The following is a 144,179-nucleotide window of genomic DNA, read 5'->3' on the forward strand; positions in this document are numbered from 1 at the left end:
TTTTTCATCCGTGGGTCTTCCTTGATTTTTGGAGGATCCACGGACATGAAAAATGAAAAAAAAAATCTAAGTCAAGTTTGCCATTGAAATGATAGGAAAAAACGGATCACGGACGCGGATGACAATCTTGTGTGCATCCGTGTTTTTTCACGGACCCATTGACTTGAATAGGTCCGTGAACCGTTGGCCGTGAAAAAAATAGGACAGGTCCTATTTTTTTCACGGCCAGGAAAAACGAATCACGGATGCGGCTGTCAAACGGTGCATTTTCCGATTTTTCCACGGACCCATTGAAAGTCAATGGGTCCGCGAAAAAAAATGGAAAACGGAAAACGGCACAGCGGCCACGGATGCACACAACGGTCGTGTGCATGAGGCCTAAGTGTGAGTTTAGGTTTTTGCATGAACGCACCATCTGCGTGCGTGCATTTTGCTGAGCACTGTAGTAAATTTTGATACTACAGTTTTTGCACACACGCACGATCGGTGTGCGTGCGTCTGTGTTGCAGAGCACCGATCAGTAGTGTGCTCAGTAGCATCTGCACATTTTTTTGTTGTTTTTTTTTGGTGTGAAAAAATAACTGTAGTTAGAGATATATATAAATTTCAGTTAGTGTCAGTTCAGGATTTTGCACGAATGCACCATACTGTATGCGTACGTACATTTTGCAACCACTGAGCACCAATCAGTAGTGTCAGTTACTGATCATGTTTGCACTGCAAGTTTTTTTTTTATGTTGCAGAAAATAATTTTTTTATGTGCAGAAAATACTTTTTTTGTGCAGAAAATACCATATTTTTTTTTCAGACTATGACCCGGAAAATTTGAGTCAATTTGGAAATTCCTACACTACAATGGCAATGCACAGTGTCCACCCCAAAACGACCCCACATTTGACCGTCTGTTCAAAGTTAGGCCAGTTATTAACCACTTCAGCACAAAGTTTGCTGAGGTGTACAACCATGATAAAAATGTATGTGTAGATGAGTCCCTATTACTGTTCAAAGGGAGGATTAGATTCGGCCAGTACCTGCTTAGCAGATGGCATGGTATGGCATAAAGTAAAAAAACTTTGTTAGAGTAGCTCTGGGTACAACCACAAGTTCCGCGATTATGATGGTAAAGATTCCCAGATAGAACCCCCAGAATGCCCCCCCATCCTAGGAGTTAGTGGGAAGATTGTGTGGGACTTACTGTACCCACTTGTCATGGAACCATGAACCAGACGTACAACAAGAGATAAGTGGAAAATAAGAAGGTTTTATTGAAGAGCCGTAAGCAGAGTCCAAACGGATGGCTAAACCGAAGCAGGGTCTTGCGGAGACAGAGGTCAGGAACCAGAAGGGTAGTCAGACGAAGCCAGGAACAGGAACCAACGGGGTAGTCAGACGAAGCCGGAATCAGGAACCAACGGGGTAGTCAGATGAAGCCGGAATCAGGAACCAACGGGGTAGTCAGACGAGGCCAGGATCAGGAACCAGAAGCAGCAGCAGTCTTGGAAGCATGTGAACACAGGAGGACCAAGCAAGGAACTGAAGCCACAGACCTCCTATATATGTGAGCTAGGCATCCAGCTCCTCCCAGTGGGAAGGAGGAGCCGCAGGGTGGGAGGCTACAAGAAAACCCAGAAACCAAGATGGCCGCCAGCACATGTCAAACGAAGGGAACAGCAAGGAGGTAAGACCATGACAGTACCTCCCCCTCAAGGGCCCCTCCTCCGCGGAGTAAGGAACGGTTTCTGAGGGAAGCGTGCGTGGAAGGCTCGGAGCAAGACAGGAGCATGGACATCTGCGGAGGGAACCCAGGAACGCTCCTCTGGACCATAACCACGCCAATGGACCAAAAACTGCACCCGGCCGTGGACCAGGCGTGAGTCCAGGATATTGCTCACCTCATACTCCTCACGATTGCCCACTTGGACCGGACGAGGCCGAGGAATCGAGGAAGTGAAACGATTACACACCAGTGGCTTCAACAGGGAGACATGAAACACGTTGGAGATCCGCATGCCAGGAGGAAGCGCAAGGGCATAGGCTACCGGGTTTACCCTGCGAAGCACTCGGAAGGGACCAACAAAGCGAGGCGCCAGCTTGGGAGTGGGCACTCGAAGGTTGAGGTTGCGGGTGGACAACCATACGCGGTCTCCGACCTGGTAGGAAGGAGCGGGCGCTCGTCTGCGATCAGCCTGGAGTTTCTGGCGCTGCGCAGAGACCTCAAGGGACCTCTGGATCTGTACCCAAGAAGCACGTAGGACGGAAAGGTGATCCTCCACAGCCGGAATATCCTGGGGAGAGAATACCTCCGGTAACACGGCAGGTTGGAACCCATAATTGGCCATGAAGGGAGACGTCCCAGAGGAAGAGTTCACCGCCGTGTTCCTGGCAAACTCAGCCCAAGGCAGGAGGTCAACCCAATTGTCTTGGTGATCGGAGACATAGCAACGAAGGAATTGCTCCAAGGCCTGATTGGATCGTTCTGCGGCCCCATTGGACTGAGGGTGGTAGGCCGAGGAGAAAGAGAGATGAATCCCCAACTGGGAGCAAAAGGCGCGCCAGAACCTGGACACAAACTGACTCCCCCGATCCGACACAATCTCCTTGGGCAAACCGTGCAACCGGAAGACCTCCCTGGCAAAAATCGAGGCCAACTCTTGTGCAGAGGGTAACTTCTTGAGAGGAACACAGTGGCACATTTTGGAAAACCGATCCACAATCATGAGAATGACCGTATGGCCTCGGGATGCAGGGAGGTCCACAATGAAATCCATCCCCAGGTGTGACCATGGACGCTCCCCGGTGGCTATGGGTTGCAAAAGGCCCAACGGAAGGTGCCGAGGGGACTTACTCTGGGCACAAACGGAGCATGCCGCTACATATGCGGCGATGTCGGAACGTAGAGAAGGCCACCAGAACAGACGTGAAACCGCCCAGGACAGCTGATTCTTTCCAGGGTGCCCCGCGGCCTTGGAGTTATGGTAGGTTCGCAACAACCGAGTGCGCAACTCCTCAGGCACAAAACATCTGCCGTTGGGTCTCCCAGAGGGAGCACCAGATTGAGCCGCCAAAATCTGCTCACCCAGAGGAGAAGTCAGGCTGGTGCGAATAGCGGCCAGGATCTGATTCGGGGGTATGACCGTAGTCGGAATCGACTCCTCCCCGGACAGCTCGGAGTACTGCCGTGATAAGGCATCCGCTCTGATGTTCTTGGAGCCGGGTAGGTAGGAGACCATGTAATTAAAACGTGACAAGAACAGAGCCCATCTGGCCTGACGTGGTGTCAATCTCTTGGCCTCAGAGAGGTAGGTCAGATTCTTGTGGTCCGTCAGGATGAGAACCGGAACCACCGAGCCCTCGAGCAAGTGCCTCCATTCTTTAAGGGCCTGCACGATGGCCAATAACTCCCTGTCACCAATCTGATAGTTGCACTCCGCGGAAGACAGTTTCCGGGAGTAAAACCCACAAGGAAGCAGAGGACCCTCTGGTGTTCTACGCTGAGACAGGAGGGCGCCTACTCCCGTCTCAGACGCGTCCACCTCGAGGACAAAAGGCAACCCAGGGTTGGGATGCGACAGAATCGGAGCCGACACAAAGGCGGACTTTAGAGCCTCAAAAGCTCGGATGGCCTCGAGCGGCCAGACCTGAGGATTACTGCCCTTCCTGGTCAGATCCGTGAGAGGCTTGGCTAGCATGGAAAAGTCCCTGATGAACTTCCGATAATAATTGGCGAAGCCCAAAAAGCGCTGCAGGGCACGAAGCCCACTGGGCTGGGGCCACTGTAAGACAGCCGAAACCTTCTCAGGATCCATGGAGAACCCCTCAGCGGAAATGATGTAACCTAAGAAGGTTACCTGGGATCGGTGAAATTCGCATTTCTCAAGCTTACCGAACAGCTTGTTCTCTCGTAAGCGTTGCAACACTCGTCTGACATCCAGAATGTGGGCCTCCATGGATGCAGAATATACCAAGATGTCATCCAAATAGACCACCACACACTGCTGCAACAGGTCACGGAAAACATCGTTGATGAATTCCTGGAAGACTGCGGGCGCATTGCACAACCCAAAGGGCATAACCAAGGATTCATAATGACCGGTCCTGGTGTTAAACGCGGTCTTCCACTCATCGCCCGCCTTGATCCTTACCAGGTTATATGCCGCCCTCAGGTCGAGTTTGGTAAAGACCGTGGCCCCTTTGAGGCGATCGAACAGCTCGGAAATCAAGGGTATCGGGTAAGCGTTCTTGATCGTGATGCGATTGAGACCCCTGTAATCGATGCAAGGCCTCAACTCGCCGCCCTTCTTTTTCACAAAGAAAAATCCAGCCCCTGCCGGGGACGAGGATTTGCGAATGTGTCCGCGTGAAAGCGCCTCCCTCACGTACCCCTCCATGGCCTCATTCTCCGCTACCGACAGTGGATAGACTTTGCCACGAGGAGGAACGGCACCGGATTGTAACTCTATGGCACAATCGTATGGGCGGTGCGGAGGTAGGGCAACCGCGCGCACCTTATCGAATACATCCCGGTACTCTTCGTATTCAGGAGGCAACAGAGAGTCCGAGGAAGTACACAGCAACTTGACAGGCCCATGGATGCAACTAGCCCCACACTGCGGTGACCACGAGAGGATCTCGACCGATCTCCAATCGAAAGTCGGATTATGCTTCTGGAGCCAGGGGTACCCCAAGACCACCGAGTAGTGTGGAGACGAAATAACCTGGAGACAGACCGACTCTCTGTGAACAGCACCAATGGCTATCCCCACTGGAAGGGTCTCATGAGTCACGTGTGGCGGCAGAAGGGGTCTGCCGTCTATCGCCTCAAGAGCCAGTGGGGAACCTCGAGGCTGCAGAGGAATGGAATTGGCGGCAACGAACACTCTATCAATGAACAAACCACCAGCACCAGAGTCCACCAACGCCTGGGTCGTCACCGAGCCCCCGACCCAGGAGAGGACAACCGTGATCAGTGGTTTGTCAACACGGGAAACCGGGGACGAGGAGACTCCACCCAAGATCTGCCCCCGACAGGACCTCAGGTGCGAGCGTTCTCCCGGACGGTTCGGACATGCCAACCAAAAATGCCCACCGAGACCACAGTACATGCATCGGCCCTCGCGTCTCCGGAGTACCCTCTCCCCCTCAGACAGGCGAGCAAACCCCCGCTGCATGGGTTCACCCCCAGACAAGTCATCCCCAGGAGGCGTGGGAGGAGAGGGAGGCACGGGTGGGACAGCAAACGTAGGCGCCAATCTGTTAGGAGACCTCCGCAGGCTCTCCTTAAAGGAAGGTCTCTCCCTGAGTCTGGTGTCAATCAAAATCAGGAAAGAAATAAGAGACTCGAGCTCCACTGGTAGGTCCTTAGCTGCAACCTCATCCTTCAAGGCATCCGAGAGACCATGAGAGAAAGCAGCGACCAGAGCCTCATTATTCCAGCCCACCTCTGCTGCCAGGGTACGAAACTCAATGGCGTATTCAGCTACGGATCGTGAACCCTGTCTGATGGACATAAGGAGCTTCGCAGCAGAGGCAGCACGAGCCGGCACATCGAATACCTTCCGAAGAGAAGCAACAAAACCGGAAAACTCGGCAACCACCGGATTGTTGTTCTCCCATAAAGGGCTGGCCCAGGCCAAGGCCTTGTCCGAGAGCAGCGAGATCAAGAAGCCCACCCTTGATCTCTCAGTAGGAAAGGCATGTGGCAGCAACTCGAAGTAAATGCCCACCTGGTTAAGGAAACCTCGGCACTGAGTTGGCTCTCCCCCAAAGCGCTGTGGAAGGGGGGCAGAACCGTCATACCCTGAAACACCACAGGCGCAGCAACAGGTGTCAGGGTAGACTCTGGCGCAACAACCGGAGCGGCAGTAGGAGCGGGCCCAGGAGCGACAACCGACCCATCGGCAACGGAAGCTAAATGAGCCGTGCGTTCAAGCAGGGTTTGCAACACCACAGCGAACCGACCCAACAGGTGATCCTGCTGATCAAGTCTGGCAACCAGCGTAGGTAGCGAGGGTGGCCCTGTACCGTCAGAATTCATGGCTTGGTCCTAATGTCATGGAACCATGAACCAGACGTACAACAAGAGATAAGTGGAAAATAAGAAGGTTTTATTGAAGAGCCGTAAGCAGAGTCCAAACGGATGGCTAAACCGAAGCAGGGTCTTGCGGAGACAGAGGTCAGGAACCAGAAGGGTAGTCAGACGAAGCCAGGAACAGGAACCAACAGGGTAGTCAGACGAAGCCGGAATCAGGAACCAACGGGGTAGTCAGATGAAGCCGGAATCAGGAACCAACGGGGTAGTCAGACGAGGCCAGGATCAGGAACCAGAAGCAGCAGCAGTCTTGGAAGCATGTGAACACAGGAGGACCAAGCAAGGAACTGAAGCCACAGACCTCCTATATATGTGAGCTAGGCATCCAGCTCCTCCCAGTGGGAAGGAGGAGCCGCAGGGTGGGAGGCTACAAGAAAACCCAGAAACCAAGATGGCCGCCAGCACATGTCAAACGAAGGGAACAGCAAGGAGGTAAGACCATGACACCACTGCTGGATAAAGGTTACCACCCCTATGTGGATAACTATTATACAAGCATACCCCTATTCAGGTCCCTAACTGCCAGAGGTACTGTGGCTTACTGCACAGTACACAAAAATCAGAGAGGCCTCCCTAAATCCCTGGTAGGGCAACCACTGAGAATGGGTGAAAGTAGGGCTCTCCTCCAGGATAGCATGCTGGTGGTTAAGTACAAGGACAAGAGGGACATCCTTGTACTGACCAACATTCAGACTTACACCAGCTCCCCTGCTCCTGTATGAGGTACCACTACCATTGTCCCCAAACCAGTTTGTATTCTGGACTATAACAGGCACATGGGAGGGGTGGATCTTTCAGATCAATTTCTGAATCCCTACAGTCTCACATGAAAAACTAAAGTGTGGTACAAAAAGCTGGCCGTACACAATTTGCAGATGGCAATGTGCAATGCGTACATGCTATTTCATTCTGCAGGCCACAGAGGAACTTTCCTTCAGTTCCAAGAGGTGATAATCAAGGCCCTAATTTTTCAAACCCAGGCCAGGGAAGGTCCTAGTACTTCAGGAAGTTACAGTGCCTGTGTTGTACCAGGGCAACATTTTCCAGGTCAAGTCCCCCAGACAGCAAGGAAGGGAAGGACCCAAAAAAGATGCAGGGTGTGTTCCAAAAGGGGATAAGGAAAGACACTATTTACCACTGCGAAACCTGCCCTTATAAACCTGGCCTGTGCAGGAGTGTTTCAGAATCTACCACACATCCATGGAGTATCAATTTAATGCTATCCTTTATGCTCCCTGTAATATTTCCACTTTATATCTCTGATTTAGTCCACCTCGCTTGCATATCCACTTTCCAACAACCACTACATATTCTTTTCTTTGAGACAACAGTTAGGTCAAAAGTGCCTTTTCAACCCCTTAAAAATGTTCGTACAGGGCTGCTGTTTCCGAAATGGGGTCACTTCTTGGGGCTTTTAATTCATGTCTGTTTATTCAGGCCTGCAAAAAACATGTTTAGCACTTTGCCTCTAGAGCCCTGTTGTGCTACAGAAAGTAGTTGGACAGATGTCACTAGTCACTGCAGACACCCTTTAGATAAAAAGTATTGAAAATGATGGAACAAATATAGTAATTTTCACTTATATTTCTCCAATCTCTGGCCCTGACACATAGAAGTTATTGGACAGATGTCACTAGTCACTGCAGGCACCCTCTGTAGACAAAGTATTGAAAATTAAGGAAAACAAATAGTAATTTTCACTGGTATTTCTCCAATCTCTGGCCCTGACACACAGAAGGTATTGGACAGATGCCAATAGTCACTGCAGACACCTTTTTATAGATTTTTTTTGAAAATGATGGAAAAAATATAGTAATTTTCACTTATATTTCTCCAATCTCTGGCCCTCACACACATAAGGTATTGGACAGAAGTCACTAGTCACTGCAGATACCCTTTATAGAAAAAGTTTTGAAAATTAAGGAAAAAGTATAGTAATTTTTACTTATATTTCTCCAATCTCTGGCCCTGACACACAGAAGGTATTGGACAGATGTCACTAGTCACTGCAGACACTGTTTATAGAAAAAGTTTGAAAATAATGGAAACAATATATTAATTTTCAGTTATATTTCTCCAATCTCTGGCCCTGTCACACTGAAGGTATAATACAGATGTCACTAGTCACTGCAGACACCCTCTATAGAATAAGTATTGAAAATTCTGGAATTTTTTTTTTTTGTACTGTAGCTATAAAATGGCCAGCCTGCCACCACACACAATAGTCCTTAAAAGGACTTTTGGGTTTTTGAAACATTTTTATACTAAATTGATTGCGATCAGACTCCCTACACTCTCTGTCATTTCCGAAGCTCTGCTCTCCCTGACTACAAATGAGCCGAACATGCGTCATCGGGTGCTATATGGCACCCAAAGACTTGTTCCGGCCAGCCAATCACTGTAATGCCAGTGACTACTGGCATTACAGTGAGTGCAGTACTTACCTGCACGTTTATTGGCTCCATAGGAACCGCAAAACATGCGGGGAGGAGACTCGAGCATGGTGCTCAAGCACATGCGGTACTAGGCCAAGTACCGCCATGTGCCGAGCATAGCGATGCTCGAGCCAACAGCAGTTCGGCCGAGCATGCTCGTGCAACACTAGTGGTTTCTAATATGTAAGCACCAGAAAGTGACTTCATAACTGAACTGGTCCTCCAAAAAATGGGGTTTGGAAATGTTCTTAAAAATTTTAAGATTTGCTTCTAAAAATCTAAGCCTTCTAACATCCCAAAAAAATAAAATATAATTTTCAAAATGATTCAAACAGGAAGTAGACATATGGGGAATGTAAAGTAAAAAATATTTTTGGAAGCGCATTCGCCTCGCTTCCTCTTGGGGGAAGTGAGAGGAAGCGAGGCGAAACGCGTGTCGGGGTTGGCATCTCCTCCAGGTTCCTGGTCAGTATTTGTTACTCGGTTTACCTTGCAGTTTTTTCATTATTTGGTTTTTTGTTTAGTTTAGTATGGTTTACGATTTTAGGTCTAATTGGGAATTATTCTACGGCCAGTATGACCTCCATACCTCGGCAATTAGTCATTGTGCTATGCAAGGTCTTGTACAGGGTTGTGGATGTTTGTCCGTCTTGTGAGGTCAATCAATGTCAGTTTTGTCGGACTCATGCAGACATAGCATTACCGCGTTTACAGTACATGATCCGGTGAACTTTGGGGGGGGGGGTATATTCTGCTACAGTACTTCATGCATTGCTGCTTATTTTTATATTTTTTATGAATAATTGACTAATAAACTATAATGTTATATTTTATGTGTGTCCTTGTATATTTGGGGAGTCTTTGTGGAATATCACACATTAAACTATTCACAATTTGTTTTAATTGGATATCTATTATAAAAGTAGAGAAATTAAAATCTGGAAATTTGCAAATTTTTCCAAATTTTTAGTAATTTTGGTATTTTTTTATAAACAAAAATGACATATTTTGACTCAATTTTACCACTGTAATGTAGTACAATATGTGACGAGAAAACATTCTCAGAAAAGCCTGGATAAGTAAAAGCACTTTAACCGCCTCCGGACCGCCTAACGCAGGATCGCGGTCCGGAGTTTGCTGTCTGAGGCAGAGTCACGCATATATGCGTCATCTCACAGCCGGCCCGCACATGCGCATCGCGGGTCGGCAAAAGTTAAAGGAGTATTACATCATCAGCCTGCCAGCCAATGATCGTGGCTGGCAGGCTAATGATTTTTAAAAAAACAAATCACAAGCCATTTAACACCTTATGATTTCGTAGTAAAGAGGTCACAGAGAGGCACGGAGCATTATCAGTCATGTTAATGCTCCGTGCCTCTGCAGTCTGCATCGGGTTTTGGCACTCTTTCATGGAGCGGATGCCACGCACGGCATCCGCTTGTGTGAAACAGACCTTATTTGGCAAGGGGTACCATCTTTATGTGGACAATTTCTACACAAGTGTGCTCCTCTTCAGGCATTTGTTCCTAGAACAGATTGGCTGCTGTGGCACCGCGCGACCTAGTCGCTGGGGCTTTCCCCAACGGCTCGTTACCACCCATCTTGCAAGGGGGGAGAGGGCTGCCTTGTGTAATGAAGAACTGCTTGCGGTGAAATGGAGAAACAAGCGTGACGTTTACATGCTCTCCTCTATTCATGCAGACACGACAATACAAAATGAACAAGCAAGCAGTGTCATTAAAAAGCCCCTCTGTGTCCACGACTATAATTCGCTCATGGGAGGGGTGGACTTCAATGACCAGATGTTGGCTCCTTATTTAGTTTCCCGACGCACCAGACACTGGTATAAGAAGGTGTCTGTATATTTAATTGAATTGGCTGTATATAATGGTTTTGTTCTCTACAGTAAGGCTGGGAGAACAGGATCCTTCCTCAAATTTCAGGAAGAGATCATCGAGAACCTCCTGTATCCAGGAGGTTCCGTGGCCCCATCCACCAGTGTAGTGAGCCGTCTACACGAGCGACATTTCCCCAATGTCGTTGCTGGTACCTCAACCCAACCGTCACCCTGAAAAAGATGTTGTGTCTGTAGCAGGAGTGGAATAAGGTGAGACACCCGCTATTTCTGTCCTGACTGCCCTGACCACCCTGTCCCTATGCTTAGGGGAGTGTTTCTGGAAGTACCACACACAGGTACACTTAGCATAGGGATTGCATCTCACAGGACAGGCACACAGGGCTATTAGGGCCCATTCACACAGAGCTGCTGCAAACCTCTCCTTTCACCTGGGACAAAGTGCATAATGTACTTCGCCACATCTCTGGGTGATTTGCGCTTGTCCCATGGGGAAGGAGAGGTTTGTCCTATAAAGGTAAAAAATAAAATAAAAAAGTTAAATAAAGTTTATATGTTCCGTTCAAATGTTATTATAAAGTTAATAAATGTATTGCGTTGCGGCCTGTTTTTTTCTTTAGTTTTTTTTACCTTCCAGGTGGACCAACCGATCGACTAGCTGCAGCACTGATGTGCATTCTGACAGAAGCATTGCGCTGCTGTCAGATTACACAAAAGTCGGTGTATGCGGCGCTGCAAGACGAGATTTCTCCTCTGCAGTAAAAGATACGTTTGCCGAGGCATATGAGTTGAGGGGGCGGTGGTGTTTAAATGCTTTGGCAAACACTTTGTATATAAAAAAAAAAAAAAAAAAATCCTGGCAATGATTTATTCATCCACATCGATTGATGTGAATGGAGAAATCGGGTTTGCCAGGGCATACGAGATAAGTGGGTATGGATGTTGGGCGGAGCTCCAGTGTCCTGGCAGACTCCTTTCCCCTCCTTTTCTTTTTGGGCAGAGATTTTTTCATCCACATTGATCGATGCAAATGAAAAAATCTGTGCCGTTAATTTTTTCTTTCAGCCCAGAGGCTGAACGGAAAAAAAAATCTCATTACCTGTATGCTCAATATAAGGAGAATAGCAGAAACTCCTAATGCTGGCCATACATGTAATGATTGCGGAGACCCTCAAATGCCAGGGCAGTACAAACACCCCACAAAGGACCCCATTTTGGAAAGAAGACACCCCAAGGTATTCGTTGAGGGGCATATTGAGTCCATGAAAGATTGAAATTTTTGTCCCAAGTTAGCAGAAAGGGAGACTTTGTGAGAAAAAAACAAAAATAAAAAATTTCCGCTAACTTGTGCCAAAAAAAATAATAATATTTTCTATGAACTCGCCATGCCCCTCATTGAATACCTTGGGGTGTCTTCTTTCTAAAATGTGGTCACATGTGGGGTATTTATACTGCCCTGGCATTTTAGGGGCCCTAAAGCGTGAGAAGAAGTATGGGATCCAAATGTGGGCCCCTTTGCGCATCTAGGCTGCAAAAAAGTGTCACACATCTGGTATCGCCGTACTCAGGAGAAGTTGGGCAATGTGTTTTGGGGTGTCATTTTACATATACCCATGCTGGGTAAGATAAATATCTTGGTCAAATGCCAACTTTGTATGAAAAAAATGGGAAAAGTTGTCTTTTGCCGAGATATTTCTCTCACCCAGCATGGGTATATGTAAAAAGACACCCCAAAACACATTTCCCTACTTCTTCTGAGTACAGCGATACCACATGTGTGACACTTTTTGCAGCCTAGGTGAGCAAAGAGGCCCACATTTCAAAGAGCACCTTTCAGATTTCACAGGGCATTTTTTACACATTTTGATTTCAAACTACTTCTCACGCATTAGGGCCCCTAAAATGCCAGGGCAGTATAACTACCCCACAAGTGACCCCATTTTGGAAAGAAGACACCCCAAGGTATTCCGTGAGGGGCATGGCGAGTTCCTAGAATTTTTTTTTTCTTACAAAGTCTCATATTCCACTAACTTGTGACAAAAAATAAAAATCTTCCATGAACTCACTATGCCCATCACGAAATACCTTGGGGTGTCTTCTTTCCAAAATGGGGTCACTTGTGGGGTAGTTTTACTGCCCTGGCATTTTAGGGGCCCTAATGTGTGAGAAGTAGTTTGAAATCAAAATGTGTAAAAATGCCCTGTGAAATCCTAAAGGTGCTCTTTGGAATGTGGGCCCCTTTGCCCACCTAGGCTGCAAAAAAGTGTCACACATGTGGTATCACCGTACTCAGGAGAAGTTGGGCAATGTTTTTTGGGGTGTAATTTTACATATACCCATGCTGGGTGAGAGAAATATCTCAGCAAAAGACAACTTTTTCCATTTTTTTATACAAAGTTGGCATTTGACCGAGATATTTATCTCACCCAGCATGGGTATATGTAAAAAGACACCCCAAAACACATTGCCCAACTTCTCCTGAGTACGGCGATACCAGATGTGTGACACTTATTTGCAGCCTAGGTGGGCAAAGGGGCCCACATTCCAAAGAGCACCTTTCGGATTTCACAGGGCATTTTTTACACATTGTGATTTCAAACTACTTCTCACACATTAGGGACCCTAAAATGCCAGGGCAGTATAACTACCTCACAAGTGACCCCATTTTGGAAAGAAGACACCCCAAGGTATTTCGTGATCGGCATAGTGAGTTCATGGAAGTTTTTATTTTTTGTCACAAGTTAGTGGAATATGAGACTTTCTAAGGAAAAAAATATATAAAATCATCATTTTCCGCTAACTTGTGACAAAAAATAAAAAGTTCTATGAACGCACTATGCCCATCAGCGAATACCTTAGGCTGTCTACTTTCCGAAATGGGGTTATTTGTGGGGTTTTTCTACTGTCTGGGCATTGTAGAACCTCAGGAAACATGACAAGCGCTCAGAAAGTCAGAGCTGCTTCAAAAAGCGGAAATTCACATTTTTGTACCATAGTTTGTAAACGCTATAACTTTTACCCAAACCATTTTTTTTTTACCCAAACTTTTTTTTATCAAAGACATGTAGAACAATAAATTTAGCGAAAAATTTATATATAGATGTCGTTTTCTTTTGAAAAATTTTACAACTGAAAGTGAATAATGTCTTTTTTTTTGCAAAAATGTCAGTAAATTTCGATTAATAACAAAAAAAGTAAAAATGTCAGCAGCAATGAAATACCACCAAATGAAAGCTCTATTAGTGAGAAGAAAAGGAGGTAAAATTCATTTGGGTGGTAAGTTGCATGACCGAGCAATAAACGGTGAAAGTAGTGCAGAATTGTAAAAAGTAGTCTGGTCATTAAGGGTGTTTAAGTTAGGGGGGCTGAGGTGGTTAAAGTTATTACCACATAAAGTGACACATGTCAGATTTGCTAAAAATAGTACGAAGAGAAAGTTTCTGCCTCGGCGCAAAACACTGGGCAAGACGATCTTAAATGCAAGGAATCTTCTTGGTTTAATAGAAACAACGCGTTTCGGGGATTTCAAACTCCCCCTTCATCAGGTTTCATAATGATACCATTATGGTATTTTCATAATGTATCATTATGAAACCTGATGAAGGGGAGTTTGAAATCCCCGAAACGCGATGTTTCTATTAAACCAAGAAGATTCCTTGCATTTAAGATCGTCTTCTCCAGTGTTTTGCGCCGAGGCAGAAACTTTCTCTTCTTACTAAAAATTTATTTTCTGGGGGATTGGACACCCCACCGAAAAGAACAAACAATCTGCGGCTGCAGTCCTGGACAAAAGACCCTACCTCTACTAAGTCTACAGTAGAGTTGTGCCTATTCTAGCACAACCCTACAAGGTGAGTGTGGATAATTACCACTATACTAATTTTGTTTGGCTAAACAATATTACCCTATTGTGCGCTCTTTTTCTATTTTCCTTTTTTCCCTCATCCGGAGGGGAATCTAGATTTGTCCTTGACATAAAAGATTTGCTAAAAATGGCCCGGTCCTTAAGGTGAAAAATGCTGGGTCAATAAAGGGTTAAAGAAGTGATCTAATGTTCATACTTGGCCTTAATCCCAGCACACTTTTGAAAGTGAAGCAGGGTGAAGCAGAAGTTCCAAAACTTTGTATAAAAAGCCACGTGCGACAGCTTTAACGACATTTTAACGCCAGAAAAGATACATACCAGATTTCATAAATGTCTCTCTTAAAGTGTAGATGGTTACCATTGTTTGGCATTACAATTTCTATAAATCCTTTATGTGCCGAGCATTGCTATGCAAGTTGCAGAATTTTAGCATTTTGCAATACATGTAACTAGCTTAAAATAACTGTAATACTTCCGCTTTTAGTTTTCAGTATGCAACATTTGCCAGCAGCAAAAAGTTATCACTTTCTGCATCTTGCTGTGTAAACAATTTTTACCATTTATTGTGTTTCTTTTTTCACACTTCTATGCATAATTGTTTCCTGTGTTACAGGGTTTTAACACATATATTGGATTTTTTTAGTCTACAAACCAGTCTATGAACGTGTTGCTTTCCTTCTACAAAGTACTTTTTTCATCTTATCTGGATATACCAAAGCCATTTTCTTTCAGTCTACATAATGGGGCAGATGTGTTAATACTGTGGGATGGTGTAAACTTAGACAGACAGGTAGTCTTAAAATGTGGCTGATACTGGATGATAAATCTGGCACACCTTTTGACTGCCTAGTCTAACTTTACACCATCTATTTGTTGGCCTATTTTACTCCACAAATTGCACCAAACTTTTGCCACCTTTCCTGGTGCATAATGTTGCCCTTTAAGCCACATCCTTTTTTGTGTGAAGTCATGACCACTTTCCACTTGGCCTTTGTTGGACGAATCAATGAGACAAAACAGTGTCTAAAGAAATTGATCAATGTAGTGCAATGTTTGTACGTCACTTTTTGGTGCAAATTGTTCTAGAATCCTGCACGAATTGATTAGTAGATCTCCTCCAAAAGAATTGTTAAACAGAATGCAAACATTTTTCAGTAGTACCTCCCAGGTAAGTACTGGAGCATATGGAAAGCATATGGAGCGTGAAGAGTCAATCTTTATAAAAAAATAAAAAAAAAAGCCCTAATTAAATTCTTTGTATCCAGCATTGCCAGAAGCTACATGAATGCAGGCAGCCGTATTTGTCCGGCCGATTCTCTGCGTATTTGCCGGGTTGCAGCCAGATCTCCACCAGTCCCCATTATAGCTAATGGGGCCAGACAGCATTTTTGTAGCTTATGGCAATGACAGATACTAAGATCTGGCAGGCTGTTCTCCCGAACATTAGTGTGAAACTAGCCTTAATATGCAATTATGCAGGGGCGGACTAGGAACTAAAAGTGGCCTTGGGAAAAACGGTAAAAGTGGCCTCATGTAGCAAGTGGGTCAAAATTAACAGAAGGCAAGGCAACATATTTAGATGGGGCCAACATATGTAGACAGGTGCAATATAAGTAGGCAGGGCAAGCATAGTGCAGAGCAATATACCGCCCCAGCTGAACCTAATACCATATAGAAGCACAAAATACTGCCACCTGCGCCATAGCATTCAACTGTATCAATGTCCTGAAGAAGTCCATTCAGGAAGGCACCTTCAGCTGCTGGTCAGGTGCATAAGAGTGAATAAGTTCATTATGAACCTGCCTGGAGGCCATGAGGAGGGCTTGGGTGGCCTTCATAGGCATCGGCCCACCAGGAAATTTCCCTGTAGGGTCTATGGCCAATCCATTCCTGCAACTTTGGGACATCATTTTTTTTCTCATATTATTTAAAACAATACATGAACAATATGATTCTGGAGAAAACGTCTTTAACTTAGAGAACAGGAAAAGTCACTGAGGATATGACCAATTTAGGAATCTTCACATAATGAAAACAGGATCTGGAATATTTTCAGAACAATGCTACAAAGGTAAAATACAGAAAAAACAACAACAATATAAAACAATCCTCTCTAGCGAACTAAAGTCACGTAGGGTAACAAATGGAACTCTTAACCATTTTCTATTTAAGAATCAGTTTGTGGTTTGTCTGTCTTTAGTGCACATTAGCAATCTAATTTCTGCGGTCTGAGAATAATCTTTGGGACACGTAAAAAATTATACATCAACCATGATGTTCTAGAGACCGGTGAAACTGTGAAAACGTGACTCACAGAAGACAAAACGAATGTATCATTTTTTTATACAGCAGCAGCCCCTATGCTTGAAATTTTTCAGGTTGAAAAGAGAGAGCAGAGCCAAATGGCAGAACAATTATGGAAACATATCTAAAATGTATAAATTCTTCAAAGAAATATTTAAAACAAGACTTGTCATACAGTAGTTGGAGTTGACAAAAAAGTCTTGAGCTGTTAAATGTCTGAATAAAAAGCTGGATAAGAATGTGATCATAATCTAGTATTTTTTAAATCACCAATGGCAAGTCATGATAGTATTGAAGAATAAAATAAATAAAGCATTTAAGGATTTTTTGAAAGTTTATAAACTGTTTACAATCAATCTCACAAAACACAAAGGGGTCAGTTGGCCAAACTGGCCATTTTTAAGACATTTGAGGAATTGAGCAGCTTTAGGACAGTACAGGTTGTATGCAATATTTACCCTGCATTATTTAAACATTTTTGAGAGGCTTCCTAAGAAATTAGACAGACATAGTGTAAAGGCAAAATACATTGGCCTTTATGAATGCCTTAAGACAATTGCATTTTAAAAGATTTGATCTAATATGTGATGTTCTTTAAGAACTGTCCAATTTTTCTTTACAGTTAGGGTACGACCACACAGTCAAGTTTCCTGGTGCAGTTTTGGAAGCCAAAATCAGGAGTGGATTATACAAGGATAGAAAGTATAAAGGACAGATACAACTCCTCCTTTAACTCATTCCTGGTTTTGGCTTCCAAAACTGCATGCAGAAACCTAACGACGTGTCTGAACCTTTAGGGTGCCTTTACACATTTTGAATTTTGTTACAGAAATTTCCGCAATTTCTGCATGGATTTCTGCAAGCCCTATTCAGGAACTGATTTTCAGTAGTGGAAATTTATGCAACAAAATCTGTAAAGTGAGAAGGCACCCTTACAAGACTGAAGTCAGTTACTTGGGCAGATAAATGAGTAAATGAATCAGCTGATCAGTTTCCATGCTACTCACGATGAAACCTTGTGGAAAGGAACATCCAGTTAACGATGTAGAGTCAAACACCTAGAGTCAAGGCCTCTTTCACACGGGCGTCACATTTTGGATCAGGATGCGTCCCAGTTGCATTGGTGCAAACCCGCTCAAGTAGGTATGAAATTTCAGTCAGTTTTGACTGTGATTGCGTTCCTTTGTTCAGTTTTTATCGCATGGGTGTAATGCATTTTGCGTGATAAAAAACGGAATGTGGTACACATACCCGAACTTCTTCACTGAAGTTCAGGTTTGGGTTCAAGGTTGTGTAGATGTAATTATTTTCCCTTATGACATGGGTATAAGGGAAAATAATAGCATTATTCATACAGAATGCTTAGTAAAATAGGGATGGAGGGGTTAAAAAAAATAAAAAAAAATTATTTAACTCACCTTAATCCACTTGTTCGCGCAGCCCGGCTTCTCTGCTGTCTTCTTTCTTCAGGACCTGGGTAAACGACCTTTGATGACATCACTGCACTCATCACATGGTCTGTCACATGATCCATCACCATGGTGATGGATCATGTGACAGACCATGTGATGAGCGCAGTGACGTCACCACAGGTCCTTTTCCTCACAGATGCGCGAGAAGCCGGGCTGCACGAACAAGTGGATTAAGGTGAGTTAAAAAAAAAATAATTTAACCACTCCAGCCCTATTTTACTTAGCATTCTGTATTAAGAATGCTATTATTTTCCCTTATAACCATGTATAACCATGTTTTCACGCAGCCCCATTCACTTCTACGGGGCCTGCGTTGCGTGAAAAACGCACAAAATAGAGAATGCTGCGATTTTCACGCAACGCACAAGTGATGCGTGAAAATCACCGCTCATGTGAACAGCCCCATAGAAATGAATGGGGCCGGATTCAGGGCGGGTGCAATGCATTCACCTCACGCATTGCACCCGCGTGGAAATCTCGCCCGTGTGAAAGGGGCCAAAGATGGAGTCTAAAATATTCAAACAATTAGGAAGTTGATATTTAACTTGAAGATTATGTTAAGTAGAGAATGATTGAATTGATTTGTCTCATTAGCCAGGCTTTTTCACCGATGAAGGGCTGTCCTCACAAGTGAAGAAGCTCGCACTTCTGGGTCCGCATTTCCATTCCCGAAAAAAAATTGAACATGCCCTATTCTTGTCCGCAATTGAGGACAAGATTAGGCATATTCTATTAGTGCCGGCAATGTGTGGTCCACAAAATGCGGAACGCACATTGCCGGTGTTCGTGTTTTGCGGATCCATGGATCCGTAGATCCGCAAAACACACACGGATGTGTGAATGGACCCTAAGGATCAGTTCACACAGAGTCTTCTTAGCGCTGATTTTGAAGAATTTCTGCCTCCAAATCAGCTCCAAAAATGCCTCACGACATTCATTTCCATGGGAAGCAGCACTTGCTTCTTTTCTGCACATGTAATAAAGAAGCGTGTAAAAAAGAAGCAGCATGCCCTATCTTGGGGCAAAAACAGTGCTGATTTTCCCATTCGAATTGAGGGGAAGCAGAAAAAAATGCACTATTTGAGATGTAAATGCTCCAAAAAGGTCTATAGAATTTATTAAAGTAAGAAATCTACATGAAAAATGCTTTGCAAAAAATGCATCCAAAAATGTGTGTAATATCGAGGCATAAAAATCTGCTTGGATTCAGAACAGATTTTTTACATGTGTGTTTTGAAAATCAGCCGTGTGAACTTGACCCTAAGGTCCCTTACAGACGAGCGTGAGCGGAATAGGTCTGGATGCGTTGCGGATGCGTTCAGTGAAAAATGCGCGATTTCGAAAGCAAATTCATTCAGTTTTGTCTGTGATCGCTTTCAGTTGTTCAGTTTTGCGTTTTGCACGCTCGTGATAAAATACTGAATGTTTACAAACAACATCTCTTAGCAACCATCAGTGAAAAACGCATCGCATCCGCACTTGCTTGCGGATGCGATTTTCACGCAGCCCCTTTCACTTCTTTGGGGCCAGCGTTGTGTGAAAATTGCTGAATATAGAACATGCTGTGATTTTTTTACGCAACGCACAAGTGATGCGTGAAAACCAACGCTCATGTATACAGACCTATTGAAATGAATGGGTCCTGATTCAGTGCGGGCGTAATGCATTCACATCACGCATGGCACCCGTGCGGAATACTCGCTCGTGCGAATGGGACCTAAGACTGCCAGGAGATCCAGATGTTGGCTGCATACCACTGACACCAAGTAAAGTAAATACAGTGAAATAAGTCTGCTGTTTTATGTTTATTTCCATTATCAGCATTTCCTTTCTATATGGTTCCATAACAGCTGGATTTCCTCTTTTTATTTCAATTTACATTACAGCTATCCTTGCTATGTGATTCGTCATTTTTTTGGTCACCTTATTCACCCAAAAAATTGAATAACATTGATCAAAAAGTTGTATGTACCCCAAAAATGGTACCAAAAAAAACGAGTTTATCCTTCAAAAAAAACAAGCCTTCATACAGCTCTGTAGGTAGAAATATAAAAAAAAGTTATGGCTGTCAGAAAATCGTGATGCAAAGAAAATGTAGATTTTTTTCAAAGGTTTTTTATTTTTTATCAGTAGCAAATAAAAAAAGCATACAAAGTTAGTGTTGCTGTAATCGTATTGAGCCACAGAATATGGACCTTATGTCATTTTTAGTGCCCAGTAAATGCCGTATTATCAAAACCCAAAAAATCTTGTCGAAATTGTGTGTTTTTATAATTTTTTATATTCACCCCCACAAAGAATTTTGTTCCCGTTTTCCAATACAAGACATAGCAAATGAAATGGTACTATTAATATAAATACAACTTATTGCACAAAAAAATAAGCTCTCATATAGCTATGTGAACAGAAAATTAAAAAAGTTATGGCTATTGGAATGTGGGGCCGAAAAAAAAAAAATGCAAAAATAGGCCCAGTACTTAAGGGGTTAATGAGCCCCTGTCAGCATGATCAACCCTATTAAACCAGACACATTGCCTGGCAGGGTGGATCATGCTGATCAAATCGATTCCTTATGTATCTTTGTAAGTTGCAGCATTGTGAAGATGAGGATTTTTATGCAAATCAGGCAGTTGAAGCACCAATGGGTGGGCTGTAGTGCTTCAAGCACTGCTATAGCCACACCCCTAGTGCTCATTACTCTCCTCCTCCCCTTTGATTGACATGGCTAATAGTACTGTCTAATGGTGCCTATGCTGTGACTCACAAATAATCTTTGGTGGTCCAGCATTAATATGTTATATGGAGTCATTGGTGTCAGTGTGTTTTATCAATATCATACATTCCCCTGGGAATACATGATTTGGATAATAAGTTGTGGCTTATATGTATGTGATTATTGGTAGCAGTGGAGCCTCTACTTGGCGAAAGTGCAGGCCATTTGAGGTACCCCAGTCTCCAGCAACTGTTCCCTAATAATACGACCTCGATGAGCTGGCGCTTTGTCGTTAGTGTTGAGCGCGATTATTCGAATCACGAATTTTAATAGCGAATATTTAGAATATAGTGCTATATATTCGTATTCGTGAATAGTGTTGAATATTCTAATTGCGAATTTATCGGGAATATATTAGATTGCCAATTTTTGCAATCAAGTAAACAATGACTGGAGAGCACGAATTCTTGTATTTGCAAATTTATGGCGAATATTCTAATATTGCCTATGCCGCTCATCACTATTTGTTGTCTAGGAAGATGAAATTAGGCCTGTGTTGTTCATGGAGAGGCACAATGACTGGATAAATGATGTTCTTCAAGTAGTATGGGCTTGTCACTGTACCATTCGCAAAGTGTAGGGTAGTTCTGTATTGACTAGACACACCTGCCCACCCTGTAACACCACCACCAAAGACTGATGCAGTGGCTGATACATAGCACACTCCTTGACGTCTCAAACATTGTTGGCAGCCATCATTTCTGCTCAGCATTAATTGACTTTCATCAGTGAACAGCACTGAGGACCACTGGTCCCTCGTTCAGTGTAGATGCTCCCTGGCCAATACAAGATGATGACGCCTGTGCCTGGTAGTGTGGTCAGGTACACTTGCAGGTCGTCTAGCACGCAGTCCTTGCCAATGTAAACAGTTATGAATGATATGTCTTGAAATTTGGGTGCCTCTCACCTCCCTTAAATGTGCCTGGAGCTCTATGGAACTTATTATCCTGTTCTACAGGCCATTGCTCACAATAACAAGGTCATCCGTGTGGGATGTGGCCAATGGATGTCCACTTCTATGCCTTTCTGTGACTCTTCCAGTCACTCTGTATCTCTGTTGCAACCTGCTGGTGACGCTCGGTGACACTCTAAGCTCAGTGGCCACTTCTGTCTGAGAACATCCTACTTAAAGCCTCTCAATGGTGAGGTACTGTTGATCAATTGTTAGGCGTCGTCTTGGTCTTATGATGTCAAAATGTCAACAGCATGATGAGGAGGACTGTTTAAATAGCAATTGTAATTGAACCAGGAAATTTATTGGGTGATTCATAGATCAAAAACCTGTTGTGAATTTTGCCGTTAAGCTCCTTGTTAGAGAACAGCAAGTTGTGCAAAAAGTAGTGAAACATTGAACAGCTGAACATGTGCATTCAAAAGCTTAGAGAAGGCAATTTCCCCTTTAAAGGATAGAGTGCATTTTAGGTTCATCCTGAAATTTCACCCACAAGCCAAATATCTCTAACTTTTTCTGGGGAGTATATTTTTATAACTGCTTCCTTAACAAACCGAAACATGCTTTTTTACAAGATCTTTTTGCAGTTCAGCAGAATCGCAGTTTTCAGCTATGTCACTACACTGCCTCAGAGAAAATATTACAAACTAAAGAAAAAAACATGATTTATCATTACCTTTCTGCAGAAATGGGAAATGCAGTCTTTAATGCTAATAGATACATTTCACATCAAGTTCACTTCCCCTTTAAGGGCACAGGCTTTGAGTTTCCAGATTACGGTGTGTGACTGGGCGTGTTGCTTGGGGAGGTCCATGCAGGCACATTATTTAGTCTCCAGTCTCCGCAGATCATAGTATTTGCCTCTTGCCAAGCACAGATGTGGATTTGTCTGCTTGTGTAACTTTCGCTAGTCTTTCAGCATTCCACTTCTCTTCTGCGGCATGTGCTAATCTCTGACCAAATTAAGACCTGTAGCCTGCAAGAACTGACTGGGTAAGTCAACGAGATGTTCACTTATATGCACTTCTGAAATGCTTAAAACTTACAGACTATATGATAGGTAATTGCTGATCTTTCGTCAGGGCTCATTCACACTTTTGTGTTACAAATCTGAATTATTGTTCATTTGTTTTCTTTTCATTGAAAAGACAGTGCCAATATAGTCAAAATGATTTATTTTTCTCATTGAAGTATGTTTTTATGGCACATTTTATTTTTAAACACACAGCAAGTTCTAACAGATCCTCATACAGTATGTACTGTATTTTATAGAATTCAATGGTATTGCATGAAAAAATGCACGCTGAGTGTTTACTTATTCACTTTTTTCATTTCCATATTTTCCATTTATTTTTGTAACACTAACAAAAAAAAAAAAAAAGACCAAAAATGAACCAAATATGGATCAAAATTTACACCTTGTAGCAAAAGACGGAATAAAAACATATACAATATGCAGGAAAAAATGGGATGAATTTTTAAAAAAATCCATATTGCACATTTGTATTTGCGTCAGTGTCGTAGGTCTCTTTCAGACAGTGATACGAAATGAGGGTCTGATGGTTTTGCATGCAGGTTTAATCGGTTTTGCCTGCTATGGCGTTATGTTTCAGGTTTTTTTCTGTCCGCATTGCATGCGTTTAAAAAAAAAAGAAAATACTCAGCATCTCCTAGCAACCATCAGTGAAAAAGACATTGCAACTGGATGCCTTTCATTTTTCATGCTGCCCCATTCACTTCCATGAAAAATGGACAATATAGAACGTGATGCGATCATTCCTGAACGCAAAGGTTATCAGTGACAAATGATGCTCATGTGCATAGCGCCATTGAGAATAAATGGATCAGGATTCAGTTCAGATGCTGTCTGTTCGCAGAACGCATCCGGAAAACTCTGTCGTGAGAAATTAGCCTAAGTGTAAGGCTGGGTTCACACCTGAGCATATTCGATAAGCGCCGTTTACAGGCGTTTTTATCGGGCATTTTTGAGACGTATTTTGGGGCGTTTTTGTATTTTGGAAACGCTCGTCGTACGCGCGTTCTTGCTATTGACCACAGAGGTGTACAATGAAAAACAGAGGTGTTACGCGCGACAATACGCCCCAAAGAAGCTCCTGTACTTCTTGGGGTGTAGGGCGTTTTATAGCCCATTCGTACGCGCTGTAAAACGCTCAGGTGAGAACCATGCCCATAGGAAAACATTGGTTTTTGCCTGTTGAGAGTTTTACAAATGCTCAGGTGTGAACCCAGCCTAAAGGACTCCTAAGGCTGGTCGTACACATGAGTTGAAAACTCGTTTGGCCAACAACAATCGCTCTTGGTCCTCCTATGCATATGCATGCTTGGCTTGGCTGAGCATGCACATATAGTACTGGCAGACTTCTCTGGTGGCTGCTTATCTCCACACTAAAAAGTGGATTGGGCAATTGAATTCAACCATCCTAGTCCTTATATCTCTGACATCAGCTGTCGAATGAGAGGCTACCATACATATTAGATAGTTGGCCAAACCCCCAAAATCGGCATGCTGAGCCAATACACATCTAATATGTCCAGCCGGCTTAGGAGCTGTGCTGTTCCGTCTATTACAGTCTGCTACTATGAACTGTGTTCACATGCGGTCCTGAAGTCGGTGGCTCATGCGGGCAGCACAGTGGCCCATTTGTAAGCAAAGTTGCTTTGCATCAGGTACATATGTTCTTTCTGTGTTCCCATAACTCCATTAGGGCTCATGCAGTCCGCAAATCACGGATCCGCAAAACACAGATCCCGGCTGAGTTCAAGGCACTATTTTTTTGTTGACTTCTGTTAAAATGTCCTAACCTTGTCCGCAAAACGGACAATAGGACATGTTCTATATTTTTTCTGGGCCGCGGAACCGACAGGTGGATGTGGACAGCACACAGGTGTGCTGTCTACATCTTTTCCGGTCCGGATTCAATCCAAAAGAAACGCGGATCGAATGCGGATCAAAACTATGGCCGTGTGCACGAGCCCGTATTATCATTACCGCCTGTTGCTTGCATAGTTTGCAAAATCTGCTGATTTCTCAGATTTTCTATACATGAAAACGAATGGACTTGTGTGGAACAGGGGATATCTGAACTGAAAGGGGTTTCAGCAAATTCAACTTCATTCTATGTATGATGGAAGTTATGCAATTTTCTAATATACTTTCCGGGTCATTTGCTTTATTCTTTTTTTAATATTGTGGCTTGCTGCCATTTAATGGCGTCCTTCAGTGTTGACTTCCAGAGCTGAAAATCTGACCTGGTCCTATGTCGGAAATACAGGTGCACGGCTCATCGCAGAGACGCAGTTCCAAAACCTGTACCGTCCCTGTAATGACCTGTGTGATCACCACATCTCCGGAACATATTTTCACCTCTGGAAGACAAGAATGAAGGGTCTGATTTTTTTTTATGGCGTTGTGAGGGTGAGACGCGGATGGGCCGGCGGCCAAGGCCCATTTATCACTATTTACACCAGAAAGTGGTGCAAATAATGACTGAAATCGATGGCAGCTCCGAGCTGCCAGAGGAGGCATATTATTTATGATGAGGCTTTCACACCAGCGTATTGAGAACCGTCAGTATTCTGGCTCAGGATTGATGATATACCATCAGTATTGTCATCAGTATTGTTTCAGGATTTCATCAGGATTTCCATGTGCATTTCTTCCTTCCTTCATCATCTCATGCACTGCACAGACTGTAATGTGCGTATTTGGAAACAAATCCGAACAAAACCGGACATGCTGCAGATTTCAAATACTGACGGAAATGATATGCCCATGTGAATAGCTCCATTCATTAACATTAGCAGCAGACTCCGGGACATAAAATCCGGACTATAGACGGATTGCAAATATGCTTGTATGAAAGAGGCCTATCTTGTCATAAATTAGATGCAACCTTAGATGCAGGCCTTGCATCATCGTGCGGGTGGTGCGCGATGACATCATCACACCGCCTGTGTGCGCTCCTGAGACACGCTGCAGGTGGTCACAATGACATAATAGCTTTGCGATCACCTGCGCCATTTAACCGCCTTATAGGTTTCAGTCTGTGAGGGTACCAGCCACAGTCTAAGGGCACATTCACACGACTGCGCCGTGTTTTACACCAGGAAAATTGCGGATGCCGCCCGCATGCGTTCCGCAATTTGCAGAACGGAATGGGCGGCCCATTATAGAAATGCCTATTCTTGTCCACAATTGCTCTATATTTTTTGAGGGGCCGCAGAATGGAACGACGGATGCGGACAGCACACGGTTGTGTGAATGAGCCTCTATACTGTTGTCTATGACTGGCCAGGTGCACTGTACTGCAGTCAATGACCGACAGCAGCATCGGATCATAATAAACACCAAATAAAACACCTTACAATGGAGCTCCACTCTTGACAAACATCCTCTATATCAAAATGACCGTTATAGAAAGGGGACATACAGTAATTTAGAAAAAAAAAAGGTATTTTAGTTGCACTTTGTGCTAGTAAAAAAAATATGGAAAACAGTAATTCTATTTTTCCAATAATTTTTTTTTTTTAAATATACTAAAATAAAAATGACATAAAACTTAAGCACCATATATAACTGAAAAATTTACATAATCAAACGGGAAAAAAAATGGATACTGTGCCTGGTCAGGAAGGGGGGTAAATGGGGGTAAACTGGTTAAAGGGCATCTATCAGCAGATTTGTACCTATGACACTGGCTGACCTGTTACATGTGCACTTGGCAGCTACAGGCATCTGTGTTAGTCCCATGTCCATATGTGTCCGCATTGCTGAGAAAAATTATGTTTTAATATATGCAAATGAGCCTTCAGGAGCAACGGGGGCGTTGATGTTACTCCTAGAGGCTCTGCTCTCTCTCTAGACCTGACTTCTCCTAAAGTGAATCAAAGTGGAAAGGCCGTGGCAGTTGCAGAGAGAGCTGAGCCTCTAGGTGTAACAACAACGCCCCCGTTGCTCCTGAAGGCTCATTTGCATATATTAACACTTTGTTTATCTCAGCAGTAGTGTTGATCGCAAATATTCTAATTGCTTGTGGGCCAATTAGAAGGCTGCAATATCTTTGACTTTAGGAGTAGTGTTGATCGCAAATGTTCGTATCGCAAATGTTTTATTGCAAAAAATTTATCGAGAATTCTCCGATTGCCAATTTTCGCAATCAAGAGAATAATGACTGGAGATCATGAATTTGCAAATATATGACGATATTCGCGAAATATTACGAATTCGAATATTGCCCCTGCTGCTCATCACTGCTCAGCAGTGCAGGCACATATGAACATGGGACCAACACAGATGCCTTCAGCTGCCAAGTGCACATGTAACAGGTCAGCCAGTGTCATAGGTACAAAACTGCTGACAGATGCCTTTTAAATGTCCCTCTTTTTGACTTAGGAAATAAAAGTGCAATAATAAACTTAGTAAATTGCCCTAGAAATTATGCAGTTTTCTTTTTACCCCTACTTTAATCATTTGGTGCAATTTGGACCTTAAAATTCTAAAACTAAAAAACTATCCAAGTGTATAGATAGGCATGAAAAAAACAATCTTTCATACTGTGAATAGAAATTCCTCATCCTTTGCCATCCAAGTTGAGAGGTATACCATTCCCTTGCAGAGCTGGGCTCCTGGGTGTGAAACTGCCAACATGTGCACGGAGTTTGTATGCTCTCCCCCGGGTTGTGCTTCCTTCTCGTCCTTTTCAAAAACATCCTAATGGTTTACTGGATTCCTATTTACAGTAACTGACCTTACTGGGTGTTTGATTCAGATTGGGAAATTAGATTGTGAGCCCTGATACCAATCTATGCACAGCATAAAACGTTGACACTATATACGCAAGAGGAAAAGCATACTGTAGTAAGTACTAACTTGGCGACCTGCCACCAGAAACAGAATCTGACATCTCAACACTCAAATGACTGTGAGAACTTCATCGCACAGTAGGTCAGATTGGAGCATTTGCAGTAGTCAGATTACTGGTGTGAATTGTACCATATAACTGGCGCACCGTATATGTTTTAGACACTGCTCAAAAGTGTCTAGAAAAAAGGGGCACATGTCACTATGTTACTATGTTAGCTAAGGCTCCTTTCACATCACCGTTTCTCCTTTCCGTTCTCCGGCTGCATGCAGGACTTTCATCTCCGCTCAAAAATCATATTCTGAGCGGACCCTGAACGGACCCCATTATAGTCTATGGGGTCTTTAGGCTCCGTTACGCTCAGTTAGGTCTCAGTTATCTGCAGAATCCGTCCTTTCCGTTCTCCTGCTCCTCAACAGAGCTGGAGAACGGAAAGGAGAAAAAGTGATGTGAAAGGAGCCTAAGTGAAGTCCTAAAATGCGCCAAATTTGTTAACAATGAGAAACACAGATGGCTAGAGATGAGCGAAGTATTGAACATTTTGATTTGGCTGGTTCACCTAATTTTACCAAAAAAAATTGCTTTGTGATAAATTACTTTGCCAGGAATCGTATTCCTTTTTAAGTAGAGAGTGTGTAACGACCCAGGGTGGCATTACCACTTCTGCACCCTGCTACTATCTCTAATGGGCTAACAAAGCGTCATCTTATGTATTTTGTTCAGGTCCTATACACTGTGCATTCCTAATCTGTTTGCAACTGTAATGTTTAAATGTAATGTGCCTGGTTCACCAGCAGGTGGCAGCAAACACGTCAGAGCTATAGTTTGATAGAATGAAGCTTTCTATTCCATTCTAGCCCCCCTGGAGAGAAGTGGGCGAGTCCTACTTCCTGCAGGAAGGGTGGGTCCCAGTTTCTAGTTAGTTTAGCTTACCCCCTGCTAGGGGAAGGTGTGCAGGGGCATGTCTCTGCTAGACATGCCCCAGCCAGCCAGAGCACCCTCAGCTTTGCTGGCCATGGAGGCCAAAGCTTGAAGCCTCAGGAGCCTGGAGAAAAGTTCCCTAGCCTAATCTAGAGACAGACCATACAAAGAAAAGTGCAGCATACAAGAAGAAGCAAAGTCATACAATCATCCTATCAGTACAGAAGAGCCAGAGAGAAACAGAGATGTAGCAGAGTCGAGCTTGCCTGCCAATTTTAATGCTAAAGCCTGCTGGGACCATGACAAAGTCTGTAAACCGTTTTTGGGAACGTTTATGCAAAGTAAAGCTGCTGTTCAACTACATACAAGGTCTGGACTCAATCTTTCTTTCAAATCCCTCAATTATTCTCCCTAGTTATTGCTTCGGAGCCAAAGTCTGGGGTCCAGCCGTATCTAGGTAGGAACATCGTGACACACATAAAGGGACATTTTAGGCCGCACTATACCACTCGGCATTCCTACACCTGGATCACATTATAGAGGGCCCTAGGGGGAGGCGCTCGTTGCATGTGCAATGACAGGGACCAGCCCCTGGTCATTGAACCCCTCAGATACCGTGTTCATACCTGATCGTGGCATCTGACAGTAATAATAAAGTGTAACATTTTTTTTTTAATTTTCAAAAATCATACTTACCTCCTCCGTCTGATCGTGAAGAGTTAGCTGCCACCATCTTGATTGGTGTGGTGATGTCATTATATCAGCCAACGTAGTGACATCATATGTCACTGCAGACAGGATTTTGTGCAAGATCTTCAATCAAGATGGCGGCGGTCGACTGTTCACACTCAAACGAAGAAGGTAAGTATGATTTATTTTTTCTAGATTTTTTTTTTATCGCCATTCAGGCAAAATCAATTCGCTACCATGAAGCACGAGGAAATTCAGCTTCATGGCGAATAAAATTTTCCCTGAAATTCAGATCGAAGCCCACTTTGTGAACTTGGATTTGCTGGACACTAGAAGTGGCACGTCTCTCTAATTTCCTTTGCTCTCTTGCAAAGAACGAGAGAGAGGAGAAGGTGATCATAGAGTAAGTATGTACAGGAGGAAGAACCCTGGTGGGTTACAGGTATGTAGTCTGTGCCACCTGTATTTGTTGTATGTGACTGGGCACAACTCCAGTGAAGGCTTTATAGCAATGGCGGGACGGTGCAGCCGATGCTATCTGGAAGTAGGGAGAAGAATTGCACAGGAATGAGCAGCAGTATGGTATCTGCCACATCTATGGATGGATAGTCATTGACGGTCGTGTCTTGTGCCTACTGACTATCCATCCAGAGACTTGGCAGATACCCTACCCAAAGCCATAACTTTTTTTTTTTTACTCACACAGACGTTTGAGGGCTTTTCTTTTACCGTATTTTTCATCCAATAAGACGCACCGGCCCATAAGACGCCGTCATTCTTCCTGCCGTCAGCCACAGCACAGCCAGCAGCAGAGGACCAGGAAGCGGTGAGTACAGAGCCCAGGAAGCGCTCATTAGTATTCGCCCCATAAGATACAGTGACTTTTTCCAGTTTTTCTGCCAGTTTCCTTTTTCTGCCAGTTTTATGGCTTAATTTTACTATAATACCAAATGTATATAGTTTTCTTGTGTTTGAATACATTTAAAAATATATAAAATCTTTGAAAAAAGCTGTTTTATTTTCGTTGCATTGCAGTATTCTGACCCCCATACACATTTTTTTACACAAATTTTTTATTCAAGATTTGTTCACAAACAGATACAGAAAGGGAACAAAACCACATAACACTGAAAGAACAGAAAACGTGGCATTTGGCATAAAACTTGACACTCCTAGAATTGTCTAAAAAATCTCCATAGAGATGTCCATAGTGATAATCATAAGTGTAAATAAGAAATTATAGGATTAGCAGAGCACAAGAATTATAATAAAGAGTCAGGTCATGTGGCTGCATAAGTACCAGAGAGCCACATCATCCAATGGGTATGAGATTTTACCCTGGTCAGTGCAAAGATGAACTCATAATGCATATGTAGATTCAACAACTGAATGATCTCTTAATGGCCTGGTAAAATGGGGGAGTCTCCAATTTCGAGCCATCAGTTTGCGAGTTAGCAGTAAGGATATGGGAAACTAACCATGTGCCACATGCTGGGATAACATCCAAACAAATAGAAACATAGAATGTGTCAGCAGATAAGAACCATTTGGCCCATCTAGTCTGCCCAATATACTGAATACTATGGATAGCCCTTGGCCCTATCTTATATGAAGGATGGCCTTATGCCTATCCCATGCATGATTAAACTCCTTCACTGTATTTGCAGCTACCACTTCTGCAGGAAGGCTATTCCATGCATCCACTACTCTCTCAGTAAAGTAATACTTCCAGATATTACTTTTAAACATTTGCCCCTTTAATTTAAAACTATGTCCTCTTGTAGCAGTGTTTCTTCTTTTAAATATTCTCTCCCCTTTAACCTTGTTGATTCCCTTTGTGTATTTAAAAGTTTCTATCATATCCCCTCTGTCTCGTCTTTCTTCCAAGCTATACATGTTAAGGTCCTTTAATCTTTCCTGGTAAGTTTTATCCTGCAATCCATGTACTAGTTTAGTAGCTCTTCTCTGAACTCTCTCCAAAGTATCAATATCCTTCTGGAGATATGGTCTCCAGTACTGCGCACAATACTCCAAATGAGGTCTCACTAGTGCTCTGTAGAGCGGCATGAGCACCTCCCTCTTTCTACTTGTAATGCCGCTCCCTATACACCCAAGCATTCTGCTGGCATTTCCTGCTGCTCTATGACATTGTCTGCCTACCTTTAAGTCTTCTGAAATAATGACCCCTAAATCCCTTTCCTCAGATACTGAGGTTAGGACTGTATCACTGATTTTATATTCTGCTCTTGGGTTTTTACGTCCCAGGTGCATTATCTTGCACTTATCAACATTAAATTTCAGTTGCCAGATTTTTGACCATTCCTAAATCCTTTTCCATTTGGTGTATCCCTCCAGGAACATCAACCCTGTTACAAATCTTTGTGTCTTCAGCAAAAAGACACACCTTACCATTGAGGCCTTCTGCAATTTCGCTGATAAAGATATTAAACAATATGGGTCCCAGAACAGATCCCTGAGGTACCCCACTGGTAACAAGACTATGGTCTGAATTAGGGATCGACCGATATAGATTTTTTAGGGCCGATACCGATACCGATAATTTGTGAACTTTCAGGCCGATAGCCGATAATTTATACCGATATTCTGGGAATTTTTATTTTTGAAAAAATAATAATAAATTCCCACAAATCTGCTGAAAATTAATGTTTATTGTTAATGTGTAGTTTTTTTTTTGTAAATCTTTCTTTTTCATTTATACTTAATATTTTGGTGTTTTATTTTTGTAACTTTTTTTTTTTTACTAACTTTTAGCCCCCTTAGGGATTAGAACCCTTGTCCTTTTCACCCTGATAGAGATCTATCAGGGTGAATAGGAGCTCACACTGTCCCTGCTGCTCTGTGCTTTGTGCACACAGCAGCATGGAGCTTACTATGACAGCCAGGGCTTCAATAGCGTCCTGGCTGCCATGGTAACCGATCGGAGCCCCAGGATTACACTGCGCCACCAATGCTTAATACTGGAATACTGGGGGGGGGGAGGCGCACTGCGCCGCCAATGCTTAATACTGGGGGGGAGGGGGGGCGCACTGCGCCACCAATGTCTAATACTGGGATTGGGGGGGGGTGCACTGCACCACCAATGAAGATTAAAGGGGTTGTCCAAGTTATATTTCTTGATGACCCGGCACCCCCTCCGATCAGCTGTTTGAAGAGGAGACTCGCACGGTGTCAGCGCTGCCTCCTCTTCACTGTTTACCTTCTAGCCGTTGCATCTGCAGTGGTGAGCAGGTGTAATTACACCCAAGCCTTCCTATTGAAATGAATAGGAAGGCTTGGGTGTAATTACACCTGCTCACCACTGCAGATGCAACGGCTAGAAGGTAAACAGTGAAGAGGAGGCAGCGCTGACACCGTGCGAGTCTCCTCTTCAAACAGCTGATCGGAGGGGGTGCCGGGTGTCGGACCCCCTCTGATCTGATATTGATGACCTATCCTGGGGATAGGTCATCAATAAATATAACTTGGACAACCCCTCTCTCATTTATTCATATACAGGAGGCGGGAGCTGGCTGCAGAATCACATAGCCGGCTCCCGACCTCTATGAGCAGTAGCTGCGATCCGCGGCACCTGAGGAGTTAACTACCGCAGATCGCAGCTACCGCTCATAGAGGCCGGGAGCCGGCTATGTGATCCTGCAGCTCCCGCCTCCTGTATATGAATAAATGTGAGATTAAGCTTCATTGGTGGCGCAGTGGCCATAGCTCCTCCCCTCCTCCTGTCCCCTCTCTCCTCATTGGCGGCAGCAGCAGCAGCACAGGGGGAGGAGACACTGCTTCCTTCTCCCCTGTGCTGCTAAGGGTAACACGGAGAGCGCTGTCAGCAGCGCGATCTGTGTTCCCCATACACTATCGGAATATCGGCAAAATAGATGCCGATACCGATAGTGTTCAAAATCCTGAATATCGGCCGATAATATCGGTAAATCCGATGATCGGTCGATCCCTAGTCTGAATATACTCTATTGACTACAACCCTCTGTTGCCTGTCCCTCAGCCACTGCCTAATCCATTTAACAATATGGGAGTCCAAGCACAAAGACTGTAATTTATTGATAAGCCTTCTATGTGGGACAGTATCAAAAGCCTTACTAAAGTCTAGATAAGCGATGTCTACTGCACCTCCGCCATCTATTATTTTAGTCACCCAATCAAAAAAATCTATAAGATTAGTTTGACATGATCTTCCTGAAGTAAACCCATGCTGTTTTTCATCTTTCAATCCATGGGATTTTAGATGTTCCACAATCCTCTCCTTGAGTATGGTTTCCATTAATTTCCCCACTATTGATGTCAGGCTTACTGGCCTATAGTTGCCCGATTCCTCCCTACTACCTTTCTTGTGAATGGGCACAACATTTGCTAATTTCCAATCTTCTGGGACGACTCCTGTTGCCAGTGATTGGTTAAATAAATCTGTTAATGGTTTTGCTAGTTCACCGCTGAGCTCTTTTAATAGCTTTGGGTGTATCCCATCAGGCCCCTGTGACTTATTTGTATTGATTTTAGACAGCTGACTTAGAACCTCTTCCTCTGTAAAGACACATGCATCAAAAGATTCATTAGTCTTCCTTCCTAACTGAGGTCCTTTTCCTTCATTTTCCTTTGTAAAAACTGAACAGAAGTATTCATTGAGGCAGTCAGCTAGTTCTTTATCTTCTTTCATATACCTTCCTTCTTTTGTGTTTAATTTGGTAATTCCTTGTTTTAGTTTCCTTTTTTCATACCCAAAATAGTCAATTCCAGGGTAAAAGAAAGAGAGAGCCGTGACCTTCGACCATAAGGGACAGACTGAGAGACAATAGCACCACATGTGCAATGGTGTTCCCTTAACATTTTTTTACATGACTAATGTAAAAAGTGAAAATCAGACATCATATAGTACATGACAACCTCTTTTTAGAACCAGTCTGATACCTCACACGGATCCAGACATCTTTTCATTCATTGCTCAGCTAGATTTATATCAAGCTGGTAGCTCAAGGGGAGTGACTTTTCTGCTGCAGCTAAGGGGGCGTGTCTCAGCTCTCCCTATCACAGCTCAGGAGGCAGTTGAAGGATGAAACTGAGCATGTGCGGCCATCTCAGTGTGCTGGACAAAGAAATAAAAAGAAAGAAGAAACAGCAGGTGGCGCTATACAGATACATTTTATTGAATAACAGAGTGGCTATGCAAAATTTTTAATTACATACAATAACAGAAGTATTCAGATACAGGTGCTGGTTTGAAAACTGTAGAATATTTTTCATGGGACAACCCCTTTACAGTGCAAGTCCACTTTGTCGTCATCAGTTAAAGGAATATATGGGCAATTCAGTCAGGGGTCAAATACAAGCACAACTGATTTTTTCTGTTTTCTTCCGCATGATGGATGCAATAAGAGCGCATTACCATCCAATATAGGGCTGATTTTTATTCCGAAAGGGAAAATGATAGTCGTAACTCCTGTTCCCACTTCCCCTTTACACTGCCTGATATTCGCCTCGTTTAAAGGTGCAGCTGATTACCCGATGAACGAGATGAATGCTCATTCATTGAGTAATAGCTCTGTGGTGCGGTCACCTAAATTATCATTTGTTGGCAGCAGATCATGATTTCTAAACAGCACTCTGTTGCTCACAAACAATGATTCTGTATGGAGATGAGCAATTGCATTAGCGATCACCCCTCCTCATACTGTGGAAGAGATCACTGCATGTAAATTGAGAGGTCATCTCCACTTCCTTCCCAACAATTGTCTGCTGCATTGAGCAGTGTAAAGGGGCCATAAAGGTGGATTTCCACAGCCCAAATATCTGACCAATTATCGGGAATGAGCATTCCTATAAACGCTCATTCCAGATATTCTGCCCGTCTAAAGGTGCAGCAGATCACCCAATGAACGAGCGAAGCCCTTGTTCATCTAGTAAAATGATCGGAGGTGCGGACACCCCAATCATTGTTCTCGGGCAGCAGATTGTGCTGTATAAACAGCAGTCTGCTGCCCAGGAACAATGATTTTGAATGAGAACAAGCGATAACAGTAGCGATCCCTCATCCTCATACTGTGGAGGAGATTGCTGCATGTAAATGCAGAGCTTCACCTCCACTTACCGAGCAGCCGACTGTCAGGAAGGAACGTTTTCTACCCGACAATCGGCTTCTCCTCAGAGCGTGTAAATGCGCCTTTACACATAAGGTTGTTTACTGAGGGTGGAAGAAGTTAGTAGAGCTTTATAGACAGTAGATAGGCCTCTGTGGGGGGCAACCCAAATGGAAAAAAGACTATTAAAAGGAGCAGACATGAGCTCGAATGTAGGGTTCTGTTTAGTAGAGAAAAGTGACCATAATTGAATGTATTACTAGAATAAAGACTTAGACAGGGAAAATGTTTTGTGTAAGGTCTCAAAGTCGATACCAGTAGCGTTGTTCACTCCTCTAGCAAGCCAGGTGGTAAGTGCTACATTAGAAATATGATATTCTAGCACGTCTAAAGGAAAATCGAAGATATCAAACAGTAACCTTGTTCTGGTATCGGACATATAGGACCAAACATATGTGCAGCTTGCATACTATACAGAGGAAAGTGATATGCAATAGGGGAGGCTGCTGGAAAGAGTCTATGGCCATGTTAACATCCCTGGTGAATGTTTCTGTTAGAGAATAGCCTTCCGGACTTCACCAGATTGGGCATTGCCGAATTATACCTTTTGAGTATAATGGCATCTGGCAGTGATCCGGCCGCTTCCGCCATAAATGTCAGGAAAAATACCTCTGCATGCCAGAGTTGTGAACATGGCCTAAGTGAGTTTCTTTTAGTAAAAGAGTCCTCTGTTTGTAACCATCTCTGGGGGCTAATTGGCCTCCACCGTTCCCTAACATGATCAACCAAACTAACAACATAATATTCATGCAAATCAGTGACTCCAAGTCCTCCATTTTTAATGGAAGGGTGAAGGGCTCGTTTATCAATTCCCTATATAAACTTCATCATATCAAACTGAAGCTGAGCAATTAGGGACTCGCAATGGGATACATCGAAATCTATACAATATTTTTGGAAGAATGAATATCTTCACAGCAAGGATGCTTGTAATCTAGGACAAACATAATACTGAATACCATTGATAATCTCATTTCAAGTCTTAACTTAGTGCTGATAATTAACAGCAACTAAATGCTTTACGGAAGGAGGTAATAAAATACCCAGATAAGCAAAGTGATCATCAGTCCATTAAAACTGATAAGTACGTTGGATATGACCTCTGGCGTCATCTGAGACACGGACAGGTAAAATATCAGATTGGGTTACAAATTGCAGAGAACCGCTCTAATAACTGATATACTGCCTCAGTCGGCAGTGAGTTGCCTTTATAGTTATAGCCACAAATGCTAGTTGGAGATGTACTTTAAAGGGAATGTAAAAAATGGCCTAATGCTTAAATCAAGTTTTTATGTTAAACTTTTTTTTTTGTGACTTTTTGGTGATTTTTTTATTTTATTTTCCATGTCCCTCTCTATATTTCAGAAATAATCCTAAAATAATGCACTCTTCACACTGGCCACTAGGCCTAAAAGTGTAAAGACTTCCTGTTCTTTGAGATCAGCCATATGGGCCAAAGACACAATGGACAGGAGGGGACCTCAATGACTTCTTAGATTTTTTAGGCATGCTCCGTGATCTGTGCAGAGGTCGGGGGGAGTAGATGAGCTGTGATATCACCTATTGCGAACGGTGGATTCTATGCTATCTACACAAAGGTGATAGCTCTCATGGTAATAATAAGATGACTGCTGATAAGCATGTTAGAAATTATCCCCTATCTACAGGATAACTATTAGATCAGTGGGGGTCCTACTACTGGGACCCCCACCGATCACGAGAACGGGGGTTCCAAACCCCCTGCATCCAACCTGAAATGAACAGAGAGGCCTGTCGGGCATGCGTGCAGCTGCTCCATTCATTTCTATGGGGATTCCATAGAACAACATAAAGTCAAAAGAATAGATGCTCCAGAATTGTTATTACATGGGGAATGCAAGTGGTTATTAAAATGGACATGTTCAACCCTGGGGACCTTTTCTGCAGACCCCCCAGCATAGCTGGACCCAAGGTGGTTGGGAATCATACTGACCCGATCCTCTCTATTGCTCTCCCTCAGGCGCTGAGCGTTCTGAGTCTCCCCGAGGGGCTGATACAGCCAATGTGTGGTAACAGCAGTGACATGTCACCCACTGGGTCACATGACAGAAGAGTGACATGGCACTACTGGGTCCACTTATTGGCTGCAGCGATCAGGTGACCTACGATGTTGGACTGGGGAGACCAAGCGCCGGGGATCAATTAAGTATGATTCCTACTTTGGGTCAAGTCATGCTGGGGGGGCGGAAGGGGGGGGGGGGGTCTACAGAAAAAAAAAAAAAAAACTTTTATTCATAATTATTTATTACTAACTTTAATGTAAACATTCTTCAGCTCCCTCTAGTGGTGACTGCAGTCAGAGTTTTATCATCTAACTCTGCATGGGTATGGGATTTGCAGCTCTGCATCAGAAAAAGAAGCGTGGACTATCTATCAACCCCTAATGACCCAGTCTATTTGGTAGTTAGGATTTGTCAAAAGCCATAACATTTTTATTTTCTTATCAATGTAGCTGTATGGGACTTCGAATGTCCAAGTGCACTCACTTGATTAGCATTCCAATGCGTGTAAGTGTGTGTTTTGTTTCCATTTTCTGTTATTGCCTTAAGGCATTAACATGTCTATCAATCCTGTGATTTCCATAATTCCACAGTTTTTCCTTCTTGGTGTTGCAATTTCAATGTTGAGAATTGTATTAACTTTATTAGCCTGGTTAATTTAGGGGGGTGTTTATGACAGGTTAGTCTTCCTTTAAATCTTCAGAGTTTCTGAACTTCTTTGTGGGGTATAGCAAAAGCTCTGTGAATTTGTTTCTAGATTCTTGTGTCATAGTCTAATCTATGAGTATTGGTTCTGCAGCGAACCGGACCGCAGGGGCAACACGTGAGCTACGGTGGGCCGAGTAGTAGTTTGTACTCACGGTTAGCAGAGCCTCCCTGGGCCGGCGTGCAGTGATGGGGAAGACAGCACTAAATCCTCTGGGCACTCTCTAGTACAGGGATCACCTGCCAGATGGTAGTTGAGGTGCCCTTGATGGTATAGGAGTTTAGGGTGCTTTTGAGGCTGGGACCCCGGTGTTCGTGACGCCAGCTTGTTAGGTGCAAAGAGTGGTGGTGGAAAAGATGCGGAGTCGGTTGTAATAAAACAGTTGAACTTTAATTAGATCACTTGTCTTCAGGTAGTCAGTACAGTTCATTTATATGGCATAAAGTTATGACTCAGATATTGGTTTAGCTGTAGTCCTTGTAACAGGCTTGGTAATTGTAGCTTGAGGAGTTTTCCTTGTCTCTATATCTGTCTATACTTTGTCCACACTTTAGCACTCAGGTGCTGAATATAATATCTCTTACTGGTCAGTAGCAATCCACAGGGTGGCTCCCTAATAGCAGGCATCAGTCTTCTGCTCCATTCTTTGAAAAGGAAGCTCACTGAAGAATTACGGTCCACTATGTCCATAGAGGCATGTGGTAAAGGTACTGTGGTAAAGGCTGTGTCCAGGTACTTTTAGATTCCTCCTGGTCACTGTTGCTTGTGAAGTCCTTTGGCTAATTTAGCTCTAACCTCCACTAGACTTTGTCTATATGCAGACTTAGACTCACTGGTCTGTGCTATGCTGCTGTAATTCTGTTCTCTATGCTCCCTTAGCTTGATCAGGGCCAAGGGGCTAAAATAGCAGCTACATTGTGGACTAGGCCTGTTCTGTTCCTCCATTAACTTCCTCAACTCAACTCTCCACTTGCTCTACAATTCCTAGACACCCCCCCAGATATATATAAGTGGCGCCAGAACCACCTAGGGGCGAATAGATGTAATAACACCCTAACAGCCTGGTAACTGGAATTACAGCTGGATGCCACAATACATTAAATACACATATGTCAAAAGTTTAAACACATAGTGGGACACTGCAGTTCTACTATGCTTCATTGCTGCTCGTATAGTAGTTGTATTTGCTGTGGATTCAGTTTTCTGTTTCGTGTTGATTTGTCTTGGCTATCTTTCTTGGTTATGTTGCAGAGCAGGGTCAGTGCTGCTGTATCATTCACCACTCTCTGAATACAATCACCATCTTCCATCTGCTCCATTGCCATCCTCATGTGCCAACCACTGACTGTCTGCATTCCATTTTTAAAGGGTACCTAAATCTATGTAAGAAGCACAAATCTACAGAAGCCCTGCTTAGGCTACTTGCACATATGCATTTAAACCATCCAGCAGGCTGTTTTTCCGGCAGATGAACATCCTGCCGGAGTCCATTTTTCCCGGCATAGCTGGATAGTGCTGAAGCACCGCCAGAGCCCAATGACTATAATGTGGGCCGGGAGGCATCCCATCTGTTTCTAGCAGTAGTGCCAGGATTCGGCTGGACAAACAACAATACTTGGACTAGCTTTTTGTCTGTTGGAATCCTGGCACTTACAGTATTCCGGAAGCTGTCCGGATCCCTACCGGGTCCCATTATAGTCATTGGGCTTCAGCGGTGAACAGCAGTATCTGGCTATGCCGGATACAGTGAACTCCACCAGGCGGTTTCTGTGACGGATATTAGCCTTAGAGCCCCCTGTCCCTTTTAACTTTCACTGGCTCAGCTTTTTGAGCATGTGGAGTACAGAATAAGATCTATAGAAAGAATATGGGAACAATACCCCATCTATACTGATGAAAGCTGAAAGGGCAAAGCACTTCTGTCACTTAGTTTTTTAACAAAATTTTAGTTACCCTGTAAAAAGAGGTTCTTCAGCAGCAGTAGTGTGTATTAAAATACAAATCAACAGAACGAGTTCTCCAAATGATCTATTGTCACTGTACAGTAAGCAAGGTTGGACTGGCCCACTAAATTACAGGAGGATTCTCCAGTGGGCCCAGTCTCTAAAGCCATAGTAGGCCCCAAAGGACGAGGAGAAAATTAAATCATTTGGAGCTGCCTTTTGAGATAACATGCTATTAGGGTCCCTTTCTTTGATTCACAATATATTAGAAATTATTGATGATATACAGGTTCAGCTCTAAGAATAATTTCCTCTGATGGGCCCAAAGAACCCCATTCCAACATTGACAGTAAGTACGGTTTCTTCCCTAAAGACCTTTGGATAAAAGGCAAGGCAACCAAAAGGTTGTAAAGAATTAGATAAAAGTGTATAGTCTAAACCATGCACCACATTTATTATCCAGCCTTAGTCACCGTGATAAGTTTGGTACATCTTTAGACTGTTTTGTTTATTTTTATACTGTCTAAAGAACGTACAGTAAGTTCACAAAGTGCACAGTTCATAGCTATCAATCCCAATGTTGGGTACTACAGCAGTCCATCACAATAGATGCTGGTACCACTATAAGACACAACAACAAATAAAGGAGGAAGTGTATAAAATACTTAAAGGGATTCTGTCACCACATTTTACCCCCTACAGTAAAACATAGCTACTTGTAGGTCTCCCTGAGCTGTATTAAATGATGCCTTTATTAACTAATAGTCTTGATTTATTTCTTTATAAAATCAATTTTAGTGATATGCTAATGACTTACATAAGGTGCCCAAGGCTATTAGTTAATAAGGGCATCATTTAATACAGCTCAGGGAGACCTACAAGTAGCTATGTTTTACCATAGGGGGTAAGAGGTGGTGACAGAATTCCTTTAAAGGCTATGTATACCTTTAGGGGCAATTTTTTATGATTGCATTTTACTCATTTTGGGCTAAAAATCATTTTTCCAATTGGTCTTTATTAAAAATATTCAGCCGTTCTGTCACAAAGGGTTAACTGTTTGTCTAGCTCTATAGTGTCACGGCTGGCGGTGGGGGAAACCCCCAGCCGTGCGGTACCCGTAGATGTTGGGTCGCTGCAAGGCCAGGACCACAGGATCAGGGAGCAGGTCACCTCCTAAAGTCTCCCTGATCTGACCCTAACTCCTAACCTGCATGGGCCGACCTTTAGGGTAGGAGGACCCATGCGCTGGAACCTCGGGTCCCTACTATCCCTCCGCAGGTCCCTAGGCTAGGAGCTGGATAGACTACCTGTTCCTCCAGAACACGGAGGAACAGGAGCCTAGAAAGGCCAAGCTGGTAAATAAGGGGAAACCAATACACCTTATGGCAGTGGCAGGTATGTGGAACTACTACCTCACCTACCTGCCATAAACACACAGCCCGGAACCCATGCAAAAGTGCTGTCTGTCTAACAACCACAGAAAAGACAACAGCACACAACATACATCACACGGGGAACCAGGGAACCATAAGGTGCAACAAACCAGCAACCACATACACATAAACATAACATCAGACAAGGTAACAAAGGTTTTACTAACAAGGTTTTATGACCAGAAGGTTGGTCCTCACCAGGCAGATGGAGGAGACAGGAGGCTGCTCCAGCCAGCATGGCTGAGAGCAACCTACTGAAGCCTGCAGGAGTCTCAGGCTATATAGGCCGAAAGGCCACACCCACCAGTCAACCACACCCAGTGACAACACACACTGGGAAGGGAGTTAACCCTTCCTACACCACAGAAGGGAAAACACCAACTGAAAGGGGAATAGCACACACACTCACTCACTCACCTGTCACCGCTGGCAACGGCATGCGTGGCCACCGTGTCCTGCAGAACAACCAGCAGGCAGAGACCCTGCCACCACATGCACAACACCAGACGTTGCCGCGGACAAACGCAGGTGAAGGGAGGTGTCCAAGTGCATACAACCTCGTGCACAACAAACAGACAAGGAAGTGCACACAAACACAGACGAAGGACGTGCACACCAAAACACGATGCCAAGGGCAACCGCACGCATGCCTGTTATTCGCGGCAACCGCACCTGAGGCAAACCACTAAGTGCCCCCAGCTGCGGTTGCGACAACACCAGACCGCGGATAACTGCATGCGGCTCCCAAGGAGTCACGACCATGACCAGGGGTCGTGACACTCCCTCCCCTCAAAGCCCCCCCCAACCGAAAAGGGAAGCTGGTGGGACCAAACAACAGGGAGGGGGGGAGGGGCAATGCCTGATAACCACCAGTGTCTCCCTCCAGAGCTGCCGCCAACGGACCTGGACCGTACACAACAGTCCCAGGTCGCCAGCCAACAGAGCAGACTGGAAGAGAGAACACTGGAGGCACTGCCAGATAGATGCCCGTATCTCCCCCCGGAACTGCCGCCAACAGACCTGGACCGTACACAACAGTCCCCAGGTCGCCAGCCAACAAAGCAGTCCGGAGGAGGAACACAGGACACCAGACCGATGCCCGTATCTCCCCCCAGAACTGCCGCCAACAGACCAGACCGTACACAACAGTCCCCAGGTCGCCAGCCAACAAAGCAGTCTGGAGGAGGAAAACAGGACACCGCGTCCAACTCAGGAGGACGTTCCTACTCCAGGTCGCTGCCAGCAGACACTCCCCAACCAGCACACCTGCCGGAACACCGAAGGAATGCTGCCAGCAGCCGACCAGAGATAGGAACCCTGAGAGGGACGAGGGGTCACCAACACGGACACGGTTAGCAAGGTGGCGGGGAAAAGCCACCAACCGCGCCATTAACGGTGAACCCCGTAACGCTCTCCCTCCGGAGAACGCGCATGCACCCCAACGGTCAATGGATGCATGCTTCACCCTCTTTCGAGGGAAGACCAGGTGAGGTGCCAGTTCTGGTCATACTGTCACGGCTGGCGGTGGGGGAAACCCCCAGCCGTGCGGTACCCGTAGATGTTGGGTCGCTGCAAGGCCAGGACCACAGACACACAAACCTGGAACCCATGAACAAGTGCTGATGTCCACAGCAACATAAAGGACACAGCACACACCAGACATACAAGGGAAACCAATACACCTTATGGCAGTGGCAGGTATGTGGAACTACTACCTCACCTACCTGCCATAAACACACAGCCCGGAACCCATGCAAAAGTGCTGTCTGTCTAACAACCACAGAAAAGACAACAGCACACAACATACATCACACGGGGAACCAGGGAACCATAAGGTGCAACAAACCAGCAACCACATACACATAAACATAACATCAGACAAGGTAACAAAGGTTTTACTAACAAGGTTTTATGACCAGAAGGTTGGTCCTCACCAGGCAGATGGAGGAGACAGGAGGCTGCTCCAGCCAGCATGGCTGAGAGCAACCTACTGAAGCCTGCAGGAGTCTCAGGCTATATAGGCCGAAAGGCCACACCCACCAGTCAACCACACCCAGTGACAACACACACTGGGAAGGGAGTTAACCCTTCCTACACCACAGAAGGGAAAACACCAACTGAAAGGGGAATAGCACACACACTCACTCACTCACCTGTCACCGCTGGCAACGGCATGCGTGGCCACCGTGTCCTGCAGAACAACCAGCAGGCAGAGACCCTGCCACCACATGCACAACACCAGACGTTGCCGCGGACAAACGCAGGTGAAGGGAGGTGTCCAAGTGCATACAACCTCGTGCACAACAAACAGACAAGGAAGTGCACACAAACACAGACGAAGGACGTGCACACCAAAACACGATGCCAAGGGCAACCGCACGCATGCCTGTTATTCGCGGCAACCGCACCTGAGGCAAACCACTAAGTGCCCCCAGCTGCGGTTGCGACAACACCAGACCGCGGATAACTGCATGCGGCTCCCAAGGAGTCACGACCATGACCAGGGGTCGTGACATATAGATAGTACATTCATTTTGTCGTAAAAACTTATTTCAGCCACATTCTTAGCCGTAAGATAAAAATTTAGCTATAATGATGATGTAGAGTCTTGTGTACACGCAGTCTTACCCTTAGGGCCTCGATGAGTGTTTGGGAGGTCAGAGATGAAAGATAAGGAGCCGTCACCTTAGCTTCCTGACAGGAGTAAATAATACACAGCCTGCTATTAGAGAATCTCAAGGCTGTACAGAGAAAGAGACTCCACATTTTAAATAAAGACCAATTAAAAAAAAAAAAATTATTTCAAAATTAGTACAATGCAATAATGAAAATAATTTTCCACAAAATTGTTCATAACCTTTAACCATAGATGAGAGCAACCAGATGAAAGGCAAGTAAAGATCCATGGAATTATGTACGTTGCATGAATCAAATGATTCATTCATGCACTCATGGAAAAAAATACAGCAATTTGAAAGTTACAGCTTATGGCACTGCTTCCTTGATACATAATTCTAATATCAATGGTAGTGGTCTCAAACAGCAGCTTTAAAAGCCACGGACACCTTTTGGAGGTATTTTGTAGTATTTCATTCTACTGATTTTGGGCTAAAATCATTTCATCTGTTGGTCTTTATAAAAATGTGAATAGCTTTTCTTCTGCAGCTTTCAGTTTCACTGTATTTTGAGACTAGTAGGCTCTCTGCTTCAAACTTAATTTGTAAGTGAACTGTTCTGTCCAGGCTCGGACTGGCCCATCGGGGAGGCAGGGGATTCCTCGGTGGGCCCCCAGTCTCCTGCACCCAAGATAAGATGGAGGAGTCATTATTTCTCCTTTCTCAGGAGAGATAATTATTGTAACCACTAGGTGGCAGTATCGCACAGTGATGCAGCCCGCTACTGGTGTAAATTGTACAGGAGGCCCCGCAGTATCTTCTAGACTTCTCAGGCTGCTGGCTGTGAAGGAGGAGATAAGGTGTCTGCCTCCTCCTGCCCTCCCTGCTGTCAGGAAACTGTGGCTGCTGGAGAGAAGGACTCCTCTGTGGTGCTGGGGCTCATTTCTCAGGTGTGTGACAGTAGTGAGCTGTAGAAGACTGTAAGAGGTAAATAGGGGATGTGTTTATAGCAGACACCGATCTATGAATGTGTGCTGCTCTCTGCAGAGTTCATAGTGGCATTGGGGGGACTCTGCAATAGGTCCCCCCCAACGCCTCTGCTTTAGGTCCCCATAAGTGTGCCAGCTCCAGATGCCCCCCAATGCCCCCACTCTAAACGCACCCCTAATGTTCAATCTTCTCCAGTTGCCCCATAATACCCCTGTAGCTGCTTCAGGATCCCCACTATTACCCTGCCTCAGGTGACCCTAATGCCTCTGCTTTAGATGCCCCGACTCTAAATGCACCGCTAATATTGCATCTTCTCCAATTACCCCTGCTCCAGGATCCCCACTATTACCCTGCCTCAGGTAACCCTAATGCTTGGATTCTCAATCTGTGGCCCTCCAGCTGTTGTAAAACTACAACTCCCACCATGTACTGCTGCAAGCTGATAGCTGTAGACTGTCTGGGAATGCTGGGAGTTGCAGTTTAGCAACAGCTGGAGGGCCGCAGGTTGAGCATGCCTGCCCTAATGCCTCTGCCTCAGTTATGGACCTCCGTTTGTGTCCTTTGCTCACGTTGTTCCTCTAGCACCTTTGCTTGGGCTTTGTTAAAGGTTGTGACCTGGAAAGGGGGTTGGACTTACGCCCGAAAAATTCTGTACAGTGTGTCACATTCTCCAGTATTGACAAGAAGGGTTTACATGGCGGCAGTGATGATATTCCGTATTTGCAGGAATCACCATGTTGAGAGATACTGGTGGTGGAGGATTTAAAGGGGTTGTGCAGGTTTTCAAGTTATTTTCTCCACACTATAGGGCATAACTATATTAATAGTGGGGTCCGATTTTGCAACCCCCCCACTGATCCTAGGAACGGGTCCTGTTCCCCCTTTTTATGGTGTGACAGGCTACACATATGCCCTGCTGCTCCATTAATTCTCTTTGGGACCACTGGAATTAGCCAGCGCTGTATTCCATCTCCAGTGACCCCATAGAGAATGGATGGAGAGGCAGGGCATATGCTCGACGTGCCACTCAGTCAAAAAGTGGGATCACTTAGTTATCCCCGATTCTGTGGATAGAGGATAACTAGAAAAGTGGACACAGACCCTTTAACAGGCAAGCATTTCTATTTTAGTTTGATACATATTTTGGGCCAGATTTTTTTATTTTTATTTATTTATTTTTACACCCAAAGAAAACCTTTAGGCCTCTTTCACACGGGCATCGGGTACAAGGGCCGGACAAGATGCGGGTGCGTTGCGGGAAAATGCGCATTTTGCACGGGCGTGAAAGAAAATCAGAAAGTTTGGTACCCAGACCCGAACTTCTTCACAGAAGTTCAGGGATCGGTGTTATGTAGATTTTATTATTTTCCCTTATAACATGGTTATAAGGAAAATAATAGCATTCTTATTATTTTCCCTTATAACATGGTTATAAGGGAAAAATAATAGCATTCTTAATACAGAATGCTTAGTAAAATGTCCATTGAGGGGTTAAAAATAGTTAACAAATTTAACTCACCCCATCCACTTGATCGCGTAGCAGATCTCCTCTTCTTTCTACTTTCTTCAGGACCTGGCTAAAGGACCTTAATGACGTCACTGCACTCATCACATGGTCCATCACATGGTCCGTCACCATGGTGATGGGCCATGTAATGAGCGCAGTGACGTAATCAAAGGTCCTTTAGCCAGGTCCTGAAGAAATTAGAAAGAAGAGGAGATCCGCTACGCGATCAAGTGGATGGGGTGAGTTAAATTTGTTTACTATTTTTAACCCCTCAATGGACATTTTACTAAGCATTCTGTATTAAGAATGCTATTATTTTCAGATTGTCATCATCCAGATTGTCTCCTAGAAACCATGCGTGAAAATAGCACCAGATCCGCACTGGCTTGCTGATGCTTGCGATTTTCACGCAGCCCCATTGACTTCTATAGGGCCTCCATTGCATGAAAAACGCACAATATAGAGCTTGCTGTGATTTTCACGCAACGCACAAGTGATGCGTGAAAATCACCGCTCATGTACACAGTTAATTGAATGTCTCAGGACCCCTTTTTTCATGATCAGTGGGTGTTCCAGCAATCAGACCCCCAGCAATCTGATATTCATCACCTATCCTGTAGATAGGCGATAGGTCATTATGGTAGGACAATCCTTTTAAATATACTGTAGATTATGTGCAATCTGAGGAGGTTAAGATTTAATAAATTTCATGCTGGACGTTTATGCTTAAAGGATAACTGTCACACTTAGACCCTCATTTCAATTTTCATATATGTAGTTACTAATGACATGATATTCCAGAATCGGTTACTATTAGACTGACTTACCCCATATTTAATAAGATTCAGCCTTTAGCAACCAGTCTGCATAAAACTGCAATCTCACTATTCAGTTAAGATGGCCGCCACTGCTCTCACCCTGAGGCTAATCCCGCCTGCCCTCACTAGCCAGTAACAATAGCCCCCCAAAAGTGTCAGTAACCAGAGCTCTCCCCCTAAAGGGTTAATCTCCTGCAGCACAAAGGGGTCCTCTTACCACATGTTGCTTTCATTTATACACTGAGCAGACGGCAGATCTTCCCTGCTCTGCGCTGCTCCAACTCTGCATTGTCCCAGTCTGCTGAGTGAGGGAGCGTCTGCCAAGAGCAGGGACAGGGAGAAGTGCACACAGCCCAGGCACTGTTATCAGCTGCTGGGGAGGACCTGGCTTTAATCATTTTCTTACAGTCCCTGGCTGTCAGTAATCTGACCTTGCACGCTGCTTGCTTCTGCGTCCTCCGTCCTTCAACACAGAGGACGGACCTGCATAGCAACCTGATTTTAAGCACAGGTAAAAGTAGGCAGTACAGGGAACAAAACTGTGGAATGAAGGGGTAATTGAATACACAGTGAAAAGTTGAAATAGGGCCACCAAGGAGATATTAATCACCACAATCCAATACTCCAAAAAAAAAAAATATAACGATGACAGTTATACTTTAAAGGGGTTGTCTCACTTCAGTAAATGGCATTCATCATGTAGAGAAAGTTAAGACAAGGCACTCACTACTATATTGTTATTATCCATATTGCCTCCTTGCCTCCTTTCCATCACATTATACACAGCGTTTATCCGTGGTTACATCCACCCTGTAATCCAGCAGCGGTGGCCGTGCTTACACACTATAGCAGGGATGCTCAACCTGCGGCCCTCCAGCTGTTGCAAAACTACAACTCCCGGCATGCCCTAATAGCTGTAGGCTGCACAAGCATTCTGGGAATTGTAGTTTTGCAACAGCTGGGGGCTGCAGATTGAGCATCCCTGCACTATAGGGAAAGGCTGGAAGTGTGCATAGGCCAACACCTTTACCTATAGTGTGCAAGCACGGCCACCACTGCTGGATTGCAGAGTGGTCAAAACCATGGATACGAGCAATGTATTATGTGATGGAAAAGAGACAATATAGAGAATCTGAATACATTAATAAGTGCCTTGTATTAACTTTCTCTACATAGTAAATACCATTTGTTAAAGTGAGGCAGCCCCTTTAAGTGTGCTACACTTAATAGGGTTAGGCAAAAAATGTCTTGGTGCGTGCATTGCATGTTTGCTATGTGTGATAGGAACTGCATGTGTCTTGTTTCTGACTGACTTAAGAGCAGGATATCCATATATGTGTAAGGCTACTTTCACACTTGCGATAGCGGGGTCCGGCAGGCTATTCCAGTGGAGGAACAGGCTGCCAGAATTATGCTTATGCTAGTCCACCGTGCCGCCGGAGGTCTGCTCCGGCCCCATTCACTATAATTAGACAACAACTGCTACTGACTAGTGGTTTCCCCTCCAGGAAGCCCTGGAACCCACTTATGCAGGCAGGTGGTCAACGTGGTTTCCCCTCTGAGGAACCCAGAAGCCCCCTCACTGGAGGAACAACACACAGGGAAACGCCTTGCATACATGCTGGACGAACAACACCAAAAGACCAGACATGAAACTACAACAAGACGTACACCACACCCTGAACATAAACCCACACCAAACATCAACACAGGTAAGGTAGGGAACATGGAGGATACATAAGGGATGACAATCTACATCCAACAAGGGGGCCCTCAAACTGGCCCCTAAACTCAGGCTCCAAGCCCAAGTACTATAAAAGCCCACACCCAGCTCCACCTTGCTCACACTTTAACCCCATACCCACCAGAATGGGAAGGGACAGCAACCTTAAAGGGGAATGTTTATTAGCATGCTAATAACTACACGTTGCAACCATCAACAAGCATGCACGGCTAAAGTGTCAAGGTCCACTACCACCAGACCATGACACAGCCGTCACAATAGTATTCCTAGAGAGGATACAGAAGTATATGATTATACAGTACAGTAGAGATAGTCCATCCCTCCAGCCTGGAGAAACAAGGGAGAATGATTGATAGAAAACTGCCCCTTATGCAACTTCTGGGAACTAATCTGAATTACTGTAAAAGCTGCTTTGTTGTAAATGACTTTTGCATACATTGATGACCTTTGGATCAGCTTCAGTAAAGTACTAGGATTTTGATAAGAAACTTTGTCTCATTACTCCACATCATCTCCTAATTGCACCTCACATTGCTGGCATCGCGAGAACAGGGGCCCAGCCACCAATGCACCCTAAGCATACCCATTACCATCAAGGGCACCTCAACTTCCATCTGGCTGGTGTTCCCTGCAATAGAGAGTGCCCCGGAGGATTTAGTCTTCCTCATCACTGCACGCCGACCCAGGGAGCTGTAAAACCATGAGTACGACTACCACCCCCATCAGCCCCCATCAGCCCAACCAGCTAATTGCGGAAGGGACACAGGGTGGCATTTGTGTTTTGCGGATCCACAAAACACGGCATGGTTGTGTGAATGAGGAAAACCACAGAAATAAGCTAATAATGCACTTAGTAAAGTAGATGCAAGCACTATATTTGGACAAAGTCCTCACTCTGATATGATAATATCTGAGACACTTAGTCAAAATATTTTGATCAAAACACATCTAAGCCCGCCTACTGAATGCCAAGGTGGTCTCAGGTCAGGTGGGTCCTACGCTAAACCTACCTAAGCCGTTGGGCTTCTATGTTCAGGAGCGCAGACGCCGCACATATGGTGTGCTGCTCCTAGTCACCTCCATGTGCATCAAACAACCAATGGGAGGAGGAGCAAGCACAGCCATATGTACCACCTAATCAAGGCGCTCTATTGGATAGGAAGGGCAAAAGTGCAGAGGAATGCTACTCCCAAGATAAAATAGGTGCGCATTCACACTTGAAGGTGCCACTCCCTCAAGCAAATGCTACATAGACAAAAAAATTCCACAGAAAAAACTAAGATAAAAACATCCTGCACAATATTATATACAAATGTGCGGATGTCCCTGGCCATATTATTGAAGAAAACCACAGAAATAAGATAATGATGCACTTAGTAAAGTAGATGCAAGCACTATATATGGACAAAGTCCTCGGCTTAGGTAGGTTTAGCGTAGGACCCGCCTGACCTGAGACCACCTTGGCGTTTGGTAGGCGGGCTTAGATGTGTTTTGATCAAAATATATTGACTAAGTGTCTCAGATATTATCATATCAGAATGAGGACTTTGTCCATATATAATGCTTGTATCTACTTTACTAAGTGCATAATTATCTTATTTCTGTGGTTTTCTTCAATAATATGGCCAGGGACATCCGCATATTTGTATATCATATCGTGCAGGATGTTTTTATCTTAGTTTTTTCTGTGGAATTTTTTTGTCTATGTAGTATTTGCTTGAGGGAGTGGCACCTTCAAGTGTGAATGTGCACCTATTTTATCTTGAGAGTAGCATTCCTCTGCACTTTTGCCCTTCCTATCCAATAGAGCGCCTTGATTAGGTGGTACATATGGGTGCGCTCGCTCCTCCTCCCATTGGTTGCTTGATGCACATGGAGGTGACTAGGAGCAGCACACCATATGTGCGGCGTCTGCGCTCCTGGTCGTGTGAATGAGCCCTTATGAACTGTTAGGATTCAGAAATAAGAGCTACAGATCAAGCCCTGAGAACAGTTCTCTGAAGGATTCTGTGTGAAGCAGAGAGCCTGATGGTCTGCAAATGCACTGAAATCTGAAAGCTGTAAAAGAAAAACTGTTCAGAATTTTTAACAAAGACCAATTTGACCAGAGGATTTTTAGCCCGAAATGAGTCGAAAGCAATTATAAAAATGTATTTCTAGGTTTCCATAGCCTTTAATACACCTGCAGATACTTAAGTGCAAAATAAGGAAGATGGACTAAATATTGTAATATAAATGTAAAATTGGGTATAGAAAGCAGTGGATTTCATGGGTATGATATAGTCTGCCTGAGCCCAAACCCATGTGGTTTCAATTACATCCTTTAAAAATGAAGATTTGCTCTAGTTTACAAATTTAAACTGCTGACCCTTTAATGAATTCAAAGAATTTAAGATTGCTATCAAGAAATACGTAGGAGGTGATCAAACCTCACTGACACAGCATAAATGTTATATAGGTTAATTGTCGAGGAATTAGTAAACCCAAGAAAACACAAGTGCTTGCATATACAGATTAGTAATATAGATTACACAATGCTGTACTATAACATTTTCTAATTTGTTTGTATTATGCTCTAGTTTCACCAGTGCCGTCTGTTCACATGCAATTGTCAATTAGTCAAACAGGCCACCCTCCTATGGGTGGTCAATGGGGCCAGGGCCGTCTTTACCAAGGGGCAAAAGGGGCAGCTGCCCCGGGCCCAGTAGCTCCTGGGGGGCCCAAGGCAGCTGCCTCTTGAGCCCTGCTACCTACTGCCCCGGGTGTCAAGCTTTGAGCTACACAGGCATCGTACTGTGTTACAGCAGCGCGATCTGACAGTGTACATCGCGCTGTTGGAGGGAATCGGGGATGCGCTTGTACTCCTTCACAGCAGCGCGATCTGACAGTGTACATCGTGCTGCTGGAGGGAATCAGGGCTGCGCTTGTATTCCTTCACAGCAGCGCGATCTGACAGTGTACATCGTGCTGCTGGAGGGAATCAGGGCTGCGCTTGTATTCCTTCACAGCAGCGCGATCTGACAGTGTACATCGTGCTGCTGGAGGGAATCAGGGCTGCGCTTGTACTCCTTCACAGCAGCGCGATCTGACAGTGTACATCTGCAGCACGCCTGACCTGCAGGGTATTGCGAAAGGAGGTCACGGTTATGGGCAATCGAGGGTTACTCACTTTTTGGAAGAGAACCTTGGGCAGGCATGCGGCAGTGAAGGAGAGGTTGACACAAATTCCTCTGGGGCACACTCTGTATGTAGGGACCAGGCCTGATGGTGGATGAGGTGCCCTGGATGTTGCAGGTGTTTTGAGTGCCTGGGGCAAGGTCCCTTTAAGGATCGTGACGCCAGTGTCTGTAATGGTGGCACACCGGTTTCCAATAGCAATAAGTGAGGTACACAGATAGTATGGTGAACCAAACGTTGCTTTACTTTCAACAGTCCAATTTTGTACATACAAGATGGTAATGCAGTCCCTTTTGTCATAGATTTCACAAGCAGGTTTATTTCTCAACAATGGCAGGTAATAATCTTGCAAGATACTTGGAGGGTAAACAATAGATGCTTCACAGCCCAGGCTGCACTATCCCCTCAGCTATTCTAGCTGGCTGGATCCCAAGGCCCGGATGCCTCAATGCTGGCTTTAATCCTTGGTACTTAATCTTCCTCCCGTAATGACCCTTGCTCTCACTTTATAGTACCTCTGCCCATCAGCTTACTTATCTGAGCTGGTTGTACTGGCACTGCTTGGCTGGAGGGTAACTGCAGGTTGCTCCCAGGAGGTCCATCCCTACTACTGGGGTTACTTCTTCTGTGCTAGCTGGATTCAGGGTCTCCAGGCAGGCTGTACTTCTCCACTAGCCTCCTGGTGGCAACTAGAAGCCTGGACTATCTAGCTGCATGTCTGGAGGAGGCCCTCAGCATATCTCTGGCTGGTGCCTTCTCACTTCTGTCTCCACAGACTCCTGACTATGACCTAACCCCTCCCTGTCTGGGCCTGGACATTTATACTAGGGGCTCCCTATCTCCCTCTAGTGTCTAGAATGCCTAACTACACCCAAATAGGCCTGCTATGCATGTAACAGGGGAAACAACACATGTAAAAGCACATAGACAATGTAGTAGAATGCATGAATAAACATAATACCACTATCCCTTAGGAGTAGGAGTAACACGTGACCCAATTGACCCTTGTGTAGTGCCCACCCCTACCTAGTGGGACACTACACATCTCACTGCTGGAGAGAATCGGGGCTGCGCTTGTATTCCATCACAGCAGCGCGATCTGACAGTGTACATTAGGTAGACCAACAAGTATGCATTAAGAATATTGTACTCCAGCCAATTCTGCTCAGCATTTCTGGGAAACATGTACTGTATGTATGGAAATTTTAGGGGTTTTTTGGGGGGGGGGGGAGCTAATATGTAATATTTCTTGAGACACCCAGTACCCTCATCTTTTTGGAAGGAGAAGTGTAATAAAGGGACACCCAGTTTTCTCATCTTTTTAGAAGAACTGTATTACACATTTCATGTGGAGTATTAAATTTGGGCTTCTCTTTGGTCTTCTAAGATTCATGCTTTTTTTTTAAACTTTCGGAAAAAAACATGACTTCTAGGAGACCAGACACTGCTTTATGCCAATTTTCAAAGCAATTGAAGCATATTTGATTTGAGTAGAGTTGAATTCTTTGAAATATTCTCAGAATTGGACATGAAATGAATTTCAAGAAATTCAAGAATTTCATTTCCATTGAGATTCATTGTGGTGCTTGACCAGCTCCTTACACTCAAGCGTTGTTTTAGGTAGCTTTCACTTACACAATGGTGTCCCTGCCTAGTAATGGAGTAAAGAGATACAAAATGAAATATTTCCTGTTAGGATGCTGAAATAGCAACATCCCATTTCCAGTCACACTTTAGGCTGTCGCCGTCCTTCCCCAGACTTCCACACAAAAACACTAAACCAAAGCAGGACTCAATATACCAATATTAAATCAGGGCATCAAGGCAATAACTATAATGTACCTGCAATGTTGTTCACTCAAAAACAACGACACATGCCCAAAATAGTCCAAAAATATAAATCAATTTTATTGCATAAAAAATCCATATACAAAGCATATCACAATATAAAAATAAGAATGAAGAGGAAACAACAGACGTATAAGGGTGCCAGAATAACCTAACCTCTGCTGCTGCTACCCTCAAACAGATGTTTGACCTGTGCTTTTTTTTCTACCCCCAATCGTGTTTTGCAGTATGTACTGCCTACATGTGTTAGGCTTTTTGTGATATATTGCATCATATTATTTGTGGCCTCCTTGAGCCCTTGCTGTACCATTGCTTCTGGTTAGTAGTATCTATTAGTGTTATTATACACTTCCTAGGTATATAATCTGTATGGGAATATACCTATATTGTGGGATATACCCAGGGGGCATATAGGGCTGGTCACTATCTGCTATTTATGTTCTATAAGTGCACATAAGTGCTACGCGGGACATGTGTTTGAGGGTAGCAGCAGCAGAGGTTAGGTTATTCTGGCGCCCTCATACGTCTGTTGTTTACTCTTCATTCTTATTTTTATATTGTGATATGCTTTGTATATGGATTTTTTATGCAATAAAATTGATTTATATTTTTTGACTATTTTGGGCATGTGTCGTTGTTTTTGAGTGAACAACATTGTAGGTACAAAAAAACTAAAGCTTGCACATAGCAACACAATGAAACGGAAGAGAAATAAGTTTTCATATGGGTAGTTGCGCAGAAAAACAAAAAGTTTATGGTTCTTGGCAGACGGAGGAAAAATCTGAAACGTCACCGCCAAAATTAGTTTTGTCTTGAAAGGGATAAAGTGGCATTCACCTCAGATTTACAGTGTTTCAAAATACCTGCACCTCCGGGGGTTTGCTATATCACACAGGTCCTTTTCTGGACCTGTCGCCTCTCCTGACATGTCTGCTTAATTAACTACTTGCATCCCCCAAGTAATAACAATTCTGGAGCATCTATTATTATGACTCCATGTTGTGCCATTCCTGTATTATTCCTGCTAGAAGTTTACAAATAAATTGCCAGCTGTCTGTCGTAAAGGTACAGATGGGTGTTACCAGTAGTGGGTGTGTCTGGCTTTGCCTAATGAATGCTGCTAGTTACAGACTGTGCAGGGACTCACACCCAACTGGTAAAACCCATCTGTACCTTTACTGCAAGCTGCTTGCAAGTCATTCATAAACTTCTAGTATAAATAACAAAGGAATGGCACAACATAACGTCATAAGAGATGCTCCAGAATAGTTATTACATAGGAAATGCAAATAGTTATTAAAACAGACATGTCATGAGAGGGGACAGGTCCTCTTTAAAGAGGACCTGTCGCCTCTCCTAACATCTATTTAAGTGAATATGTGTATCCCATGATATTATTATGAAGTGTTACTATTCCCCTGGTCAAAGGTGCGTGTCCCTACAGAATCCACATTGACTTGACAGTGTCAGAGCTATTTCTTGGAGAAACAGTAGAAGAAGCTCCAGAATTACATGAAGAAAATAAGTACTTACTAGTGTTGATCAAGCACCTGGGGAGGATGTCTGGAAGCATCTTAGACTCCCAGGTCACTGGGAACGATGTTGTCTGAATAGTACGCCAGACTGACAATAATACACACAAAACCGAAGAAAAAAAACAATTTTACAGTAAAAATTGATAGAAAACATTCTTTCCTGTATATTTACTTGTAAATAAAGTGCAAGTGCTGCCAAAAATTACAAGGAAGAGGCACTCCGATACAACCTGTATATCACATAAAGGAGGGCCTTATTCACATTGTGGTACAATTGTTCATGTAATGGGACTCCTACACTCCTACACGCACTCCTACACGCAGTGAAAGGGCTGCCAAAAATTAAAAGGAACCGGTACTCCAATACACCCTTTATTACACATAAAGGAGGGCATCATACACAGCCTTGAAAAATTATGATTGATGGCCTGCTGATAACCCTCAAAAACATTTAGGGCAAGGACCTGCTGATCTGACCATCTAAAACATTATGGGAGAGGACCTGCTGTCGCTTTGGTGACTCTAGATAACCTGGGGACGATCGCACGTCCCCATGATAGCGACGATGGCGAGGATGTCTGCCCTATCAACTTTCGATGTTATTTTCAGCCCAAACCATGTACACCATGGGTAACGGGAGAATCATGGTTCGATTCCGAAGAGAGAGCCTGAGAAACAGCTATGGCTACCACATCCAAGCAAGGCAGCATGTGTGAAAATTACCTATTAGGTATAATTAGGTGAGGGCCTGCAGGTGAGCTGACCCTGTAAAAGATTTTAGGTGCGGGCCTGCAGGTGAGTTGACCATATAAAAGATTTTATGTGCAGGCCTTCTGGTGAGCTGACCCTGTAAAATATTGTAAGTAAAGGCCTGCTGGTGAGCTGACCCTGTAAAAGATTTCAGGTGTGGGCCTGCTGGTGAGCTGACCCTCTAAAACATTATATGCGAGGGCCTTCAGGTGAGCTGACCCTGTAAAACATTATATGCGAGGGCATGCAGGTGATCTGACCCTCTAAAAAAATTTAATGCGAGGGCCTTCAGGTGATCTGACCCTGTAAAAGAATTGAGGTGCGGGCCTACAGGTGAGCTGACCCTCTAAAAAATGAAATGCAAGCGCCTTTAGGTGAGTTGACCCTGTAAAAGATTTGAGGTGAGGGCCTGCTGGTGAGCTAACCCTGTAAAAGATTTGAGGTGCAGGCCTGCTGGTGAGCTGACCTTGTAAAAGATTTTATGTGTGGGCCTGCTGGTGAGCTGACCCAGTAAAAGATTGTAGGTGAAGGCCTGCTGGTGAGCTGACCCTCCAAAAAATTATATTCGAGGGTCTGAAGGTGAGCTGACACTTTAAAAAATTGTAGGTGATGGCCTGCTGGTGAGCTGACCCTCTAAAAAATTATATGCGAGGGCCTGCAGGTGAGCTGACCCTCTAAAAAGTTATATACGAGGGCCTGTGGGTGAGCTGACCCTGTAAAACATTATATGCAAAGGGCATAAATGCCAGGGCATTAAATGTGATGAATAAGCATGTTGATATGATGGAAGAGGAGGAGGAGGATGGAAAAAGAAGATTAAACCATATACCCTTGTTTACGGTGGAAGGGGTGCATGGGAATACAGTGTATTCTGTACATTATAAACAACACATTTAAAGTGCCTTTATGTTCAGCTGCTTTCCTCTGGTGGAGTCGAGAAGTCATGGTCAATCCAGGCCTTGTTCATTTTTATAAGAGTCAACCTGTCAGCATTTTCAGTTGACAGGCGGATACACTTATCTGTTATAATGCCACCAGCAGCACTAAATACCCGCTGAGACAAAACGCTGGCGGCAGGGCAGGCCAGCACCTCCAAAGCGTAGAGCACCAGTTCGTTCCACGTGTTCAGCTTGGACACCCAGTAGTTGTAAGGCACTGAGGGATCATTGAGGACGCTGACACGGTCTGCGATGTACTCCTTCACCCATCTTCAAAAAAAATTCCCTCCTTGTGACAGTAGGCCGCCCATCAGGGTGAGGGTGCTGGCGGGGTGTCATGAAACTGTCCCGGGCTTTGGAGAGTGTTGCCCTGCCTCTGTTGCAACTGTTGTGTTTCCCTTGTCTCCCCTCCTCGGTTGGTCAAGAAACAACGGACTCTGCCGCCAGTGTTGTCAGATGGAAATTTTTTTGAGGTATTTTTTAACAAGGATCTTCTGGTATTGCACCATTTTGCTCATCCTCTCCACCATAGGAATGAGAGATGAGAAGTTCTCTTTGTAGCGGGGGGTCGAGAAGGGTAAACAACCAGTAATCCATGTTGTCTAAAATGCGTATAACGCGCGGGTAGGGGGAAAGGCAGCCTAACATGAAGTCAGCCATGTGTGCCAGAGTATCAACAGGCAAGACTTCTCTGTCATCATCAGGAGGATCACTCTCAATCTCCTTATCCTCTTACTCCTCTTCTGCCCACCCAGGCAGAACAGATGGAATTAAACTTCCATGGGTACTACCATCTGTAGTGGAGGCAACATCTCCTGCTCCTCCTCATGCCATATGGTGTGTGGGCACCTGTACTCATGCTCTAGTTCCAGTCATTGTGGCTGCGGCAGGTAAGTGTGTTGTTCTGTGTGCTTACCTGACGATTCAGTAGCTGTATACAGTCTTTAATTTTTCACTGGCATTTAGGCCGGTTGAGACTCCTGTGCTTCCATGTATTAGAAGAACAGGTCATCTCCGCCCTTTCCCTATTTTTGAGGGATTATCAGGGTGACTCAGGGTCCTAGGTTCCTGGGTATGAGCCGTCCTACCATCCAGGTCCGCTCATATGGGTAGGAGTTAGGCTACATTCACACGTCAGTATTTTCCTATATCCCGATTTTCGGTCCGTTTTTTGCGGATCCGTTGTTCCTGAAAATGTTTCCGTATGTCATCTGTTTTTTGCGGATCCGAAAAAAACGGAAACATGTATAAATTTCAATAATCAAATAAAGTTGTTTGGAATTCATTGGAAAAAAAAAAAAAAAAAAAAAAATTTGTTATGTGTTTCCAGGAACGGAATCCGCAAAAAATGGATGACATACGGAATGACATCCGAATGTCTTCCGTTTTTTGCGGATCCATTGACTTTGCATTGTACCAGGATCCGATTTTTGCGGAACATAATAGGACATGTTTTATATTTAAACGGACATGCGGAACGGAACAATGGAAACGGACAGCACACATTGTGCTGTCCGATTTTTTCCAGGACCCATTGAAAATGAATGGGTCCAGATCTGGTCCTGATCTGTTCCGCAAAAAACGGAACAGATCAGGAAAGAAAAAACGGACGTGTGAATGGACCCTAAGGGTGAGGGTTAGGGAAGCAATAGGTGGTGACCTGCTCCCTTTTCCCAGCCTCTGGCCTACTTGCTTTGCGATCTTCAGCCTTACGTTGTACAGTGGGGGGTTTCCCACACTCCCCACCATTACAGTTGCACGTATCTGTTAAAAAAACTTGTGTAGTGGAAAAGTGGAAAAAAATTAGGGCCTAATTGCCGTTCAGCGGTGCAGTTATATATTCTAAAGCCCTGTTTGCCATGTATTAGTGAATAAAAAATATATATTCACCGTTCATCGTTGCACTTATATGTTGAAAAGTCTTGTGTAGTGTAAAAGTGGAAAAAAATAAAGGAATATTTGCCATTGTTTTTTGGGGTGTTTTAATTTCCTTTTTATTTATTTATTGGATACTAACAGTATGTCAGAAGTGCCAGGCCTGCACAGGGAAGTGGCAGAGACCTACATTTTTCTGGTTCAGGAAGAGATCGCAGCAGAGTAAGGGGGCGTGCCAGCAGGGGTCACAGCGCTGGGCCCCATCTAGCGGTCGTGTCTTGATCAGCAACCCAGAGGTTCTTGAATGGTTGACTTGGTCATCCACTTCGTCCCAAGTGACATCAGACATCCCCAGCCAAGAGTCGGTGGGTTCCTGTGACACGACACTTAGTTGGCATGGCCTGGGAGCAGGCCCTGTGCCCTAACCTGTCCTGAACCTTCCTCTGTCCTTTTCCCTCACCTCCAGTAGTATTTTATGCCATAGGCTCAGCTCCACTTTTCAGCAATGAAGAGCTACTAGAGGACAGTCATCAGCTACTGCCCAGCCAAGATCTGGAGGAGACATCCGCTGTCCTCCGGTAGGGGGGAAAGTAGTGATGAGGAGAGTGACGTGGGAGCTGGTGTTGCGAGCGGTCAGGCTCCTGACCTAGAGGCAGTGGCGGAGCCAGCAAGTCGCTAGCGTGGCTGGGAGTCAGCCGGGTGGCTGCAGTGGGAGGTCGGTAGCCAGTGGCACGCACCCAGTTTCAGGCAGTCAAGGCTCCACCACCTCAGCCGAAGGGAACTGTCTGTCTTCCCATCATCTGCTGGCCCTGATACTACTGCTCCTCCTACTCCTCATCACTCATTCCATAAGCAATCGATCACCGAAGCGATTGCTAAGAGACAACAGTATGCGTGCACTCATCCAAAGGCGCAGAAGCTGAACGTGCTACTGTCCAAGTTGCTGGTGCTGCAGTCCCTCCCTTTCCAAATGGTGGACTCTGCACCTTTTAGAGAACTGATGGCTTGTGCCGAGCCGAGGTGGAGAGTCCCAAGCCGTCATTTCTTTGCCAAAAAGGCAGCACCAGCCCTGCACACACATGTAGAACAGAAGGTGGGCCAGTGGGAGGAGCTGTGTTTCTGCTTGTGTGCTGAAGCTCTGAGAGAGGACCGGGAGGCTACCAACATGAGCCTGGGGAAGCGCTTCCCTTTCCCCAGGGGGTGGCGTGTTCTCCTGGTATGGAACCTCAGGCCTCCGGCACCCCGCGTTTCTCAACACGTGCCGGCAGCCATGGTGGAGCCCAGCAAATGGCCCCTGAGCTTGGAGACTCAAGTCTCGATGTTCGACGCTGTTGGACACTGGAGACAGGATGCCTAAAGGCCGGGAGAAGATGCAGAGAACCCTGCAGCATGCGGCCGCAAGTTAGTGACAGCCCTGCAAGCACTGTGGGCATGAGAGGTGCTGCAACAAGGAGCAGCAGCGATCCCTGCAGAAAACACAGCGGAGTATCGGGTGGGGTCTGGAGAGGTCCTGGGAGGACAACCAGCCTGGGATCCTCTCTGGGCTCATCGTTAGAACAGATTGATCAACACCCGGGAAAGCTGGGTGCTGAGGAAAGGCCTGCTGCTGAACAAGCAACAGGTGAATTCATGGCAAAGTCAGTGAGTCAAGCTGCTATCCAAGTTGCAGGAGAAGCTTCAGGACAAAGGAATACTGCAGAGACAGAGATAATGGTTCCAAGGGTCGAGGTATGTGACATTACTCATAATGTTTCTGTGCCTCGTCCCAGTAGTGGTAACATTGTCTCTAGTACTAGTAGCGGTGTTTCCTCTGATATATCTCCAGGAGGGGCCAGAAGATTATTTAATTGGGGGGTAATGGGCCCCACAGAATCACCTTTTTTTTTTATTTTTTTGTCATTTTAACAGATAAACATTTAGAACAGTTCAAAGAACCAGATTAACACAAATCAGTGAAACATGTTGGCAACAGTTTGGTACATTAAACAGTTGTCATAAAAGTCTGGCAGTGTGATTCCTTCAGGGCTGCTATTTCTCCGTTGCTTCATAATAATTATCTTATACATTTTAATATCATTCACTCTCTCATACACCCCCCCCCCCGCAGCGCCGCCGGGCTCCCGCATTACTTTAGACCATCAACATTCTAGCAGTCATTCACAGTCCCCATATTTTGTCAAATCTCTCAGGATTATTTCTAGCCAAATATGTAATTTTATACATTGGTAAGGCTTCATCTTTAAGTTGCATCCAATGTTGGATTGAGGGGGCTTTCGTGGGCTTCCAATTCAATAGGATAGTCTTCCTAGCATAGAACATTAGAAGTCGATATCGTTTTTTTAGAGTATTTGGTTTGCAACAGATCATCCACAAGTCCTAACAGGCTATTTTCAGGGGAGCATACCGCCGGTAATCCCAGTTTCAAGTTCAAAAACTCATGAATTGCTGACCAGAATTCCGCAATTTTTGGACATTCCCAGATCATGTGCATTAGAGTGCCAGTCCCTCTATTACATCTAGAATATACGGAACTATTAAGTTGACGCATTTGTTCCAGCCTAACTGGAGTCAAATAGACTCTGTGCAACCACTTCCCCTGTATCAACTGATCTCTAGCACTTATGACTGTACTCCTCCAGTTATACTTGAGCTCTCTTTCATGTCTGTCTTCTAGTCTAGGTATATCCTTCTGCCACTTTGCCAATGCTTTGGTCAGCGGAAAAGCCAATTGGGACATGAGTACTGAGTAGAAGGAGGATACTGGTTTATATAGATTTGTGTCTAGCAATTTTTTCAATCTCTCCATAATTTATCTTGATCCTACCACTACCAAATTTCTCTGCACAGGCATGTCTTAATTGCAAATATCTAAACAGGCTATTCCTGGTTAGGCTGAACTCCTCCTTTTAACTCAGGAAAGGTTTTAAAAGCTCTTTTGGAGAACAATTGAGTCAGATATTTAATTCAATGTTTTGGCCAAATCAGGAAGTAAATCTAGTTCTGGTAATTTTACATTCCTCCACAATGGCAACCCAGGGGACCATCCCTCTCCACCTCCCCTATTACCCCAAACCCACACATGTTCTTTACATATTTTTATTACCGCAGTCATGTTAGAGGTGAGGTGTTAAACTGGATATTTACCCATTCTGTACAGAAAATTTGTCAGAACCTCATATGATCCAAGGAGTGCCGCTTCCAGCACCACTGCCAGAAAGCGCCATACACTCGGGGTGGCTTGGCTCTGCTGGACATGTATAGATATTACTGTGCTGTCCCGTCAACGTATGCAAGTTGGTGGGTAAGGGTAGATGCTAACAATCCCCGGCTTTGTATTCATCTAGAGTGGTGTATTTCTTAAATATGTATGAGGAAGTTAAAAAAGACTTAAAAAAGCGGAAAATGGAATATAGCAATTTGAAGACACGGGACAGTATGCAATGCAAAAAGGCAATGCTCTCCTCCAGGCTGGAGAAGCTGGAGGAAGAGATTGCAGTCTTGAAGGAGAGAAAAGCCTCTAAAGGAAAAAAATGGAGGTCCTTTTGTTGAAAAGTTTAAAAATGCGTTTTGAGAACATGTCTGGTTATAGTCTGCCAGGGATCCACGAACAAAGGATAAACTGAGACTAGACGGGTATAGTAGAAAAAATATATACAAATACTTTATTAAGCAATACATAAAAAATCATTATTTAATGGGTGATATATCACATCAGATAAGGTGGACTACACCTGAGGGGACATAGTATGATTACATACAAAGAAGGGGACAAGGAGGTCAACGCTCAGCTATACCTCAGCTAAGATTCACAAATAGCTAGAGAAAGTGCAAGTGCATATTTCAAAGCTTGTAACATATATATATATATATATATATATATATATATATAGGACCTGTTTCACATGCAAAAAAGTTCTCCACATATATCACAAATATTCACAATTTATGCTGATATATATACACCGGTATCTCCACTGCCAGTGCATCAAATTAGGACATACATGTGTATAGCGCACAGACCCAGACCCACATGGGAAAAGGGGACTAGTGCCTTCAACTCAGCAAAGAAACGCATGTGTGCATGTTATCATCTATTATAAAACGTAGAAACAGAGTCCTATAAGGATGCATGAACGTGCATGTTGCCTCAGATGGCCAGTCACGTGACCCCCCAGACCTTCCTGGGGGGTCACGTGACTGGCCATCACGTGACCTGCCGTGTCATGGGGCAGTACTATGTGCACTGCCACTCGATTGGCCACCGGACGGCCGGGCACATACCCCACCCCTTTTCCAACCAGTGATGTCATCAAGGGCAGACACAGCAGTCTGCAAATCGAACCTTGATTGAACACAGGTGAGCTAGGCGTTTTAAATACAGACACATTGCAGGTTGAGCCACATCCCCCAGAAGAAGGCATCCTAGCCGAAACGCACGTCGGGGTACGTGCCTCTCCTGAGTTTAGACTGTCTTTACTATATGGGTACGCAATGTTATAGTGTGAGGCTCCTCCTTGCTTTGTCAGCTTATGATCTGCAGCATGATTCAGCTATGTCTTTTTTTGTGCAGGAATGATTTTAGTGACTATCTCTGATATTTTGACTATCTATTTAGACATGGTCACTCAATTGTTTGATTTCTAGGGTGCATTTATTGGTATGTGCGTGTTTTTACATTGCTCCACTTGGGCACCAGTAGGTATTTTCATCTGCCCCTGAGGCAACATGCACGTTCATGCATCCTTATAGGACTCTGTTTCTACGTTTTATAATAGATGATAACATGCACACATGCGTTTCTTTGCTGAGTTGAAGGCACTAGTCCCCTTTTCCCATGTGGGTCTGGGTCTGTGCGCTATACACATGTATGTCCTAATTTGATGCACTGGCAGTGGAGATACCGGTGTATATATATCAGCATAAATTGTGAATATTTGTGATATATGTGGAGAACTTTTTTGCATGTGAAACAGGTCCTATATATATATATATATATATATATATATATATGTTACAAGCTTTGAAATATGCACTTGCACTTTCTCTAGCTATTTGTGAATCTTAGCTGAGGTATAGCTGAGCGTTGACCTCCTTGTCCCCTTCTTTGTATGTAATCATACTATGTCCCCTCAGGTGTAGTCCACCTTTTTATCTGATGTGATATATCTCCCATTAAATAATGATTTTTTATGTATTGCTTAATAAAGTATTTGTATATATTTTTTCTACTATACCCGTCTAGTCTCAGTTTATCCTTTGTTCGTGTATGCTTATGTACACTGAGTGGGTATCTCACTATATAGGGTACTTCCTACCACATAGGATCACTAAATAGTGAACGCAAATCTATGTGTTTTCTGTGACTGTTGTTTTCTATAGTCTGCCAGGGCTGCAGACCGGGAGCCAGGGGAAAGTGATGCAGACGGCAAATAAATCAGAGGTGGACTCATTGCCAGGTGGGCAGGGGGACCCCTCGGATCTAGTTATGTTGTCCTCTGGGGATGAAAGCATGCCTGGGGGCAAGCTGATGGCGGAAATTAAGCAGCTGGAATCTCCAGTGGGCATGTTGTATTTTGGAGATGTCTTAATTGCGGGTACACAATTCCTGGAAGCTGAAAACATCCCAGTTCTTGCATGGCCAGCATACTCACTGGACATGTCACCCATTGAGCATGTTTGCGGTGCTTTGGATCGGCGTATACGACAGTGTGTTCCATTTCCTGCCAATATTCTGCAACTTCGCACAGCCATTGAAGAGGAGTGGACCAACATTCCACAGGCCACAATCAACAACCTGATCAACTCTATGCGACGGAGATGTGTTGCACTGCTTGAGGCAAATGGTGGACACACCAGATACTGACTGGTTTTCTGACCCCACTCCCCAGTAAGGCAAAAATGTGCACATGTCAGAGTGGCATTTTAATGTGGACAGTCTAACACACATGTGCAATATTCATGCTGTCTAATCAGCACCTTGATATGCCACACCTATGAGGTGGGATGGATTATCTCGGCAAAGGAGAAGTGCTCACTAACACAGATTTAGACAGATTTGTGAACAATATTTGAGAGTAATGGGTCTTTTGTGTATGTAAAAAATGTTTCAGATCTTTGAGTTCAGCTCATGCAAAATGGGAGCAAAACCTAAAGTGTTGCATTTATATTTTTGTTCAGTGTATGTATCAGCATCTTTAGTGCCAGAGTGCTGTAAAGAGTCAAATTATGATTACAACCGGGATCTTTTCCGGTAAATTATCAGCATTAGAAGAATCCCTCCATTGACAACTGCCACTGCCTGATAATGGGATTACAAGTCAACTTATTATTGCTATACAAAAAGCTTTCCATTGATGAACTGTACCAACTGTCCAGAGACTCTTGATTTAGTATATGTTCTACTGGTTTACAACAACCGACTCCTCATTCTTACTACTATTCTCAACATTTGCACCTAACAGTGCTGGCGTCACGAACACAGGGTCCAGCCGCCACAAGCTCCCTAAACATCCCCACCATCAAGGGCACCTCAACTTCCATCTGGCTGGTGTTCCCTGCAACAGAGAGTGCCCCCGGAGGATGCTGTCTTCCCATTCACTGTACGCCATCCCAGGAAGGCATCTGCTAACTGTGAGTACTTGAACTATTGCACCCATTGGCCCCCCGTGAGCCTCTGTTTTCCCCTGTGGTTTGGTATGGTACACTTCCGAGAGGTGAAAAGGGGAGAGATTAATTGGACAAATGAGACCGTGCGTTTTCACTCCTCCTAAAATACAGGTGTACTCCCTCTCCCCACGCCAAGAAGAAACCAGGGTCCACAGACGTCCTTTACTTTAAAACATCCTGTGGAACATCAAAGTCCGCTTTGTATCAGCCCAAATGATATATATTCCTTAGGAAAAGGTTACTTTCATAGTGAAATACCATCAATGAATGTATAAAAAGAGTAGATTATTGTACTCACAAGCGTCTTATAAAACAAGCGTATCGAACAAATATCCCGCGTCCTCAACCGCCCTCGGGAGAGACTGTCTGGACTCTCCCTACAGCCGGGAGGGACCGTAGGAATGTGGCCCGTCTCTATTGGAGGAGTGAGGAAGCAGCACCTTCTAGGAAGGATGTTGTGGAGCTTCTCCTGAGGATGGGCTTTGTGGCAAATTACATCTTTGCCCTAAATGATCCCTACGGTACCAAGATGTTTGATGTCAGTTTTGTTAGACCGGAGGCGCTTGAACTCTTCTGGTCTAAGTATGAACTGGCAAAGAGCACCCCGGCCGGGCGGGGGGTTTCTGTCCAGGCTATAACCCGACAAACGATGGCAAAGAGAATGACGGTCTTAACTTGTAACAAATATCTCTCTAGCGTGGATATAATGACCTGGCTCAGTCATTATGGAGAGCTTGCACAGTTCCCTGCCAAAGTAGGACGATCCGTTGATCATATTCCCTCTTCTGCCTTTTTAGGGAGGGACAGGATTATGGTCTTCTATCAGGGGCAGCCGAAGGTCTGTCACAAGTTTGGTAGTCCCACCCACTTCAGTGCACAATGCGATGTTCGTAAGTGCGCGAAGTGTGGGGACGTCGGCCACCTTGCCACGTCTTGTAGATGGATCCAGTGTAACCTGTGTGGAGACCTGGGTTATCCCTTCAGTCGTTGTCCGCTTGCCTTCGCCAATAAGGCTCAGGGCCGGGCTCAAATGCTAGCCGTGTGGCTGGGTCTGTGGTTGAGGAGGGACCTGCTTCTGGGACTAAGCCGGTTGGTGAGGGGATGAGTGTTGGAGCAGGAGATACTAGCACTGGAGGAAGCAGACAGGATCTGGTTAAAAAGCTAAGGCCATCCAAGATTAGACCGCAGGAACAACGCCGCAGAGATAGGGAGCAGGTGGCAGCTTGTCCCTCAGTTGATCCTCTGGTTGGTCCTTTGGCTGAGGATCCCGGTTGTAGTGACCCAGGGTACAGCGATGATGGTGGAATATCTGGAGCCCAGCCTGAGAAGGCTGGTCTCTCCGCGGAGACCGCATCCTCGTATGGCGAAAGCATGGATGAGGATTATAGGGAGTGGTTGGAGAGAAGAAAGTACAAACAGAGCAGGAGAAAAAAGAAAGGAGAGGGTTGTAAGCCCTCTTTGAAGTGGAATTAATCTGTCCTCCTCACCCTTGACCAGGTGCCAAAGGAAAGAACAACTGGGGCCCTTCTTGTGGATCTCTCCAACCGGTATCAGGTCCTTAGCGAGGATCCTCCAGTTGCTCCAACTGGGGGGGAGGAGGGCGTGGTGCCGGAAGGTGTGAAGGCCTCCCCGCAGGTTTCCGGGCCCTATCCTTCATCCTCTGGAAGGGGGGCTAAGCCTGTTTCCTCGGGCAAACAGTGTGGTATGGATGTGTCAGTATGCTTGAAAAGGCAGAAAGAGAGTGAGGGGTCTGGTGATATCAAGGTTGATGGTGGTGGGGGCAGGAAGAAGAAAGCTGTCCAACCCAATCATCCATAATGGCGGAACTTACCCCGTTGATGCTAGCAAGTATTAATGTTGCTAGCATCATGTCAGATGCAGCTCATTTTGTGGCCTTTGATTTTTTTCAGCCGTATTAATGCTGATATTTTATTTTTGTAAGAGACCTGGTTAACAAGTCTTGCATTGTTGGAGATTGCCAAGCGGGACTTGGTCCGTCATTCTGGTCTCTTGCGGCCGAGCCGCGAGTAGCGGGGTGGCGGTACTTTTTAAAACCGCCGAAAGAGTGGAGGGCAGGAGGATTATTGAGTTGGAAATGGGAAGGTGCCTGATTCTAGATGTCCTCATGGGGAGACAGGAATTAAGATTAATTAAAATCTATGGTCCACAAAGTAATTGGGACCGCAAATGTCTTCTTATGAGGATTAAGCAAATAATCTTTGGAGGAGACTTTAATAATGTGACTAGAGTCTGTGACAGGGGAGGCTCCAAAGGTGGGCTGGATGCTGATGGCGTCGCCTTGAGTAGAATAGTTGAGGAAGCTCGTCCGGTGGATGCCCATTTACAGCATAAGCCCGATCACGTGGATTTTACCTTTCATCAAGGTAAATAGGTCTAGAATAGACAGGTTTTATTTAAAGGGGAAGGCTGTTATTTCGGCTTTACAAGCTGAGGAAATAGAATTCTCCAATCACTGTTTGATTAGTTTCTCTTTGAATGTTGCAGAGACTACCTGTATGGGAAGAGGTATGTGGAAGTAGAATTTGTCTCTCCTGGAAGAAGCGATGATAATACAATCTTTTGAGGAATTCCTTCAGAGCCAGGAACCGTTGGTGGACCTTTGTAACAGTAAGTCAGAGTGGTGGGATATGTTTAAAAAAAGGATGGCAACGTTTTTCCGAGAGCTCTCTAACCTCAGGAGTTGGGACAGATACCGTCTCTACCAGGAACTGAGGAAGAAACTTGAAAGACTTGTTTTGACGGGAGGTAGCCGTGAGGATATCTCTAGTGTGAAATCCTTACTTAGGTGTCAGTATGATAGGTATGCCTCTTTGGTTGCCGAAAGGGATTTCAGGAAGCACCACTCGCCCTACCCTTTCGAGAACTGTAAGATGGCAGTAGGAAGTAAGCTTGTGGTAGGCCTGATTGACAGTACAGGCTCCTTGAATAGGCCCAAGTCAGGGATCCTGGAGATCGTCAGGTCTTTCTACTCTCGCCTCTTGGGTAGGAAGGAACTAGATCGAGTTTTTCAGCTCTCTTGGCTGAGGCTGTTCCCAGGGCAGTAAAGGACTCCTCTCTTGACGTTTTGTCAGAACCTATCAGGGAAGAGGAAGTGAGACTGGCTATTTATGGGCTTAGGCCCAAGAAATCACCAGGTCCGGATGGCTTAACATCCGAGTGGTATAAGACTTTTAAGGAATAGTTGGTTCCTCTCTTGACCGAGGTGTTTAATGAATGTCTTTCCTCAGGCACTCTGCCAAAGTCAATAGGTAAGTCAGCCCTGATTATTCTGTCAAAGGGTAAAGACCCATCCTGTATTTAGAACTGGAGACCCATATTGCTTCTCAATACGGACAGAAAGATCCTGATGAAGATTCTTTTTTGTAGGTTGGTGAAGTTTGCAGAGAAGGTGAAGAGACTTCTTTCGGAGGTCGAGCACTGTTCAGTTCCTGGTTGGAGAGCTTTTCGTGCCATTCTAAGTGTCTGAGAGGCCGTGGAGCGAGGCAGGGCAGGCCTTTGGAAAGGGTTTCTGTTATCTTTGGATCAGGCCAAGGCCTTTGACCGAGTGAACCATGATTACCTGTGGTCTGTCCTTTTGTGGTATGGTCTGCCAGGGAGGTTTGTGGATTGGCTGAAGACTTTGTACAAGGGGGCAGAGAGTTTCCCATTGGTTAATGGTTGGTTGGGTCATCTTTTGAGGTGGCTTCCGGTGTCCGTCAGGGATGTCCTTTAAGCCCCTTGCTGTACGTGTTTGCGATTGATCCCTTTATTAGAAGGGTGGATCGTGGACCGTTGGCAGGGATGGAACTGGTGGCGAGGGGACCATATCTGAAGGATGATGTCACTATATTTGCCTCTTCGGAAGAGGAGGTGGGGCGGGTGGTCTTAAGTGGACCGCTATTCAGAGGTTTCTGTGTCTCAAGTCACAGAGTGAAACTCTCTGGTTGGGGGAAGGAGATCCTGCTTTTGATCTCCAGGACACTGTTCCAGAGCCTCAGAAAACAGTAAAAGTTCTCTGCATCAATTTTGGCCAGGATGAGGCTTATCATCGGAAAAAATGGGAAAGAAGACTAAAAGATGTCGACCAAAAGGTGGACCACTGAAAGGGTTGGTCTTTGACCCTTAGGAGGAGGGTTCACTTGTGCAAGGCCTACTTGTTCCTGTACTATTGTACTTGGGCAGTGTCTGTGTCCTGCCAGGATCTCTCTGGGCGACGGTCTACAGCCTCTTTTTCCAAATGTTGTGGGGAAACAGGCTGAACCTAGTCAGGAGAGAGGTGACTTATCACACAAGGAGACTAGGTGGGTTGTATATGGTCAACCCAGTGGTATTCTTTACAAATATCCTCTTGAAAATAAATATTGCAAACCTCTGGAAAGAGAGGGCTCCTTTGTTGGTAATTTCCTGTAGGGAGGGGTTTAGGCCTTTCTTACAGGACTGGGAGACAGGAGGGCGTGTGAAAGACCTGCGTGCATCACATGGATATCTCCCGGCTTACGTTGCACCAGTTCTGAGGATAATAAGACGGTGGAGTCTGGGGAGGGCGGAGGTAGAAACTATGTCGGGGGTTTCCCTTGACAGGGGGGTCCTGTCCTCTCTCTTGCAGGCTCTATTGGCCTTGAAGGATTGCTCAAGTCAAGATCTAGAGGGTGAGTTACTTTTGCTCAATTCAGAAAGGATCCCTAAGAAGGTTTGGGATGTGACTTGGCGCTGCTTTCACGGTAAGCTATATGTAAGGGACAATGTGAAGAGTAGGAGCTCCGAGGAAAGGGATTGTCCCCGGGAGGAGTGTGGGGGTGTGCTGGAAAGCATGGACCACTTCCTCCTTCACTGATTCTTTAATATAGAGGTATACAGAAGGGTGGGGACTTCCATCGGTTGGCCTAGGCTGGCCGCCCTGTTCTATGGTGCATTCAAAGTCGTAAAATCCTCTTGATGGATACGGTATATAGGAACATTATGGGGGACTTGGTGAAGGTGCGTTCTTTTGAGTACAAAAGGTGGTGGGACCCCAAGGCCTCTCGTTTGTGGAGGGGCATCTGTTTTGGGGTACATTGACTGAATACTACTCTTCCCCTGGTGGTGGGCTGATTTAAAAGGCACCGTTAGATTTTTGTTTTGTTTTGTAAAAAAGTAGGTATGAGAAGGTTTACAGGCTACTGAACCATAGCTGATAAGTTGTGGGAATTGGCTTGTATATTGGATATTATAAAGTTGTACTATATTATGCTTATTATATGTATTAAATTTATTATGTTGTATTATTGTATTATATGATTGATTTTGAGCTAGTAGAAAGGGTGTAGTGGGGTTTAGTTAGGTTGGGAGGAGGGGTGTGGGGGGTTGTGTGTATATGTATATATATATATATATATATATATATAATTATTTTTTTTTTTTTTTTTTTTTCCTTTTAGCTATTATTTTTAGATTAAAAAAAAGAAAGAAAGAAAAAATATATATTTTTTCTATCGTGTGTGCAAACTGGTCAAAGGTTTAGTAGTTAGTATTTACGTTAAGTTTCTGTATGTTTCATTAGTGTGTTTTATCTTTTTTTTTTTTCCTTTTTTTGTTGTTGTTTCTTATATTGTTGTAAAATTTTTGTAAATATTTTGTATATATGGTTTTAATGTAGGCATGTTAATATGTAAAAATTGTGGTAAGTATGAATGAGTGAATGTGTGAATGTTGATGGGGGTTTAGGGTGGGAGACTGGTCGGGATGGGGTTCTAGTAAGTTGAAAAGTTCTAGTAACCTGAAAAGTTCTGTGTAAATAATGTATTTATTTATTAATATTTTATTTAAAAAATCCAGTCCTTGAGCCTGTCAGTGTCTGCCAAAGTGCACGACAGCGCCGACGTGTGGAGCTGTAACTACGGTCAGGTACAATACATTTCCTTTACGGCACACTAGGTGAATGTGGCTCCTTCACTGCCACAACAGCAACTTAGCCAGGTGACGCCGCTTCCGCATCCATGTTGCCACGCTGTTGGTCCAGCGACAATGTCCGCCTCTGCCTCCTCCCCCGTGTCCTCACACTCCACTGCAGGGACAATTCACAGTGCCCCTCCAGCATACCACATGTGCAGGGCACGGCGGTGTCATGCTGTTCTGCACCTCGCACCCTGTCAGCCGTCATTGAAGATCCGCTGGACTACTGGGCAGCCAAACCGGATTTGTGGCCGCAACTGGCCAAGTGCTGCCACCTTCCTGATGCCACACATCTGATACCAAGTGCTCCTTCTTTCACCCACCATCTTCAGCGGATACTGGTATTGCCACCCACCTCCACACTATGTCACCTTGCCACTCTGTGGTTTCCTCATGCTGCTGCCATCTCCACACTATGTCACCTTGCCACTCTGTGGCCTCCTGATGCTGCTGCCATCTCCACACTATGTCACCTTGCCACTCTATGGTCTCCTCATGCTTCTGCCGCCTCCACACTATGTCACCTTGCCACTCTGTGGCCTCCTGATGCTGCCGCCACCTCCACACTCTGTCACCTTGCCACTCTGTGGCCTCCTGATGCTGCTTCCACCTCACCACTGTCATAGGGACACTCTGTGGACTTCTCATGCTGTTCCCACCCTCCCCACTTCATGACTGGGCCACTATTTAGCCTTTTTGGCTTGGCTGACATCATCATTTATTTGACCCTTCTTCTGATCTGTCAGAAGGAAGGTAAAATGAGATGAACAACGGATCCTCTCTGTGTAGCAGCTGTAAGGCCTGTATGGTCCATCAGAATTGGCTTATGATTTGGTAGCCAAAAGCAGGAGTGTGTACAAAACACAGAAGACTTGCAAATATTCTGTTCACGTGTCATCTCTTTTTTGGATCCACTCCTGTTTTTTTGGCATTAGCAATGCTGATGGATTACTGACCAAATGCTGACCGAGTGAAGGCGGATGCTCCACAGACAGGATCAGTTTTTGGTGGGTTATTGTTCTGACGGATCAGAGGAAGGGCAAAATAATTAGTGACATCAACACAAACTTACTGCTGACACCCTCTCCACTCTGTTGGGGTGGCTCTACTTGTATAAGCATTTAAAAGAACATGTTCTGTTGACATCTATGTGGAATCAGCTGACGACGGTGTAAAAGGAGTGTACTTCTTTTTGGCTCTAACATCGACCTGTGAGTTCATACTTGAGTTATTTGGTCAGTTTTGGCCCCGTGACTGCCCAAATAAGTGAAGTGTGTAGTGATTCTAAGAGTGACGCCTGTCATCTGCATGTCATATGGACTCACAGTATTATTTGACTACCAAAGCAGACTCCCTATGTGTGTTACTGCAAGGCACAGTGTTCTACACCACTATAAAGGCTCTCAGCAGCCAGGAAATATCTGTTTTTAACGAAATTCACCACGAATATATTCGGATCGAACCAAATTTTTCCCAATAATTCGGCGAATCAGCGAATCGATTTTTTTTTTAATTTGCTCATATTTACTCATGATGTCAAAATGTGAACAGCGGGATGAGTAGGACTGTTTAAAGACCAATTTTAATCTAACCAGGAAATTTATTGGGCAATTCATGGATCAAACACCTGTTGTGAGTTTTGCCATTAAGCTCCTTGTTAAAGAACAGCAAGTTGTGTAAAAATTTCTGAAACATTGAACAGTTGGATATGTGCATTCAAAAGTTTAGAGAAGGTCACATTAAGTTCACCTGTAAAGGTTAGAGAGCATTTTAGTTTCACCCACAAGCCAAATATCCCTAACTTTTCGTGAGTAGTGTATATCCAGTTAGTGCAGTGTATATCCAGTTACTACAATGTTAGATCCAGTTATTGCAATATATTTCCAGTTACTACAATGTTTATCCAGTTACAGCTTTTTTTTCAAAACTTATTTTTTATATAGGCTTTAATAAACTCTCTGTTTGTTGGAATCAAACATGCATTTACCCATAGCTATGTATGTCAGTGTCACTCTGACATTATTTGCTATTGCTTTTATTGCATTCAAAAGTTTTAAAGGGGCGGGAGCAAGAATTTATAAAAAATTAACAAAAAATATTGAATATCTTTTCATAAAAATTTGAGTCCTTGGAGATGTCAGAGTTTCATATACCAATTTTCAGGCCAGTTGAAATATATTTGATTCGTGTATAATCAACTGGAGTCTGAATTTAATTTTTTGAAACATTTGCAGAACTGGACACAAAACTAATTAAATAAATTTTCTCTTCTCTAATCTAATGTTATAAATGTCTTTTCTTCTGGCATGTTATCTTAAAACGGAATGTGAGATTATCGACAGTCTTTAATTCGAAATGATAACGCAATTCAAAATGATAGCTCCAATTTCAAATTTTACCGGAATGACTCCATAGAGTAAAGCTGGGCACATACACATAATGTAAAAATTGGCCATACCCACAGATTTTGACAGGATCAGCCAATGATCTTATGCTATGGGTCTTCCCATTTCTCTTCCAATGGCAAATGGTAAAAGAAGGATTGGGCTTGTTAGCTTTCATCCCACCAATCCCTTATTCTCATGGTAGATAAGCTACTGCCAAAAGTGTCCAGCAACAGTTTTTTTTCTCTTTCCCCCATGACAAAAGCATGTACAGCTGAGAATTGGGCTGATAACTGTCTCATCTGCATGGCTTTTACTTGTTAAACAGAACCATGAATGTCAATGTAAAAAGCTTTTCAAAGTGACCTACATGCATTACAATTAGTACATAAAAGTCCCTACATTTGGTCAAATGGAGGTCACATTTGCTGAAAAGTTGCTCCTCTAGCAAAAGCAAGACTGAGGTCTCCTCTGCTCTTCTGTTTGGCAGAATTGGTGACTCTGATATCAATATCTCTGACCATACAAAAAAAAACTTTGATGTTAGTCAAACACCTCACAGTCCTAGATGCACCACACACCACCACCACCATAAAGCATGATAATGATTAGCATCCAAGTTAAAACTGAGCAATATACCTTGGAAGGCTTGCAAATATACAGTTAGTGCAAAAACATACAAGGAAAGCCTACTGCAACAGAGAAGAGAATTTTTCTATATAGACAAGTATAAAAAAAAAGTTTCGCACTTTAATTCTTTTTTTTCTTTTTTTCTAGATACCTGACATGTCGAATATTACAATCCCATATTACAATGCATCAAACTGCAGCATCGATGATTTCCGTAACAAAGTCTACTCTACTGCGTACTCAATGTATGCAGTATTCGGTCTTATTGGCAATAGCTTCGCTTTATTCGTTCTGTTAAGGACCTACAGCCAGAGAACAGCTTTCCATATCTACATGCTCAACCTTGCCATCTCTGATCTGCTGTTCATCTGCACCCTTCCATTGAGAGTGGTCTATTACGTCAGCAGGGGACAGTGGTATTTTGGTGGGTTTTTATGTCGAATCAGTTCCTATGTCTTCTACGTGAACTTGTACTGCAGCATTTTCATTCTGACGGCAATGAGCGTAACACGCTTTCTGGCTATAGTTTTCCCAGTTAAAAATCTTAGATTTGTGTCTATAAAGAAAGCAAAGTGGGCATGTGCAGGAATATGGCTCTTTGTAACGCTAACAAGCTCACCATTTATCATGAGTGGGTCATATGTAGACCCCCAAACCAATCTAACCAAATGTTTCGAGCCACCGCCTTCTGAAGGTACAAAAAAAATGGTGCTCATTCTCAACTACATTTCTTTCATTATTGGCTTCATTATTCCATTTATTGTAATATTGGTGTGCTACACCATGATTATAAAAACATTGCTCAAGAACTCTATGGCAAAACAACAGACTTCCAGGAAGAAGGCCATTCGAATGATTATCATTGTCCTGATTGTGTTCTTCCTAAGCTTTATGCCCTATCATATCCAACGGGCAATACACCTTCACACCGTAAACAAAAAGGACTGCAATGAGACGTTATGGGAGCAAAAGAAGGTAGTGATCACATTAGCCCTTGCAGCCTCTAATTGCTGTTTTGATCCCATGCTCTACTTTTTCTCAGGAGAAAACTTTCGAAGGAGGCTCTCAACCTTCAGAAAGCACTCAGTTACAAGTATGGCGCACGAGGGTAAAAAGAACAGGAAAAAGTCAGGAAGCTTACATGACAAGTCTGAAGTTTTTCCTGCCTTGGAGAAGCAAGACAGTGATGAAAGTTAAGTACCTGCATCAATCTTACATTGGCTGACCTATAGAGTATCCTTTATCCATGCAACAACAATTGAGATAGATCGGGTCATGGTGCATGTCTTCGATAAACACAAGCTTTTAACCATGCCCAAAGAGCCATGTGTAGCTTCATCCACGAAAAGACTAGAAGGTTTTCTGCTCCAGAAAAGAAGGAGGCTTCCATACTCCAATTTTACTGGTTTGATGGTTAGAGCAGTAAATTTACTTTCCATTGGTGATGAACAGAACTGTATCCAGGTAGACTACCTTATGAATATGCTCGTTGTGGACGATGAGTGCAACGGACATCTATTATGAACTTTTTTTTATAGAGACCTTTATCTTCATTGCACTATTTTGAGGGCTTTGTATTAAGCAAACCAAGTTTTGCCTACTCTTGGGTACAATAGACAGATGCTGCACTGGATCAATTAGCCAAAAATGGACCTCTGAACCATAGTATAATTTACTCAAGAATTGTAAGACTTTATTGCACTGAGGTACATGTTTTTTTTTTTGTGTTTGGTGGAAACAGTATCTGTAGTTAAGATTTACTGAAACTTTCAACAGGCTTAAAAGGACTTTGAGAAAATATCAAGCTTTTAATAGTGTTACTGTTAATGTCTATGTTTATCCTGGAAAGTGTCAATATGGTAAGCATTCTTGTATCTTGGCTCACAGGCACAAGTCACGAATGTAATAACTTCATGATTTATGTCTTATATTCTAAACCAGTGAAAATGTTGGTTTTCTTCCCTTTCTTCTCTGCACAAGAAATCCTGAGATGGATGAGTGACAAAATGACAAGCTCTGTAAGTTATTAGAAGTAACAAAAAAATTACTTAGAAGCTGTTAATTTCATGACACTCATCTCAGGATTTTTAAAACCAGGAGAAAAGGTAATGAAGGAAATATCAGTATACTGTATATCAATGTAATGACTACTGCCTAGTTGTACAGACTTGAAAAAATTGTAAAGGTCTAGCAAAGCCATTTATGAATATTTTATTGGGGAGGGCCATCATGCTATTGGAGAGCAGCTAAAAAGATATTTTCTCAGAGACAGCCCATTGATTACAGTTAAAATTCTGTAATACTTCATTTCCCCTGTGGTGGCACTGCAGAGGAATTCAACACTTGTTACCTAGTTATTTCCTTTAGATATTACAGCTGATCGCTGAGGGTACCATCTCTTCTTCACCTAAAAAGAAGCATATTATGTGTAAAGGATGTTTTTTGCTTAGAATAGTAAAACAATTCACGAGCTTGAAGAATGCAAAAAAGAAATAAATACTGTGGTCAAAAAGAAAAGTAGTGCTGCTATCAAGGATCTGACTGTTTCCTCCACTATAATTGCAATAAACAAATGTGACTAAAGCACTTAGCCAAAACAGAAAGGTTATAAAAAACGTAACGTATAACGTAAACCTCTCTCATTACATACTAATTATACCAACACAGGAAACATAATAAAAGCAAGACCGTCTTTATACGCAAACACAGAAGTCAACATTAAAAACAACAGTACAAAAATCTGAGAGCGAATTTAAAAAAAAAGTGAAGAAGATGTATCTGTCCTTTCTTCCTTTATGATCGACCTCTGATTTTAGCTTCCAAAACGACATGAGGAAACATGAATGTGTGCCTGTGCCCGAAAAAAAATCTTAACTTATGAGGAGGGTCAATTATCATTGGAGGTTGCTTTTGTGCCAGTTTTAATTCTGGCTTTGCTTTGTGTGTCTGCACCAGATTTATGAAATGGTTCACCTTAATAATATACCGTATTTTTGTGACTATAAGACGCACCGGACTGTAAGACACACCGGACTATAAGATGCACCTAGGATTTGGAGGAGGAAAATAAGAAAAATTTATATTTTTCATCAGACCTCAGATCAGACCCCCAATCCTTATCAGACCTCCAAATCAGTCCCCCTTCATCAGACCTCCGATCAGACCCTAAAATCAGACCCCCAAGCTCCATCAGACCTCAGATCAGACTCTATAATCAGACCCCCAAGCTCCATCAGCCTAAGATCAGATCCTCAGACCCCCAAGCTCCATCAGCCTTAGAACAGACCCTCATCAGACTCAGATCAGACCCCATCAGACTCAGATCAGACCCCCATTAGAACTCAGAACAAACATTAAAAAAATATATAAACTTACCTCACTTGCCACTCACTCACCCCTCCTGGGTCTTTTTCTGGCCTGCACTGCACTGTGACCTGAAGTTGCACATTTGTACGCCATCAGGACACAGTGCAGACCAGGGAGGGTGAGTAAAGCAAGCACAGCACTTCCCTCACTGCTCCCCGTGCCCCCATACTGATGACTGCTTCCATAATAAAAGTGGTCATTAGTAGAGATGAGCAAATTTCTTCAAAATTAGATTCTGCTGCTTCGCCGAATTTCACCCCAACGAAGCGCATTTTTTTGTAAGTAGCGGGTGCAATGACAGGGAGCTGCGATAGTGCTGCCCCGTCATTGTACACCTCAGATGCCGCGTTCATACATGATCACGGCATCTCAGTTTAAAACAGTGTAAAATTAAGAGCAAAAACAAAAGACATCAAACTTACCGCCTCCATTTGCTCGCAAAGGGGCGGCTGCCGCCATATTGCTTAAAGATCTCGGCCAAAATCCCGTGCAGCGCGAGATTACATCATCACGCCGGCCGGCGTGATGATGTAATCTCGTGCCGCACGGGATTTCGCCAGAGATCTTCAAGCATGATGGAGGCTGGCAGCCCGTCGCGAGCACATGAAGGCGGTAAGTTTTATTTTATTTTAATTTTTTATACTATTTCAGGATAAATCAATTCGCTGACACAAAGCATGAGGAAATTCGGGTTCTAGATTCGCTCATCTCTAGTCATTAGCATTTGGACTATAAAACACACTGCCACTTTTCCCTCACTTTGTCTTATAGTCAGAAAAATATGGCGTGAGTACAATGTGGTTCACACCTTTACGTCTTAAAGGACACCAGGGGTTGCCTGGCGTAGGTTGCGACTTTTTTGCAACTTTTACAAAAGTCGCACCTAGTAAAGTGGTTATAATCCAGGTCTAATCTCACTTTTAGCTCTTAAATATTATAGACAACTGTGAAAAGTTGCGAGGATCACGAAATGTCATAAATTTAAACAAATGTCGCAGAAAATGTCACAGTCACCATGACTTGCAACTTTTTTTTACCACAAAACTGCTCTATCTGATTTGATAAGTCTCTCCCATCTTCTTTCATTTGTGACCACTTTTGTGTTTGCATATGAAAACTAGTCTTGCTTGTATTTTTTATGTATATTATGTGGGCACAATTACTTAAATAGGGATCTGTTCTCATTTGTGCTGTGGTTTCCATTTATACTATTATAAGGTTTTCCCATTGGGATCCATCATGATGTCTGCCATTGGTGTCCACATTCAGCACTATTTTTCTGGTCATCTGAACATGCGATGAAGCCTAGAGTACAGATGTGAGCATAGCTTAAATGGGCACGCATTTTGTGTGTTTTTCATTTTTTACTTATTTCTTCTCTCATCTTCCTCAGTGGCCAGTCCTTACTTTTTATTGATTTCTTTTTGGAGTGGTCTGCATTCCAAATGTATTATGTGTTTTAGACACTCTTTAAGCCTTACTGCCTGGTTGGGAGATGAGGTGATTAACATGCTCCAAAGTTTATCAAAAGTGCACCAAAACTCTGACACAAAATATTGGCCAAACGTAAGCTAACCAAAATTTGGTGTAAGACAGGTAAAAGTGTCCAGCAAAACATGTCTAGCGAGATGCATCAAATGTATCACTGGAATAAATTTGGTGCATCTTCTGATTTTTCTAGTTTTAAGCTGTCTAATAATAATAAATCTGCCCCAATGTGTTAGGAGAAGGGGACTGACATTGTGGGATATACTTGACTACATTTAAAAAATGTAAAAATAGAAAACAAAGAACAGTATATATTGACCACCAAAATCAGAAATCATCTTTTGGAGTATTCTTTCATTCCTTTTATATCCTGCATAGAGATGAGCAAATAAAGAGAGACTCCCACCCATAATACTACACTGTAAAAGAGATGTGCAAATTAGTTCTTCTTCTAAAAGGACCAGAGTCTCTGAGGGTAGGTTCACATTTGTGTTAAATCGATCTGCAGTCTGTTCCGGCAGAGCAGCAGCTTGCCAGAGTTTACCAGATCTGGCCTAGCCGGATACTGCAATTTACTGTCGGACCTCATTGACTACAATGAGTTCCAGTGGTGAATGGCAGTATCTGGCTAGGCCGGCTTTTGTGAACTGCCGTAACAGTCTGCCGGATCAGTTAAATGGAGGTGTTAACTTACCCTAAAAGAGACATGCAAGTCAGTTCTCCTTCTAGAAGCACAAGAAAGGGAAAAATCTGGTGGTAGCCTCAAATCATTCAAATCAGTTTTTCTTCCAATAAGACAAGAATACTAAGCCTATCTTTATGTCAGTAGAAGTAAGATATGCTAATTAGCTTTTTTTTAATGCTAGAAACGCAAAGCAATGTTGGCTGGGCTATAATACTCCTCATGCATATTAGGTGGTCTCCCTAAAGAGAAAGAGGCCTCGCAAAGGACACCCAGCTAACCAGGGCAATATTCTCCTGAGATCCTTTTGGAAGGAGAACTGACTTGCATATCTCTTTTCCAGTGACATATTTGTGTGGGTCTCTCTCAAGGTACTTTTGATATGGATAGAATTAATATATATCTAAAAAAATTTACGAATTGACCCAAAATGAATTTCAGGAAATTAACTGACCTCTGATCCTGGTATTTTGTAATATGATAGCTATTTGGCAATGCTTTTACACAACATATACTGGAGAGATTACAGGAACAATGCATTGCCCGCGCTTAGTCTTTTGTGCCTTCGCAAGTAATGTTGTATCTTCATATTTTCTTATGTCACAATTTACAAATGATTCATAGTCTGATTCTTTTTCACTTATAAGTCATAAATGAGGTTGGCTCATCACAAACTCCTGTTGATGATACAGACACATTAATGGCTGTACTTGTAATACATTGACAACTTGAGTCTACAGGACCAGGAGCTGCTGCTTGTCAGCAGTTTTCCATCCTGATTCATAGAGGGGGCACGAGCAGGGAACATCTATTTACCCCAATACGGCATATGAATGAGGGTTTCCCTCGTTAGACAAAATCTTTAAAGGACAGAAGAGTCTCCCGACAACAAGCTGATCACTGGGAAGGCCAGCAGCGAGAACTCAATTTCTTTGCAACGCATCCACGAGAGAAATTAAGCTTAAAAACCCGAAAAAGGCTTGTGCCAAAGTGAGGTGGTAAAAAACACCAAATCTGCATAAAGACTTGCACAATTTTATTAATGCACATTTTATTTTTGTAAATGTGCACCAGCCTTGAGACTGTATAAAGAAGAGAAAAGTTTATAGCCAGTTGTGCCACGTTTATCATGTTATTTCTGCTGTTTGGAGCAATTTGCAATATTTTTGTTGACATATTTTCACATCTTTTACCACATTTTATGCTTAATCTTTCAAAATGTTTACATTTATAATGTAAAATGCACAAATAAGGCATCACATGCAACATTGTAAAAAAAAATGCCACTGCAGTTTTTGATGAAGTTTTTTTTTTTAGCCAAAGCCAAAAGTGGATCCAGCAGGAAGGAAATGTAGAAGTTCCATTCCTTTTTGATCCGTTTTTGGTTTGAGCTAAAAAAAAATGCATCACAAACTGTAAACTCACCCTTAAAGGGGTTATCTCATGATAGATGTAAAACATGAAAATCATATAGCATGGGGCAATCTCTTTCTAACAAAGCTAGTACCAGCCTTGTACCTCACATGGACCCAGAGATCTCCCCATTTGTTGCTCCAATTGCTCTGGTAGATTCTCATCAGGCTGGCAGCTCAAGGAGCGTGTCCTCTCTCAGGGTGTGTGTCCCTTCTCCTGCAGCTCTCACCCTGTAACTGACACAGCTTCTAACAATAGATATGGATGTTAAAGGATGGAATTGAGCATGTGCGACCACTTCAGTAGGTGGATGTGCACATTACTGTACAAATTAAAAACCAAGGGACACCATGATGATGAGAAAGTAAAGGGGATATATTGCAAATTGAGCATTTTGTATCAGGAAGTAAATTACTAAAGTAACCATTCTTTCTTGCTGAATTATATTAAAATAACATTTAACGGTGGCATAATCCCTTTAAAGGGAAATGTGATTTGTATTTTAATTTTTGTCCATCAGCCGACCTGTCATCATCACACAATGACAGCAGCAAGGGTGCTGATCAGATGCTGTGAAGGACACAGGACCAAAGAGGCATGGTATGCATGTAGCATGGGTACATCACACTGGATGGATAAATCACAGTATGTAGCACTGTGCACATTTTCCACATGTATCACCAAAGGTTGAAAATCTGCAGATAGTATTACCATACTGCCGATCTAAAATCTGTAGTCTAGATGTGAAGATATTTATGATATTTCCAAAACCTTAGTTCATGTAGTCTCCATTTAAAGTATATACTGTGCAATGAGTGTGTATTTATAGTACTCTTATACTTGAGCTCAAAACAAGTTAAGGCTACTTTCACACTCGCGTTTTGGCTTTCCGTTGGGGAGATCCGTTCAGTACACTCCTGTGAGCGGTCAAAATGAATGGGGGCACATTTCAGTTGGGGGGCCACATGGGGGGGCACAGCGTGATGTAGGGGGGCTGTGCCCCCCCCCCATCCTTGGTGACGCCACTGGTCTTGGGAGGAGCGGGGACGTGACGTCGCGGCGGGATTCGTCGGATTTGAATTTCATAAATTACGTCGGTATTCGAGTCCACGAATCCCACGAATCCAGCAAAATTCAAGGGATTCGTGGATTTGACGGATTTAACGTCCCACCTCTATTAATAATGTATGGATTATATATCGTGTATGACTGTGATGTTTATTGAATCAAAAAAGTATTAAAATATATTATTTTTATTATTATGGAAATCTTCATTATAATTTATTAAGGCTTGCCAGCTTTAGCATGTATGTTGCTTACCCTCACGAAGATCTTCTTAAAGCACAAGACTATCAATAAAATCTGTTATCATATGTGATTGGGGATCTCAGGATAAAAGGGCTGGTTGTTATTGGGTGTAGTGTGACACATTGTCTAAAACAATCAGGTAGACTTATTAATATTGTTGAAAAGTAAAGGGTAAAAATGTATTAAAGGGCTGTTTCAAGAGGAAACTGGACATCCCTTGAGATCCGCCTGTAATAAACTCTGTAGTAGACTCTGCAATTCATAATGGTTCTGTTGGATCTATTGAACCGGCTGCAGTGGTGATGTCACATCAATAAAACATGACCTCTGCAGCCAAAGGTCAGATGGAAAAAAAACCTGGGTCAGCAGCAAGGGGCTACACCCAGCAAGTCACAGGACATAACTGTTCCCTTACGTCCTAACCAGTGGCACAGATGGGGTATTCTGCCCCTGTGGACTGGTTAGGACAGGTGGAAGTTTAATGAACAAATAAAAAACACTGGCATGTACACGCCCTCCCTGCCCCCAATAAAGAGGGGTGTAGCCCTCATGCAGTTGTGTTTTTTTCTGTCCTGCGGACAGGACGGGACGGGTGGTGCACTCCCCCCCCCCATGTTCTGCTGGGCGCCGCCATCTTGCGGAAGTGACGTCGGGTGACGTCACTTCCGGGTTCTGTCTCCGGAGCGCTGCTGCGCTCCGGGATTGTTCTTTTTGATTATTTAGGGCCGTGGGGGGCCCTTTTGAATGTTTAGGTTCCCTCTCTGGGGCTCATAGTTATATTTTGGTCATTGTAGACCAAGTTATAAACCTGAAGATTACCCCGCCCCCCTTTGTGGGCGGGACTTTCTTTTTGGCGCCAAAAACGACCTATTTAAACTTGGTGAAGCTCCAAGTTCAGTCTCCTGGAGCGCAGCTTGCTGTCAACCTTGAGTGTGGTTTGGTGTTTGGTGCTAGAGAGTCTTGCTACCTCTGTGCTGAAAATCGTTATTTCTATAAAAAAGCTTGTTAGGATCTTCTGGGTAAAGATCCTGAAACTTGCGATTAAGCTTTGTTTCCTTGAATTTTGCTAAATTCATGTTTCTTTAATTTTCAGCCATGTCGTCGACCGGTGACGGAGAGCGAGACCCCGGCAGGAAATCCGCGGGCAAGAGGCGTCATCTGCAGTGCCATGACTGCCAGATTGTCCTGGAGGACTCTTACGACTTCTCCCGCTGCCCACCCTGTAGGGCCAAGTCAATCCCCCAGTTGGAGCCATCTGTCCACGACGTGGTTGATTGGGTGAAGGGATACATGGAGTCCAACATGACCCAGGTCAACGCCTCCATCCAGGAATTGAAGAATGCCCTGGTCGCCAAGCGTCATCGTCCCTCCTCCCCCCATCGTCCGATGGAGGTCTCGGGGGGTCAGGAGGCGAGGGAAGGTTCCGCCTCCTCCTCGGACGAGGAGGATGGATTTTCCTATTTTTTCCCGCTGGAGAAGGCCCAGCGGCTACTAAAGTCCGTCCGGTCGGGGGACCAGGACGTTGACCCGGGGGAAGCCTCATCCTCTGCCTCTAGGGGGCCTAGGGCCTTTAAAGCGGATGATTCTCTCCTATCTCTGATGAAAACAGAGTGGAGAAAGCCAGAAAAGGGTCCAGTGTTGACCAAAAGGTTCAAGGCCGTGTTCCCGGTCAGGGAGGATCAGGTATCTTCCTGGGGGCCTGTCCCGAAGGTGGACATGGCAATTGCGAAATTATCCAGGAGGACCCTGATCCCTTCAGACGACGGGTCAAGTTTGTTGGATCCGATGGACCGGAAGGCGGACTGCGCCCTTAGGCGCGCCTATTCCTCGGCCTCCGCCTCAGTCGCGATTGCGTCGTCCGAAGTGGCGAATTTTCTGAAAACAAGGTTCTCCCAAATTGAGTCTGACCTGGACCATGGGGTCTCTAGGGACGACATTCTGGCCTCATGCAAGACGGCCAGCCTTGCCATTGATTACTTGTGCGACGCAGCTCCACAACAACTGAAGCTGGCATCTAAGTCGATGGCCCTTTCAACCGCGGGCAGGCGTCCGCTGTGGTTGAAACCCTGGAAGGCCGATACGACCTCAAAGCACAATCTGTGTGCCATGGCGTACGAACCCGGCAAGCTTTTTGGTGCAGAGCTGGACCAAATAATGGAGGGGCTGTCGGACAAGAAGGGCAAGTCCCTTCCCCAGCAGTCCTTTCATGGTCGGGGCAGGGGGTATGGTTCCAGAGCGGAACCGTAACCCAGACCCCAGAGGAATTGGGGTTCCCGTAGAGGAGGAAAATCCTCTCGGGGTTCTAGACCCCCCAAGAAGTCCTCGGCGCTCTGATTGCGGGCCTCTTCGAGGCTCTTGGTATTTAGCCGGTCTGACTGGAAATCTCGGGCCCCCTTCTCCCCACATTCCCGTAGGCGGTCGCCTACAACATTTTCTACCTTGTTGGCAGGATCATATCCAGGACAGTTGGGTCCTGCGTGTAATTTCTCAAGGCTACCTGGTAGACTTGAGCAGTCGGCCTCTGGACAAATTTGTCCAGACAAGGCTTCTTCCCAGCAACAAGCAGAAGATTCTAGAAAGTTACGTACTAGAATACTTCCAGAAGGGGGCCTTAGAGGAGGTTCCTCTCCAAGAGAGGGGAACAGGTATCTACTCCCCAGTTTTCCTGGTACCCAAGAGTACCGGAGGGTGGAGAATGATTATAGATCTGAGGTTCTTCAACCGTTTCATAAGACAAAAGAAGTTCCGTATGGAAACTATCCAGTCAGTGACCAATCTTCTTATGCCGGGAGATTTCCTGGCAACCTTGGACCTCAAGGATGCTTATCTCCATATTCCCATCCATCCTGGGTCCAGAAGATTCTTAAGGATCGCGGTAAACATCGGGGGGGTCCTAAAGCATTTTCAGTTTGTGGCCCTCCCATTTGGGATTTCTTCAGCCCCACACACTTTCACCAAAGTGGTGGTCTCTGTGGTGGCCGCACTAAGACTTCAAGGCTTGAGCATAGTTCCATACCTGGACGACTGGCTCCTCAGAGCTCCTTCCCAAGCGATCCTGTCCCAACACATCCAACAGGCTGTTACATTCCTACATCTGTTAGGATGGATAATCAATTGGGACAAATCCCAACTCCAACCAGCCACCTCAGTAAGGTTCCTGGGGTTCATGGTGGATTCAGTCAGGATGACGATTCATCTCACTCCCGAAAGAAGGCAAACCGTACAACAGACAGCCCGTTCCCTCTCTGTACCAAAACAGGTAACAATCCGAACGTGGATGAGGATGTTGGGACTAATGTCTTCAACCGCAGAGGCGGTACCTTGGGCATTATGGCATCTACGTCCGCTCCAGTCGGAAGTATTAGCCAAGTGGAATCACAGTCCGGTAGGACTCAATTCCGTGCTCTCCCTGCCTTACAAAGTCCGATCCTCTCTGAGGTGGTGGTCCCACCTCATGGACGGCAAGTCCCTGATCCAGCCCTCTTGGATCATACTTACTTCAGACGCATCCCTAGTAGGCTGGGGTGCGCATCTTCAGGACAAAACAGTCCAGGGAACTTGGACACCTCAGGAGAGGTTATTGTCATCGAATCTCCTGGAGATCAGAGCAATCAGACTAGCTCTTCTTCATTTTGCTCCCATCATCCGAGGGAAGGCAGTGAAGGTACAGTCAGACAGCATGACCGCTGTGTTGTATATCAACAAGCAGGGAGGCACGAGGTCACAAAGTCTCCTGAGAGAGATAGGGGTGATTTTGGATTGGGCAGAACTGAACCTCACCCACTTATCAGCCGTTCACATTCGCGGAGTTCACAATGTGATTGCGGATCGCCTGAGCCGAGGTCTTCCAACCGGAGAATGGTCACTTCATCCAGAGGTCTTCAAGGAGATAACACTCAGGTGGGGCATGCCAGAGATCGATCTCATGGCAACGAGGTTCAACACCAAAGTAGGGAGGTATTGCTCCCTTTACAGGGAGGACAACCCGGTGGCAATAGATGCACTGTCAATCCCATGGAGGTTCAGGCTGGCCTACATCTTCCCTCCAATTTCCTTGATACCAAGGGTCTTGATGAAAATCAGGCAGGACCAAGCGTCAGTTATCGCCATTATCCCATACTGGCCGAAAAGAGCTTGGTTTACCCAACTCCTACAGATGAGTCGGGGTCAATTTCTGAGGCTTCCCCCAGAGAGAGCACTGGTGTCGGGGGGCACCCAGGTCTCCTCAAATCTTCAAATGTTCAACCTGACAGCCTGGAGGTTGATCAGTCCCTTCCAAGGATAGAAGGGCTATCGGGGTCTGTCTTGAGAACCCTGGAGCACTCCAGATCAGAAGCGACCAACAAGGCCTACTCCAGAATCTGGAAGATTTTTTCGTCCTGGTGTGCTAGGCATCAGCAAACATCCGCTGAAGCTTCCATCCCGATGATCCTACAGTTTCTACAGGACGGTCTGGACAGGGGGCTATCACCCGCTACCCTTAAAGTGCAGATCTCAGCAATCTCTGCTTGTCTCAACAGAGCTGTTTCTCAAGACCCCCTTATCAAGAGATTCCTGAAGGGAGCCTCAAGATTAAAGCCTACAGTAATCAGACCCATCCCGGTTTGGGATTTATCGGTCGTGCTCAGGGGGTTATCATCTCCCCCCTTTTGAGCCCCTAGAGGAGGCGGGATTCAGGTTTCTAACCTGGAAGATCACCTTCTTGTTGGCTGTTACCTCTGCAAAGCGAGTTGGGGAACTCCAGGCTTTTTCTGCCTTTGAGCCTTATACAAAGTTCCTGCAGGATCGGGTACTCCTCAAATTTTTACCTACCTTCATCCCAAAGGTTCCCTCCTTTGACAATATTAACCAGGTGATCTCCCTACCAACATTGGCTCCATCCCCCTCCTCTGAGGAAAGAGGGCTCCATACCCTCGACATTGCGAGATGTCTTAGGATTTACCTGGAACGCTCCAAGGTATTTAGGAAGGATGAAAACCTCCTTATCCTTTTTTCCGGTACCCATAAGGGGAGGAAAGCCTCTAAGCCCTCCATCAGTCGCTGGATTAAAGAGGCAATTCGGGAGTCCTATATGTCTCAGGGCTCGGAGCCCCCTGAATTTGTAAGGGCCCACTCTACTCGAGCAGTGGCCACTTCTTTTGCAGAGAGAAGCTCGATCCCATTGGATGTGATCTGTAAGTCAGCTTCTTGGAGTTCTCACTCCACTTTTATCTCACACTATAGAGTGGATACTAGAATACATGGTTATTTCTCATTTGGCCGGACAGTGTTATCTTCCGCCAGGCATGAGGACCCTCCCATGGGGGTTTCTACTTGCTAAATCCCCATCTGTGCCACTGGTTAGGACGTAAGGGAATCGTTAATTTCTAACGATAATTTGTTTTCCCTTAGTCCTAACAGTGGCACACAAATTTCCCCCCCTTGTTTATTATTATTATTATTATTATTTTTTGTCTACTTGTTATTACACAACTGCATGAGGGCTACACCCCTCTTTATTGGGGGCAGGGAGGGCGTGTACATGCCAGTGTTTTTTATTTGTTCATTAAACTTCCACCTGTCCTAACCAGTCCACAGGGGCAGAATACCCCATCTGTGCCACTGTTAGGACTAAGGGAAAACAAATTATCGTTAGAAATTAACGAATCTCCTGGGTGAGCAGCAAGGTGCAACACCCAGCAAGGCAGAAGATAGACTGACCACAAGCCCCATAGCTCACAGATAGAAATAGCTGCAATAAGGAGGACACCTGATAAACCACACCCAGGACCAGATTAGGGAATATTAACCCCACCATAACCAGGATTAACAAGAAGCACAGAACACACGATACAGGCCACAAGTTCACACACAAGGCCGCAGCCAGCACGCATCGCAGAACCAGCAAACATGGGAACACCCACAGCCAGTACACAAAGTGCATGCAGCCAGCCTGCACGGCACCAGTGGCAGGAACCACAGAGATATGGACAAGGGAAGCCACAAACACAGGCCACAGTTCACACACAACACTGCAGCCAGCAAGCAGTCTCAAGCAACCAGCATACACAGGTGTCAGCCTGCAGCCAGTACGCGGGAGAGCCTGCAGTCAGCCTGCATGGCAACAGTAACAAAAACTGCACAGAGATGCAGACACAGGCAGTACACACATACACAGGCATAGTTCACACAAGACACCTAGACCAGCATGCAACCCCAAGCAACCAGCAAACACGGGAGTCAGCCTGCAGGCAGTACGCGAGAGAGCATGCAGCCAGCCTACACGGCCACAGTGAATCACAACGTGACAGACAATAGTGGCCCCATAACAGAGAGGAGATGGAAGGCAGCAGCAATGACAGTGACCATCAATTGTCCCCCCATAACAGAGTGGGGAGAGGGGGGCAGCAGGGGCAGTAAGGCTATGTTCACATCACTGCTTATTTTTCCGTTCTTCTGATCCGTCAGAAGAACAGAAAACTGAAAAAAACAATCCTGCATTTTGAGCATCCATAAAGCCTCTCTCAGACGGTCAGTATTTGATCAGCAATTGTAAGCCAAAATCAGGAATTGGTCCAAAACAGAGATAAAATGTAATAGAATTATTTGCATCTCTTCTGTGTTCAACTCCTGCTTTTGGCTTAAAATTTTTTATACAAAATACTGACTTTGTGAAAGAGGCCTTATGCTCAATTTTGCATCCGTTTTGGCCACTTACATCTGAAATCATTTTTTTAACAAGGAAAAAAAGTCCTGCATGCAGGACTTTAAAGGGGTTATCCAGGTTCAGAGCTAAGCCCGACATACCCAGAATTTTACCCAGGCAGCCCCCCTGAAAAGAGCTTTTCATGCTCCAATGCTCTCCTTTTCCCTGCGCGATTCAGCATTTTCAGGACTTCCGGTGACGAACCAGGCTCTCTTTAGGAGGTCACCGGCACTGATGGGCTGGCTTTAGCACTGCCCTAGCCTATGAAATGACTAGGGCAGCGCTAAAGCCAGCCCATCAGAGACGGTGACGTCACCGAATAAACTACTGGGCGGAAGCTTCCACCCAGCAGTGTATTATTATAAATAAAAAAGCCTCTGCTCTGCATGATCCAGCGCAGGACAAGGGAGCGCATCTGAGCATGACATGCTCCGATGCTAACATCAGAGGGTATCTGGGTGAAAATATGGGTATGTCCGGGTTCAGAGCTGAACCCCTTTAATGGCCTCTTTCACATGGTTAGTATTTGGTCAGTATTTGCATTATGCAAATATTTCCATTACATTTTATCTCAGTTTTGGACCCACTCCTGTTTTTTGCTTACAACTACTGATTAAATACTAACCAAATACTGACCATGTGAAAGAGGCCTTACGGATGCTTAAAATACAGGATCCTTTTTTTATTTTTTTATTTTCTGTTCTTCTGACAGATAAGAAGAGTGGAAAAATAAATGGTGATGTCAACACAGACAAACAGGGACAATAGTGGCTCCATAACAGAGTGGGTATGGGGGCCAACAGCAGTGGCAGTAACAGGGACAAATAGTGGCCCCATAACAGAGTAGAGAGGAGGGCCAACAGAAGTGGCAGTAACAGGGACAATAGTGGCCCCATAACAGAGTGGGGATGGGGCCAACAGCAGTGGCAGTAACACGGACAATGGTGCCCCATGACAGAGTGGGGAGCGGGACAGCAGCAGTGACAGTGACAATAGTCATCCCATGACAGAGTGGAGCGGGGAGGCAGCAACAGTGGCCTACAGCACAAGATGATGGCAAATCATAGTACTAGCAGGACCCAAAAACAGCAGTGTGATAGCGAGGCACAGTGGCAGGCATATCCATTTAAAAATTTTACATGTACATATCAGTAGGCCAAGAAGCCCCATTGTAGGGTCATCAGGCAGGTGGCAGCAGCATGTGGCCAGAAGTAAAGGCCCATTTTGCAGAATATTCCGGTGTGGCGCAATAATGTATTCTGTTGCATCAGGCACCGGCATCTGTTAATCCTGGTTGATTCATGCCTGATACATCCTTTGGGAGGAAAGTCGACTTCTCTTAGGGGTAACTATGCCACCCGCCACACTGAACACCCCATCTGATACCACACTACTGGCCTGGCAGGAAAGCATGCCCATGGCAAACTCAGCCAGTTGCGGGCACAATTAAAGTTTGTATGCCCAGTAGTCCAGGGGATCTTGGATCATGGGTGACAGGGTGCAGTCCAAGTATGCCACCACCTGCTGGTTGAGGTTCTGCTGCATGTCTTGCTGCTGCTGGGTATTTTTTTCAGTAGGCGGCAGAAGAAAACTGCTCATTATAGACTCCAGAATGAAGTTGCTGCATATGGAGCTGGTGCTGCTCCTGCACCCCCCCCCCCTCCCCCCCACACACACACACCAGTCATAGCAGTGGAGGGTGAGCGCAGAGGGTCCCACTGGTCAGAACTTCCTGAGGACGAGCGATGGTGCTCATAGGCGGCAACCAACTGACTACTCAGCATGTCTGTATAGTAGTCCATTTTTGCATCACTCTCAGAAGGTATAAAAATGCCCCCATTTTTGACCAGTAGTGAGGGTCTAATAATGTGAATAGCCAGTGGTCATTCCTCTGCCAAATCCTGACAATGCGGCTGTCACTACACAAACATGACAGCATGCATCTAGCCATTTGTGCAAGGGACTTGGAGGGCCTCCATCTCCACTGCATACTGCCATGGTGTGTTGGGGTCATCTGTGTCGTTTTCATTATCCAAATTCCAGCTCCTCCTGCTCCTCTCCTGTCACTTGGGCAGATAAACCAAGTTGTGTATAAAATTCCTAGACGTTTATATCCTTAACCTCCTCCTCTGCCAGTTCATTCTCCTCAGGGCTCAGGTGGCAGTGAAATGTAGGTGCAATTTCAGATTTGTAAGTATCCCCCCCAGGATGTGAAGGAGTGGAATGACTGTAGTTTCCACTGACTGACAAATAAAGTGGCCTCCTCAAAGGGACTGAGCAAACAGCACATGCCATGCATGAGATGACACTGGTTAACATTACAAGAGTGTGGAGTACTTGTGGTCCACCGTTTTCGATACTTCTTTTTGACCTCAAGTAGTTGTAGATAGTTCCTTTGTTGTTTATATATAGAGGTGACAACGCGTTTCAGAGTTGGAAACACTCCTTTTCAAGTCTAATAGGTAGTCAGGTTCCATAAAATAAATAAATAAATTGGTATACATAGTAGTAGTATTAAAATGATAAAAATCAAAGAATATGTGTAATAAATAATATATAATAATGATGATGGTGATTGTATTGTGAAGTTCATGTGGCTATATATATATATATATATATATATATACACTGCCTGTCCAAAAAAAAAGTCGCCACCCAAATAAATAATAAGATTCTCACTGGGGTTAAGGTCTGGACTCTGTGGTGGCCAAGCCATGTGTGAAAATTATGTCTCATGCTCCCTGAACCACTCTTTCACAATTTGAGTTGAGCCCGATGAATCCTGGCATTGTCATCTTGGAATATGCCCATGTTATGTTATGTTACTAAGTCCTTGTATAGCGCTCTAGAGGAACTCAATCCAATCGAAGCTCTTGTCGACGGCTATATTGGTGGGCCCCTACGTCATCCTACACAAAAAGCCAGGTCTTAACCAACTTCCTAAATTCCAGGTAATTTGATGTTGTTCTAATGTGTTCTGGGAGGGAGGCCACCCATGCCATCAGGGAAGAAAAAAATCATTGATGGAATAACCTGGTCATTCAGTATGTTCAGGTAGTCAGCTGACCTCATTCTTGGAGCACATACTGTTGCTGAACCTAGACCTGACCAACTGCAGCAACCCCAGATCATAGCACTGCCCCCACAGGCTTGTACAGTAGGCACTAGGCATGATGGGTGCATCACTTCATCTGCCTCTCTTCTTACCCTGATGTGCCCATCACTCCGGAATAGGGTAAATCTGGACTCATCAGACCACAGGACCTTCTTCCATTGCTCTAATCTTCATGCTCCCTAGCAAATTGAAGCCTTTTTTCTGGTTTGCCTCACTGATTAGTGGTTTTCTTACGGCTACACAGCTGTTCAATCCCAATCCCTTGAGGTCCTTTCGCATTGTGAGTGTGTAAATGCTCTTACTTTCACTATTAAACATAGCCCAGAGTTCTACTGTTGTGTTTCTTTGATTTGATTTCACTAAACGTTTAAGTGATCACACCTATCACGATCATTCAGGATTTTTTTTCCCGCCACATTTCTTCCTTGAATACGATGGGTCTCCACTATCCTTCCAGTTTTTAATAATGCGTTGGACAGTTCTTAACCCAATTTTAGTAGTTTCTGCAATCTCCTTAGATGTGTTCTCTGCTTGATGCATGCCAATGATTTGACCCTTCTCAAACAGACTAACATCTTTTCCACGACCATAAGATGTGTCTTTCGACATGGTTGTTTAAGAAATGAGAAGCAGCTCATTGCACCAGAAGGGTTAAATAACTTGTTGCCAGCTGAAAGATAATCGCCTATGCAGTAATTATCCAATAGGAGGCTCATACCTATTTGCTTAGTTAAATCCAGGTGGCAACTTTTTGGGGGGGACAGAGTAACAATGGAGCTGGATACTCCGTGTTAGAGTAGGTCCCATTTGATGAGAAGCTACCTTGACGTCTGGTAGATGGGCCCGACATATTTTTTATCAATTATATGAGCTTCTCCCCTGCTTAATAGTAAGTATTGGCGTCATGTATTTGACCCTGTTCACTCAGTCTTAGTGCATTTAGTAGTGTGCTGCTACTTTTTTTTGTTTTTCTACATTGTTGCTTGCACCTGCGATTGTCTCTGGAGGTGATGTTCCGCCTTTTTGTACATATATATATATATATATATATATATATACACTGGGGAACTATTCAGGATGCTTGGGTGGTCTACTGATCACCCAATCATAATGGAAGTCAATAGGAGAACCCGAGCATTAAACCAAGCACCCCTTGCTCTGAAGAGGGTAGGGTGTCTGGTTCAAAGAAAAAGGTCAGAAATTGATGGAAAAACCACCAAAATGGTTCAGGAACAGCATGGGGAGGATGTATGAATGCATCTTGGACTCCCAAGACGCTGCTGGGAACGATGTTGTCCGATTAGTACGCCACTTTTACAGACTGACAATAATACGCACAAAACCAAAATTTTAAAGGAAAAATTGTTAGGAAACATAATTTCCTGTATATTTACTTGTATATAAAGTGCAAGTGCTACCAAAAATTACAAGGAAGAGGCACTCCGATACAACCTGTATATCACATAACGGTGGGCCTCATTCACATTGTGGTATAATTATTCAGGTAGTGGGACTCCTACACTCATAAAGCCTATGCACTAAGTGAAAGGGCTGCCAAAAATTACAAGGAACCGGCACTCCAATACACCCTTTATTACACATAAAGGAGGGCATCATACACACTTGAAAAATTATGATTGATGGCCTGCTGGTGAGCTGACCGTCTAAAAAATTATATGCGAGCGCCTGCAGGTGAGCTGACCCTGTAAAAGATTTTAGGTGCAGGCCTGCTGGTCAGCTGACCCTCTAAAAAATTATATGCGAGGGCCTCCAGGTGAGCGGAACCTCTAAAAAATTACATGCGAGGGCCTGCAGTTGAGCTGACTCTGTAAAAGATTGTAGGTGAGGGCCTGCTGGTGAGCTGACCCTCTAAAAAATTATATGCAAGGGCCTGCAGGTAAGCTGACCTTGTAAAAGATTTTAGGTGAGGGCCCTGCTGGTGAGCTAACCCTGTAAAAGATTGTAGGTGAGGGCCTGCTGGTGAGCTGACCCTGTAAAACATTTTATGCAAGGGCCTATAGATGAAGTGACCCTATAAAAGATTTTAGGTGCGGGTCTGCTGGTGAGCTGACCCTCTAAAACATTATATGCGAGGGCCTGCACGTGAGTTGACCATGTAAAACATTATATGCGAAGGCCTGCAGGTGAGCTGACCCTGTCAAACATTATATGCGAGGGCCTGCAGGTGAGCTGACCCTCTAAAAAATTATATGCGAAGGCCTGCAGGTGAGCTGACCCGGTAAAACATTATATGCGAGGGCATATATGCAAGGGCATTATATAAGACGAATAAGCATGTTGATATGATGGAAGAGGAGGAGAATGAGAAAAGGAAAATTCAACCATATACCCTCGTTTGTGGTGGAAGGGGTGCAGAAGATATGGTCAATCCAGGTCTTGTTCATTTTTAACCTGTCAGAATTTTTAGTTGACCAGCGGATACGCTTATCTGTTATAATGCCACAAGCGCACTAAATACCAGCTCAGACAAAACACTGGCATCAGAGCAGGCCAGCACCTCCAAGGCGTAGAGCGTCAGTTCATGCCACGTGTCCAGCTTGGACACCTAGTAGTTGTAAGGACACTGACACGGTCTGCTATGTACTCCACCATCTTCCAAAATGTTTCCCTCCTTGTGACAGTAGGCCATGCATCAGGGTGAGGGCGCTGGCGGGGTGTCATGAAACTGTCCCAGGCTTTAAAGAGTGTTGCTCTGTCTCTGTTGGAACTGCCGTGTTTCCCCCTTGTCTCCCCTCCTCCCTTGCCCAAGGAACTACAGACTCTGCCGCCAGTGTTGTCAGATGGAAATTTTTGGAGAAATTTTTAAACAAAGATCTTCTGGTATTGCACCGTTTTGCTCGTCCTCTCCAACAGAGGAATGAGAGACGAAAAGTTCTTTGTAGCAGGGGTAAAGAAGGGTGAACAACCAGTAATCTGTGTTGTCTAAAATGCGTATAACACGCGGGTAACTGAAAAGGCAGCCTAACATGAAGTCAGCCATGTGTGCCAGAGTACCCACAGGCAAGACTTCACTGTCGTCATCAGGAGGATGACTCTCAATTTCCTCATCCTCTTCTGTCCACCCACGCAGAACAGATGGAATTAAACTTCCATGGGTACTACCCTCTGTAGCGGATGCAACCGTCTCCTGCTTCTCCTCCTCCTCCTCTTCATCGTCCAATTCGTGATGAGAAGACGAACCGAGGGTGGTCTGGCTATCACCCTGTGTAATGTCTTCCCCCATTTCCACCTCTTCCACATGCAAAGCAGCGTCCTTAATTGTGAGCAGCGAGCGTTTGAGTAGACACAGAAGTGGGATGGTTATTCTGATAATAGCGTTATCACCGCTCACCATCTGCGTTGATTACTCAAAGTTGTGTGAAACCTCACAGAGGTCAGACATCCATGCCCACTCCCCGCTTGTGAAGAGTGGAAGCTGACTGAAAAGGCGACGACCATGTTGCAGCTGGTATTCTAGTACTGCCATCTGCTGCTCACAAAGCCTGGCCAACATATGGAATGTTGAGTTCCAGCACGTGCTCACGTTGCACAACAGCCAGGTGAGCTGGCAATTTCCAGCGATACTGCAGCGTTGACAGACAAGCTGAAGCTGTCGATGATCTGTGGAAATGTGCACACACGTGGCGCACCTTCACCAGTAGCTCAGGCAAATTGGGGTAGGTTTTGAGAAACTACTAAACCACTAAGTTTAAGACATCAGCTAGGCATGGGATGTGTGTGAGCTTGCCGATCTCCAAAGCTCCTACCAAGTTACAGCCATTATCAGACACAACCATGCCTTGTTCTAGGTTGAGTGGCGAGAGCCACAGCTCAGTCTGGTCTCTTATCCCCTGCCACAGCTAGGTGCTGTTTGTCCCCTAAGCATATCAGCTTCAGTGCGGCCTGTTGCCACTTCCCCACTGCAGTTCTACACTGCTTCCAACTACTGACTGATGGCTGACTGGTGTTGCACATGAATAATTTGGAGGTGGAAGTGGAGGAGGAGGCAAAGGAGGAGAAGTGGGGGTTGGAGCCACTAACGTAGGTGCTGGCGAAAACCTTAATCAACATAGGGCCCGCAATCCTTGGCTTCGCTAGCACCTGTGCAATCCCAGGGTACAAATCGCTCCCAGCCTCCACAACGTTCACCCAGTGTGCCGTCATGGAAATGTAGATTCCCTGGCCGAATGCACTTGTCCATGTGTCCGTGGTTAAGTGGACCTTCCCAGTAACTGCATCAGGGCACTTGTGATTTTACGGGACACATGTTGGTGTAGGGCGGGCACGGCACACCTTGAAAAATAGTGGTGGCTGGGGACTGCATAACGCTGGACGGCCGCCGACATCAGGCTGCGGAAGGCCTCAGTGTCCATAAGCCTAAATAGCAATATTTCCAGGGCCATTAATTCGGAAAGTTGCGCATTTAGTGCTATTGCCTGTGGGTGTGTGGCTGGGTATTTGCGCTTCCGTTCAAATGCCTGGGGTAAGGACATTTGTACGCTGTGCTGGAACACGGAAGTGGATGTGGTCGCTGATGGTGCTTGTGAAGGTCCAGGTGCAGGTTGGGGGGCATCCGGGCCTGCACCTTCGACAGTGAATTGGCCAGCACGTAACACAGGGGAAGAGGAGGCAGTGATGTGACCTGCAGACACAGATTGTGGACCCAGGCGTTCGGCCCCAGTAATTGCCATTGCCCACCGTCATCTTCTTGTGACTGTGGATGCTCAAGAGTTTGGGAATCAGGGCACAAGATCTGTCCCTCTTCAAGCGTGCTTGGCGAGAAGGCCAAATCAAGGAATGGTGCTGAAAAGAGCTCCTCAGAATATCTGAGTGTGGGATCACTTGTTTGCCCAGACTCTCCATGGTGGGAGGAAGGAGGATCAGGGTGAGGTTTGTGTTGAGCAGACTCTTGGCTACTGAGACTGGACTTGGTGGAAGACAGGGTGGTGATTAACTGACTGGAAGCATTATCTACTGCATTCCAACCGACCATCTGGTCGCACTGGTCTGACTGCAAGAGTGGTGTCCTGCGCCGCCCTGCAAACTGGGACATGAAGCTAGGTATCGTGGATAATTGTTTTTCTTGTGCTCTGGCAGCAGGCACAGTTTCACCGCGACCAGGGCCACGGCCTTTGATTGCACCATCAGTATCACAGCCACTGCCCCGTCCCTTACTGCTCGCCTTCTTCATATTAAATGTTATGCTTGAAAGTCTGTCATACGTACAGTAGCGTAGGATTTGGAAGTGTATACGCAAAGAAATAAAAAAAAGGTGGATGTGGAAACGTCACACAGGAGATATCCCGCAGATAATGTCAATGCTGTCACCAGCAGCTAATAAAAAATTACAGGGAATGTTGCAGGTATTTGGGATGAGGAAACGTTATACAGGAGAGATACCACTGGTAATGTCACTGTCCGCAGCGTCTACGAAAAAAGTACACTGTATGTCACAGATACATTTTTTCAGGGCACACGTTACACTGCAGATGTGGCACTGGTAATGTGACTGCCAGAAGTGGACACCATCTATTGAAAAAGTACACTGGATGTTACAGATACCTTTTTTCAGCGCACATGTTACACTGCAGATGTGGCACTGGTAATGTCACTGTCAGAAGCGGACACTGTCTATGGAAAAAGTACATTGTATGTGTTGTAGAAATATTAATAGTTGTAATCTGCTCGCATCAAACTTTGTGTAAAGAAATAGGTAAATCTCTTTTCCCTCAGCCGCAGTCAGAGCCAGACCCAGGTGTTACCATCTTGATTGAATTCTGAGCAACTCCTCTCCTCCTCCTGCCCAGTCTGTTTCTTTTATTTACTCACAAAAGGTGTAAAAGGGGCTGGCCCAAGACAAGGATACAGGAAGTGATAACATATAGGAAGTGATGACATGTCAAAGGACAGGGAAGGGCAATCAATGTGGCTGGACAGACAATGGACACACCCCATCCCTGTAAAAGGAAGGATGAGTCATGTCCATTGTCTGACCAGCCAGGTGACCGCCCACCCCACATCACTGTCAGCATGGACCTCATTCAATACTGCTCAAAAGTGACCAGTATCTAATGAAGATCATTCTACTGGTTCTTATAGGTGCGAGACATTGCTACGGCTATTGTCAGTATACGGTATCTCTCGTTATGCAGACTTCATTTCTCTAATGTGTATAGACATTTAAAGGGAAGAAGCCCAGTGCATTGCACTTAGCGCTCACAAACCGGCAAACGCCCCCCCTACACACTGAGAAAATGTCTCCAAACCCATGAGAAGGTTTTCATACTGACGGTTTTACCACTGGTCCCGATTCAACCCAAGTACCCTCTGCTAGAGTGCTCTTTGGCTAAATCCGACACAGGGAGACAGATGACAATCTATAAAAACACACACACATCCTAAGATAAAATGTCCGCATAATAAAATTTCCACAACATATGTCACAGATATTTTTTTGATGCTCACACTTTACACAGGAGATGTGGCGCAGCTAATGTCACTGTCCGCAGCGGACACCGTCTAAGGAAAAAGAACACTGGATGTCACAGATATTTTTTGGATGCGCACACTTTACACTGGAGATGTGGAGCAGATAATGTCACTGTCTGCAGCGGCCTACCTACTGCACGCTATTTAGCGCAGGATGCGCTAAAAATAGATATTGCTGCCACACACAATAGTCCTTAAAACGACTTTTGAGTCTGTTAAGTTTTAGCAAGCTAGCTCAGGTTGCGCTAAAAATATATATTGCTGCTGCCACACACAATAATAGTCCTTAAAAGGACTTTTGGGTCTCTGAAAAGTTTTTCTACTAAAAATATCAGTTTATCACTCCCTAAACTGTCTGTCCCTTCCTCAGTACAGCTCTCCCTGACTAATACTGAGCCGAATATGCGTCATAGGGTCCTATCGTAGCACCCAATGACGCGTTCCGGCCATCCAATCACAGTAATGCCAGTAACCAACATGGCTATGGCATTACAGTGAGGGCAGTACTTACCTGCATGTTTACGTGATGGGAGGAGACTCAAGCATTGTGCTGAGCACATGCGGTATTCAGCCGATTACCGCCATGTGCCGAGCATCGAGATTCTCAAGCCGAATTGGTGTTCGGCTGAGCATGCTCGATCAACACTAAGAGCAAGTAGACTTCTCCAAAAATTGCCAGCCGGACCGTGAGTGATGGGGAAAAGAGAGGAGTGAGTGACTGCCACAGTTTATGAATTACCAACCCCTATCTATTGTACCTCTCTGAAGCCAGGCAGACGTTTTTATTATGCCTTCTGAATCGCAAGTCTAGTTCTGCCACTGTGTTTGGAAGAATAGTCCTGTAGACAATGCCTGAAGTAATAATATTATTAGTAGTTATATAGAGAGACATTTATGGTACATACTGTGGATATGTCAAATATTTCTCAGATGGGTGGATGACACAAAATACTAGAATCTAAGCAGAACCAAAGAGAGAATATCAATGCCATAAAACCTGCACTAGACATAACACAGTATTAGTTTTTGTCTGGATTGTTCCAATAGTTGGGGGCCTAAATGTTGTGTACCCAATGAGGCTCCCAGGCTGCAATTGGACACCACTGTTTTTATGAAGTGATCCAGTGGATGGCTGCAAGTAAAAAGCAAGGCAGCAGGAATTACCAGGGAAATGCCCACATTGTAATTCTCTAATAAGTGCAACGAAGGGCCTACTGCAGCGAGCCCAAAAAGGAAGAAGTGAGGACTGGTAGTAGCAAGAAGGGTGGTTATAGTTGGTACTCACTCTGTGGCTCTTTGGGGCTGTGCATGGATAGAAATGGAGAACCTTTCTTCCTTTCTGATATTAGGGTTCTTTTGGGGTGCCTTTCAAGGTGATGAAATGAGAGGTGCAAGGCAGAGTCCCTTGACAGGTGACGGTGTCAGTGCAGTGTAGCAGTGCATGAAATAATGAGACCAAGTTAAAGGAGTTCTGCACTTTGTTTTAACTGATGATCTATCCTCTGATCTATCATCAGCTTCTGATTGGCGGGGGTCTGACACCCGGGACCCCCGCCGATCAACTGTTTGAGAAGGCAGCGGCGCTCGGCCTTCTTACTGTTTACCGCTGGCCCAGTGACGTCACAACTAGTATCAACTAGCGTGGGCGGGGCTAAGCTCTGTTCACCTGAATGGAATCGTGATGTCAGTGGGCCGGCGGTAAACAGTGAGAAGGCCGCGGCGCTACTGAAGCGCCGCTGCCTTCTCAAACAGTTGATCGGCGGGGGTCCCGGGTGTCGGACCCCCGCCGATCAGAAGCTGATGATCTATCCAGAGGATAGATCATCAGTTAAAACAAAGTGCAGAACCCCTTTAACAGCAGAGCAGTTCTTTACTGAAGAATAAAGTTCAGGCGCCGTAATCACCGTTTTCAGCATGCATGGACTGGAAGATCTTTCAGAGTTATTCAGTTTCCACAGTTCTTATAGGATACGTGGCTACAGTAGTGGTTGACAGACACAGTTGTCTTTTTGGAGCAATTATGCTTGCACTGTACTTCTCTAGCTGACTCCAGGAATGAGGGATGCGATACTGAATGTTACGTGAGGCAATGCAACCCCAGGGCAGTCCCTCACATCAGGCATAGTGCTGCACATTTTTAGACAGGTTATAGTATTCACAATAAATGTATTCGCAAATGTCCACTGCAAGATGTGGATATTTTTTTCCTATGCAGATGGTCAATCTGCTCCTCAGGTGTGTCAGGGCACCATAAGACTTAATCTCCTAGACACATGGCTACGGAGGCTTAGTGGTCAAACAGCATTTCTCCACGTGACCTCTCATTACACCTCCTTCCTTCTGGTATGTCTATTTATGGATAGATCTCGATCTGGATCCACTCTTCTATCTGGTTGGCATGTCTCTGGCTGATTTAATCCAAAGATGGGTTCAACTAGCTCTGCTCTCATCATTGTCTAGGTTATAACTTCCTCTAGACTATTCTGACTCCTCACCCTCTCTGAGGAGAGGATACACAGCCCCATCTAATGGTTTAAAAATAATCAAATAAGTCATAGTCACTGCATCCCAGTCGCAGACTATGATTGGCTGAGTGGTCACAGACCAGAAAGTAGAGACAAGTGGGACACCTGGGAAGCACTTGAATGGTGTGGTAGAAGATCTGTGAAGTGATTATTACTTCTTTTATTTTTTAAGCCATTTTTACCCTTTAAAAAACAAATAACGATCCAACAACCCCCTTTAAGATATATTCCAGCTATGCCAAAAACAAGTGTGTGTATTTGGCATATACATTTAGTTTTCATATTTCTTAATTTTCTCAGGCATTTGGAATTCAGAAACAAATACAAGGACTGACCTCTGTAGTGCACCCAAGAAATATGTCCTTTATTCATGTCTAATCGGATACCAACTAATTATTTCACTGCAATAGATTATCAGCTTGTCCAGTGCTGGGCTATGATCTGACTATGTGAAGTGACAAACCAGATGTGAATCTCATTTGGATGGTCATTAGGAATTAGGTGTGATCGAAAACTGAAGAGCAAACAAAGGCAGGAAGTGTCCTAAATGCTGTTAAAATGGAAACAACATCCCAATATTTTTGCATTTTTCCCACTTCTTCCTACAATATCATCTTCAAAATGTCTTTGCTTATTCTAATGCCAAATGCTTTAATGAGTCCCACTGACAAGCTTTTGTGTCTCTCATTGTTTTCCTACTTCCTGCATTTCCTTAGGAATAATGGTTAGGAAAACAGACATGAATAAAATAATTTGATACTACATTAATATAAGGGGACGCTGGGCATTTACCTCCTCATAGCAACCTGCCCTCTCTCTGCTGCAGTCATTTCCCTATAGCAGCATACACTCTGATCTGCTGTGAGCAACATCCTCCCCCTCCCTGCTCTGCCAGATCTCAGAAAGGTTAAGTATTAAAGATTGCCTGGAACTCCTGGTGCTGGAATGAGCCATAATTCCATTTAGTTCCCGTGATTTATAAAGGTGTTTGTTTTTCTGCTCCTCATTGGCTTAACTGATGACTATCTGTATGCTGTCTGCTTTGTACTCTGCTTTCTTATCTAGTAGTCTATGCTATATCTATTAGCAACCCATTTGGTCCATCACCTGGCTAGTTTTCATAAGACACAGTAAGCATTTGCCTACAAAGATACTGGTTAATAACTACACAAAGAAAACTAAAACCTGCAGGGCATTCCCTGTCCTACTTACGGAATTATCTTTAATGGCAGCATGATCATCTTGTGGGGAATTTTCTCCATTTCACAACCAGTGGCCCTGCAGTGACCCAAAGGATCACTGCTAAAGAGTTAAAGGGGTTTTCTCAACAGGCTATTTGATACTTACCACTTCCTGGTTTTGGCACTCAGCAGGGGGCGGGCTCCATCTTGATTGATGTCTTCTTCTGGCCAGGCCGCGCGCTGTACTGAACGCGCACGCCGAGTCCGCGAATGCGCCCTGGTGACTTCTTCCTGGCAAGTATAGTATACTGGCCAGGAAGAAGTCACCAGGGCGCATGCACGGACTCGGTGTGCGCGTTCAGTACAGCGCGCGGACGGCCGGGAGAAGAAAAGAAAAGTCGTCTGCGCACGCGCGGCCATCGCGATTCCTGAGAAGAGCGGTGGCCGTAACCAGGGGAGACGGAAGACAACAGTCAGGTAAGTATAGGTTTATTTTTTTTCTAAGGGGTGGGGATTTTTTAATAAAATTAATTTTGAAAAATGATCACAGTTAAATCATTAACAGATTTAACAGTGACCATTAAGATGATAATACCCCTTTAACTGTTATGATTTATTGCCTAAGGAATCTAATGTAAAAGTATTCTGTTTTACCTTGTACATTGTGAATCCCTATGGTTAGGTATGGACAACAAATAGTTAAAACTGTCAGTTTTAGTGCAGTTGCTGGGGTACTCGGCTGGTCCCGCTCTTGTCTATTGAGTCTTTGGTAAGTAGGCCTATAAGAAGGATATGTTTGTGTAAGCTGTTGAGAACTAGGCCTAGTCCAGCCATACCTTCATCCCTGAGACTGAAACCTGCGAGAGAAGCAGCTGAACTGAAAGACTACCCTCAGCACATCCTGAGCTGCATCTGCGATTGCTCCCCCCATCTTCCATACAGCTCAATCCTGCCATGTGTTGGGCAGCGTCATGAGAGTTTAACACCAGCTCAGCCAGGCCTCTGCTGAGCCACTTCACTGTGTCGTAGCTCCATCTCCCGTCTGGTAATGTCATTAGCTCCGCCCCATCTAGTGTCCTGGTAGCTCCACCCCATGGGGGTAGCCCCGCCCACATATGGTCCACTACTAGCGCTTCTGGTGCTTAACGTGTGAGGCCTGCAGCAACTTAGGAGGAAGTGAGTGAGGACCAGAGGCTGCCCCAGTGACCACTGTCTCTGCCAGACACTGAACTTGACTTGGTATGTTTTTGTTTTTAACCCCACCCATCCCACCTGTCCCCCTCTGGCCCTCCTGTTACTGTCCCTTACCCACATACTGTGAGGCTACATTAACAAGATCTAAGGTATTTTGCGGTCCGAGGATCAGCAAGATATGTATGCGGTCCATGTGCGATCCATATATTTTTTGCAGACCCATAAACTTAAATGGGTCTGCAGTCCGCATTTTGTAGAGAAATATAGGATGTGTCACATTTTCCATCTTGTGCAGAACGGACATAATACAAATGCAGAAAGCACATGGAAGTCATTTGCTTTCCGCATCCGTATGTCTGTTCCGCAAAGGATAGAAAATGTGACATGTCCTATACTGGTCCGCAACATGCAGGCTAGTTAATGGGTCTTCAAAAATATGCGGATGGCAAATGGACGTCATCCGTAATTTGCAGATCACAAAATACATATGGTCCGTGTCGTGTAAATGGGTTAAAAGTGTTGCCCAGACACTAAGGGGCTCATTTATTAAGACCAGCGTTTTAGACAACGATCTTAATAACCCATAAACTGGAAATGGTTCTGCTGAAGTTATGACGAGGCACCGGCCTCTCCATAACTTCAGCGCATCCAGCACCTGTCTAAATGCATTTTATCCAGACTGAATCCTGAACCGTTCATTTCTATAGGTCTGTGTAAGGAGGTATATGTCTGGCAATACCTACTGTGAGGGGCACATATTTGGCAAAGCTACTGTGAGGGGCACATACAGTACAGACCAAAAGTTTAGACACACCTTCTCATTCAAAGAGTTTTCTTTATTTTCATGACTATGAAAATTGTAGCGTCACACTGAAGGCATCAAAACTATGAAATAACACATGTGGAATTATATACATAACAAAAAAGTGTGAAACAACTGAAAATATGTAATATTCTAGGTTCTTCAAAGTAGCCACCTTTTGCTTTGATTACTGCTTTGCACACTCTTGGCATTCTCTTGATGACCTTCAAGAGGTAGTCACCTGATATGGCCTTCCAACAGTCTTGAAGGAGTTCCCAGAGATACTTAGCACTTGTTGGCCCTTTTGCCTTCACTCTGCAGTCCAGCTCCCCCCAAACCATCTTGATTGGGTTCAGGTCCGGTGACTGTGGAGGCCAGGTCATCTGGCGCAGCACCCCATCACTCTCCTTCATGGTCATATAGCCCTTACACAGCCTGGAGGTGTGTTTGGGGTCATTGTCCTGTTGAAAAATAAATGATGGTCCAACTACAAACCGGATGGAATAGCATGCCGCTGCAAGATACTGTGGTAGCCATGCTGGTTCAGTATGCCTTCAATTTTGAATAATTCCCCAACAGTGTCACCAGCAAAGCACCCCTACACCATCACACCTCCCCCTCCATGCTTCACGGTGGTAACCAGGCATGTAGAGTCCATCCGTTCACCTTTTCTGCGTCGCACAAAGACACGGTGGTTGGAACCAAAGATCTAAAATATGGACTCATCAGACCAAAGCACAGATTTCCAATGGTCTAATGTCCATTCCTTGTGTTCTTTAGCCCAAACAAGTCTCTTCTGCTTGTTGCCTGTCCTTAGCAGTGGTTTCCTAGCAGATATTCTACCATGAAGGCCTGATTCACACAGTCTCCTCTTAACAGTTGTTCTAGAGATGTGTCTGCTCCTAGAACTCTGTGTGGCATTGACCTGGTCTCTAATCTGAGCTGCTGTTAACCTGCGATTTCTGAGGCTGGTGACTCGGATGAACTTATCCTCCGCAGCAGAGGTGACTCTTGGTCTTCCTTTCCTGGGGCGGTCCGCATGTGAGCCAGTTTTTTTGTTGCGCTTGATGGTTTTTGTGACTGCATTGGGGACACTTTCAAAGTTTTCCCAATTTTTCGGACTGACTGACCTTCATTTCTTAAAGTAATGATGGCCACTCGTTTTTCTTTACTTAGCTGCTTTTTTCTTGCCATAATACAAATTCTAACAGTCTATTCAGTAGGACTATCAGCTGTGTATCCACCTGACTTCTCCACAACGCAACTGATGGTCCCAACCCCATTTATAAGGCAAGAAATCCCACTTATTAAACCTGACAGGGCACACCTGTGAAGTGAAAACCATTTCAGGTGAGTACCTCTTGAAGCTCATCAAGAGAATGCCAAGAGTGTGCAAAGCAGTAATCAAAGCAAAAGGTGGCTACTTTGAAGAACCTAGAATATGACATATTTTCAGTTGTTTCACACTTTTTTGTTATGTATATAATTCCACATGTGTTAATTCATAGTTTTGATGCCTTCAGTGTGAATCTACAATTTCCATAGTCATGAAAATAAAGAAAACTCTTTGAATGAGAAGGTGTGTCCAAACTTTTGGTCTGTACTGTATCTGGCCATAACTACTGTGAGGGGGCAAATATCTGGCCATAACTACTGTGAGGGGGCATATATCTGGCCATAACTAATGTTAGGGGGCACATAGTCTGGCATAACTACTGTAAGGGGAGCACATATCTGGCATAACTACTGTGAAGTTGGTGCATATCTGGGCATAAATATTAAAAGGGGGCACATAATCTGTCACAATTACTTTGAGGGGCTCGTAATCTGGCATAACTACTGTGCGGGGGCACATATCTGGCATTATAACTACTGTGAAGGACACATAATCTGGAAAAACTACTGCGAGGAGCAAATAATCTGACATAACTACTGTAGTGGCCACGTATCTGGGCATAATTACTGTGAGGGGGCACATATCTGGCATAACTACTGTGAGGGGGTACATATATGTCCATAGCTACTGTGAAGGGGGCACAATGTGGAGATTACTACTGTGTGCTGGCACAAAGGGGCAAAAATTACTATGTAGGAGCATTAAGGGGACATTAATATGCACCACAGTATCTAAAGAGTCTATACTATCTTTGATTCCCCTGATCACCCTTTTCCTCTCCCATGTTATATATTATGTTCACAAAGCAGAAAAGATAATATGCCTTTAAGATTCATTATATAATGTAAGGTAAGCTCAATGACACAGCAGACACAACAGAAAGCATAGAGTTAAACTGTTGTTGCTAAGCAGGAATCTTGACCAATTCTAGCCAGCCTCACAAAGCCCAAGAGTTTTGACCAATTGCAGCCAGCCTCACACACAGCTTGTGTGGGAAATTCCCCCAGCAGGAGCTGCTGAAATCATTATTCACCAGAGAGACGAGCTGAACAGACACACACTCCGCTAAGAGCTATGCGTTATGGAAGCAAGAGGCCAAAATAGGTATTTAAAACGGTTATATAATGTTCCTACTGTTACTATAGTGATTAGAACTGTATACTAAACCAGTTATATGTGTGTTTATTTACAGTTCTACCAATTGCAAACTACAAAGTTCATATACAAACGAACTACTGAGCCATACAATCCAAACTAATTGCATACAAATGCGAACTGCTCATACCAGATTATACGCAATTGTATAGAGCAAACTGCAAACCAAGTAGAGCAAGTGAACTATTGGTTAACCTCAGATATACAGTACAGACCACAATTTTGGACACACCTTCTCATTCAAAGAGTTTTCTTTATTTTTATGACTATGAAAATTGTAGATTCACACTGAAGGCATCAAAACTATGAATTAACACATGTGGAATTATATACATAACAAAAAAGTGTGAAACAACTGAAAATATGTCATATTCTAGGTTCTTCAAAGTAGCCACCTTTTGCTTTGATTACTGCTTTGCACACTCTTGGCATTCTCTTGATGAGCTTCAAGAGGTAGTCATCTGAAATGGTTTTCACTTCACAGGTGTGCCCTGTCAGGTTTAATAAGTGGGATTTCTTGCCTTATAAATGGGGTTGGGACCATCAGTTGCATTGTGGAGAAGTCAGGTGGATACACAGCTGATAGTCCTACTGAATAGACTGTTAGAATTTGTATTATGGCAAGAAAAAAGCAGCTAAGTAAAGAAAAAACGAGTGGCCATCATTACTTTGAGAAATGAAGGTCAGTCAGTCTGAAAAATTGGGAAAACTTTGAAAGTGTCCCCAAGTGCAGTCACAAAAACCATCAAGCGCTACAAAGAAACTGGCTCACATGCGGACCGCCCCAGGAAAGGAAGACCAAGAGTCACCTCTGCTGTGGAGGATAAGAGTCACCAGCCTCAGAAATCGCAGGTTAACAGCAGCTCAGATTAGAGACCAGGTCAATGCCACACAGAGTTCTAGCAGCAGACACATCTCTAGAACAACTGTTAAGAGGAGACTGTGTGAATCAGGCCTTCATGGTAGAATATCTGCTAGGAAACCACTGCTGAGGACAGGCAACAAGCAGAAGAGACTTGTTTGGGCTAAAGAACACAAGGAATGGACATTAGACCAGTGGAAATCTGTGCTTTGTTCTGATGAGTCCAAATTTGAGATCTTTGGTTCCAACCACCGTGTCTTTGTGCGACGCAGAAAAGGTGAACGGATGGACTCTACATGCCTGGTGATACTGTTGCTTTGCTGGTGACACTGTTGGGGATTTGTTAAAAATTGAAGGCATACTGAACCAGCATGGCTACCACAGCATCTTGCAGCGGCATGCTATTCCATCCGGTTTGCGTTTAGTTGGACCATCATTTATTTTTCAACAGGACAATGACCTCAAACACACCTCCAGGCTGTGTAAGGGCTATTTGACCTTGAACGAGAGTGATGGGGTGCTGCGCCAGATGACCTGGCCTCCACAGTCACCGGACCTGAACCTAATCGAGATGGTTTGGGGTGAGCTAGACCGCAGAGTGAAGGCAAAAGGGCCAACAAGTGCTAAGCATCTCTGGGAACTCCTTCAAGACTGTTGGAAGACCATTTCAGGTGACTACCTCTTGAAGCTCATCAAGAGAATGCCAAGAGTGTGCAAAGCAGTAATCAAAGCAAAAGGTGGCTACTTTGAAGAACCTAGAATATGACATATTTTCAGTTGTTTCACACTTTTTTGTTACGTATATAATTCCACATGTGTTAATTCATAGTTTTGATGCCTTCAGTGTGAATCTACAATTTCCATAGTCATGAGAATAAAGAAAACACTTTGAATGAGAAGGTGTGTCCAAACCTTTGGTCTGTACTGTACCTCTCAGAGAGATCATAAAGTGCTTAAATAACACTAAAGTCAGAGTACAGATACTGAAGAGAGAAATATATCCACCATTTTATGTTAAATGACAAGATTGAACATTTGAACCACCATCTTATGCATTCTGCTATTTTATGATACTTTATTCAACACGTGTTATGTGCATGGACTATCTGCTGCGGAGGCGGTAGTGTTTTTATATGAAGAAAAGTTGAAGTTAATAAAGAAGTTATTTCAAGAATTTGGTGTGCTCTTTAAACTTACTGCTTCCATAGAACGGTGCTAGAGGAATTACAGAGTAATAGACAGTCTGGTTAGACTAAAAAGTCAGAGATATCAAAATTCTTCTAATGCCACAGCCAAAAGGCACTTCATCGTGCTGCGCCTACCACATGGACCCCCACCAATCAGATATGGATAATTTATAATCTTACAAAGACTCACGTCACCTTGGAGCCAACAACCTTGATAGTACATGTATTTTCACACATGGCACATGTCTGCAACTTAAGATCAGTTTCATACTACTGAAGAGTACTGATAAGGCAGTATTAGACCTCATGCACATGACTGTATCCGTTTTGCAATCGCAGATCCACAAAATACAGGTGCTGTCCATGTTGCATCCGCATTGGGGGAGATTTATTAAAACTGGGGTGAAGGGAAACTGGCTTAGTTGCCCATAGCAACCAATCAGATTCCACCTTTCATTTTTCAGAGCTCCTTTGGTAAATGAAAGGTGGAATCTGATTGGTTGCTACGGGCAACTAAGCCAGCTTTTCTTTACACCAGTTTTGATAAATCTCCACCATTGACTTTAATAACCTTAATGCAGTGTAGTTTATGCAGATTTTCCACATGGATTTTTGCGTGGTTTTCTCTATGTTTTCACACCGAATCCGCATGTGTTACTGTCAGATTTTGTCATGGATTTGCTCCAGGTCTCACACCTTGCAATTTGCACAGAAAATTCACACAGTTAGGGCTTATGCACATGACTATGCATTTTGCGGTCTGCAAAATACGGATCCGCAAAAAATCCGTAATGCGGACAATAATAGGACATGTTCTATTCTTTTGTGGAACGGACATAAGTAAACGGAATGCTCAAAGAGTAACTTCAGGTTTATTTTTTTGCGGACCCATTGAAATGAATGGTTCCGCATACGGTCATGCAAAGAAATGGAACGTACACGGAAAGAAAATTCCAACAAAAATCCATGTGGAGAATCTGCATGTAATGCAACAGTGGGGGATATTCATCAATCTGGTGCTATGGAAAACTGGTCGTTTTTTTTGTAGTATTGGAAGGATAAGGGTATATTCACATGGTGGGGGAGATTTGTCAAAAGTGGTGTAAAGGAAAGGTTGCCTAGTTCCCCTTAGCAACCAATCAGATTCCACCTTTAATTTTTCAAATGAGCTCTGAAAAATGAAAGGTGGAATCTGATTGGTTGCTAATGGCAATTAGGCTAGTTTTCCTTAACCCCACTTTTGACAAATCTCCCCCATTGTGTTAATATACCCTAATCCTTCCAATACTACCGACAAAAGTGCATGCCTTGCATCTCTGTTACATAAGAAACCACAGAGGAGACCTTCTTGTTCCAGTTGGATTCAGGTCTGCTGCCAGTCATCATGTACACATGATAAAGTGACTACACCTCTTAAATAAACCTTTACCGGGAACTAAACCAGATTATCACATAAGGGTTACCAAACTTAAGAACAAATAATAACACCTTCAAATAAGGGAAAATGTATTTAAACAAAAAAAAATAAAATACCCCAGATAACGAGCTGACTCTGAATGAACAAATGAACAAATGAACCTACATAAAGACACTTAGGTCCTTATAGCTCAAAACATATAACAATATTTAATAAAATAATATACAAAACATAATAAAGAGAGCTGAATCCCATCAATGTAAAATGCGGTACTACCCGAGGGACAATATGGAGGTGTAGTCTAAGTGGAGGGTAGCTGTAGAGAATAATTACCAGACTGCAAAGTATATAATAGATAATCAATAACAAGTAATACAATAGATCAATAGCCAGTGCCAAACAATAATGCAGCAGTATCTCATAAATAACTCCCTCCAACAATAATACCCAGTGGATAAATCTTGAAAATCGTAACCTACCCATAATGAGTAATAAGCTCAGGAGTAGGAATGAGTGAACCCGTGGAAGTTGGGGTTTTCTGGGTTCGGCTGAACTTCAGGTCAAAGTTCCGGTTCAATGGGGACCCAAACTTCACTTTATTATTTTCTGTTATGACATGGTTATATCGGAGAATAATAGCATTCTTAAGACAGAATGCAAAACAATATGGCCATTAAGGGGTTAAAAAACAAACAAAAAACAAAAGCAGCTTCTTCTATCTTCATTGAACGGGACCTGCTAAAGGACCTGCGCTCTCCTGCGCTCTCCACGTGGGAGAGCGCGGTGACATCATCGCGCACATCACAGGTCCTGTTCAGTGAAGATAGGAGAAGCTGCTGCAGAGGGATCAAGTGGATGAGTTGAGGTTTTTTTTAACCCTTAAGTGGCAATATTGTTTTGCATTCTATATTAAGAATGATATTATTTGTCCTTCTGCTGGAGCAGATATGACGTGATGAAGTAGACTACTGGGCGCGTCACGCTCTCCCCTCTCCTTCTGCTTCGCCTCCACCGCATCTCCTATTCTGCTTGTTGACCGGGTTGAGAGTTGTCCCCGAGCTCTGGAGCTCTTCAGTCCTGGGCTGGACCTCCTTTCTGATGTCGGGGTGCTGCATTTGACCGCGAGGGCCTGTTGTAGATGGTGTCGTTTGGGGCCAACGCTGCTTGTGTGTGGCTGCAATCTCTTCCATCTCACTGCTGCCCACGTCACTTGGTTCCCTCTGCCGGCTTCTCTCCTCCACCATCTGTGCTACCATTCTGGACCCTGTGTGTCCTGCTGAATTTTATTGTCCCTCTTGCAGAAGATGGGTGAGATCCTTCTGTTTTAGATGGGACTTTTCTGCTATTACTGTTTATGAACCTACAACAAACTAACAAACAAACTAACAACTGACAACTAACAACTAGAAACAATCTACAACAACTTAATAGACTAAAATATAAGTGGCTAGTTTTGATATGACCGCTTGTATGTTGTGGTGCTGCGGTGACCCTGTTTGTTTTTCCATGTGGAGTCCTTTTACCCTTGTTTTTTTTGTCCTTGCTCTGTTGGCTACGTCCCCTTGAGTTCTATTTCTCTCTCACCTGACATGGTGGGTTTGGTTTGATTTTTGCGTCTTTAGTGGACTGCTTCTTCCTATGCTGGTCTTTTCCCCTGTATATAATAGATTAACTGACTAACACATAAACAGCTTATCTAGGGGGGAAGAAGGAAAGAAAGAAGGAAGAGAGAAGGGGAGAAGAAAAAGAAAAGAAAGGGAGGGAAGAAGAAAGAAGAGGAGAAAGGGGAAAAAGGGAAGGAAGAGAAAAAAAAGGGTTCTAAGCAAAACTGACGGTCAGCAGATTTTTCTGGGGTAAAATCAGCCCCGAGACCTCTTGAAGTGGTAAAAATAGATCAGTTCTTGAAGTTTCCAAATATTACTACGAGAGAAGGAGAAAAAGGATTGTAGGATACTAGCTCTAAAGGAAATAATAATTCTGCAGATTTGGAGGTGATGAAGTAATGAGAGAATTCTCTCTACCTCACGGGATAGAGAGGGTGGAGGAAAGACAATTAATTATCTAATGTTGATTCTTCCCTGTTAAAAGAAATACTGCTGGCAGTAAAGCAAAATAGGGAATTAATACAGGACATTTCAGCGCAGCCTGGATCAATTCAATTTTAACAGATCCATTTTTCATTTTTTTTTTCAGTAGTGTTTCCGGTTCCGTTCCGTTTTTCCATATGGCATAAACAGTATACAGTGATTACATAGAAAAAATTGGGCTGGGCATAAAATTTTCAATAGATGGTTCCTCAAAAACGGAACGGATACGGAAGATATACAGAGTACATTCCGTATGTGTTCCGTTTTTTTGTGGACCCATTGACTTAAATAGAGCCACGGAAGCTTTTTTTGCAGAAAAGAGCAGCTGGCCCCTGATAGAACAGTACTATCCTTGTCCGATATGCAGACAATAATAGAACATGTTCTATCTTTGAACGGAACGGAATGGAAAAACGGAAACAGAATGCATACGGAGTGCATTCCGTTTTTTTTTGTGGACCCATTGAAAATAATAAAGTGAAGTTCGGGTCCCCATTGACTTCCCCATTGAACCTAAGGCCTCCCATTTTTCCGTTTACGTTCCGTTTTTTGATTTCCGTATACGGACCGTATACGGAACCATTTATTTCAATGGATCCGCAAAAAAATGGATCCGCTAAAAAATCCCGTATTTCCGGTTTTCCGTTCTGTTCAAAGATAGAACATGTTCTATTATTGTCCGAATAACGAACAAGGATAGTACTGTTCCATCAGGGGCCAGCTGTTCTGTTCCACAAAAAACAGAATCCACACAGATGTCACCCGTATTTTTTGCGGATCTGTTTTTTGCAGACCGAAAAATACTGAAAAAGCCATACGGTCATGTGCAAGAGGCCTAAAACGGACAAGAATAGGAATTGTTCTATTTTTTTTTTGCAGGGCTATAGAACGGACATACTGATGCGGACAACACAGGGTGTGCTGTCTGCATTTTATTTCAATGGGTCCGCATCCTATCTGCAAAAAAACCGGAACGGACACAGAAACAAACAACATTCGTGTGGTTGTACCCTTAATACTGTGGAGAACTCTTACAAAATGAATTTAAGATATCAGAAACTGAGATCTCTACCCAAAAGATGGAGCTTAACACCCTTAGCAAAAAAGTGGTGGACCTGAAGGACAGGTCAAGGAGATGCTATGTGAGAATTCTGGGCCTAACCGAGGGTGCTGAGGATAAAAATCCTACTCAGTTTCTACAAACGTTGATTTTGGAGAAGTTTGGAAAAGAACATTTTTCCCCATTGTTTTTAGTGGAAAGGGCTCACCGGTTCCCCAGAGGCAAATCAATATCTGGGAGGAAGCCACGGACACTTCTGGCTAAGATATTGGTCTCACGGGACAGAGAGGTATTAAGAAGGGCGAGGGAGGGTCCTCCTATTGTATATCATGGGAATAGATTGTTTTTTTTCCTGGACTTTTCTAAAGAAATCCAAGAAAGGAGACGCACCTTCACTGCGGTTAAAAAGCGTCTACAAGAAAAGGATATTAAGTATTTATTTGTTAATCCAGCAAAATTTCAGATCATCTTCAAAGATGGAACTCATTTTTTTGATACTTCGGATTTTGGTATTGACTGGCTTGATCGGAATAATATCTGATTAAGGCCTCATGAATACGACCGTTTTTTGGGGCTCGCATCCGAGACGCAGTTTTTGCGGCTCGGGTGCAGACCCATTCACTTCAATGGGGCTGCAAAAGATGCGGACAGCACTCCGTGTGCTGTCCGCATCCTTTGCTCCGTTCCGTGGCCCCACAAAAAAAATAAAGCATGTCCGCAAAACGGACAAGAATAGGCATTTCTACAATCGGCTGCCCGTTCCGTTCCGCAAAATGCGGAAGGCACACGAGCGGCTTCTGTTTTTTGTGGACTGCCAAAAACGGAACGGTCATGTGCATGTAGCCGAGTGTAATTTTTCCTATTCTTGTTTGATAGTAATGGTGGAGCTGGGTAGTGGTGAGAGGGGGAGGGATGGTCATAGTTGAGAGAACTGTTGCAGAATGTGGCGGATCAATTGGTTTGGGGAGTTAGGGGTGGGTTGCGATGCGTCTCATAGGATAGGGGAAAGGAGGAAGGGTTTGTTAAAAATCTCCATAGGTGGGGAGTTTTTTACTTTGATTTAATGTCAGTTAGAATTTTCACTTGGAATGTTTGCGGGTTGGGGGATAGATTAAAGAGACAAGCGGTCTTTGATCTTGTGCAGCCATATCTACCAGCGATTGTATGTCTGGTGGAAACTCATCTGTCTGAGGATACTTCCCTGCGAGTCGCCAGGGGATCGGCTGCGCAGACGTATCACTCCATTTTTACTAGTTATTCTAGAAAAGTGATAGTTTTTATTCATAAGGCGATTGATTTAGTCTGCGAGGCATCCTCTGTTGATGAACAGGGCAGATCGTTTTTTATATTGTAATCCTACTATAGACAGGGTTTCTAATAATTCTCTCCATAAGTTTTAAAAACTTGAACTCTCTCCATATACAGTACAGACCAAAAGTTTGGACACACCTTCTCATTCAAAGAGTTTTCTTTATTTTCATGACTATGAAAATTGTAGATTCACACAGAAGGCATCAAAACTATGAATTAACACATGTGGAATTATATACATAACAAAAAAGTGTGAAACAACTGAAAATATGTCATATTCTAGGTTCTTCAAAGTAGCCACCTTTTGCTTTGATTACTGCTTTGCACACTCTTGGCATTCTCTTGATGAGCTTTAAGAGGTAGTCACCTGAAATGGTCTTCCAACAGTCTTGAAGGAGTTCCTAGAGATGCTTAGCACTTGTTGGCCCTTTTGCCTTCACTCTGCGGTCCAGCTCACCCCAAACCATCTCGATTGGGTTCAGGTCTGGTGACTGTGGAGGCCAGGTCATCTGGCGCAGCACCCCATCACTCTCCTTCATGGTCAAATAACCCCTACACAGCCTGGAGGTGTGTTTGGGGTCATTGTCCTGATGAAAAATAAATGAAGGTCCAACTAAACGCAAACCGGATGGAATAGCATGCCGCTGCAAGATGCTGTGGTAGCCATGCTGATTCAGTATGCCTTCAATTTTGAATAAATCCCCAACAGTGTCACCAGCAAAGCACCCCCACACCATCACACCTCCTCCTCCATGCTTGACGGTGGGAACCTGGCATGTAGAGTCCATCCGTTCACCTTTTCTGCGACGCACAAAGACATGGTGGTCGGAACCAAAGATCTCAAATTTTGACTCATCAGACCAAAGCACAGATTTCCACTGGTCTAATGTCCATTCCTTGTGTTCTTTAGCCCAAACAAGTCTCTTCTGCTTGTTGCCTGTCCTTATCAGTGGTTTCCTAGCAGATATTCTACCATGAAGGCCTGATTCACACAGTCTCCTCTTAACAGTTGTTCTAGAGATGTGTCTGCTGCTAGAACTCTGTGTGGCATTGACCTGGTCTCTAATCTGAGCTGCTGTTAACCTGCGATTTCTAAGGCTGGTGACTCGGATAAACTTATCCTCCGCAGCAGAGGTGTCTCTTGGTCTTCCTTTCCTGGGGCAGTCCGCATGTGAGCCAGTTTCTTTGTAGCGCTTGATGGTTTTTGTGACTGCACTTGGGGACACTTTCAAAGTTTTCCCAATTTTTCAGACTGACTGACCTTCATTTCTTAAAGTAATGATGCCCACTCGTTTTTCTTTACTTAGCTGCTTTTTTCTTGCCATAATACAAATTCTAACAGTCTATTCAGTAGGACTATCAGCTGTGTATCCACCTGACTTCTCCACAACGCAACTGATGGTCCCAACCCCATTTATAAGGCAAGAAATCCCACTTATTAAACCTGACAGGCCACACCTGTGAAGTGAAAACCATTTCTGGTGACTACCTCTTGAAGCTCATAAAGCTCATGTTTATTTTTCAACAGGACAATGACCCCAAACACACCTCCAGGCTGTGTAAGGGCTATTTGACCGTGAAGGAGAGTGATGGGGTGCTGCACCAGATGACCTGGCCTCCACAGTCACCAGACCTGAACCCAATCGAGATGGTTTGGGGTGAGCTGGACCGCAGAGTGAAGGCAAAAGGGCCAACAAGTGCTAAGCATCTCTGGGAACTTCTTCAAGACTGTTGGAAGACCATTTCAGGTGACTACCTCTTGAAGCTCATCAAGAGAATGCCAAGAGTGTGCAAAGCAGTAATCAAAGCAAAAGGTGGCTACTTTGAAGAACCTAGAATATGACATATTTTCAGTTGTTTCACACTTTTTTGTTATGTATATAATTCCACATGTGTTAATTCATAGTTTTGAGGCCTTCAGTGTGAATCTACAATTTTCTTAGTCATGAAAATAAAGAAAACTCTTTGAATGAGAAGGTGTGTCCAAACTTTTGGTCTGTACTGTAGGTGAATTTCTAAGAATATAAAGGAGTTGGGGTAAAATCACCATCTTGACCAGGGATACTCTATCAGCTCTAGATAAGGCTTATCTAGACCTCACAGAGTATCCCTGGTCAAGATGGTGATTTTACCCCAATTCCTTTATATTCTTAGAAATTCACCTATATGGAGAGAGTTCAAGTTTTTAAAACTTATGGAGAGAATTATTAATGACTTGCTGTGGGGAAGAAAGCGAGTAAAGCTTAAATTAGAATATTTGTATAAACCATTGGAGCAAGGGGGACTGAATCTCTCCTACTTTAAGGGTTACTTTATTGCTGGTCAGCTATGGTTATATCGTGAATGGCAGAAAAGTGCATTGTATTACGACTTTGTTGGAGAGATCCTCGTATAATAATATATTTACTTTACTAGAATCTGGCCAATTGATTAATCGGCAGCAGGACACGTCTTGGGGCACTATTAGATTATGGTTGGGGGTAAAAGGTTCGCTTCAATGTACTCCAGTTTCGGCCAAAAAATTGTGTGTTATATGTTCCACAGGTGGTGAAGAATAGAGAGATATTGTCGTTTTTAGACTTAGCACAAAGGGTGGATAATTTGTCGTGGTTTAGATATTTTCAGCTGCGATCGGCACTTTCTAGTTTAAAGGATAAATCACTGTTAGAGATAGATTATTATTATTTATTATTAAAGTGCCATTCATTCCATAGCGCTGTACATATGAGAAGAGGTATACATACATAATACAGACAATTGCACTAAGCATGAACAAGATGATATGTTGGGGTAGCGAGTTCCAGAGTGTGGGGGATGCACGGGATACTTCTACCTTTTTAAATGAGTTGATAGGGAAGTTAGAGCAGAGACTGAAGATTGCACATATTTATAAATTGTTTCTTAAGGCACAATTTATAAAAATACAATCACTGGGACAAAGGGTTGATTGTCCAAGTATTCAATTAGAGGAATTGGGAAATATTTTTGGGAATTTAAGTTTACTATCTCATAATTTTAATCACATTCTGGTACAATTTAATATTTTTCATAGATTATATGTCACGCTCCTATGGCTTAGTAAATGTGGGTTAAGAGATGGTTCCAGATGCCCACGGTGTGAACTACCGGGTGCGGATCACCTACACATGCTTTGGGCCTGTCCAGAATTAGAACAATATTGGAATGATATTAATAATTTTCTTATAGATAAATTGAAGCTACAGATTCCTTTTAAGGTAGAATGTTTCATATTGGGTGAAGTTAACCACTTATAAATATAAAAAGATTTTTTTAGGTAGAATATTATTTTTGGCTAGACTATTGATTACTCGGGTCTGGTTGTCACTATACAGGGAGTGCAGAATTATTAGGCAAGTTGTATTTTTGAGGATTAATTTTATTATTGAACAACAACCATGTTCTCAATGAACCCAAAAAACTCAAAGCTGAATATTTTTGGAAGTAGTTTTTAGTTTGTTTTTAGTTTTAGCTATTTTAGGGGGATATCTGTGTGTGCAGGTGACTATTACTGTGCATAATTATTAGCCAACTTAACAAAAAACAAATATATACCCATTTCAATTATTTATTTTTACCAGTGAAACCAATATAACATCTCAACATTCACAAATATACATTTCTGACATTCAAAAACAAAACAAAAACAAATCAGTGACCAATATAGCCACCTTTCTTTGCAAGGACACTCAAAAGCCTGCCATCCATGGATTCTGTCAGTGTTTTGATCTGTTCACCACCAACATTGCGTGCAGCAGCAACCACAGCCTCCCAGACACTGTTCAGAGAGGTGTACTGTTTTCCCTCCTTGTAAATCTCACATTTGATGATGGACCACAGGTTCTCAATGGGGTTCAGATCAGGTGAACAAGGAGGCCATGTCATTAGATTTTCTTCTTTTATACCCTTTCTTGCCAGTCACGCTGTGGAGTACTTGGACGCGTGTGATGGAGCATTGTCCTGCATGAAAATCATGTTTTTCTTGAAGGATGCAGACTTCTTCCTGTACCACTGCTTGAAGAAGGTGTCTTCCAGAAACTGGCAGTAGGACGGGGAGTTGAGCTTGACTCCATCCTCAACCCGAAAAGGCCCCACAAGCTCATCTTTGATGATACCAGCCCAAACCAGTACTCCACCTCCACCTTGTTGGCGTCTGAGTCGGACTGGAGCTCTCTGCCCTTTACCAATCCAGCCACGGGCCCATCCATCTGGCCCATCAAGACTCACTCTCATTTCATCAGTCCATAAAACCTTAGAAAAATCAGTCTTGAGATATTTCTTGGCCCAGTCTTGACGTTTCAGCTTGTGTGTCTTGTTCAGTGGTGGTCGTCTTTCTGCCTTTCTTACCTTGGCCATGTCTCTGAGTATTGCACACCTTGTGCTTTTGGGCACTCCAGTGATGTTGCAGCTCTGAAATATGGCCAAACTGGTGGCAAGTGGCATCTTGGCAGCTGCACGCTTGACTTTTCTCAGTTCATGGGCAGTTATTTTGCGCCTTGGTTTTTCCACACGCTTCTTGCGACCCTGTTGACTATTTTGAATGAAACGCTTGATTGTTCGATGATCACGCTTCAGAAGCCTTGCAATTTTAAGAGTGCTGCATCCCTCTGCAAGATATCTCACTATTTTTGACTTTTCTGAGCCTGTCAAGTCCTTCTTTTGACCCATTTTGCCAAAGGAAAGGAAGTTGCCTAATAATTATGCACACCTGATATAGGGTGTTGATGTCATTAGACCACACCCCTTCTCATTACAGAGATGCACATCACCTAATATGCTTAATTGTTAGTAGTCTTTCGAGCCTATACAGCTTGGAGTAAGACAACATGCATAAAGAGGATGATGTGGTCAAAATACTCATTTGCCTAATAATTTTGCACTCCCTGTATACTCCAGACGTGAACTCATGGATACATTTAGTTAAATGGATTGTCCGAGTTATGAAAAAAATATATATAGCACTGTAAATCTGATGGGCAGCAATATATAACTAAGCTAAGCAAGTTTTAGGTTAAAAAAAAATCTATATTTCCTCATTTCCCTGGTTCTCTTCTGACCCTTTGTTTACCTGCAATAACAACAATCTCTGCCCCTTTCCTATTCTGCAAAGGGAGTGAATACAAGTTCTGACCTGAGTGACATGTCTGCCTGCTGGGATACTCAGCAGCGTGTTGTATGTGTAGGACTACAAGTTCCAGCTGTACAATGACACTGCTGATACACACAGGATCTTCCCCCTACCTGTTCTTGTGCAGAACTCCTCTAGTCTGTGAGATCCTGTGCCCAGCATTTGTCTCCTCACTGCCTGCAGCTACTCAGTAAAGCCTTCAGCCCTGAATCTGTGAGGCTGAAGGGGTTAAGAATCCAGGGAGAGAGCAATAAGCAGCAGCCAGCAGTGCAGGGGGCGTGGCCAGCACAGTGACATCTTGTCTTTTACAGACACACATCTGCTCTTTCAGGCTTGTGCAGGAATCATCATCAGAGCAATGAGAGGAGCTGACATCACAGGTCATGTGACCCTCAGTGGAATCTGGGAAACCAGCAACTGAAGATAAAGTATGTGAATTGTACAGTCCTTTCATTTGCCTAGTTAGAAACATACAAAGAACAAAAAAATAACCCGGACAACCCCTTTAACAAGGTTAAAAATTATGAGAATATTTTATATAAGTAAAGAAATGTTCAAGAGAAGTGGCTCAAGATATGGGAGGCTAGGAGGTTTTAAACCTCAATGGTATATTTGCATTGACCTTCCTTTGGTGTATCTTCCCTTTATGCTTTTTTTCCCTCTCTCCTGTTCTCTTTTGATTGATAGTGAGATTTGAGACGCATTGCAAGGGTGGGAATTGGTGGTCTATGGGGAAAGAAAAGTATAATAATATTGAATTTAGATTTTGTACTAAAAATTGATTTGTATGTTTTTTGCTAATAAAGATAATGAAAAAAGAAAAAAGAATGCTATTATTTTCCGAAATAACTACATCATAACGGAAAATAATAAAATCACCCAAACCCAGACTTCAGTGGAGAAATTCGGGTTCGGGACCAGGTGCCTGAACTCGCAAAGTTCGGTACGAACCCGAACTTTGCAGTTCAGGTTCACTCATCCCTACTCAGGAGAACCGCACACCCTAACGCGTGTTTTGGCAAAACTTTCCTCTGGGGGCCACGGCTCTCCTTGAAAATGTGTTGTATTTAAATATGAAGCTCGCCAATCAAAACATCCCATCAGAATAATAAAGTAATTACCTGCCTATGTGTAACAGCGTCATAATATGCGCTCCAGTCCCCCACCATTCCCGCCTGCCGCCCTCGTACAACCGGAGGTGCGCTGCGGTCACGTGATAGCTAATATATATATTTTTTTTTTATGTGATTTATTTATGTATATATTTTATGTTATGTCTATATGGGTATGATTATGTTGGGCTCACGTACTCATATTTTATTTTGTAATAATTATGTAATGTCCAGATATGTATGATCATGTTGGTTTGGTGTTGATATATGCACTATCTATTATTATATATTGTCACCTGTATGTACGAGCACTTTATAGACACAATTACTACCGGTATATATATCTTCATGACATTTCCATCTTTATTCCTGCGGATGCCACGCATGATGTGCACAGGTCTGCTACTTCCTGACGCACACTTGTATCCTAGGAGCCCAGTCCACAGCGATCTAGAAAACATTGCATACCATAAGCATTTTGGGGTCAATGGCAAATTTTTGACACATGGTCAGAATTTGGTTGGTATTTTACAGTTTATTAAAGGAAATGTGTCACCAAATTATTTTTATGCCAGTTAAAACCACATTGTAAAGCCTCATTCACACGACGTGTGCTGTACGTGTTCTCCACGGACAACACACATCCCCATTTAGACATCAGTGTTTTAGCACAGTCCGTGGGTCCGTGGTTTTAGCAATGATGCATGGTCTGTTTTATCCATCGCGCCCATTATAGTCTATGGGTCCATGAAAGCCACAGATGCAACATGGATGCCATCTGTGTTGCATCCGTGTTTCACGGATCATTAGGAAGAGATGCTTTGAAAATAATTTTTCAGCTGTGCTGGGTCAGTGAAACACGAATGGCACATGGACAGCAAAAAACGGACACACGGACCCAACACGGATCCTTCATGGACAGCTTCACTGACCACCTTCTCACAGATTTGAGCTTGGATACGGACGTGTGAATGAGGCTTAACACATCTCCTTTTTTCTAATCTCTTTTTATTTTCTGATTACAGAATTTTTTATTCTATTACCTGAACGTGTTTATGGGGGAAGTCATTTTTTCTTGGGCTGTTCTTAACAGAATTTAGACGGCATTAACTGGGTTATCCAAAGTATAAAACATGCCCCCCCTGGCCCCTAATATACATTATACTTACCCTGCCCCCCGGCACCCACGTCGCTCCTGATCCCTGCACGGCCGCCGCAGCATCCCTAGCATCCCGGACATTGGGGGGCAAGTTTTATAGTTTGGATAACCCCTTTAAGAGTTTTCTAGGCATGCTCTGTGACCTGTGCAGAGCTCATTGTACAAGGAAAGAATAGAGAAGATTTGACAATCACCTATTGTGAATGGTGGATCCTGACTTATCTCTCATTCTAATCCTGCCTATTATGATATCACATCTGTATATAGATAAGCAGGTAACTGCAGTAAAGTGATCTCTACAGACAAAGAAGTGGCACAGATTATTATACTAAGTGGCCAGTGCGAAAACTGCTGAATTTTGTTTTTTTGTTTAAATATAGATATTGACATGGCAAATTAAAAACTACATTATCAAAAATATGTTAAACACAAAAACACGATTTAAACAATAGATCTCCCTCAGAATCCACTATTTCTAACAGTGCTTTATGGTGCGGATTTAATGCGGTTTTGCCACAGATCCTTCATTGGAAAAGGGTGAAATCCGCAGGTAAAAAGGCAAACATAATTCGCATAATTGCTGTGGATTTGAAAATCCGCACAGAAAAAAATCCAAGTGTACATAATATTTGTGTAATCTCATACACTTTGCTGGTACTGTATTACACTGCCGTTTTTCCGCACGTATTCCGCAATGTGTGCAGGTGGCCTTAGAGCTCCTTCACACACGAATTTTGTTTTTTTAAATAAATAAAAATCCATAAAAACACATGCAGTTCTTTTCATTTCACATGTTTTATAGCAATTATTTAGTGGTCTTTTTTCCCTCCAAATACTTATGAATTCCTTTTGTCAAAAAATGCCCAAAAAGTTAGCAAAAATTCTATAAGACACCTATGTTTGAATCCACTCTAAGAGTGCCCACACACATGAATTTGCACTGGAATTTTTATGGGGCTGTAAAACTTTCCTAATATTTGCAAGTGTTGTTTTTGGTCACTTGCATTTTTTGTGGCATTTTTTGCAAAAAGTGGGGGAGATTTATCAAACTGGTGTAAATTTGGTGGAATTTCCCAGGTTATATAGGAGCATCTGCCAGGACCTTTGATGACATCATCATTATCATCACAGGTCCTGTACATCTAGTAGAGCAACTGCACAGAGCATCATCACAGGTCCTTCAACCCCCAACAGCATGGAGAAGAACTGCACCATGAGCTCTCTACCGAGACTGGAATGGAGTGGTTAGAGGAGGTCCTCCTCCTTTCTCTTCATTTGCACCCCATTCCCTATTTTTACTCATATCTCACTCATATATATAGTACTGCAGACAGTTACAACCGCTATTATCTCATGTACCTCACACAGTAACCATAATATATAGCTAACCACATATATCTGTACATACTGCACTATTATACCTTGTACTTCTCACATCAGTACACTGCGCTCTCTCTCTCTCTCTCTATACACACAATCCAAATAAATGTAACACAGCACTCCTTAGATAAAAAGTGAAAAAATACAAAATGTATTTAACACATGTTGATACAGGCAACGTTTCAGCTCTCTCACAGAGCCATTATCAAGCCAAGTGAGTGCTGCGTTACATTTATTTGGATTGTGTTTGGACCCCAGGACCCAGGGGAAAACGCTGGCACCTGAATCATTTGCATCACTTGAAGTGAGGGGTGCTGCCCTGCCATCTTTTGGATATATATATATATATATATATATATATATACTGTACAGACCAAAAGTTTGGACACACGTTCTCATTCAAAGAGTTTTCTTTATTTTCATGACTATGAAAATTGTAGATTCACACTGAAGGCATCAAAACTACAAACCGGATTCCCAAAAAGTTGGGACACTATACAAATCGTGAATAAAAACTGAATGCAATGATGTGGAGGTGCCAACTTCTAATATTTTATTCAGAATAGAACATAAATCACGGAACAAAAGTTTAAACTGAGAAAATGTACCATTTTAAGGGAAAAATATGTTGAATCAGAATTTCATGGTGTCAACAAATCCCCAAAATGTTGGGACAAGGCCATTTTCACCACTGTGTGGCATCTCCCCTTCTTCTTACAACACACAACAGACATGTGGGGACCTAGGAGACCAGTTTCTCAAGTTTAGGAATAGGAATGCTCTCCCATTCTTGTCTAATACAGGCCTCTAACTGTTCAATCGTCTTGGGCCTTCTTTGTTGCACCTTCCTCTTTATGATGCGCCAAATGTTCTCTATAGGTGAAAGATCTGGACTGCAGACTGGCCATTTCAGTACCCGGATCCTTCTCCTACGCAGCCATGATTGATGCAGAATGCGGTCTGGCATTATCTTGTTTAAAAATGCAGGGTCTTCCCTGAAAGAGATGACGTCTGGATGGGAGCATATGTTGTTCTAGAACCTGAATATATTTTTCTGCATTGATGGTGCCTTTCCAGACATGCAAGCTGCCCATGCCACACGCACTCATGCAACCCCATACCATCAGAGATGCAGGCTTCTGAACTGAGCGTTGATAACAACTTGGGTTGTCCTTGTCCTCTTTGGTCCGGATGACATGGCATCCCAGATTTCCAAAAAGAACTTCGAATCGTGACTCGTCTGACCACAGAATAGACTTCCATTTTGCCACACTCCATTTTAATTGATCCCTGGCCCAGTGAAAACGCCTGAGCTTGTGGATCTTGCTTAGAAATGGCTTCTTCTTTGCACTGTAGAGTTTCAGCTGGCAACGGCGGATGGCACGGTGGATTGTGTTCACTGACAATGGTTTCTGGAAGTATTCCTGAGCCCATTCTGTGATTTCCTTTACAGTAGCATTCCTGTTTGTGGTGCAGTGTCGTTTAAGCGCCCGGAGATCACGGGCATCCAGTATGGTTTTACGGCCTTGACCCTTACGCACAGAGATTGTTCCAGATTCTCTGAATCTTCGGATGATGTTATGCACAGTTGATGATGATAGATGCAAAGTCTTTGCAATTTTTCGCTGGGTAACACCTTTCTGATATTGCTCCACTATCTTTCTGCGCAACATTGTGGGAATTGGTGATCCTCTACCCATCTTGGCTTCTGAGAGACACTGCCACTCTGAGAAGCTCTTTTTATACCCAATCATGTTGCCAATTGACCTAATTAGTGTTAATTGGTCTTCCAGCTCTTCGTTATGCTCAAATTTATTAGTTCCAGCCTCTTATTGCTACTTGTCCCAACCTTTTTGGGATTTGTTGACACCGTGAAAATTTGAATCAACATATTTTTCCTTTAAAATGATACATTTACTCGAATTAAACGTTTGATCTGTCATCTACGTTCTATTACAAAGAAAAAATATTGACATTTGCCATCTCCACATCATTGCATTAAGTTTTTATTCACAATTTGTTTAGTGTCCCAACTTTTTTGGAATCTGGTTTTTATGAATTAACACATGTGGAATTATATACATAACAAAAAAGTGTGAAACAACTGAAAATATGTCATATTCTAGGTTCTTCAACGTAGCCACCTTTTGCTTTGATTACTGCTTTGCACACTCTTAGCATTCTCTTGATCAGCTTCAAGAGGTAGTCACCTGAAATGGTCTTCCAACAGTCTTGAAGAAGTTCCCAGAGATGCTTAGCACTTGTTGGCCCTTTTGCCTTCACTCTGCGGTCCAGCTCACCCCAAACCATCTCGATTGGGTTCAGGTCTGGTGACTGTGGAGGCCAAGTCATCTGGTGCTGCACCCCATCACTCTTCTTCACGGTCAAATAGCCCTTACACAGCCTGGAGGTGTGTTTGGGGTCATTGTCCTGTTGAAAAATAAATGATGGTCCAACTAAACGCAAATCGGATGGAATAGCATGCCGCTGCAAGTTGCTGTGGTAGCCATGCTGGTTCAGTATGCCTTCAATTTTGAATAAATCCCCAACAGTGTCACCAGCCAAGCACCCCCACACCATCACACCTCCTCCTCCATGCTTCACGGTGGGAACCAGGCATGTAGAGTCCATCTGTTCACCTTTTATGCGTTGCACAAAGACACGGTGGTTGGAACCAAAGATCTCAAATTTGGACTCATCAGACCAAAGCACAGATTTCCACTGGTCTAATGTCCATTCCTTGTGTTCTTTAGCCCAAACAAGTCTTTTCTGCTTGTTGCCTGTCCTTAGCAGTGGTTTCCTAGCAGATATTCTACCATGAAGGCCTGATTCACACAGTCTCCTCTTAACAGTTGTTCTAGAGATGTGTCTGCTGCTAGAACTCTGTGTGGCATTGACCTGGTCTCTAATCTGAGCTGCTGTTAACCTGCAATTTCTGAGGCGGTGACTCGGATGAACTTATCCTCCGCAGCAGAGGTGACTCTTGGTCTTCCTTTCGTGGGGCGGTCCGCATGTGAACCAGTTTCTTTGTAGCGCTTGATCGTTTTTGTGACTGCACTTGGGGACACTTTCAAAGTTTTCCCAATTTTTCGGACTGACTGACCTGCATTTCTTAAAGTAATGATGGACACTCGTTTTTTTTTACTTAGCTGCTTTTTTCTTGCCATAATACAAATTCTAACAGTCTATTCAGTAGGACTATCAGCTGTGTATCCACCTGACTTCTCCACAACGCAACTGATGGTCCCAACCCCATTTATAAGGCAAGAAATCCCACTTATTAAACCTGACAGGGCACACCTGTGAAGTGAAAATCATTTCAGGTGACTACCTGTCACGGCTGAGGATGGGGGAAACCCTCAGCCGTGTGGTGCCAGATGATGTTGTGGCTGCTCGGCCAAGAGAACAGGATAGGGAGCAGGTCACCTCCTCAAGCATCCCTAACCTGACCCTAACTCCTACCTGCATGGGCCGACCTTTAAGGTAGGAGGACCCATGCGCAGGAACCTCGGAGCCCTGACTTACCCTCCGCAGATCCCTGAGCTAGGAGCTGGGTAAGACGACCTACTCCTCCTAGGCACGGAGGAGCAGGAGTCTCAATGGCCAAGCTGTTGGGAAAAGGGGAACCCATACAGCCTTACAGGTATGGCAGGCGAACTAATAGTTCCACCAACCTGCCACAGCCTTGCTAACTGGATCCCTGTGCAAACAGGAATCCAGAACCGTAAGCTGCACCAAAACACATAGAAAGGTCCCAACAGAACATAACATACAACATCAACACACAGCAAGACATAAACATAACGACAATATCTTTATGACCACAGGGGTGGCTCTCACTGGCAGGTAATATGCACAGGAGGCTGCTCCAGCCATGCCTGGCTGAAGCAACCTACTGAGCCATGCCAAACACCAAGGCTATATAGGCCAAGAAGCCACACCCCACAGTCGGACACACCCAGTGACATCACACACACACTGGGAAGGGAGTTAACCCTTCCAGCACCACAGAAGGGAAACACACATAAAGGGGAAGTGACCAAACTAAGATCACACTGTGGCTGTTGCCGCAGGCAACGACATGGGTGGCAGCCATCCTGGGAGACAGCCCGGAGGCCGGGACACTGCCACCACATGTACATCATACCAAACGTTGCCACGGGTAGCCACAGTGAAATGAAAGTGTCAAAGTGCACACCAGACATAACAAAGTGCACACCAGACATACAAACGTGCATACACACACGCACACAACTCCAAGGGAACCGCACACATAGCTGTTGTCCGCGGCAACCGCACTTGAGGCAAACAACATCAAGCCTCAAGCTGCGGTTCAAACAACTAGCCAAACCGCGGGCAACTGTATGCGGCTCCCAAGGAGTCACGGCCATAACCGTGGCCGTGACACTACCTCTTGAAGCTCATCAAGAGAATGCCAAGAGTGTGCAAAGCAGTAATCAAAGGAAAAGGTGGCTACTTTGAAGAACCTAGAATATGACATATTTTCAGTTGTTTCACACTTTTTTATGTATATAATTCCACATGTGTTAATTCATAGTTTTGATTAGGGATGAGCGAACCCGAACTGTAAAGTTCGGGTTCATACCGAATTTTGGGGTGTCCGTGACACAGACCCGAACCCGAACATTTTCGTAAAAGTCCGGGTTCGGGTTCAGGTTCGGTGTTCGTCGCTTTCTTGGCGCTTTTTGAAAGGCTGCAAAGCAGCCAATCAACAAGCGTCATACTACTTGCCCCAAGAGGCCGTCACAGCCATGACTACTATTGGCATGGCTGTGATTGGCCAGTGCAGCATGTGACCCAGCCTCTATTTAAGCTGGAGTCACGTAGCGCCGCACGTCACTCTGCTCTGATCAGTGTAGGGAGAGGTTGCAGCTGTGACGTTAGGGCGAGATTAGGCAGTGATTAACTCCTCCAAAAGACTTAGTTCAGTGATCGATCTACAGCTGTGGATCATTGAACTGCTGCTATTCAATTGCTCACTGTTTTTAGGCTGCCCAGAGCGTTTTTTAGTCACTTTTTTCTGGGGTGATCGGCAGCCATTTTGTGTCTTGTGGTGCGCCAGCACAAGCTGCCATCAAGTACATTTAACCATCAATAGTGTGGTTATTTTTTGGCTATATCCTACATCAGGGTCAAGCTGTCACCAAGTGCATTTAACCATCAATAGTGTGGTTATTTTTTGGCTATATCCTACATCAGGGTCAAGCTGTCACCAAGTGCATTTAACCATCAATAGTATGGTTATTTTTTGGCTATATCCTACATCAGGGTCAAGCTGTCACCAAGTGCATTTAACCATCAATAGTATGGTTATTTTTTGGCTATATCCTACATCATGGGTCAAGCTGTCACCAAGTGCATTTAACCATCAATAGTGTGGTTATTTTTTGGCTATATCCTACATATGGGGCAAGCTGTCACCAAGTGCATTTAACCATCAATAGTGTGGTTATTTTTTGGCTATATCCTACATCAGGGGCAAGCTGTCACCAAGTGCATTTAACCATCAATAGTGTGGTTAGTTTTTGGCTATATCCCACATCAGGGGCAAGCTGTCACCAAGTGCATTTAACCATCAATAGTGTGGTTATTTTTTGGCTATATCCCACATCAGGGGCAAGCTGTAACCAAGTGCATTTAACCATCAATAGTGTGGTTATTTTTTGGCTATATCCTACATCAGGGCTTGGCTGTGCTTGCTATTTTATTGAGGGGTGAAATACAATTGCCAAAATAGCAGTACCCTAAATCTGGTGTTTCAGCTGTGGCCAGCCAATTGTAATACTGTCTGCTGTCTGGCAAAGGATATATTTTTGTTCAGGGTTGAAATACAATTCCCAACTTAGCAATTTCCTAAATTAGTGGTTTCTGCTGTATCAGGGCTACTTTAAATCTATTCATTAAAAGGGTATATAAGATTCAAGGTGCAGATAGGGTCATTCTCAATAACTTCACACACACGCTACTGTGCAATTCCAAGTCTAATTCTGTGTGTAAACGTATACCTGTCACCCAGCGCCTAAATAATAGGCCTCAAATTTATATTCATCTAAATCTGTCATTATTGCTGTGGCTGGTCAAGTTATTTAGTGTCCGTCAAAGCACAGTTTTTGTTCTGGGTTGAAATACAATTCCCAATTCAGCAATTCTCTAAATTAGTGGTTTCTGCTGAATCAGGCCTACTTTAAATCTATCCCTAAAAGGGTATATTAGATTCAAGGTGCAGATAGGGTCATTTTCAATAACTTCACACACACGCTACTGTGCAATTCCAAGTCTAATTCTGTCCGTAAACGTATACCTGTCATCCAGCGCCTAAATACTAGGCCTCAAATTTATATTCAGCTAAATCTGTGGTTACTGCTGTGCCTGTATTAGTGTAATACGGTACCTAAATAGATAGCCAGATAGTGTTAGGTGTCTGTAAAAAAAGGCCTGAATTTGAATTCAATACATTGGGCCAAATATTTTTTTTCTTATTGTGGTGAACGGTAACAATGAGGAAAACATCTAGTAAGGGACGCGGACGCGGACATGGTCGTGGTGGTGTTAGTGGACCCTCTGGTGCTGGGAGAGGACGTGGTCGTTCTGCCACAGCCACACGTCCTAGTGTACCAACTACCTCAGGTCCCAGTAGCCGCCATAATTTACAGCGATATTTGGTGGGGCCCAATGCCGTTCTAAGGATGGTAAGGCCTGAGCAGGTACAGGCATTAGTCAATTGGGTGGCCGACAGTGGATCCAGCACGTTCACATTATCTCCCACCCAGTCTTCTGCAGAAAGCGCACAGATGGCGCCTGAAAACCAAGCCCATCAGTCTGTCACATCACCCCCATGCATACCAGGGAAACTGTCTGAGCCTCAAGTTATGCAGCAGTCTCTTATGTTGTTTGAAGACTCCGCTGGCAGGGTTTCCCAAGGGCATCCACCTAGCCCTTCCCCAGCGGTGGAAGACATAGAATGCACTGACGCACAACCACTTATGTTTCCTGATAATGAGGACATGGGAATACCACCTCAGCACGTCTCTGATGATGACGAAACACAGGTGCCAACTGCTGCGTCTTTCTGCAGTGTGCAGACTGAACAGGAGGTCAGGGATCAAGACTGGGTGGAAGACGATGCAGGGGACGATGAGGTCCTAGACCCCACATGGAATGAAGGTCGTGCCACTGACTTTCACAGTTCGGAGGAAGAGGCAGTGGTGAGACCGAGCCAACAGCGTAGCAAAAGAGGGAGCAGTGGGCAAAAGCAGAACACCCGCCGCCAAGAGACTTCGCCTGCTACTGACCGCCGCCATCTGGGACCGAGCACCCCAAAGGCAGCTTCAAGGAGTTCCCTGGCATGGCACTTCTTCAAACAATGTGCTGACGACAAGACCCGAGTGGTTTGCACGCTGTGCCATCAGAGCCTGAAGCGAGGCATTAACGTTCTGAACCTTAGCACAACCTGCATGACCAGGCACCTGCATGCAAAGCATGAACTGCAGTGGAGTAAACACCTTAAAAACAAGGAAGTCACTCAGGCTCCCCCTGCTACCTCTTCTGCTGCTGCCGCCTCGGCCTCATCTGCTGCTGCCGCCGCCTCAGCCTCTTCCTCCGCCTCTGGAGGAACGTTGGCACCTGCCGCCCAGCAAACATGGGATGTACCACCAACACCACCACCGGCGTCACCAAGCATCTCAACCATGTCACACGGCAGCGTTCAGCTCTCCATCTCACAAACATTTGAGAGAAAGCGTAAATTCCCACCTAGCCCCCCTCGATCCCTGGCCCTGAATGCCAGCATTTCTAAACTACTGGCCTATGAAATGCTGTCATTTAGGCTGGTGGACACAGACAGCTTCAAACAGCTCATGTCGCTTGCTGTCCCACAGTATGTTGTTCCCAGCCGGCACTACTTCTCCAAGAGAGCCGTGCCTTCCCTGCACAACCAAGTATCCGATAAAATCAAGTGTGCACTGCGCAACGCCATCTGTGGCAAGGTCCACCTAACCACAGATACGTGGACCAGTAAGCACGGCCAGGGACGCTATATCTCCCTAACTGCACACTGGGTAAATGTAGTGGCGGCTGGGCCCCAGGCGGAGAGCTGTTTGGCGCACGTCCTTCCGCCGCCAAGGATCGCAGGGCAACATTCTTTGCCTCCTGTTGCCACCTCCTCCTACTCAGCTTCCTCCTCCTCTTCTTCCACCTGCTCATCCAGTCAGCCACACACCTTCACCACCAACTTCAGCACAGCCCGGGGTAAACGTCAGCAGGCCATTCTGAAACTCATATGTTTGGGGGACAGGCCCCACACCGCACAGGAGTTGTGGCGGGGTATAGAACAACAGACCGACGAGTGGTTGCTGCCTGTGAGCCTCAAGCCCGGCCTGGTGGTGTGCGATAATGGGCGAAATCTCGTTGCAGCTCTGGGAATAGCCGGTTTGACGCACATCCCTTGCCTGGCGCATGTGCTGAATTTGGTGATGCAGAAGTTAATTCACAACTACCCCGACATGTCAGAGCTGCTGCATAAAGTGCGGGCCGTCTGTTCGCGCTTCCGGCGTTCACATCCTGCCGCTGCTCGCCTGTCTGCGCTACAGCGTAACTTCGGCCTTCCCGCTCACCGCCTCATATGCGACGTGCCCACCAGGTGGAACTCCACCTTGCACATGCTGGACAGACTGTGCGAGCAGCAGCAGGCCACAGTGGAGTTTCAGCTGCAGCACGCACGGGTCAGTCGCACTGCGGAACAGCACCACTTCACCACCAATGACTGGGCCTCCATGCGAGACCTGTGTGCCCTGTTGCGCTGTTTCGAGTACTCCACCAACATGGCCAGTGGCGATGACGCCGTTATCAGCGTTACAATACCACTTCTATGTCTCCTTGAGAAAACACTTAGGGCGATGATGGAAGAGGAGGTGGCCCAGGAGGAGGAGGAGGAGGAAGAGGGGTCATTTTTAGCACTTTCAGGCCAGTCTCTTCGAAGTGACTCAGAGGGAGGTTTTTTGCAACAGCAGAGGCCAGGTACAAATGTGGCCAGCCAGGGCCCACTACTGGAGGACGAGGATGAGGAGGAGGTGGAGGAGGATGAGGATGAAGCATGGTCACAGCGGGGTGGCACCTAACGCAGCTCGGGCCCATCACTGGTGCGTGGCTGGGGGAAAACGCAGGACGATGACGATACGCCTCCCACAGAGGACAGCTTGTCCTTACCTCTGGGCAGCCTGGCACACATGAGCGACTACATGCTGCAGTGCCTGCGCAACGACAGCAGAGTTGCCCACATTTTAACCTGTGCGGACTACTGGGTTGCCACCCTGCTGGATCCACGGTACAAAGACAATGTGCCCACCTTACTTCCTGCACTGGAGCGTGATAGGAAGATGCGCGAGTACAAGCGCACGTTGGTAGACGCGCTACTGAGAGCATTCCCAAATGTCACAGGGGAACAAGTGGAAGCCCAAGGCCAAGGCAGAGGAGGAGCAAGAGGTCGCCAAGGCAGCTGTGTCACGGCCAGCTCCTCTGAGGGCAGGGTTAGCATGGCAGAGATGTGGAAAAGTTTTGTCAACACGCCACAGCTAACTGCACCACCACCTGATACGCAACGTGTTAGCAGGAGGCAACATTTCACTAACATGGTGGAACAGTACGTGTGCACACCCCTCCACGTACTGACTGATGGTTCGGCCCCATTCAACTTCTGGGTCTCTAAGTTGTCCACGTGGCCAGAGCTAGCCTTTTATGCCTTGGAGGTGCTGGCCTGCCCGGCGGCCAGCGTTTTGTCTGAACGTGTATTCAGCACGGCAGGGGGCGTCATTACAGACAAACGCAGCCGCCTGTCTACAGCCAATGTGGACAAGCTGACGTTCATAAAAATGAACCAGGCATGGATCCCACAGGACCTGTCCATCCCTTGTGCAAATTAGACATTAACTACCTCCCCTTAACCATATATTATTGTACTCCAGGGCACTTCCTCATTCAATCCTATTTTTACTTTTCATTTTACCATTATATTGCGGGGCAACCCAAAGTTGAATGAACCTCTCCTCTGTCTGGGTGCCGGGGCCTAATTATCTGACAATGGACTGTTCCAATGTTGGGTGACGTGAAGCATGATTCTCTGCTATGACATGAAGACTGATTCTCTGCTGACATGAAGACTGATTCTCTGTTACGGGACCTCTCTCCTCTGCCTGGGTGCCTGGGCCTAATTATCTGACAATGGACTGTTCCAGTGTTGGGTGACGTGAAGCATGATTCTCTGCTATGACATGAAGACTGATTCTCTGCTGACATGAAGCCAGATTCTCTGTTACGGGACCTCTCTCCTCTGCCTGGGTGCCTGGGCCTAAATATCTGACAATGGACTGTTCCAGTGTTGGGTGACGTGAAGCATGATTCTCTGCTATGACATGAAGACTGATTCTCTGCTGCTATGAAGCCAGATTCTCTGTTACGGGACCTCTCTCCTCTGACTGGATGCCGGGGCCTAAATATCTGACAATGGACTGTTCCAGTGTTGGGTGACGTGAAGCATGATTCTCTGCTATGACATGAAGACTGATTCTCTGCTGACATGAAGCCTGATTCTCTGTTACGGGACCTCTCTCCTCTGCCTGGGTGCCTGGGCCTAAATATCTGACAATGGACTGTTCCAGTGTTGGGTGACGTGAAGCATGATTCTCTGCTATGACATGAAGCCAGATTCTCTGCTGACATGAAGCCAGATTCTCTGTTACGGGACCTCTCTCCTCTGCCTAGATGCCGGGGCCTAAATATCTGACAATGGACTGTTCCAGTGTTGGGTGACGTGAAGCATGATTCTCTGCTATGACATGAAGCCAGATTCTCTGCTGACATGAAGCCTAGATTCTCTGTTACGGGACCTCTCTCCTCTGCCTAGGATGCCTGGGCCTAAATATCTGACAATGGACTGTTCCAGTGTTGGGTGACGTGAAGCATGATTCTCTGTTATGACATGAAGACTGATTCTCTGCTGACATGAAGCCAGATTCTCTGTTACGGGACCTCTCTCCTCTGCCTGGATGCCGGGGCCTAAATATCTGACAATGGACTGTTCCAGTGTTGGGTGACATGAAGCATGATTCTCTGCTATGACATGGAGACTGATTCTCTGCTGACATGAAGCCAGATTCTCTGTTATGGGACCTCTCTCCTCTGCCTGGGTGCCGGGGCCTAAATATATGACAATGGACTGTTACAGTGGTGGGTGACGTGAAGCCAGATTCTCTGCTATGGGACCTCTCTCCAATTGATATTGGTTAATTTTTATTTATTTTATTTTTATTTTAATTCATTTCCCTATCCACATTTGTTTGCAGGGGATTTACCTACATGTTGCTGCCTTTTGCAGCCCTCTAGCCCTTTCCTGGGCTGTTTTACAGCCTTTTTAGTGCCGAAAAGTTCGGGTCCCCATTGACTTCAATGGGGTTCGGGTTCGGGATGAAGTTCGGGTCGGGTTCGGATCCCGAACCCGAACATTTCCGGGAAGTTCGGCCGAACTTCTCGAACCCGAACATCCAGGTGTTCGCTCAACTCTAGTTTTGATGCCTTCAGTGTGAATCTACAATTTTCATAGTCATGAAAATAAAGAAAACTCTTTGAATGAGAAGGTGTCCAAACTTTTGGTCTGTACTGTATATATATATATATATATATATATATATACACACACACTGCATCTATTATACAATATCATAGATGTAGTGGACACAAGTTTGTAGTATACCCAGCAGAGAACTGATATGTGAGGTATGAGGTATAATTGATGCAGTGTGTATAGATATATAGTATATTCAGCGGTGTACTCATATAAAAGGTACAAGGTACAATAGATACAGTGTGTACAGTTATATAGTATATACAGCAGTGTACTGATGTGTGAGGTACAAGGTACAATAGATGCAGTGTGTTAAGATGTATATAATATATATATATATGTGAGGTATGAGCTGTAATTTATACCTCACATATCAGTACACTGCTGTATATACTCGACAGGAACGGGTAGTGAGAGGGGCTATGAATGAAGCAGGGGGGCCCAATTTAGATTCTTGCTATGGGGCCCAGTGATTTCTATGTGCACCCCTGCCCAGTCAGAGGTAGCCCATTTTAGGTTGCCAGGAGATGGAACTGGTTCCTTCCCCTGGTTAGTGCAGAGTAAATCTAGTTCACGCTAAGGAAGAGAGAGGACGTACATATGTTTTCTCTCAGAGTAAGGCCTGAGTTCAGAGAACCTCCAGAAAGAAAGGAAGATTAGAAGCTCCAGAATCTAGAAGATCATGCACTGAGCTAGTCAGCAAATTATTGATCTTGCGGAGACTTTTCTGCTGTGAGAGGGAGCATTGCTAACGCCCCCTTCCACACGTTGAGAAAGACAGAGAGAAGTAGTACTACAAACCCCACCATTGCTGTTGGGGGAAGGATTGCACTGTGCTACGGTATATAACTTGGAGTTGTGCCTTAACACTGTTAGATGTACTATCACTCCTATCCTGCACTTTAGTAAACAGAGACTTATTTATATGTAAAATATATCAGCACACAGTATCAGCACTCCTCCCCATTCGGCCCAGGTGCCCTTAATTAGCAGGAGTCTGCATAAGGGTATAAATTCCTACCTCTCAGTTGGAGTTCCTGAGAGTATGTGATAGGGTGAGTTCCACGCCTGTTCACATGGTGCAGTGCTGCACGGCGGCCATTGTTGCTTCGGTGCTGTGCTGGTGGGTTGGTGGGGCCCAGTGCCAGGATGGCTTTGCCAGACAGCGGGGGCGCTGCTTGACTGCTGGGTCCCGCTGCCTGCTAATACGGTGCTGCGGCGTCGGTGGTCGCCGTGCAGCGCTGCACCAAATTTAGAATAGGGTCTCATTCAAAGAGGCAACCTTGTCATGGTGAGTGGGCCTATGCTTTTTGATCAAATTGTATACTAATGCCTCATGTATAGCATGCAGCATAGGGGTAGGTATACCATAAATTGCACTGAGAAGCGATGCAAATTAGGCTGAGAAGCAGTTATTAGATAAAAGCATAGTATTGAGGATGTGTGATCCAGTTCTTTTTCTTATATTTTACATGAGACTTATTTATATCAACTGGCCTCGTTACTGACTCCAGCACCATTGCAGTACCTTATTATTTTTTTTTTAAATAGTCACCCATACAATACCATTAAAAGTTGGCATCCCTGGAGCCATGGAAGACACATGGCCTGGAGGCTGATGGGGCTCGTTTAGATGCAGGAATGGTATCAATTGGAAGAAGCAGCCAAACGGGCATGGAGTCAAATGGTAAAATTCCTTCTGCCTACAACCACCACTAGGTGGCGGTCATCACATGTTATTTACCTGGTAATGAGTTGTGCACAGGAGTCTACCGCTACCCTACCATAACCAGCTTTGAGAACACAGAAAATTAAAGTTAACCCCTTCACCACCCTAGATCACTAGACACATTAAGTTTAAACCGTAAAACCACTGTAGACCCCAAGGAATATCATAAGGAACACCTTCACTAGCCCGTATACCACTACATGTAAGAACGTAGTACAGGCTGAAGAATTCTACTTCTCAGTAAAGAACATACCCCAAGAGGAAGCGTGAGTGAAACGATCGTCGGGCGGCTTACTCCAGACCAGGGTCAGTAAGAAATATATTTAGCTGGATTCATGCATGTTTAATAGTTTTTTCTCTCCCCCTGCAATTTAAATGGTGTGGGGTGACACTCAGGTTCACATAGCCCTCTTGGCTACTTGTGTCTTGCTGATTAGTGCCCTGTGTGTATCGTACTAACAACCCCATCCCATATTAACTTTTGTAACTGCGGTGTGTGTGGAGGGGTACTAGTCCCTTTTGGTCTGGAGTTTTTTCTCTGTTTTTATACAAATGTTTGTCAACACAATCGTCTTTCCATGATTACTGCTTTCATGTACATGTTTTTATGATATACTGCTGATGGATATCTAATAAATAAATTATTGTTTATGATAACTTCTTGTGTGGTAGCTTTTTTAGGCATTTATAGGTGATATACGAATAACTCCATGTGAGATATTTATGTGAGCAACTTTTTGGGTGTTTCAGTAAAGAACATGTGCACATAGCTTATTACAGCAGTTAACATGTAAATGATATTAGGCTGATAGTGCTAGGAGTGCTGTCTTAGGGATATTGACTCTCCATACATATAAAGGGGGAGAATCCAGTGATAGATACTTATTAGGGAACTGTACATGGTGGGGGGAACTGGTGGTTTATGCATGCTGAATGTCCGTTATAAAATTATAATTTTTTATCTCCGCTGTTGTCAGGCAAGGTATGCATGTGCTTACACTATGACTTATCTCATAACCACCTTAAGGGCTTGTTCACACGACCGTGCCATGTTTTGTAGTCCGTAAATTGCGCATCCGCAAAACACGGATGCCACCCGTGTGCATTCCGCAATTTGCGCAACGGCACAGGAGGCCCATTATAGAAATGACTATTCTTGTCCACAAAACGGATAAGAATAGGACATGCCTCGTAATTTTTGCGGGGCCACGGAACGGAGCAACAGATGCGGACAGCACACAGAGTGCTGTCCGCATCTTTTGCGGACCTATTGAAATGAATGGTTCTGTATACGGAATCAAAATACGGTCCATATATACGGAACGCGAAAAAGTTTGTGTGAACGAGCACTAATGCTGACCAAGACATTTGAATGAGATTTGAGAAGTGGAAATAGCACATTTATGGGACATCCCTTACTTTTCAGGAAGAAAATTTAGAATCTTTGACCACAAACAAAAATCATTTTTGAATGGTTATCAATACTGATGCATAGTCTTAAAGGGGTTGTCTCACTTTAGCAAATGGCATTTATCATGTTGACAAAGTTAATACAAGGCACTTACCAGTTTTCCATAGACTCTATTTCATTAGGTATCCTGCATAAGGGCTGTTTCACACGAGCGGATGCTGTGCGTGATATCTGCTGCGTGAATGAGTGCCAAGACCCGCTGCGGACAGCAGAGACACAGAGCATTAACATGATTGATAATGCTCTGTGCCTCTCTGTGATCTTTTTACTACAAAATCACGGTGATAACTTTATCTCACTGTGGTTTTGTAGTAAAAAGGTCACAGAGAGGCACGGAGCATGATCAATCATGTTAATGCTCCATGCTTCTCATGTCCGCAGCGGGTCTTGGCTCTCATTCACACAGCAGATGTCATGCACAGCATCCGCTCATGTGAAACAGCCCTAAGGGTTTATTTATTTCTTAAAATAAAAGGTGATTAAAAAAATAATGATTATAAAAAGAAATGGTGCCTTAGGCTAAATCCGCACATGACTGATAATACTGCGAAAAAAATCTGCTGCGCTTCTTGATGCGTTTCTGCAGCAAATTCTGCAACAAAAACGGCATGTACTCTGTAACGGATGTCCTGGCACCCCAACTGGGTACCTCCGTTATTGGATGCTCCTAGTGCTTCTCGAGGACTCCAAGCACTCAATTTGACACTGTAAGCACTGTCGACCCCACAAACCGCCACAGCTTGGTTGGGATCTCGCCGTCTTCTACCCACCCTGGACCTACGACAAGGCATCCAGGTTCCAGTGGGTGCACCTCTCTTCCTTCAGAGAGTGGTGCAGGAACAGGAACAGCTCTTACAAGAGCTAGGGATTATACTCGGGAGAGTATAATGATTATAGCAATCCCCAAAGTGTAGTTCTCCAATCCCCCAAACATGAGCCCAGACTTCATGAAGGGTAGAACAGGACACTTTAATGAGGCTACATGCCTGCCTTTTATGCAGGTCTTCCAGCAAGGGACACTCCCCATGGGGGACCTTGTGGAATACTGAGACAGCTTTTACATAAACCAATCACATGCAGTTACAGGCAGAAAACACACACATGTGATACAATTAATCAAAACAATGGGATAATGTAATCACTCACAGGCAGACAACACCCACCTGTGATACAATTAACCAACACAATGGGATAAAGTAATCACTCACAGGCAGAAAACACACACATGTGATACAATTAGCCAACACAATGGGATAAAGTAATCACTCACAGGCAGAAACTACTCATTTTTCGCTTTGTAGAATAATGAGCCGGGGGGTTCTCCATAGTTCTTGGTCCATAGTCCATAGGAAGGAGGCTATCCCTCCCCTCAGGCCTCTCCAGCAGCTACAGTGATGCTTCAGTCCGTCACATTTCTCCCCTCCCAACAGTAGACTAATCATGTACCAGACCCCCAACTGTCACAACCAGACAGCTGAGAAGCTCTGACAGAGGCCTTTCAGAACCTCCTCCTTGAGTTTCTGTGTTGTGGTATTCAGCTCCTCCTCTCGTTAGCCTCTCTCAGCTGTCATGTGTTGGACTAATTGCTTCCCTTTAAATTCCTCCCCAGAAGGCTTTTCTGGGCGGCTTATACTACTTCCTGGAGTGTGTGTGCATGCTGACTCTGTTCTCCTGTTTGCTTCAAAGCTAAGTGTTGTACCTTTATCTGTTATTTTCTGTTTGCTGGATCCCAGGTGACCCTGACTCCCTCCGTATCTTGTGTAGGGAGCCGGTGGTCGTGTCCCCTCACTATTGTAGGGTGCTCAGGGCTTTATAGTCAAGGTTCGTGGATATGCAAACCTCCACCATTAGGATCTTTGCATAGGCTGAGCAGCCAGGGAAAGTGCCAGGTCTTCTGCAGGGGTCTCCCTTGGTTCCTTAGCTTTTGGATCCAGCGAGTCATTTATACATGTTGCTTTGGCTTGTTTCCTGTACACCGTCCGTGACATTATAAGCCGCCATAACCGTCTCAAGCATAGATCCGGTTTCACTTTTGGCTGAACGCTTCCAGGGTCTTTCATTGGAGGTAGCTGATCTCCGTAAGACTTTTTCTCAGCTTCAAGTGACCGGTTCAGCTTGCGTTCATGGAGTTTGTTCTGAGCCTAAGATCTCGCTCCCGGATACGTTCTCCGGGGGTAGTGAGAATTTTGTGCGTTTTAGAGAGGCTTGCAAACTCCATTTTCGCCTTCTTCCCCACTCCTCTGGTGATGAGGAACGGAGGGCGGGGATCATTATATCGCTGCTCAGAGGTAACACTCAGTCCTGGGCCTTTTCGCTGCCGGAGGGGGCACGGCCTCTCCGTTCAGTGGATGAATTCTTTTTAGCCCTGGGTCAGATACAGTATATGATGATCCGGATCGTATTGCTCTGGCTGAGTCTAAACTACGTCTATTATGCCAGGGTAAACAATCCGCAGAAATGTACTGCTCAGAATTTCGGAGATGGGCAGTTGATACTGGTTGGAATGATGCTGCGCTCCGAAGTCAATTTTGCCATTGTCTTTCAGAGGGATTGAAAGATGCATTTGCCTTTCATGAGAGGCCTATTTCTTTGGACTCTGCTATGTCTCAGGCCGTTCGTATTGACAGGCGTCTTAGAGAGAGAGGAGAGATGTCCCCTTCCTGTCATACTCAGTCCCAGGACAGTGCAGCGGTCCCGTTCTGTGCGCAGGGGTCTCAGTCGCCGTCAGCCCCTTCTGAGCAGGAGCCCATGCAGCTGGGGTTGATTGCTTCTGACAATAGAAGATTCAGCACGCATGGGAGGGTTTGTTTTTGTTGTGGAGGTATAAATCATTTGGCAAATATTTGTCCCTCTAGGAGATTCAGGCAGTTTTCTGGGAGTAATAAAGAAACAAACAGGAAAAAATCTTTTAAAAATGTTCCGTCTGTTACTATTGGCAGGGTTGAGGCGGAAATTGAAGGTTTTCCATTTGCTTGTAGTTCCCGTTTTGTCCTGCCGGCTAGGGTGGCGCTAGGGAGCAAGAACATTTTTTGTGAGATTTTTGTGGATAGTGGAGCAGCGGTTAATCTCACTGATAATCAATTTGCGATAATTCATGGTTTCCAGGTGCGCACTTTGGGAAAGGATATTCCTGTTTTTGCTATCGATTCCGCTCCACTTTCTCAAAAATCATTAAAGGGCATAGTTCACAATATCCGTTTAATTGTGAGTGATGCTCATGTTGAGGATGTGTCATGTTTCGTCCTTAGCGGTTTACCTACCCCTCTGGTGTTGGGGCTGCCCTGGCTCACTAAGCATAACCCCACCATTGATTGGCAAGCGAGGCAAATAAATGGTTGGAGTGACTTTTGCAGAGAGAATTGCCTCATGACATCTGTTTCTGAGGTTGCTACTAAGACTGTACCATCTTTTCTCTCTGAATTTTCGGATGTCTTCTCTGAGAGTGGAGTTCAGGATTTGCCCCCGCACAGGGAGTACGATTGCCCTATTAATCTCATCCCAGACGCCAAGCTGCCTAAATCTCGTTTATACAATCTTTCCCAACCTGAGAGGATCGCTATGCGTGCTTATATCTCTGAGAGTCTGAGAAAGGGACACATACGACCCTCGAAGTCACCTGTTGCCGCTGGTTTTTTCTTTGTTAAGAAAAAAGATGGTTCTTTAAGACCTTGTCTGGATTTCAGGGAGCTGAACAATATCACAATTCGTGACCCTTATCCTGCTTCCTCTGATCCCGGACCTATTTAACCAGGTTGTTGGGGCTAAAGTCTTTTCCAAATTAGATTTAAGAGGGGCATACAACCTGGTCAGGGTCAGAGAAGGGGACGAATGGAAGACGGCCTTCAATACCCCTGAGGGCCATTTTGAAAATTTGGTTATGCCTTTTGGTTTGATGAATGCCCCAGCCGTTTTTCAGCATTTCGTGAACAGCATTTTTTATCATTTGATGGGAAAATTTGTATTGGTGTATTTGGATGACATTTTGATTTTTTCTCCCGATTTCAAAACTCATAAGGAACATTTACGTCAGGTCTTGCTCATCCTGCGGGAGAATAAATTATATGCGAAACTGGAAAAATGTGTGTTTGCGGTTCCAGAAATTCAATTTCTGGGGTTTCTTCTCTCCGCTTCTAGTTTTCGCATGGACCCCGAGAAGGTCCGCGCTGTGCTTGAGTGGGAGCTTCCTGAGAATCAGAAGGCGCTGATGCGTTTTTTGGGCTTTGCCAATTATTACAGGAAGTTCATTTTGAATTATTCTTCTATTGTTAAACCACTCACTGATATGACCAGAAAGGGGGTAGATTTTTCTTCTTGGTCAGTAGAGGCGCGTAAGGCTTTTTCTGATATCAAGGAGAGTTTTGCTTCCGCTCCCATCTTGGTGCAACCTGATGTTTCTTTACCCTTCATAGTTGAGGTTGATGCTTCTGAGGTGGGTGTGGGGGCGGTCTTGTCTCAGGGTTCCTCTCCTGCCAATTGGCGACCGTGTGCCTTTTTCTCAAGAAAACTCTCCTCCGCAGAGAGAAATTACGATGTGGGAGATTGGGAATTGTTGGCCATCAAGTTGGCTTTTGAGGAATGGCGCCATTGGCTAGAGGGAGCCAGACACCCTATTACCGTATTTACTGACCATAAAAATCTGGCCTACTTGGAGTCAGCCAAGCGTCTGAACCCGAGACAGGACAGATGGTCGTTGTTCTTTTCTAGGTTTAATTTTGTTGTCACGTTCCGCCCTGGAGTTAAGAATGTGAAGGCAGATGCCCTGTCACGTTGTTTTCCGGGAGGCGGGAATTTTGAAGACCCGGGTCCCATTTTGGCTGAAGGTGTGGTGGTCTCTGCTCTTTTTCCTGAATTGGAGGCAGAGGTGCAGGCAGCCCAGTCAGAGGCTCCTGATCTTTGT

At 44.4% G+C, this 144,179-nt stretch overlaps 1 protein-coding gene across 4 annotated transcripts; it reads left to right on the plus strand.

Moving 5' to 3' along the window:
• Positions 1-22,582: 22,582 nt before the first annotated feature.
• CYSLTR1 (cysteinyl leukotriene receptor 1) lies at positions 22,583-77,126 on the plus strand. 4 transcript variants are annotated; one of them, XM_044305800.1, is made up of 4 exons: positions 22,583-22,737; positions 65,778-65,946; positions 75,075-75,351; positions 75,970-77,126. In XM_044305800.1, exons 2-4 carry the CDS (start codon positions 65,896-65,898, stop codon positions 76,122-76,124), a joined length of 483 nt encoding a protein of 160 aa, XP_044161735.1. In that variant the 5' UTR covers positions 22,583-22,737; positions 65,778-65,895; the 3' UTR covers positions 76,125-77,126. The 4 variants fall into 4 exon arrangements, with proteins under 4 accessions (XP_044161735.1, XP_044161732.1, XP_044161733.1 ...); XM_044305797.1 differs by having other exon boundaries at positions 75,075-77,126; XM_044305799.1 differs by lacking the exon at positions 22,583-22,737 and adding an exon at positions 68,488-68,610 and having other exon boundaries at positions 65,830-65,946; positions 75,075-77,126.
• Positions 77,127-144,179: the final 67,053 nt, after the last annotated feature.

Source organism: Bufo gargarizans, chromosome 9, assembly GCF_014858855.1.
Source record: "Bufo gargarizans isolate SCDJY-AF-19 chromosome 9, ASM1485885v1, whole genome shotgun sequence".
NCBI classification, from domain to species: domain Eukaryota; kingdom Metazoa; phylum Chordata; class Amphibia; order Anura; family Bufonidae; genus Bufo; species Bufo gargarizans.

Excerpts from the sequence above, each read along its gene's own strand:
- CYSLTR1 (XM_044305797.1), top strand. The coding sequence starts at position 65,896 with ATGCTGTCTTCCCATTCACTGTACGCCATCCCAGGAAGGCATCTGCTA. Across the intron at positions 65,947-75,074 it reads CAGGAAGGCATCTGCTAACT|ATACCTGACATGTCGAATAT; the intron begins GTGAGTACTTGA and ends CTTTTTTTCTAG.